The following is a 123,287-nucleotide window of genomic DNA, read 5'->3' as shown; positions in this document are numbered from 1 at the left end:
GCCCTGAGTTGAATGCTACGGAGACAGAAGGAGCATATCACAGGATCCAGGGCCTAAAGCAGTTTGTTATGTAATCGGAGTTGTTTATATAATACAGACTTATCAAGCTCATTCTCCAGCTTATTTACCTAAAACTTCTTTTGTCAAACCCAGTGACTTGACTTCAGTCATTGCATACAATCCCTGTGTCAGCTGTGGGCTCTATGTGGCACTTCTATGCTATTTTAATGATATATTGATGTGTATATATACATATACGTGTGTGTGTACTCTAGATGTAAACATATGCATTTCATAAAATGTATACATTTGAAATGTATTTAAAATATATTTATTGACAAATTGGGGTTTTTGCTTTTTTGGTTTGTTTGTTTTGTGTTTTGATACAAAGTCACTATATAGCCTCAGCTGCCCTGGAGCTCCCTATGAAGCCCAGGCTAGCCCCAGTTGGTTCATGTGGACCTGGAGGCAGGTAGCTACTCTACCAAGATACAATGCAGCCTTTCACTAGGGTACTTTGTAACAAATTCCAGATGTTGCTCTATTGCATACGTAAGTTTAGCAGAATATATCCTATGGGTGAAGCTTTTGGAGATGGAGGATAGGGTCTCATATAGCCCAGGCTAGCCTCAAACTAGGTATGTAGCTGACGATATCCTTGAACTTCTGACCTCCCTTCCTCCAGTGCTCTGATTACCTGTATGTACCACCACACCCAGCTTCTTTCTCTTTTTCAGTCACAACACCACTAATATCCCCGAGGAAACAGTCCATTCCCTGACATCACTCAATCCTCTCTCTGTGTCCAATTTTCCCCAATTCTCTCAAGAATGCCTTCTCGCTACTGAAATAAGGATCCAAATAAGGATTCGTGTTTCCATGTGGTTGATGTACTCCAGAAGCATCTTTCAAACTGTGGTTGTCTTCCTTTCTTTCCGGCACTGTACTGAGGGCTGTCACCCTATGCAGATACACAGTGACTTAGGACACCATAAGGTTTGACATGGACCGAATCTCTAGTTTTTACATAGGACGTTTCTTTCCCAATCTTCCCATCACCATTGACTATGATAGCTGTGAATGTCAGCTAGCCAGCGCGGCTTGTGAAATCAGGGAACTTTAGAACAGGAGCATAAACTAAGCATTAAGCAGAAGGGACCCCTAAAGGAGTGGGAGCAAAGGACCCCACCATGACCTTCATCCTCCCTGCACAAGACCCTGGAAGAAGCTGTATTCTGGGATATCAATTTCCCTGCCAGTCGATGTTCTGAGTTTCGTCAGGGAGAAATGAACTCGGACCGATTTTAACGGAGGGGCCATGAGTTGCTAAAGGAATTAGCCAGAAGGATGGATACCAGGTTTCTAAAAACAGTGAGCTATATGGATATGTGGCCCGCAGGAACACTGCCAAAGGCACACCTCAGAGACACTCCAGGTAGGATGTCCCTAACTCTTGCCCTCCTCTGTGGAGCAGTAAATGAAACGAAAAGTCCTGCCACTTGAATTTGGCTAGCAGAGCCTACTGTCGCGACCAATTAGGGCATTCCGTACCCTCTGATGCATTCTGTCTCCAGACAAGCAGCAGTACTTTGGGTTTGCAAAGGCTTTAACCTCATTAAAGAGGAAGCAATTTTTGTGTGTGTGTGTTAGTGGTACCTTTACTGTCACCTGACCTAATTCTAAAGGGAAACCAAGCACAATGGATCTACCTGATGTTGCGCTAACCTCAATGTGACCATTCAAATCTCTTCTCCGAGGTTCCGTCAGCGCTTGAGTTGCCCGTGAAAGTGTGCCAGGCTACTAGCCAGCAGGCTGGGCGGGGCAGACGTGGACCTTAGGTTTGCTGCCCTCTGCACTTCGGTGTATTTCTGACGACTCTCAGATTCCATAATGGAAGATGGGGTTGTGTGGTTTAGTAACATGAGGCCGCAGCTGACACTGTGACCGCAGTTCCCTGAGGCTCAGAGCTTGGCTGTTGCTGGGAAAAGGTGCCCTTGCCTTTCCTGGCTTGGCAGACACGGTCTCTTCTGCTTTCGGATTGCCTCAGTGGACGGCACGGTGTAAAATAACGAGCTGGAAAGACCTCCAGCGCCTGTGAGTCCAGTTTAGGTTCCTCTCAGAAACAGATCTTGAGGAGCAAACGCAAATGAAAGCAGTTTTTCTTCCGACAGAGATGAGGCGCTGGGCCTGAGACTGGAAGCCAGGAAGATGTTGCGAGCGGGCACTAGAGGGGAATCCAACTGGGAGAGGCTGGCAGCCAGGGCAGGAAGTAAGCACATGGAGTGGAGATGGGGAGGGAGATAGTTGGGTTCTTTGTTTTTACTCTTTGGGAGCCCACCACCCAGCTCACAAATAAATACACAGAGACTTATTCTTATTTAATTAATGCCCATCCTTAGTGTGGTTTGTTTCTTGCTAGCTTTTGTAACTAAATTATCCTGATTCCCTTTAACTATGTTTTGCCTCTGGGCGTTTTACCTTTCTTTATCTTTTCTTCTTACTCCTTAGCTGGTTGTGTGACTGGGTAGCTGGCCCTGGTATCCTCATCCTCCTTCTCTTTTTCTTTCTTTTTTTTTCTCCTCCTCACTCTTCCCTTGAACCTAGATTTCTCTTCCTATTTATTCTCTCTTCCCAGCCATCCTTTCCCTTATCTAGCTATTGGCTGTTCAGTTCTTTATTAGTCCAATCAGATGTTTTAGACAGGCAGAGTAACACAGCATCACAGATTCAATATAAAAGAATGCAACACATCTGTGCATCATTAAACAAATGTTCCACAGTGTAAACAAATGTAACACATCTTAAACTAATACTGCACAATGGCCTGGTGGGGTGGGTGCTGTAAACACCAGTTCCTGTCACTCTGGTTAAGATAGAAACTAGGAAGACACTTGTTTTCAACACTACACTGTGGTGTTCAGACCTTAGCTACCAGACAATTCCCTTCCCTATAGACAATTGCTGCCAGTTGGAATGAAGTCTGGAATTCACAGAATCTGAGGACCCAAAATGGCTGGAAAAGTCACCCTCATCACCGGGTACCCTGAAGTCACTTTCTTCCTCTAGTCTAACAGTTTGGGTAAGAACAACAGCTTGCCGTACAGGAAGAGTCTTGTATGGTAGAAACTAATGAACACTTGTTTGTCGTGGTGTTAGACCTTGGGCTTCTAAGCAACCACTCTATCACTGAGTTTTATCCCCAGAATCATGATCTTGATGGAATAGAATGTTTCTCTACTCTTAGGAAGGAGATGGGCTTCCTTCAAGAATGTGGAGTATTTGCTAAACTGAGGGTCAGCTGTGAGTAGGGAATATCTAAGAGAGGTTGGTGTGTTGGTTAGTATAGAAACACTTTGTTGGTATGTCTGGAACATGGACATCCTGACCTTTCCTGAATGAGTTTAAAGATTCATCCAAGGTCTTCATGTAATCTTACATTAATGAATAGTCTGGTTTGTTTGTTAACTTTCTTGTTTTTCTTAATACAGGCTGTAGCTCTGCAGCCCAGGCTGGCCTTGAACTCCTGATCTGCCTGCCTATTGGTAGCATCACAGTAGTGCATCACCATCCTTGGCTTGAAATCTTATGTCTTTCTGGTTTTCGTCGTTCTGGAATGGTGTGGGAGGCAGGAAAGACCAAATTCAGTAAATGTTCTAGCATTTTCTTTACGCCTCATAGGATCATATGTCTTCTAAAGGTCAAAATGGAGTGTGCCGAGATGAGCATATGCATTGGTGATATGCCATTTTAGACAGTGTCATGTTTATGCGGCAATATAAAATTTGTGTTTTTTTTCTTTTTCTTTTTTACCTTTATGAGAGAAGGTAAAAGAAATGAAAGGCAAGTAGGGACAGAGGGGCGGGGGAGTGATCCTTTAACAAAAATTACGTTTGCATATTTGTTACTCAAAACAAAAACGTGGGCAATTATATCTTGAGAGCACTTACTTAGGGTATGCATATTTACTTAGCAATAATGGTTCCTCAAGGGCCATTATGAATTATTGGGAAATGAAATATTCATAGGTAGGTAAAACTGCAATTCTCCTATGTAAAGTTTTCCCTGGACATTCCACCTACAGAATGCAGTTTAGTTAGGGGAGAGCTGCCTGGGGCTGTCGAGCTCTACAGTCCCATCAATAACTTTCTTTTCAGCATCAGCAGGAGGAGACTGCAAATCTCAGAGCAAAGTCATCAAATCTCAAACTCACAAGGCAGAACCAACTGACATTTCATGGCTCCTTGGGATGAGAGCGGAGACTGGCAACAGAATTCAGCAGCCAGACGGCGGAAAATGGGGAACCCAAAACCATCAGGACAGAACTGCTGGGGAATTCTCCCTAAGGGCTCTGTTAGCCAGGGAGTCATGACCACCCATTCTGGTGAGTACTGGAAATGCCACATATTTAAAGGGTTGTTTTATAATGTAGCTGAATATCAAATCTCCTTAGGAAGACGAGTGTATCCACAGGCTTCTTCATAGCTAGGGGATAAAGAGGCTGTGGGCAGGCACAGGGACACAGAGAAGTGGTACTGGGAGATGGGAAGATCCCCCAAGAGAGCAGGACAGAGGTCCCAGCCTCCCGCTGCTCAGCACTCGAGGACTATTAGAATATGAGAGGAGACACGTGGACAAATCTGCACTTCCGTCTGAAACCCATCAGACTTTCTTTCTCTCTCTCTCTTTTTTTTAACTTAGACTTTTTTTTTCCATTTTACATGCCAACCCAAATACCCCTCCCTCCCTTTCTCCTGCCCCACCTCTCCTCCTTCCCACCCCCCATCCACTCCTCAGAGGAGGTAAGGCCTCCTTTGGGGAGTCAACAAAGTCTGGCAAACTTTCATTTAATCTGACTGGGGATTGGATGCAGGGCCTGACACATGCTAGGCTCAACCACTGAGATACACCCCAGGTCTTTGTTTACTTCTTAAGTCTGTGTCAAGATCTCACTAAATTGCCCAAGCTGGACTGGAACTCACACTGTAGACTAACTTTGCCATCTTCTTGTCCTTGAATCCAAAGTGAATGGATCTACGAGCTTGTGCTCTCAGGACTGGCCAGATTTTATGGTTACTCCTAGCTTCCTTCTGCTTTGTGACTAGGAAGAACGGAAGGCCACCCAATCCTTGCATTGATTCTACCTGGGAGACTCTTTTTTCTGCATTGCTGTGCACCCATCTGCTTTATACAGCATGCAAATGTTTTTAAAAGAAAAAAATCTATCTATCTATCTATCTATCTATCTATCTATCTATCTATCTATCATCTATCCATCTATCAATCAATCTATCTATCTATGTGCATTGATATTTTGCCTGCATGTATGTCTGTGTGACTTGGAGTTACAGACAGTTGTGAGCTGCCATGTGGGTGCTGGGAATTGAACCCAGGTCCTTTGGAAGAGCAGCCAGTGCAGTTCTCTTAACTGCTAAGCCATCTCTCCAGCCCCATACATGTGAGAATTTTTCAACCTGTGCTGCACACACAACATTTTGTTGAACTGGGAGGGTACACTGAGGGAACAGCTTCCATCTTATCTCAGGTTCTGCCAGCTGTCCCTTCTTGGTCGGTAGACAATGTCCTAGGCCTCTCATTAACTCCAAACCCCCCAATAGACTATTTTAAACCTGAATTCCCACATAGGTGCAGCTGTGTACAGTCTCTCTCTGCTCTCTTGTGAAGCTTGAAGTCAAAGAAAACTGAAGTGTCCTCTCACGTGCCCGCACTGGTCTGGTCCTTTTGCTAGAGTTTCTAGGGAAAAAATACCAAAATTAAGAAAAATTAGTGTGATCTGAGTGGAGAAAGTGTCCTCCCAGTGAGGTTAATCCCTTTCCTGTCTTGTCTCTGGGTGTTACCAATGAGTCAGCAAAGTATAAACTCTATTAGACTTTGTTGACTCCCCAAGGGGGGCCTTACCTCCTCTGAGGAGTGGATGTGGGGTGGAAAGGGGGAAGGCAGGGAGGGTGGAGGGAGAAGGGGAGGGAGGGGGAACTGGGGTTAATATGTAAAAATGAAAAGACCACTTTGTCTTTGGGAACAAACTTTACACAGACGTGGAAAGTGATATGTGCTGACCTCAATGCGTCCTGGTACTAAGATGGTGATCCTGTCAGCTTTACGGAGTTTGTATTATGTGATGTTCACACACACCCATTGAAATCTCAGTCCGGAAATACTCATTTCAGAACACTAGAACGTGTGCAGGAGCTGATGGGACAACTTCAGCCAAGCGCTCACAACATATTGATTCACAGTTCTAAGCTGGGAACAATCCAATCCAAACACTCACAATCATGGTTTTGTGGGGTTTTTGTTGTTGTTGTTGTTTCTGGTCTTTTATTTTAGTCTCATCTGTAAAGGGAGAGCTAAACATTTGGTCCTATAACATTAATTTAAAAACCTTATTGTAGCATATATAAAAGTGCTTTGTAAACCAAGTCACGTTGCCCAGTGAGTGTGTATTAATGGGAGAATACACAAAGGTCATAAACACCCTTTATCTTAGATACTACGGTTACGAACTGCATGGTTAGTAATATCAAGTGGTAATTTGTCAAAATCACAAAGGGCTCGTCAAACTTATCAAACTCAAACATAGGTGACCCTCCACCCCTTCTGTCTCCTTCTCCTCCTCCCTCCCCTTTTCCTCTTCCTCCGTTTATTAGCTGGGACAGGGACATCATACAGAGGACAACTTATAGGAATCTGTTCTCTCTTTCCGCCTGGAGATCGAATACAGGCTATCAGGATGGGTGGCAAGGAGCTTTACCCAAAGGGGCATCTCACCAGCCCCCCCCCACACACACTGTCAGTGTCTTGCTTCCTCTCAAATTCATTAAAGAGTAAATGAATCATCTGACATGTCTCATCGTATGCAAGCCTCAACTGCAGAACACCCCTCTGTGTTACACAATGACATGGCTTCACCTCCTGACTTTCCTTGAGAAATGTTCATTTTATTAATATATATCTGCATGAAAGTTGTGTGGTGTTATATTATCCAGAGTTTGGTGAATTTTAAAAAAAGTAAAATATTTTTTTCTTGAGGCTGGAATGGGCTTGCTATTTCTTAATTATTTCAAAATCCATCAAAAATCTTACCTGCTAGAGAAACTGGATATAGTAAGTATTCCAGAATCAAATTTATCCAGGGAATGTTACTAGCTGGCATAAGGCTTGGGTGGGGGAGGAGGGGGGTGAAGTCGGAGTCACTAGAGATAAAGGTCTATCCTGGTGGCCACCAACACAGGGAATTCTGTGGACATATACCTGCCGGGCAACAGTTTCCATGGCTGCACCATCCCCTGGCAGGCCATGCTCTCACCTTTAATCTCCAGCCTTGTGGCGCTAATGCTGTGATTAATCTAAGGATTTACCAAAGCCGCCGTTAGCTAGCCATACAAACAAATGAGTTAGTGAATTGGAAAACAAGAATCCAAAGTTAGAGCCCAGACTCCGAGCTGGTTTGATCTGTTTGCCGTTTGTTTGCTTGCTTTCCAATTTTCTCTCTGATCTTATCTGCCTCATTGGGAGACTGGCTTTTGTAAATGACTTTTCCCCGTTTGCCCTGCTGTTTCCAGGTAGCTTCAGTTGCTAAGAGGCACTAGCTTTGAAAAGGAAAAAAAACAAAACAAAACAAAACAAAAAACAAAACGCCAGAGTAATTCTCCCCCTCCTCCTATTTGGAAAGAAAACATTGCGTCTCTTGCAGGAGCAGCCTCTCTCATTTCCAGCTGCTGCCTAGCAGCCTTCTTGCCTTCGTATCCCTATGTATTATTTTCAGTACCAAATTCCCTTTGTTGATTTCATTTTCAAGGCTGACCATTTCAGAAGTCATGTACAAAACCACCTTGTTAAATACCGGGCCCTGAAGCTATATTTATTCTGCCACAGTTCTACGAAGAATTCCAGGGAAATACTGCTTCCCTGACTTCTTTTTCTAGTATTTTGTTGTGTTATCTGAGATAATATTATATCCAGAATATCATCAACAATCAAAGAGTTAAATCTTACCAAGCATGGTAGTGCACACCTTTAATCCCAGCACTCAAGAAGCAGAGGCAGGTGGATCTCTCTGTGAGTTCAAGGCCAGTCTGATCTACAGAGCAAGTTCCAGGACAGCTACCCAGAGAAACCTGTCTTGAAAAACAAAAACAACAATGACAAAAAAGCTAAGTCTTTCCAATATTGTCAAGATGCCAGCTGCTCCTATATTGATACATAGTTGGTGTCATTCCTGTTAAAATCCCAGTCGGGTTTTTAAGTGAAAATTGACCATTGATTTAACACTTTGTATGGAAATATAAAGGACTGAGAAGAGCCAACCAGCTTCCTAGCAAAAACGAGATGAGATGGCCTTTGCCAGCAGATGAAGACAGTCTTTAAGATGATGCGTTGCGGAGAAAGTGAGTGCCCAGTCAGGGAGAAGAGAGGCCTGGGATGGAGCAGAGCCCGGCCATGCAGTATACAGAAACATCCACACCCACAAACTCTGGTTTCTTTTTCAAGGTGAAATCGTAGGGGAGTTACGAAGGGCCATCTCAAAGCAGGATTCCCAGGGCAGCTAAACCACAATATCCTTAAAAACTGTGACCATGTCCCTCCCTCAGAGTCTAAGCCCTGGTTCCTGGTTAGTGTTCCTCCTTCCTTTTGTCTCCAAAAAACACACACGCTGGCAGTCTGCTCCCAGCATTTTGTCACTCCCATACAGAGAAATCAAAAAGTGGATGTCGAAACTGGCTGTTGGCCAGGGCTGCCCCTTTGCCCCCAACTAATTGGCAATGATGAAAATAGCGTTCTGTCACCAAGGTTGTCTTAATAAGCAAAAATACAGCCCAGACCCACCCTGGGAAGCCAAAAGAGGGTTCTAGCATTGTTTAATTATGGCCTTCTAGGGAAAAAGAAGAAAGGGAAAGTATTGGGAAACCGGGGTGCAAATACTTCAGGAACATAGCAGTTGTAAATAACTACAGATAGTTAGCACATTTTAATGAGTAGTATTAACCCTTGTGTAATGTCAACAACAGAGAGAGCCTCTCCTAGACGACCCTTCCCCCTTCCCTCCCTCCTGTGCTCTTTTCTTTCTAGCCCAGGCTGGCCTGGAAGTCTACACACCAAGCACAGCTCCTGTTTCCAGTATCCACTGCTTAACAGAGATTCTAAGCAAATTCTTTTGAACCACAAACATTCATTTTTGTCTGTTTCGATAGAATTTCAGGTTTCATTAAAAATGCAAAAATTTAAAAAGTGAAATGAGAACATGAAAGACGCTTATTGGCAAAGACAGACGGGAAACTCTTTAAAAAAGTAAAGACTTATTTACTTTTATGTGGATGGATGTTTTGCCTGCACATGTGTGTCTGTGTACATTTGTGCAGTTCCCAAGGGGTCCAGAAGAGGGGTCACATTCCTTGGAGTTGAAGTTACAGATAGTAGATTGTTAGCCGCAATGTGGGTGCTGGGAATTGAACCTGGTTCCTCTGGAGGTGCACCAAGTGCTCTTAACCATTGAGCCATCTCTGCAGCCCCGTTTTGTCTTGTTTCGCGCGTGCGTGCGTGCGTGCGTGCGTGTGTGTGTAGTGAGGTGCATGAATGGAGACCGGAGGACAGCCTTGCAGAATTGATTCTTCCCCTCCACCTTTAACTGGGTTTGAATTCCAGTGAGCATTGTTGTGGTTTATTCACTAGAGAAGACTGCTCAGACATGGCTTTAAGCCAATAGAAAGTCTTTATTAGATGACTGGGGACCACACTGGGTGTTCGGGATCCCAATGTAGCCCCAAGCCTTTCTCTGGGTGAACTTTTAAGCACAAAAACCATGTTCTGGGTTGATATCCTTCAGTTAACAATAATTTAGCCAGAAGTGGAACTACAGAAGCCAGAAAGTAAGAGATTAAGACATTTAGAGACTTTCCCAGAACCATGGACTTGGATGGATTAGGCCTGTGCTTTAGTTTTGGCAGTGGTACTGTCTATGTGCTGGGGTTTTTAGCCTGAATGACATTGCCATCACTGAGTCTGGGGTAGGGTGGGTACTTAGGTCTGGGGCCCTGTATCAGCATGGCAAACACTCTCCCTGCTGAGCCAAATCCCCAGACCCTCACGTATATCAGTCTTGATGTTGGTTTCTCCAGTTTCTTCTCCCACCACAAGACAGTAGGGTCGTGTGATCTTTACGCCTTTTCAAGTTTTACCAGTTGTCTCAGAAATATAATTTTCAAGACTATTCTGATCTTCTGAGGTTGATGATATAGAACTGTGGTAGGGTGTTCACCTGCATGCCCATGGCCCTATCTTCTCTCCGCCAATGCAGAAAAACACAAATAACAATTTAAAAGCATATATTCTATAGCTGCGGTTTTGGTAAAAATAATCTTCCAGGAAGATGCATTTATCTATATACTCAGCACATGCAAAAAGAATTTGAGACTCTTCAGGAAAAGGAACTGGAAATCCCTTTTTGGTTGTGCCAGTAGACAGCTTCATCACCTAACCGAGGAGATCACAAGTCGAGTTTCACTGTTCCTCAGAATCTGTTATCAGAGCAGATTGTAGCTCTTCTGGGCAGGAGGTTTGCCTGTGCTTTCTCCTGATTCCTTATTAGGCTAACAGAATCCATGTCAAAAAATAATCTGGAAGATGTTATCACCTCCCTTGCACACATAGCTTAAAAATGCATTGCTATCTCAATTTAAAAGTAGGCAAAGATGAACATGTTTTCAAGGATTTACTAGTTCTACAACATGGTTACTTCATACCCATACCCTGGCCTCCGGCTATGCCCATGTTATAAAGGAGTAACTAAAGGCCAAAAGGGAGCGGGGAGTAATAACCTAAATAAACGTCTATCAGGAAGAGCTAGTTAAATACCAATATACCCATTCAGTGCAACACAGTGTGGCCATCCAAGAGGAATAGGAAGGGGGGGGGGAGGGAAAAGGGGAGTGAGAGAGGAATAGTTCCAGTTACATATATGTTCTAAACTAAATTAGGCCTAAGCCACAGAAAGTGCTTACAGAGGGAACTGAATTTAGAAACTGCAGTTAAAATAGAGAGATAATTTTACAGAGCTTCCTTTTGCCCTGTCTGATTTTTTGTTTTGTTTTGTTTTTCGAGACAGGGTTTCTCTGGAACTAGCTCTTGTAGACCAGGCAGGCCTCGAACTCACAGAGCTCCACCTACCTGTGCCTCCTGAGTGCTGGGATTGAAGGTGTGCACCACCACTGCCCGGCTACTGATTTTTTTTTTAAAGCCCATCTGAATAAGCTATGTTTGTAGGGTGGGAGGTGTCCACGAATGGAAGACAGAGGCATAGATAGGAACGCAGATATACGGACCTAACATCTGGACCAAGAGCAGGTTATAGATTCCTAGCTGCACACTCTAGGTTTACAGCCATGACTCTCTTGTAAAGGCGTAAGAACCGCCTGTGTGTCCCAAGCAAGGATCTTCCTAGCTGAGCAGAGGAGACAGAACGCTGACCTCGTCGTTTACACACATCAGAATCACACGTATCCACAGTCTCAACCTCGCCTCTGCAGGCTCTAAGATGTGTGAGGGGGAGCTGGAGCGCAGGCGCCGTGCAATCCGAGTTGGACCCTTGCCCCCTCCTTGCCTGGGACAAACAACACCTGGCATCCCCGCATCCCCGCCTGCGCCTGCTGGACCCAGCGCAGGGCCACGCTCACTGGCTGAGGTTCCGCCCGCTGGCACCGCCCCGGGGCTGCTCCGTGACGTCAGGGCTGAGCAAGGGGCGCCCCCGCTCGCCGCTCGCCCCCGGGCGCTGCACCCCGCCTGCCCTTTATAAGAGCCAGGCTTGAGTCCACCGCGCCACAGCTGCTCTGCGGAGCCCGCACCCGCTGTGCTCCTTCAGCATACAGCTGGCGAGAGGAGCCATGCAGACCTCCGTGCTCCTCGGCCTCCTGGGCGTCGCAGCTCTGGCCGGTGAGTGGCTTTCAGCACCACGGACAGCTACTGGACCTGGTCCCAGAGCCCCGGGATGGAACCGCTAGGTTTCATCCTCTACCTGGCTGGCCTCTTCTCTCCCTCGTATCCCTTGCCTCACTGCTGTGAGTTGGGGGAAACAAGAACCTCCCAACCTTTTGCTGCTCTCCCCGCGGGGTCTGTGCGGCCCTTGCAAGCAAAGGCGCCTTCTGTGTTCTCCGCAAAATTGTCAAGCTCTCTACAGGACCAGAGAGAGCCTTGTAGTCTGATTCTCTCTGCGTGACTCTTGACAGCACTGCGGCCGCAGCGGGGTGGGAATGCATGCAGTTGGCACCTGCAGAATTTCCTCTATTATTATAAAGATGCCGCGTTAGAACCAGACCCGTGTGCATATAAGGCATTTTCCTCAGCACGTCATGTATGAGTGTGCAGGTCTTCGTGTGTTTATGTTTACAGGGCTAACATATTTATGCTTTGTATTTATATATCTAGATAGAGGTAATTCACGTTTAAGTCGACAGGTTTTTAATTTATGAATGGAAACCTCACTGGATATTTATTTTGTACTCTAGAAATAAAAATAACAAGACTGTGTAATAACTATAAAAACACCTCCGGAGTAGTAAACTAATGTTTCAGTCAATTTCGGAGGATGAAAACAGAAGGAGTTAATAAATGATGATTTGTGTGTAGAAGATTGTGGTGTTGAATTTCAAAGTATGCTAAATTTACTCAGTGATCTCTGATGACTTGAAGAGTATGTTTGCGTTGGGGTACTGATAAGCAAGTACAGCACCAAATGAAGCTAGCATTTTTCGTTGGCTCTTTGGCCTCAGGAAAGTGCTGTGTTCAGAGACCGAGACTCCTAACTAGGCTGGACTCTATAAATATAAACCTTTGATTGACATGAATTCAATGCTTGACAAAAACGAAAGCCAAAGGTAATTTATTTTATTGCAGTCACAATGTTCTCATTTTTAAAAATCATTCCTGTGAATAACCAATACATGTTCTCAATCTGATTAAAGAAACCAAACTGAATAATTCAGAATTCTTAAAGTCCAAATTATCTCAGAAAATCCTCGCTGAAGAGGCCACAGTGGTGCTATGCCTTGTGTTCTAGATTATAAAACAGCAATATTTTTGTAACTTAATTGTGGTGGTTAAACATTTTCATACCTTCTATGAAGGGATAAAGCTCATACTTAATAGTGACCAAAATGGGGTTATGGTACCCTCTCATATTTTAGGCTATAATTCACCCATTATGTAGCCAATCTCTTGAAAGTGTCCTACTCAGTGGTTTATAAGCTATCTACAGACAATAACTGTCTCCACTACCAAATTTTAGGACATGCTCATCACCCCAGAAAGACACCCCGTATCTTAGAAATCACCTCCCCGATTTCTCTTCCCCAAGTCAGGCAATGAGGGACTCCAAGTAGTTTGTTATTTAGCAAAATCTTGGTTGGTAGGGAGCCCTCGGGAAGTTATCTCGTTCATTTTCTACCACTAAGAGCTGTGGAAGGAGATCCACAGCTGTGTATGGATCATGCACTCTAAAGATTCAAATGAATGAACTAGCTGTAGGATATCCATATCCTTACCATACACAGAAGGATTTTTTTTTTGCTATGCAGATCTTGTTTGACTTGCAACTTAGTTGAATTTGGGGGTGCCCATGGTACTAGCAGAAGGACATGATTAACCTATTTTGCAACTGTATAGTTCTATGGATGCTGACATTTCAGAAGTTATTCCCAGATTTGTTATTTGATTCTTTTTACCACTTGATTATTTTACTTTTTTGCAAGTGTTAAATTTATTTCTTATTTGCTACAACATAAGCTGAAACAGTTTGGGGAGTTCGATATATCTTTAATTATTACTATCACAGATTCTAAAGGGAGAAATGTGTGTGACTTAGCAGTCTCACCAAAGTACACACTGTGTCTTCCATAAGAAAACCTTAGTTCCTCTGAGGAGCCTCCCTGGGGGAAACAGGGATGTTCTATAATAGTAAGCTGTAAACTGTTAATTGTCTAGGACAATGGGACATCCCTTGACCATCAAATCTGACAAGGGTTAATACTTTGGCTGTCTGGGTAAGTACTGACTTTATGTTGGGGAAAACAATAGACAACTGTATTGTGGAACAGCATTGCTACAGATGGTCTGGAGCTGAACTGGGAAAGGGTGACTTCTTTGTCATCAGGAGAATAATTCTTCCACAGTTACTTTCCAGAGAATCTCACAGATTTCAGGGGAAAAAAAAAAGTGCCAAAGTGAGGATGTTTTCAAAATAGCAGTCATTCGGAGCATAAAGGACTGGCCCGGGGCAGGGGCTGCAGTTCAGTGAGGGGGCAATTATCTGTTCTGTGTGAGGACCTGGTCTCAATCTTCAGCACTAATGAAAAGAGAAAAACATCAACAGAACCCCCAAAGCCAGTCATACGACCCTGAGTGCCAAAAGTTGACCAACCGGGTCTTATCTAACCTGTGTTCAAGGAAGAACCTGGGGTCCTCCTCATAGCTTGTTAGGCACTTTTCAAACATTTTTCAATGATCCTAAAAAGCTAGATAATAGTGGGCTGGAGAACTTGATACTTCTAGTGGTGTTTACACAATTGTATACAATGCAGGGAAGCATAATATTGAAACGGATGTAGAAGCAAACTGTTTAAGCAAGAGTCTTGAGTGATAGAGGATCTAATATCCATGTTTTTGGTTGCTGTGGTTGAGGTTGCTTTTTTTTGTTGTTGTTTTTGTTTTATTTTGTTGTTTTTGTTTTATTTTGTTGTTTTTGTTTTTTGTTTGTTTGTTTTTGGGATAGTGTCTTTCTAGGCAGTCCTGGAAGTTAGGTAGACCAAACTGGCCTTGAATTCACTCACGAAGATCCTTCTACCTCTGCCTTTAGAGTGCTGTGATTAAAGCTGTGCATCACCATGCCTAGTCTTTAATAGCTGTGTTTTTATAAAGTGAGTTTAGGGGAGATTTCCTTGGTAACAGGAATAGCAGATAGGGCCATAGATCTGTAGCCACTCAGTGTGGACAGAGGGAAATACTTACAGAGGATACCTGATTCTATTTCAACTTAAAAAAATTATTATAGTACAGAACATAGACACTACATAGAGTGCTTATATAGCCTAACAATTTTTTTTTCACAAACGTAGGACAATTGTGTAACCAGCACAAGACATGGTAAGCTGCCAAAACTTAAGAAGCCCCCTCATTTGTGGTCTGCATTTGATTTATATAGGCTGTAAGGGAGCATTCCTTTCCAAGTGTTTGAGGCATTGCTGGGGGAAACAGCTGTGTATGTTTGTGACCCCACACAAGTCTGTGCATGTGCACACGTGTGTACAAGCAACTCGGAAATGATGACCAATGTCATCATGCCAACTGTGGGTTCTGCTTAGTATTCATTCTGCAGTCCCCTCAAAGAAGGCAGGTGTTTTGCAAATTTGGCATCAAGCCTCCAAGAAGTCAATTCAAGACATTTTCCATTTTTCTCCTTCAAAGCTGTCAGCTCAGCTCCAGTGGATAACAGGAATCGCGATGAAGAAATGGTAAGTTGAAATGCTGGCCTAGAGTCTCGACTTGTATGTACAGCCCAGACTGTACCACTCCCTTTGACTGCTCCCTCCCCGTGTTGTCTTGCAAAGCCAATGTTTTGTCTCTTAGAAACAAGAGCTACCCCTCCTGTAGTAAGGACACACATTCTTCCCAGAGGGTTTAGTCCTCCTGAGGACAGAAGCAATGTCCCCGTAAGCATTAGACATGGGTCTTTATTTCCCTTCTTTGGGCTATCACCAGGCAATGACTTCTTTCATTTTGTATTGTTGTACCCTGGGAGGCTTCCTCATGGTCCTGTCAGTCTGTGTCCCCACCCTGAGGGTCCTGCATCAGTTCTAGGCACACACTCAAGCCTCTTGTGACAGAAGCTCCTGGTTGAATTGTGTTCTTGTGACACCAGCTTTCCAACACACTCATGTTTTCTCATAGGTGACTCGTTGCATTATTGAAGTCCTCTCAAGTGCTCTGTCCAAGTCCAGTGTTCCAACTGTCACCCCCGAGTGCCGGCAAGTCCTGAAGAAGAGTAAGTGTGCCATAGTCCAGAAAGACCTTGTGTCTGTGTGAATCTTTTTCCTGCAGCCTTTGCCTCACCTGCAGTTGCAATCCTTGTGGTATAATTCTACAGCTAGTGTTGATGGACTAGAGTGGTACCTAGAAAGACGAGTCATATTACTTCTTTCTGATAGTGGGAAGATCATTTTTTTTTAAAAAAAAAGTGATTTTTTTCTAGCCTTATTTTTTTTCAAAGAGGGAATTTTAGTTGACTGTAGTCTTTGAGCTGTCCATCAGTTCTTAAATTCCTTGGTTTCCCATCTTTAAAAAATGTAAAGCAGGTCTTCCTTTGGGTGGAGAGGGGTGTGGGAAGTGCTTGCTTGTGCGTAGCTGAGGTGGCTGAGGAAGGGTTGGAAGCTGGGAGGAGGTCAGGACCGGAGAACTTCTCTGAGGCCAGTGGAGTATTTTCTCTGTGCTAGCCTGCTTCTTTGGAAAACAAAAGTATGAACAGTGGTGTAAGCAGTATCTCCTGTTACCAGATTTTACAAAACTAGACAGCTCTTGTCATTTGGGAAGTCACACCAGTTCAAACAAATGCTGTCCTTGTGAACACCTCCCACTGCTTGGGAGTTTTTAGTCTAGCTGGAAACAGTGAGTTCTTTCTTTTTACCTCTTGGATCCTTCATGATAAGACAAACACTCTTGTGGCTGCTGCATATGGGGTTTGTACATAAAGTGATACAGCAATAACCATGGACAATTGGCTCAGAGTAAGCTGGGTTAACTTACCCTGCTCAGAATCATCAAAGTTATGGGGTGTGTCCTGAGACATGAGAATCCCCATTAAACTGTGAATGGAAGCTTCCCTACCACTCCAGGAAAGGTGTTTCTCTTTTCTTTTTTTCTCTCTTTTTTCTTTCTTTCTTTTTTTTGTTTGTTTTTCAAGACAGGTTTTGTTTTTTTTTTTTTTTCTGTAGCTTTTGGAGCCTCTCCTGGAACTCACTCTGTAGACGAGGCTGGCCTCGAACTCACAGAGATCCGCCTGCCTCAGCCTCCCAAGAACTGGGATTAAAGACGTGCGCCACCACCACCCAGCTACTGTTTATTTTTCTCAAGTTTATTTTCTGCTTATACAGGCAGCAGTTCTAAGTCATCACAGGAAGTACTTTGCTGCTACCTTTCCCTGTCCTCATTTGCCAGATGAATTCTGTGAAAGGGAAAGGTCTGTCATTGAAGGTCACCAGATAGCCCTGATTACTGAGAGGGCTGAGAGGTGTTACCAAATGCCAGACTCTCCTTACCTCCAAAGTCAAGTACTCAGCCCTCAGGCTGTAGTCATAGTAATTCCAGCTTGCTGATTGTGGGTCTGTTAATCCTGCACCCAAGAACAAAACAACTGGTTCAGATCTCTAACAAGGACACTGGACAGATAGAGACAGGAGGGGCAGGAAGATGGAAGGGTTCCTGCAGGGTTACAGCTTCAAACATCACTCAAGCATGAAGAAGCAAGAAAGACTCAGAGCAGAAGAGAAGCAGTGCAGCGTGGGTCCCTTCCGAGGATCCACGGTGCAGCAGCAGCAGCAGCAGCAGCAGCAGCAGCAGCAGCAGCAGCGTGGTCCCATTCTTTAGGCAGCAGTGCAGTCCAGCAGCCTTGAGGGCCCTTTCATAGTGGAGCGTGTGCTGCTTGGCTTTCAATCTTCTAGGGAGGACTACACATACTCTCTGTTACCTGATTTTGCTATTTAGACTTTGCAAATTTCAGAGGAAGTCACAGAGTTCCTCCTGCCTCTCTCTCCCACGTACTGGGATTAAAGGTATGCACCACCACCACTCAGCTTAAAATCTTGATTGTTTAAAGTGGCATCTGATATTTAAATATTGCCTCTGAAGTATAAGTCAAAGGGAACTCAGTTCTAGGCCACACCATCCTGTCCTGTTGTAGTTTTATCTTTCCTGGCCTCGTCTTCTTTCTCCTGAGCCAACGGGCAGACTCACACGTGCAGCTGAGTGGAGGAAATGCCCTGCTTGGCCCGTGTCCCGCCCCAAATCCAGGCTCCACCCCAACTCTCCTGCCCTCCGTAAAACAAAGAAGTTTTGGCAGAAGGGAAGAATTGTGGGTTTTTTTTTTTTTTTTTGGTTTTTCTGTTTTGTTTTGTTTTTGGCTTAAAGAGACTTTAGAGAAGTTCAGTTTCTTACCAGGTACAAGCTTTCTCTGGCCAGGGTTGGCCAAGGTTGATCTGGTCAGCTTTGAAACAGGACAGATGAGATATACTCCCTTTTTCACCTGGAAGCGAGGGTGAGCTGCACACTTTAGTGTTACAGAGTGCCAAAGCCTTCATGGGCTAATCAGCCCTTTTTCAATCTCACCTGCTGGGCATAGAGCTAAATTTAGGGCTAAGTGCTCAGCTCCAGGTACCAGCTGCCACAGGCAATACACATTTAACTCAAAAGAGATAAAAATATTTCTGTTCTTGACACTGAAGACACCTCACCCCCTAAATCAGGTAGGAAGAGGAGCGTGTGGCCTCTGTTGTCCTCCAGTAGACTCTGAGAATAACATGAGCATGTGTCTGAGTCAGCTGTGAGAGCCTCAGGCCCTCCTCTAGATCCATCGGCTTAGACAACACAGAGTAACTTCTCACAGTAGGAGCAGCTCATGCACAAGACCAAGGTGCCTGGTAAGCCCCCACTCCTTGGCTACATGGCCACCTTCTGACTGTGTCCTCCTGTGTGAAGGGAGGGTGTGTTTCTCTTATGTCCTCTTGTTAGGACCCTGCTCCCATCGTGAGGGCTCATCTCCCTAAACTAACACAGCAATGTGTTATTTAGGATTTCAGCGTAAGAATTTGGAAAGGCAGAGCAAGAAGTCAAAGGTACCACCCAAAGCCTCCTTGCTTTCTTATGCCTGCCTGATTAGCCCTGCCCCAGCACTGTATATAATACAAGGGGCCACCTTTTCTCTTCTTCCTTCCTTCCTTCCTTCCTTCCTTCCTTCCTTCCTTCCCCTTTTTTGGGGGGACAAGGTTTTGCTTTGTTATTTAGGCTGTCTTAAAATTCACTTTGTAGCCCAAACTGATGTAGAACCCATAATCCTCTGGGCATCATCATGGTCTCTTACATGGCGCAGGGCTGTGACCAATGAACTGTTTCTCAGATGTCCGTAGAAGACAAACCTACAGCTTTAGAAACATGAGAACATTATCATCATGCCAGGCTGTGCTTCAATAGAGAGGTACAAACCAGTTGCAATTGATTTTTATTTTTTGTTTCTTGGTTTTTTTGAGACAAGGTTTCTCTGTAGCTTTGGTGCCTGTCCTGGAACTAGCTCTTGTAGACCAGGCTGGCTCTCTCAAACTCACAGAGATCTGCCTGCCTCTGCCTTCCGAGTGCTGGGATTAAAGGTGTGCGCCACCACTGCCCAGCTGCAATTTCTTGATGTTTTGTAAAATACATAAATTTTGTCCTTTGTAAATATTAGTTCATAATGACTCATGTAATCTGCTCCTGGTACGCTTGTCACGTAATCAACTCCTGTCTAAAAACAAACAAAAAGGCCCATCTGCGCTGTTCAAAAGAAATGCAGTATGAACTACAAATATAATTTCAAGGGGCTGGAGAGATGGCTCAGAGGTTAAGAGCACTGGCTGCCCTTCCAGAGGTCCTGAGTTCAATTCCCAGCAACCACATGGTGGCTCACAACCATCTGTACTGAGGTCTGGCGCCCTTCTCTGGCATGCGGGCATACATCAAGGCGTATGTTGTATACATAATAAATAAATCTTAAAAAAAATATATAATTTCAAATTTTCTAGTGGACACATTAAAAATACTTAAGAAACGCAAGTGAAATTAATGTCAACATTCCATCTAATTTTGTCTAATGTACCTATTTTATCCATTTAGTATTACCCAATCTATAAAAATGTTGTTTTAACACATTCGCTGATTTTATATGAGGTCTCAGTTTGCTTGAGCTGCATCTCGAGTGTTCCACAGCCACAGGGAGCGGGACAGGTGGCGCTGGTGCTGACCCTTAGCTGCCAGTGACCTTGGCTTCGGATCTTCTATCTGAACTGGTGAGAGAGGTTCCCAGCTCACAACAAAGACAGCGTGTTCTCCACATCTCTTTCCATAGGGTGTCCTTGGGGAGGGTGTAGGAAGGACGTACTGACATACAACAAAGACAGCGTGCTCTCCACATCTCTTTCCATAGGGTGTCCTTGGGGAGGGTGTAGGAAGGACGTACTGACATTTGGGAAAGATGGAAGAGTGCAGCAAAATGCCAGCTATGTCTTCTGCTGCTGACTTGTGAAATGTGGGGACAACCTGGTGGCCTGAAACTGACCCGCAGCATCAACGAACATGTGGACTGGGTGGGATCTGAGCGAAGAAGGAAAGAGGCCCTTTCCATTCTTAGCACCGGTTACAGCCATGCATCATTAATGATGCAGAAAAGGCTCTCAGCAAGCCTTTTTGCGGCTGTACAAATGTCAGTGATTGTATTTGCAGAAACCAAGAGGGTTATGACTCATAGGATATGATGACATTATATGATATGGTGGTGTGAGACCACCGTGAAATTCTCAGTCCATTGTGGGTTGAAATACACAGTGCACATCTGAGTTAGGTTAAGCTGTCATTTCCTGCTGGATAGGGTCCACACAATTGACTAGATAACAAAATCTGATAATTAAATTTTAAATCCTCCTTTGAATCTTAATAGTCCCACTTTTGGCTACTTAATGTTGTTTAGTTGGGATTATAGTCGGAGCCGTTCGTGTCTACAGTGCTAACTTTTCCACCTTACGCAAGTATGGATAGAACGGCCCTGAATTATATCCCTCTGAGTTTCCATATCTTCTATACCTGCAAAACAAGGAGGCTGAACCAGATGAATTCTAAGTTCTTCTGGCTCTTAATTCCAGTCTTCCATAAAGTTCCCTCTGGGTTTCAGTTTGATCACTCACAGTCACAAGTAGAGATGAAGGGTCAGTACTGTGAAAACTTAAACCTGCAGAGAGCTCATTAGATTTAAACATAGCCGAAACACTTCCATAGCATCAGCTTCTTAATATATCCTCTATTGTGGAACTATTTTCCAGCATCCTCGGGATTTTTCGTGATCACTGAGGCTAGTATTTGAGGCTCAAGCATTTCTGCAGTTGTGTTTATATTTTCATTACAGGAGGGAAAGAGGTCCAAGGTGAAGAAAAAGGTGAAAACGAGAACTCAAAGTTTGAAGTACGATTGCTAAGAGACCCAGCTGCTGCCTCAGTAGCCCACTGGTCCTCCAGTAGGGAGGAAACAGGAGCTCCAGGAGAAGACACTCAAGGCCAGACAAAGACAGACAATGAGAAGTGGGTAGAAGGAGGAGGACAAAGCCTAGAGGGAGTAGATAAGCCCCAGGAGAGCCTCCCTCCCTCCAACCAACAAGAGTCCAAAGAAGCAAAGATACACCATTCGGAAGACAGTGGGGGAGAGGAGAAGGAGGAAGAAGGCAAGAATTACCCAAAAGGGGAGCACAGGGAAGATGCTGGCGAAGAGAAATATCTCGAAGCTCAGGGAGAGAAACAGAGCACCTTCTCCAACAAAAGAAGCGACGCTACGGGTAAGAAAAAAGAGAAGTCCTGGAGCAGAGCAGATACACACTCTGTGGGGCTCTATGAGAAGACACACAGCCGGGAACAAGGCAGCCAGGAGAGTGGAGAGGAGGCAAGGAGGCAGGAGAAACAACCCCAGGAGCTTAGCAACAACAACCAGAGCAAAGAAGAATCTGAGGAAGTCGAGGAAGACGGGACCTCTGAAGTAACCAAACGAAGGCCCAGACACCACCATGGGAGAAGCCGGCCCAACAAGTCTTCTCAAGAAGGGCATCCTGTATTGGAGGAAAGGAGACATGGCCCCGAGGAGTCGGAGGAAGCAGATGTGACCACAGCTAGTTTAGGGGAAAAGAGGGGCTACCATCCAACCCACTACAGGCCTTCAGAGGAGGAACCTGAATATGGGGAAGAAACAAGAAGCTATCCAGGCTTTCAGGTTCCCGAGAGCCTCCGCGGACCATATTACGGGGGCAGAGGAAGTGAAGAGGACAGAGCTCCAAGAACTCAGAGTGAGGAGAGCCAGGAAAAACAGTACCAGAGAAGCCATGCCAACTCTGAACTTGAAAGCATGGCAAACAGACACCGTGAAGAAACTGAGGAAAGGAGGGGCTATGAGGGGGCAAAGGGAGGCCAACACAGAGGTCGAGTTGGTGAGCCAGGTGCCTATTCTGCCCCTGACACCAGAGAAGAGAAAAGGTTCCTGGGTGAAGGACATTACCCTGTTCACGAAGGCCCAATAGATAAGGCAAAAAGATATCCACAAAGCAAATGGCGAGAACAGGAGAACACCTACCTCAACTATGGTGAGGGAGGGGACCAAGGGAAATGGTGGCAACAGGAAGAGCTGCTAGACCCGGAAGAGAGCAGGGAGGAAGTGAGGTTTCCAGACAGACAATACGCACCCTATCCCACCGCTGAAAAGAGGAAGAGGTTAGGGGTGCTAGTCAACCCCTACTTTGACCCTCTCCAGTGGAAGAATAGTGATTTTGAGAAAAAAGGCCACCCAGATGACAACTTCCGCGAAGGTGAAGATAGAAATGTGTTGACCTTGGCTGAGAAGAATTTCTTCCCGGAGTACAATTACGAGTGGTGGGAGAAAAGGCCCTTCTCAGAGGATGTTAACTGGGGATACGAGAAGAGAAGCTTTGACAGGGCCCCTCATCTGGACTTTAAAAGGCAGTATGATGACGGAGTGGCTGAACTGGACCAGCTCCTTCACTACAGGAAGAAGTCAGCCGAATTTCCGGACTTCTACGACTCAGAGGAGCAGGCCGGGCCTAGCCAGGAGGCAGAAGATGAAAAGGGCAGGGCTGACCAGAGAATTCTGACCGAGGAAGAGGTACAGTATGAGGATTTTGCTTAAAATTAGATGATGATGATGATCAAGGTTGATATTAGCATCGTCATGTCTGATAATGGGGAGAAACTGCTCTGGGGAAATGTGGGTACCCAGGTCACAGCAGGGCTGATTTTCAGCCCCCGGCCAGCATGGTGCCCATCCTGGCCCTCGTCTCTCTTAGACGTGTATCATGTCTTGCTTAGAGAACTTGGAAAACTACTGTCTGGGATCTAGCCCCAGAGAGTCTGTCTGGTGAGTGCCAGGGGCTGCCTGGGCACGCAGTAAGCCTTAGTTCTTAGGCACCTGGTGCCCGCAAGTTGCGGGTTCCAGTGCTCATGCTGACCGCCCAAAGAGCGCCTTTCCTTAACCTGATCGTGTCAGATGGTGCTTCTCAGCTTGAAAGCATATCAGAGTCACAGGAATTTCTGATCCCCCAACCCCGCCCCATGTTTCTCATACGGTAATTTGGGATGGGACCCAGGAGTCTTCATTCTTGGTCAGTTAGTTACTTGGGGTGCCCAAACTATTGATCAGGAGAACACACTTTGAAGACCCCTGATGTTGGCTGACTCAAGCAGCCTCTACTATACCTAAATCTCCCCTCCCCCTTTTCCTTTGCGTTCCCTGAACTGGAGCTTAGGAATTGACTTCAGCGCTCCACTTTTCTGTTTCCCAGAAAAAAGAACTGGAGAACCTGGCTGCCATGGATCTGGAGCTGCAGAACATAGCGGAAAAGTTCAGTCAGCGGGGCTGACGGCCGGAGAGTCGGGGTCGGAGAGACTGAAGAATACCACCGATTCACCCAAAGGCAGAAAGCTGAGCTTACTATTTATTAAATATTTGATGCAGTTGGAAATACCATTTATCTTTGCCAGAATGCTAATGCTATGTGACTAGAGTGACTTGTAGCATATTCTCTCTGTGAAATAGATGTTCACACGCTTTGTGGCGATGACCGTGTAACTGGCTCTGAACATCAACAATAAAAGATTTACCTGAAACTAAATCCTTCATGGTGTTTAGCTTTTCGGGGGGTTAGTTAGGAAGACTGTGATTATGAAATTCATTCTTCTAAGTATATTCTCAAAGATCGCTTTAGGAGTTGTAGGCCTTCAAAGTGAGTAACAGAAAAAAAAAAAGCAAAATTTCTGAAGTAAAATATTGCAAGATGCAAAGAAATATATTGAGAATAAAACATCTGATTTCTACCCTCGTAGAGATCAGGCAGATTTGAAGAACCCATCTTAAAATAAAACATTATTTAATTATTAGATTATTTGATTAAAATTGCATTTGGTTTATTCGGTGTGTATGTGTGCACGCACATGTGCGTGTGTGTTGGGTGGTCAGAAGACAGCCTTCACGACTGGTTCTCTGAGATCACAGTCAGGTCGACCAGCTTAGCAGCAAGTGCCTGCCTTACCCACAGGGCCATTTCACCAGCCCAAAACATGGCTTTGAAAATTCTGCAAAGCCAAAGAGAGAAGACAGGTCAGTGTAGAGGGCTTTCTGGCATGTAGGAGGCTCGGGGTTCCCTAGCCAGGACTGAAAAGACTGGCAAAGAGCATGGAGTGAAACAGGACAAAAGAGAAATGCAGCTGAACCCCCTCTTAAAAAGCTGTCTGCCATAGCCTGTGTCTACAGAAAACTTCCCATGAGGTTGAGGCAAGAGAACAAACCCCAGAGAGCTTCAGGGTAGGTGGTCAAGGACTGGGCTGAATAGAAAGCCTGGATAATGAAAAGAACTCTGGATTTGGAATATGAACACCTGGTGGAAGGTCCTCCCAGGGACCTGCCTGATTTCTGCCAGGTACGCAGAGCTCTGTAATTGAGTCTGAGCAGTTGTGTGGCGTCTAGTGCATTATTTTCCAACTCTAGTTCTTGGGTTAGATAAAATAAAGGTATCGTTCTCAGGTTATTTCTAACAAGAGTTCAGGCAAAGACACCTGAGAGTCACTCACTGTCTTCTGTGCTCCAAAGGGCTCCATTTATCCAGTTCTGTCATCGGTAGCACACACAACATGTCTCCTAGGTGCAGGATGGCTCAACTCCACCACTGCTGCCCTTTGTGGCTGTTCTATGGTACTGACATCTTCAAAATGCTGGGGTCTTTGCAACTGGGTTGCACCTTTACGGATGCCCTCTTCTGGACTCTTTTCAGGGACTCTGGCATCACATCACACGGTGCCAAGCCTCAGGTTGTCTCGTGACCACTTTAGTCCTAGGTAGGACTCAAGTGTACTTGGTCTACACTTTCACTGATGGCCTCTCCTGGGCTCTGCTCAGGGACTCCAGCCCTGACATAGAGTGCCAAGTCTCAGTCTCCACAACCCCTTCAAGCCTTTCAAAACCAGTACCTGGCTAACTCCAACTTGTTAACAAGTTTGGCTTCCAGCATAAGAGGTAGACTTGATTCTCTCTGGATCATTGCTTCCAGGTGCTGAAGTAAGGGAATACTTCCAGAAATATGATACTCAATGATGTCAATTGTTTCTTTCTTTTTCTTTCTTTCTTCCTTCCTCCCCTGCCCCTCTCTCTCTTTTTTAAAACAAGATATCACCACATAGGGGTTCTTAAGATTTATTTGTCTTTTTTTTTTTTTTTTTCTTGAAGCTGAGGACCGAACCCAGGGCCTTGTGCTTGCTAGGCAAGTGCTCTACCACTGAGCTAAATCCCCAACCCTGATTTATTTATTTTGTATACAGTGTTCTGCCTGCAGGCCAGAAGTGAGCACCAGATCTTATCATAGGTGGTTGTGAGCCACCATGTGGTTGCTGGGAATTGAACTCAGGACCTCTAGAAGAGCAGTAAGTGCTATTAACCACTGAGCTATCTCTCCTGCTCCAGAACCACAAATTCTTAATTCAAAATATTAAAGAACCCATACAGAGTGTTGTAATATGCTGGCCTGGTCTGTCACCTGGGTACCCAGTCCCTTTAAAAGACAAGCTCTGCCCACTCCCAGCCTCCCCTCCCCCTTCTGCTGGAGCAATTGGATCTCCCAACTCCTCTCCATTTTCCTCTCTCTCTCTTTCTCTCTCTGCCATTCTTCTAGAAAGGCAACTTGTGCCTCACTCCCCCCCCCCCACTTCTCCCATTCCCCTTCTGTTTTCCTCCATAACCCACTAAATAAACTCTATACCCAAACTCTCTCTGCATGGCTTATTTGTCTCTCTCCTGCCAAGGCCTCAGGCCACCTGCCAGGGGACCTGCTGAGGCCTCGGGTGGCCTGCCCCTGGCCCTCCCCTGGCCCTCGTGGGACTGTGGGCCCCTCGTGGGACTGTGGGCCCCTCGTGGGACTGGTCCCCACCTCTTTATAAATGCTAACATAGAATCTTAAAGCAACTCTCCAACTTCCTTGTGAAACTCCACGAGGCTGACCTGAACCTGGTACTCACTCTATAGACCAGACCTTGACTCAGATTTACCCCCCTCTGCCTCCTGAGTGCTAGGGTTAAAGGCACATGCCATCACTCCCGTTTTTTAGTTTTATAGAAGCTCATAGTCAGAGATTATTTTGAGTCTCAAATGAGACTTGGACTTTCCAACAGTGTTGGAGGGCCAGAAAGATGGTTCAGCAGATAGGGGCTCTCATCCTCAAGCCTGATGATCTGGGTTCAGTTCTCAGGATCTGCATGGTGGAAGGAGAGTTGACTCCTGCAAATTGTCCTCTGCCTCCACGTGCAGTGACACTCATGCCTGTACACAAACATGCATGATCACACACAATAAACAGTGTGCATGTGCTATGTGTACATCCTGTATGAGTGTGCATGTGCTATGTGTACAACCTGTGAGTGTGCATGTGCTATGTGTACATCCTGTGAGTGTGCATGTGCTATGTGTACATCCTGTGAGTATGAGTGTGCATGTGCTATGTATACATCCTGTGAGTGTGCATGTGCTATGTGTATATCCTGTGAGTGTGCATTGCTATGTGTACATCCTGTGAGTGTGCATGTGCTATGTGTACATCCTGTGAGTATGAGTGTGCATGTGCTATGTGTACATCCTGTGAGTATGAGTGTGCATGTGCTATGTATACATCCTGTGAGTGTGCATGTGCTATGTGTACATCCTGTGAGTGTGCATGTGCTATGTGTACATCCTGTGAGTATGAGTGTGCATGTGCTATGTATACATCCTGTGAGTGTGCATGTGCTATGTGTACATCCTGTGAGTGTGCATGTGCTACGTGTACATCCTGTGAGTATGAGTGTGCATGTGCTATGTGTACATCCTGTGAGTGTGCATGTGCTATGTGTACATCCTGTGAGTGTGCATGTGCTACGTGTACATCCTGTGAGTATGAGTGTGCATGTGCTATGTGTACATCCTGTGAGTGTGCATGTGCTATGTGTACATCCTGTGAGTGTGCATGTGCTATGTGTACATCCTGTGAGTGTGCATGTGCTATGTGTACATCCTGTGAGTATGAGTGTGCATGTGCTATGTGTACATCCTGTGAGTGTGCATGTGCTATGTGTACATCCTGAGTGTGCATGTGCTATGTGTACATCCTGTGAGTATGAGTGTGCATGTGCTATGTGTACATCCTGTGAGTATGAGTGTGCATGTGCTATGTGTACATCCTGTGAGTATGAGTGTGCATGTGCTATGTGTACATCCTGTGAGTATGAGTGTGCATGTGCTATGTGTACATCCTGTGAGTATGAGTGTGCATGTGCTATGTGTACATCCTGTGAGTATGAGTGTGCATGTGCTATGTGTACATCCTGTGAGTGTGCATGTGCTATGGCCAACATGTGGTTGTCAGAGGACAACCTCAGCCACTGCTCCTTGACTTCCATTTTGTCACAGGGACTTTGTTGTTTGCCACTATGTACTCTAAGATACTTGGCCCTTGAGCTTCTGAAGGATTCCTGTGTAGTCAGGTTTTCTTTGAACCACCAGCTCCTAAATAATGACAGAGACTTATTAATTCATCTATATTCTGTCTCGTGGCTTGCTACCTCACCTCCATATCGTACGTCCCAGTTTCTTTATGAGCTGGTGAATCTTGCCTCTTCTTCCCAAAGTTCCTATCTCTGCCTGAAGTCCTGCCTAATGATTGGCTGCTCATTTCTTTATTAAACCAATTAGAAGGTGCCTTGGCAGAAGACACATTTCACAGTGTACAAAAAGATTATCCCACAACATTCCTGTCTCGGCCTCCCGTTTTACCATATCAACACTGTGATTACCTCGTCTGGCTTTACATTGGTTCTGGAACTTCAAGCATCACACATGGGTCGCAATCACTAAATCCACTGTGCCTATCACCCCAGTACTTACTGTTTTTGTTTATGCTGCTTCAGGGCTGGCAAGATGGCTCAGGGGATGGAAGTACTTGCTGTCCAAGACTGACTACCCACATGGAGGAAGGAGAGAACTGACTCCCAAGCTGTCCTCCAGCCTCTACATATACACTGCGGCACGCATATGCCATTACTGACATACATCAAACACAGAACACATACAATAACATGTTTAGAAACTGTTTTAAGTATGTGGCATGAGAACATTGGACTGTGACCTCTGGTGTTAGTGTAGCTTTATAAGGCTCCCATTTAAAAACCTGGTATGATTAAAATTTTATTCCAATGAATAAAGGATAAAGGCTTAAAAAGCTATGGGTACTTTATAAATGTTAACAGGATCGCTAACAGTTTGTTCCCTGCTCTTTAACTAGCTGTCCAGTCTTAGAATCTGACCTGTGCCCACAGTTAAGTCCAAATAAATTCATAATCTACGTGAAACTAGTTTAAGTATGATGTGTAGGTGTGAGCATAGTTGTCACATGTGCGATCAAAGGAAGGTCTTGTGGACTTGGTTCTGTCCTTTCACTTACTTTATGTGGGCTCAGGAGGTCGCCAGATTTATGCAGCAAGCACCTTTATCCATTAAGCCACAGCCCAGGATTCCTCTGAGTAGCCCTGACTGTCCTGGAACTAACTCATCACTCTGTAGACCAGGCTGGTCTTGAACTCAGAGATCCTCCTGCCTCTGCTTCTGTGCTAGGACTAAAGGCATGCACCACCACTGCCCGACATCTTTTATTTTCTTTAAATAAAAATTAGCATTATTCTAGAACTACTTCAAGTAAGGTGGTTAGGTCCACTCTCCTCCCTGGCAGTGCACACCACAGATCCCAGGATCAAGTATCTGGATGCTGCAGATCTGGGATTTTTAGGATAGTCTCTAGTATTTGTATTGTTGCAGTCCTTACAACCTATACTTTCAAATAACATCCGAATACTCTCATATTTTCATATGTATCAAAACTACATCAGGGCTAGTGAAATGGCTGGCCCGTAAAGGCACACAACCCAAGTTCCAACCCTAGAGACCCCTCCCCCGCTCTGAGGTATTTGCTAGCATTCTGAGGCATGCAGGGCTTTGGTAGCTCAGACCCTAACTCCCTACCTCAAGTGCAGACTCAGCGATTCAGAGGCTGGAACAGAACCTGGACACCAGCTGAGGTCATTTTAACAGTGACCAGCCCCTACTGAGTCTCCTCTGTGCAATCTTATGCTCTCCTTAAATGTGACTTACACGCGGCACATTCCAGGGCATTCTCTACCACAGAGACCATGTCACTGCCAGCTCAATGTGGTAAACGTGGCATCATTGTCATTAATGACACAGGGCTCAGAGTAGGAAACTTTTATTCTTTAAAAGCAATTATTTAGAGGAAAAGGAATAAAAACCATAGTTGGCAATCAGAGCAGCCATTATTAGAACAGCACATGCTACTAAGACAATCTTTTTCATCCAAGATGCTCCTTGTTGGGTAGGCGTCTATGACACACACACTATACACGATGGAGCATGTTCTAGTGAGCAGGACTTAAGATTCTCAAGTGGACAAGAGTCTTGAGTTACTCTAGACATTTTTATTTCTTATAATGGAAATGGTAATTTGATTAGACTTTTTCAGAGCTGATAAAGGCCATCCACCTCACTCCAGCAGACAGACCTTCAGAGACCAGTGTGAGTAATCCCAGAAAAAGGCACTTGAAACACACAAGGAATGATACCAACGCACTGAGAGCTGGTCTGTCTTGTACAAGTCTTTACCACAGTTCAAATAAACTGTGTATTCATTCTCTCTCCCCACTATAGGTAGTACATTCTGTCCGTGTTGATACATACAGACGTACCAACACTGGTACACATTTCTAGAGAGGGAAAAAATCAATTGTTTAAAAAAGTTCTAATCACTTTTTTAGAACAAAGAAGATGCATGAACCACTGCAAAAAGTACCCACTAAACCTTTCTATGCACTGAAAAGGGGAGAGGCAGTAAAGGAAATACCTGGATCTCCCTCAGGCTATCAACTATTAAAATAATAAAATCTAGTATTTAAAAAAGCTTATTCCATTGCAGGGCACAATTTTTTGGTACTGTAAATCTCATAGGTGCACACATCCATATTGCTTAAGTAGAGGAGAATGGATGAGAGGGAACTTCCTTTCTCTGCTCATCATGTTAGCTAGCTTGTATTATTCATCTTTGCTTAAAATATAAACAAAGTCAACATTTTCATGATATTGACATTAGTTTTAAGTACTCAAAGTCTGTTACAGAAACAGGACTGCTGTACCCACCCATTACCGCATGTCGGAGCTGCAGTGCTGACTAACCCCATCTGCATCAGAAGCAAACGAAAGGCTTATTTCTTCCCAGGAACAGGGAGGTGTACACACATCCTGAGGATAGGAAAACACATTTAGTGATGTCATCTAAAGTGTAACTGCCGGCTGCAGAATGCTTCGGAACAAAGAGCAATCTCTTAAGAGCCAGATCCCACGCATTTCTGTTTTTTAGCTGCTGGCTCCTCAGCCGCATGTGAGTCTAAAGTGCTTGCACAAGACTTGAGGCTGGGGTCCGCTCGAAGGCTGTCTGAGACAACGGTGATGCCAGACAGAAGGTATCCTCCTCCTCCACTCATCAGCAATTTGGGATGACTCCGATCCGGCAAAACCTAACCAAGACAGAAAAAAACGGACATTCATATCTTTCTGCATTCTCACAGACTATATCGACAATGTAATAAAATTCAGAATTTAAATGACAAATTCCCTTGATTTAATATGACTAACTTTTAAGAAGACCACTTCTTCATAGCACAATGTGGAAGAAGGTATAAAAACAAAGCAATCTATTTGTCTTAAACAAGAATAACTGAAGCCTTGTTTCTCTCAAATTGAATGCTAGTGTGAGGGGGGAGGGTGAATAGTTTCTGTAGTAATTCTGGCTCCGGGAAGCTTCATGGCAACAATCGGGTGTGTGGTATATGGAGAAACAACACAGGATGGACACTCCCCTGAGGTTAACTCCTGCAAGGGCTCTTCTCACTTCTTACTCTGTATTCAACAGCATCCTTACCATGGTAGGAACAGATACCAACCAGCAGGACTGACAGAACACGTGGTAACACAGAAGTGCCCCCTCCAACCTCCCTTCCTGAAGGAACTCACTATGAGGTATTCAGGCAGCAAAGTCTCCAGCTGCTGTGACTTTGGGATCTGCTGCAGGGATCATACTGAGACCAAACTGAGCCCAGGCACAAGAGCTGGCCACTCCTGCTCAGTTCAGGAGGTCCCTTTCATGAGCAGTCTTTACTCCCGGCTCCTCACTGGCCTGCCTGAGACTATCTCAGCGTACGAATGTAGGCTGTTCCTTTTCTCTTTTCTAAGTACTGACCTACATAATTCCATTCCCCTCCTGCTCCCGCCCTCTCTCTCTCAATATATATTTAAAGTCCCCTTTGCCCTAATAAACCCTTTTATAAAATGTCTACCTTGGCATATTATCTAAGGATATGGCTCAGCAGCAGAGTACTTGCCCAGCCTGCCTGAGATGCTGATTTTGATCTCTAACACTGCAAGAGGGGGTAGGTGAGGGAGAGAGTAAGCACTAACAGAGCTCAGTATGTGAGTTCTGAAATAACACACCTCCCACCAGTGGATCCTGAACTGGCTGGGAAGATGCTGCAGCAGAGGACAGGGTCACTTCATTTGCAGTGACCCACCTCCATTGACAAGGTCTTGAGAGTAGTATAACCAGTTATTTGCATTTTAAATACTCTGGACTAGTCAGGCACAGAGGCAGGTGGATCTCCCTGAGTTCAAGGCCAGCTTGATATACAAAGGGAGTTATAGGACAGCTAGGGTCACACAGAGAAACCCTGTCTCAAAAAACTAAACCAATTCAACCAACCAAACCAACAAACAAAAAACCCACCGACACCCCCCCCCCCTTCCTCTGGACCAGAGTCACAGAACAGTGCACCCTGATATGAAAAGGTCAGGAAGCCACGGCATTTTCTGAGTGACAGGCAGACACTTCCACCATTGCCACTGTAAACAATGGTTTTATTTAACAACTTTCAGTATGGTGGCAAGGAGCCAGCAGCTCTGGAGCCTGTGGTGAGAATGCTTACCTGGTAATTTCTGAGCCAGGTTTCAGACAGTCTCAAGTTGATGACACCTCCTCTCTCCCGAAGTTTTGTATAGCATTCCAACAAAGGCTAAAGGCAAAACCAGAATCCTGTTAGATAATTTTCTGAGCTCCAACAGGGGGATCAAAATTCAGGTGTAGGAATTCTGCATTTTGTCTCAGCATTTACCTCTTTATACTGACAGTAGACCACAAATGGTCTTGATGGGGCCACAAAGTCTAGCAACGACAGTAGCAGTGGAGTGGGGTGGAAACGACTGGCCACAATCAAACTGCAAGGAAAACAGAGAGAACATTCCTCTAAACATTCCTCTACATCCTCCCAGTTAACATGGCTTTTAAGTGTATTTAAAATGATCACGTATAGCCAGGCAGTGGTGGTGCACACCTTTAATCCCAGCACTTGGGAGGCAGAGGCAGGCAGATCTCTGTGAGCTCAAGGCCAGCCCGGTCTATAGAGTGAGTTGCAGGACAGCCAGGACTGTTACACAGAGAAACCTGGCCTCTGAGGAAAATAAAACAAAAATAAATAAATAAATAAATAATAAATAAAATAAAAAAATAAAATGATCACCTTGTTATGCATGGTTAAAATCCTAACACTGAGCCTAGACAGAAGGATTGCCTTGAGTTCCACAACTGTATAAGGAGTAGGCCAGTGTGACCTATACAAACACAACATTCTAGAAATTCAAAGCAGAATGACATCATGAGCTATTTATTTCTAAGAAACTGGGTTATAAGCATTTGTGCTGCCTGGCAGCTAAATGTAGGATATTCTTGTATTTTTGCTTTAGATCACCTGGAAGCAAATCTAACACCACACTTCTGAATCCACCTCCTATTGACAGAGGTATTGTTTCCCTTTATAGACGTATTTAATTTTAGTGTGTGTGCCCACAAAGGCCAAGTGTCAGATCCCTTGGAACTAGAGTTATAGACAGTTGTGAGCTGCCAATATGGGTGCTGGTTACTGAACACCAGTTCTCTGTAAGAGTAGCAAGCACTCTCTTTTAACCACTTAGCCATCTCTCTAGCCTCTGACAGGGATTTTCATTGGCTTGTTTTTGGCCAGCATTACAGCCATATTAATGCTCCACCCCCACACCTAACAACTATTCAGTCCTATCTGATATCATTGCTTAATGTTCAGATTTCCTTGAAACTATCAAATTACACCTCCAACTTACCCCTCTGCTAGACTTGGCCTTTCTTTAAAAACAACCAACCAACCAACTACTTATTTTACTAGCCTTAAAATAAAAGCTTTGATAAACTAATTGTTTCCTTTTTGATTATGAATGTGTACGCCTGTATGTAGATATGTGTATGAGTGTGCAGGTGTTCAAGGAGGCTACAGGTGTTGGATCTCCTCCCAGAAACTGAAGTCACCAGGCAGGGTGCTGGGAGCCTAACTGTGAACATTCTCCCCAGCCCAGACCCAGTCTCTCAAAAATCAAAACAATCAAAAGAAAATCTTCATCTCACTTCCCACAAGAATCAGGACAGGGGAAAGAAAACGCTGATGCATTGGAAGCAGAATGCAGCAGCAGCACCGAGGAGCGCCCCGCATCCCTCATCAACATACCCATCTGCATTTCTTTCTCCCAGCAGAGCGGCAGCCTCTAAATGTCTTTTCCTCTGCTCTTCTTGTCTTCTTTGCTTTTCCTGAATCTGAACAGCAAGAACCCAATGCACTGAGGTCATTCAGCCAGATTTACCAAAATGCTCTGTTTCATCAGAGCAGAGGTATTCAGAAGACGACAGAGAAAGGGATGGTTTATAAGGACGATGAGGGTGCCTGAGGAAGTTATACTCAAAGGTCAGCCCCAAGTCACCTGAGCACTGCTGAAGCTGCTGCTAAAGTCACCCAGAGTTCCAGCCCACAGACTAAGTCACACAGCTGTGTACAAACACACCCATTTCCCCCAGTTGTTTCTGACAGTTATCATCTAGGGACCTAATGTTTCAAAGTTAACTTAAATCTCACAACTTAATGACTCACTGGGTCTGAGGCTATTACAAGGATAAAGACTCTTGACATTCTTACATAATCTCTTCTATTTCCTTTTTCTTTAGGCTCCTTATTCTCTGGGTCCCGAGGAAGAGTTTCCATTGTTCTCTGTTCTTCTAGGTTACTTTCTGAGGCTTCTGCTATGCTGTCCTCGTCGGCTTGTTCAGATATCTGTTTTTCCTCATGTTCACCGTTACTCTGTTCAACCGGAGTGCTGTCCTTAGACTCCGAGGACAGCATCTCAGCAGAAAATGTTCCATTTAGAAGACTGTTTATTTTATTGAGGGGGAATTCATGAAGACCACTGAGGAAAGATTTGGGAAATCCAAAACAAGCTGTTGCTGCCCGAACAGGTCCATCTCCAGGGTACAGCTGAATAATGGAGCCAAAACCTGAACAGACAAAACAAATGGAAGGAATCTAGACTGTGCAATGCCCAAGTCCTCACACAATTAATTCATGACTCTCCTCCCATGTCCAGAGGGTGAAGAATGCCACAACCCATCTGGAGGTTCTTGACCACTCTGAATATTTAATTCCAAAGCAAACAGGGAATTTTTTTTTTTTTTTTTTTTTTTTTTTCATTCCAAACATTTATTGTACTTTTCTTTGTTTGAAACAGGAAGTTCTCTTTGTTACAAACTTTACCAAAGAAAGAAAACAAGTGAGTTCCCCAACTAAATCAAGGGTCTTCTGCAAGTACTAGCACATGATGATCAGGAAATAGTAGTGCTCTGATGTCTTGATCTATTCTTATTTGAAGCAAGGTCTTGACATGTAGAACAAGCTAGGCTCCAACTTTGGATCCTCCGCCTCAGCCTCTGAAGAAGCTGGGATTACAAGTGTACAACATCTCACTCAATTTATTAGCAGTCTTAATTTCATAAAAGCTATTGCTAAGATGTTGGTTTAGGTCGTTTTGCAGATGGTCCATCTGAGTTAGTTCTGCTACCACTGTTATTTTCATCTTCTGCATCATCTTCATCATCACCATCCACAGCGTCCTCCGGATCCGCTGTCGCGCCCTGCGCGTCCCGCTCCACGAGGGGCCCGAAGAACTCGGCTACCAGCTCCTTCATCCGGGCCACACCCGCCGACAGGCTCTGGAGAGGGTTCGCGTCCCCCGACGCCTCACAGGACACTCGCAGTCGCCGGGGCTCCCCGTCACACCCGACGTACTCGCCCGTCAGCTCCATGGCGACCACTTAGCTTCAACAGCGCGCCACAGAGGCAAACAGGGAATTTTAAAGAAGCTTATCTCCTCAGGACACTATGGCAGGGAGACCCAGTGATCCTGTTTAGTTACATGATTTAGGTTTATCCACAGAGAGGGTGGATTCATGCTTATCTTCCACAGAGTCAGAGAAACCCAGACAGGTCAGCTTGTGTATTCCAAGAGAGGATACCTCCTGGGAAGCCTCCCTATTCAGCCCCTCAGTGCCTGATAACACAGTAAACCATTAGCCAGCTGCATTCCAGAGTCATCCCCACACACACCGCAGCAGGAAAGGCCAGCATCTGGACTTCTTTCCTCAATCAGGGCAGGTTACAGTATTTGAAAACACCGAGGCTTACCTCCCATTCGTTCCATCATGGCACCTAGCACCAAGCCTGAACACGTTTCCATGACAATCATTTTATTGCCAGCACGGATATTTCCCAATGTCAGCATCTGGGCTAGTGTATCATATCTCATGTGGCTAAGGGAAAAAAGGATGATCCATTTACTTTTAGTTAAGTAAAGCCTGATGTTTAATAATTGTTTTTCTAGCTGTTTCATAAAAATTATGTTGATAAGATTATTGTTTGCTTGAGGCGACAGTAAAAGGACTTACAATTTATGAGGCAGGAGGACACTTTATGCAGGTGAGCAAGCTTTTCATTTTACTTAAAATCATGACTCTCTTAAAGACATATTTTCCCCCAATTATACTTTGAAAGGAAACAAAGCGTACTTAATTTTTCCAGGTTCTCTTGCATAATACATAATTGAAAGAATACGGGTAGATGGCTTCAAAATAGTAACGATGGCTTCATATCTAGGGGAATTAAAAGCAGAATAACAATTTAAAATACCTTATTTTTAGTAGTATTTAGTTAGTAAATAAAAAAAGATGTGCTATTTTCAATCATTTCAAACAAAATGACTTACTTTTTTTTCTTCTTTTTAATATATTTATCTTGGGCAAATTCTGTCTTGTCGCGGAATGTTGTACTATTTTCAATTAGCTGCTGAACTATTTCCTGTAAGAAAAGGAGGAGCAAGCAGATTTCCTGAGGCTTCACTGTCTTACCCCGGCACTTAGCCAAAGGTCTCATCTCCAGTCCCTCCTCCACGAAGTCCAGGCGGCTCAATTGTGTTTCTACACTCTACTTAGGATTTGCAATAAACACATTACAACTCCATTTAGGTTTGTTTTTTTCTGGTGTTGGGGATGGAACCCAGGGCCTTGTTCATACAACTCCTTTAAACCAAGCTAAAGGAGGAGAGATATCCAAGAAGGGGAGACGAGAGATGAAGATCAGCCAAGATCAAAACAAACGAGCTGTTCCCTTCTCTTCCACTAACACTTTTAGTGCTGCCTCTCACCCATTATTCCTATGCATAAGAAACAAAATCCCCATGGGTTCAACGGCACACATATTTTAACTGACTCCCCATTTTACCTCAAGATCGGCATTAGAAACAAGTTTGTTACACACAAACAAAGGGAAAGAATCCTTTTTACCTCTCCTTTAATGCCCTTGTCTTTCAGAGCCTTTATATCATCTTGAGTAAGTTTTTGGGACTTTCCATCATCAACTATATTTCGATTATCAGTGCCCGCTTCTTTAGTCTCTAAGGAAAGAAATGGCTTTATGATAATTGTGATATAAAACTACTATTAAAATTATATTACTTAATTTTACATATATTTGTATATGTGTGTGGGCTCACACGTGGTGTGGTGCACATTGGTCCTAGGACATGGTTCTTTCTCCCCTCCCACCAAATAGGTCTCAGTGAAGAACTCAGGTCGTTAGACTTGGTAACAGGTCCTTACCCACTAAGCCATCTTGCTGGCCCTCATTTGAAATTATTTCACAATGTTTTCTTTAAAAAAAAATTTTTTTTTAGAGAGTTGGGCAAAGCAGCACAGACCTTTAATCTCAACGCTAGGGAGGCAGAAGAATCCCTGTGAGTTTGAGGCCAGCCTGGTCTACATGTCAGGGATAGCAAGGGCTATGTAGAGACCCTATCTCAAAAATTAAAAAAAAAAAAAGATAAGATTTAATTTTGTTATGAGTGTTTGCCTACATGTATGTATGTGTACCAGATGCATGCCTAGTGCCTGGACTCAGAACAGGGTATCAGATGCCTGGAACTGGAGTCACAGGTGGTTGTGAGCATCATACGGGCATTCGGACCTAAACCTAGGTGCTCTAGAAGAAACAAGTCGGCCTACCTGCTGAAGCATCTCACCAACTCCTTAGAGTTCCTTTTTGGGATAAGTTCCAGGTAACACAGGCTGGCCTCAAGCTCACGATAGAGGTACATAAGAAGCTGAACTCTGATTCTCGCACTCCAATCCCACAAGTACTTCAATTACACGCTCATGGTGTGCTGCAGATGAAGCTGGGGCCTTGTGACACTGCGTAAATGCCCTACCGACTGAACTACATGCCCGCATCTGCAACCCTTCTTTTCCCAAGTTCCCTTTTACACCTAGTCCATCAGCCCCTCAAGTCAGCCTTGGCTTTTTAGGATCACCTCTTGTTTTAGCTAAGTTTTCTGGAGAGCATCCAAATTAAATGGAAGTCTGCCTAGCTAACTGTAGACCATCCATCTCTAACATCCCGCGTGGGGTACCTGAAGTAGGCTCTTCCTTCTTCTTCTTGAGCTGAAGGCATCCTCCATTGCTCACTTCAAATGTTGACCCATAACTATGGCCAATGGCATTATCCAGATAAAACCACTGTTTCTCGAACGTTACTTTCCTGAGGAAGGAAAAGCGACCAGTCAATTGACTTCTTTTACATTCGTGCTACAACAGGAGCACTCATTCTCACGATGCACAGTGAACAGCACTGCTTCTAGGTACAAACCTGACAAATGAACTAGAGAGAACCAGGCTGAGGAGAGACACAAACATTCATAAAGAAGCTAGGAAAACACTGACTTTTAGAAGAAAAAAGATACTCCTTTTATGGGGCACAGATCTGCTTGCACTTTGCTTAAACTCACAGATTTGAAGATCTCGACATGCAGTTGACTGTCGAGATTCCCAGGCCATGAGGATGCATTGAGATATCCCATGTCGCTCACACTAGAAAACCCCTAACGAGATAACCGCTGAGATGACAACAATTTTTAAAACTCCCTGGTCTCTGTCTAACTGGCTATTCTACTAGAAAAGTGGCAAATCCTAATAACCCGTATTAGAAATAAACATTAGTGGACATCTAGACATCTGAAATGAACTGGACACTGACGGTGCACGGCTGAGGGCGGGGCATTGGGCTCTCCTGTCACTCAGCCCTGTACTTACTTTCAAAGGGAAGCACACAACAAAATCCCTTCCCCTTCAAAGAAAGGAAATGAACCCCTGCTGACTGATAACTAGATGTTAAGCAGTGTGTGTGCCCTTTCCATCCTCACAATAATCCCGGGATGCCCTTTTCCAGGATAGAAATCTGAGACCCTGGGAAAACTGTACTGTTCAAGATGCTAAATTCCAGGCCACACTGGCCTTAGCCACAGTGTTGAAACATGGTCCTCTGAACTGCAGCGTTCCCTCCAAACTGAAATACTTCCTCTAGGAGGGGAGGAGACACCAGCTTTCAAGCAACAGGTCACACACTGGAGAACAAAATCTTCAAATTCTTGAAGGTCTCCTACCTATCAATATCAAAAGGAGTAAACAGTCACTGGGTAGGGAGTGTGGGGGACAACTTTGACCATTAAGGCTTTGGAGCTGCTCTACAGCCTCTGGGTTGCACGTGTATGACTCCCCAGAAGAATGTCACATAACACACAATGACACCTGCTGTGTGTGCTTGCTTGAGTGAGGAGCTAAAGCTGGGGACTCATACAGGTCGGCAGTGTTTTTCTATATCACCCAGCACAGTTGACATAAGAGTATTGTACCTAGGGAAGCGTCAGAGCCCAGCGGGCACACACAGCAATCTGAGTTCTGATACCGGCCCTGGTGAATTGTTTGTGCCCTCTCACTCCTCCCTTGTTCTCTGTTTCTACAGGCTCGCAGAATGTGCTTCCCACTGCTGCTGGTCCTCCATGTGACAGGGTTCTCTATCCTGTCACATCTTTGTGCATTACATCCTTTAGCAAAAACCGTTTCTACTTTTAGTGTGTGTGCGCACATGCGTGTGGTATATGTACATGCATGTTTTAGGACCACAGCGTGCATGTGGAAGTCAGGAGACGAACTCCACCTTATTTTGAGGCAAATTCTCTTTTGTTTACTGTTGCATATGCCAGGCCAGCTGGCCCTCAAACTTCTAGGGCATCTCCTGTTTCTGCTTCCCTCTTGCTGGATGAACGCTGACATCACAGATATGTACCACCGTATCTCATGCTTGTGTGCTAACAGCTTTACTCACTGGGCCATCTCCCTAGCTTTGTTCATCAAATGCCACTTGAACCATATGACCCTCAGGCCAGCTTCAGTGTTTAACACCAGGTGCTTTAAGGGGCTGCAAATCTGGTCTGAGCTGAGCAAATATTTTGAGTCTTATATGTTAGTTACTGAAAATCCAGCAAAGGATAAGAGTTGTCTCTGTTAGGGGCACTTTAAGAGCCCACCTGAGTTCAGTCACAAAAATGCAGTGGCAACGAGGACAGTTGTTAAGACTTCTCTAATTTTAACTACCAAAAAAATCTTATCAATGGAGAATTTTAAAATGCTCAAAAGATTTTTGATTTTAGCTGAGAATGAACACTCCGTCCCCCTGATCTTTTTTTTTTTTCTTTATCAAATTATGCTTGTGCCAAGAAAGGTTGGTTACCAACTGATTTGATGCACTGGACACTGCTGCCTGTCTAACTGGTTTTATTTTGTTGAGACATTGGCTAGGCTGCCCTCAGACTCTCCAAGCATGACCCTGAACTTCTGATCTCCCTTTCCTCCGCCTCCCAAGTACTGGAATTGCAGGCCTGCACCAACAGTCTATTTATGCTGTGCTGGAAACTACACCTAGGGCTTGGAGCACGCCAGACACACACTCAAGCAACTGAGCTACATCCCCAGCCCTTAGGATTTTTACTGTTTCCTGCTCCATTTCAAATACTACTCAATGGTTTGAATCAAACAGTAGCAAAAATAACTTAATGCCAAGTGAGCATTAGAAGGGGTTCCAAATTTCATGATACCCAGTTTTCTGACCCACAAAGAGTTGTTCTCCTGACCCTGTACGATTTACTTCTTTTCAAGGAGTATCACATGAATGGCAATGTGACTCAGTGGCAGAGCCCTTGTCTAATATGCAGAGCCTCTGCACTACAACACTCAAGCAAATAATGAAGTAGTATGATACATAAGTTCAAAAAAAAAAACCTCACTGTACCAAAGTAACCTAATATCCCAATAAATTCTAACCATTCATAAGCTATTAGAATTAAGTAACTTAATCAGATCTGTCACAAATTTACCAAGCCCAATTATGTATGAGCTCTGAGCTCTTAAGCGAACTGCTTGTGAACAATTCGATTTCCCAGGACCTTTAGTACCTTGATGTAAAAAGAAGGGCTCACAGTAATTGCACACTGTAGGAATTTGGCTTTTCTTATTCATAGAAGATAGATTTCCCCCGCTGAGGTAGAGAAGAGGTTTGCCTACCTGAAAGTCAGACTAAGTGTAAGGGATCTTTTTTCTCTCTCCTCCCTCCTGTCTCTTACAGAGGAAGTCGAATTTATGGGAAAGGTGGGGATGAGAGTCAGCCATAATGAAGAGATCTCAATGTAAAAGGCTGGAGGAGTTCCGTAATAGAGAAGACCCTAAGAACCTAAGGAAAGCACCCTTGGGGATGGCAGTACCAAGAACGGAATTCCTGGGGAGGGAATCCGGTGCTGAAGGTAGAAGGTTGGGGAATGAAAGGTAGAGGCGAGTACTGTAGAATGAGAAAGGGGCAAATGAAGTCCTAGAGGCCAAGGATGCAAAAGGTTCCCAGTGGGAAACGGCCTCTGTGGTAGGAAGATCTGAGTGGTGGCAACGACGGCTGGGGGGAGTGGGGGGTTGCGGATTTAAAGAACCAAGAGTGGGGCACTGGAAGGGGTGATTATCTAGGTGATGGTCCGCGCCGCCCAAGGCCAGTAACTTGACTTACTTTCTCCGCTGGACTTGCACTGCTTTGAACACATCTTCCCGCTTCAGCACCACGAAGTCGCCGTCACGGATGCAATGCTCCCCGGGCTGCGGGGGCTGCGGGGGCTGCGGGCTTGGCTGCTCCGCTGATGCCTCCATGGACGTCAGACTGTTTCCAAACTCCGTAACCGGCTCCAGCCGTCAGCAGCACCACACGACCCAGAGGAATCTACCCTTCCGCCAGCACCGCCCCCACGTGCTGCGCGCCGCTTCCGCTTTCCGGCTCCCGCTTCCGGGAGCCTCGCGGTTTCCGTCTAGCTGAACTCTTTGATTGGCTACGCTTTGTCCCGCCCTCCCGTCTCTTGCCTTCCTTAAGCGTCACAGACGCGCCAAAAAAAGAACTCTGGAGGAACCCGGAGTTTAGCTTGTGGTGTTAGGCTCGGGTTTTACCCGCCTTGAGTCTCGCGTTCCGGTGCTCGGCGACCCTGGCACCCGGGCTGCTCTGGAACCTGAGTGTCCGCGTAGCCCTGCGTGCGCGTGCGCACCGCCTAGGCCCGGTCGCTGGCTGGGAGGACTCGGGGGGGGGGGGGGGGGGGGGGCTCTCGCAATTAGGACGACGGGACGCGAATGAAGTCAGGGACTGCGGGTCCTAAATATATGTTGGACTTGCCACCGTTCCCAGTATGTTATCCTATTGGGTCGCTGTGGAAGGTGGTGTTGTGATGGGATGTCTCATCTTGAGCGTCCTGAGGGCTTGTGTTTTGTCTCAGTGTTATTACAAACAAGCTTCTTTGCGAACCTTTTAGTTATTAACTAAACCCTTTCGAGATTAGAATAGGCTCTCTTAATGAATTTCACCGCAGTGTATGAATATATCATTAATACTTTGTAGCAGTGGGATAGGCATTTTTAAGTGGATTTTTATTATCCTTTAGAACAGTTTAGGACAGCTTGCCACAGAAAATAATACAACAAAGATTGAACTACAATATAGCCCTAGAATCTTACAGGTGGGGATTATGTTCAGCTAGTATTGCCTAATAATAGTCTCAAACACTGCAGACAGGTTCAAGTTACCGTCTTTATTTCTCTCTTGGTGGTTCTTTGAAAACTGGAGCTGAGTAAACGGCTGTAGTGTACCTTAAATCGTGATGGGTATTAAATTCTTGAGGCCGGGCGGTGGTGGCGCACGCCTTTAATCCCAGCACTTGGGAGGCAGAGGCAGGCGGATCTCTGTGAGTTCGAGGCCAGCCTGGTCTACAAGAGCTAGTTCCAGGACAGGCTCCAAAGCCAGAGAGAAACCCTGTCTCGAAAAACAAACAAATTCTTAAATAATTACACAAAACGTAAGCTTTATACTGTGGCATGGAATTTTGCAAGCCTATGTGCAAGTTCTCAAACACAACGCATTAATTTCCTCCTTTTACTACGTTAATACGTTTTTAGGAGTGTTGTTGACCTTTAGAAGACATGAGCGGTGCGTATAGAGGAAGAGGTTTTGGACGGGGAAGATTCCAAAGCTGGAAGAGAGGAAGAGGTGGCGGGAGCTTCTCAGGAAGCTGGAGAGAAAGAGAGGACAGAACTGACCCGAGTAAAGCCACAGGAAAGCAAACTTCTGGTAAGTGCGTTCTCATGAAAGCAACAACTCAAGGGCCAGGAAATGGTGGAGTGGGAAAGAGTGCCTGCCACCATGCCCCATGACCCTCAGGTCGCTAGGAACCCACTTCGATAGAAGGAGAGAACTGACTCCTGCAAGCTGTCATGTGACCTCCACGTGTGCACATTGGCATGGGTTGGCCCACACGTGGTCACAGACAACACACACATGCATAAACATGTTTTAAAAAAGCAAGTCATGCCTAGTAGACAGCAGGATATTATTTTTATTGACCTGTCCAGTTTAGACTCTATTAATAGACCCTGGGAGGAGGGGCTAGGAGTGAAAACAGTGCTTTGTTTTTTTACTAACATCATATTCTGCTTTTTCAGAACAGACTTCGCAGCCTTTACGTCTACAGTCAACGTTGGATCAGTTTATACCGTATAAGGGCTGGAAGCTTTATTTCTCTGAAGGTAGAGTTAAAGATCTTAAACGTACCTGGAGTTAGATATCCATTTCTGGATACTACATTTCATGTTACCATGATTCAGTTGGCTGTCTGATAACATGCCTTCTGCTCTTCCAAACATTTGTTAGGAGTGTTGTTTTTATGCATGTATCAGGAAAACAAACTGGTGAGTGTCTCAAAGAAGGGTTTAATACAAAGAATTAGATGTGTATGTGGAAGACTCAAAAAGCAGAAAGGGAGCACTGAGGTAGCCTCCTGGAAAGTAGTGATTTCCGGACACAGCAGTCTGATCCCTGTGGCTGAGGGAGAACAAACATCCAACATTCCAAGGCTGCCAGAAGTTGGGAGTTCAAAGATGGAGGAACAGTAGAGATGTCGTTTTAATCTCAGGGCACCCTCCAAAGCTGTGCTTTAGGACTTAGGAAGGCACCCTGCTTTGTGCTCAGAACACAGATGAATGAAGCTGGTTGAGCCCAGCAACTAAGGACTCATCAGATGTTGGTTGGATCCTGGAGCTTGGAACAATAGTTGTTCTGTGCAGTAGGAGAGATACTGAAAAGAACCGCAATAAGAGGCTGGTGAGGTCGCTCAGAAGTTAAGCATACTTACTATTCTTCTAGAGGGTCTGAACTTGGGTTCCAGAGGAAAGTTTGCTCTGAAACCCTCTTTTGGCCTCTGCAGACACCTGCACATGTAACATACTTAACACAGACACACATATGCATAAAAGTAAATCTTAAAAGAATGAATAAAAACAAGAATAGTTTATTTCATACTTCTTGCCGCCTTCCAGTCCTTACAGTGTCTCCAGTTGGCTAAACCTAAAGGTTGTCTGGGAACTTGGGCACAGATGTCAGTGTCCCAACAAGAAACACAGTAATAGGCTTGGAACTAAGAGTTAGATGCCACTTCAAGTCTGTGTAGAGATGAGTACCATCTACTGTCAGACATTTTTATGAACTGTGGAGATGTTCTTCCTTTATGGTATCTACATGCTTGTTATCTCTTTTATGAAATGTGCTTTTTGTTCTTTTTATTTAAATCTGTGGATTTTTGTTTGCTTGTTTTTGTTTTTCGAGACAGGGTTTCTCTGTGTATCTTTGGATACTGTCCTGGAACTAGCTCTTGTAGACCTGGCTGGCCTCCAACTCTGCCTACTTCTGCCTCCTGATTAAAGGCATACACCACCACTGCCCAACTAAAGCTGTGTGTTTTTCCCCCTCTAGTATACTATATTGCTGTGGTCAAGGATCCTGTCTTTGTGACTTTCAGTATTCATTCTGTGAATGAATTCTTCTTTCCTTCCCTATTAACTTGATAGATGTGTTTCACAGACGATCTTTTAATTCCTTTATGATACATTAACCACCAACGTTTTTATTATTGTCCTAACAGCTCAGAGAACTGTAAGTGACCTTTAGATTACTAAAGATGGGATTTAAGAGATACCTTGCTTAAAGTTGACCAGCTCTATTTCACTAGACTGAAGCAGCATTATAGTTTTGAGATTACAGTTAAGCATTGGTCTGTGGTCTGTCTTCAGTCTTCAGAAATAATTTGAAAGGTAGCAGTCTGAACAAGTAGAATTTACTTTGCAAAGACAGTGATTATGTTTAGCTCCGTTCCTGTGAATGGCTTTGCATTTATTATAATGACTAGTTAAGTTTATTGTATGAGGTATTTGAATTGATATACTCAAGACTCAGTAGAAAGTTTCTCAGCTCTTTGGACTTTTATAGATATTTCAGGTTATTCAGATGTCATTTTCTTTTTAGAATCTCAAGTATTCATATCAGTATTCAGATCTAATCACAATACAAAGTAAGGGGGGAAATTTGTGGTGTTTCTAGGGATCTGTCTCAGGAACATATAAATGCTTCTTTGATTATTGGTGCTAATGCTGTATTTGTTGGATTAGTTTACAGTGATAGTTCTCCTTTTATTGAGAAGATTCAAGCTTTTGAGAAATTTTTCACAAGGCATATTGACCTTTATGATAAGGTAAGTGCTTTCTACAGCAACACTGACAGTCTGTCTTTATGTGACAGCTAACTGGACAGTGTGTTTGAGGTGCTAGTGAGTGTGATGCTGGAGTGGATGGGTGTCACTTAGTTCCTGGTTCTCACATACCAGCGGTGTGGGCCTACGTGAATTATATTATCTCTACTTAAGCTTTCTCGTCCTTAGAGATACTATCATAAATAGAAATTTTAAAAGTTTGTTAAGTATGTACATGAAAATATTTGCAATATTACAGCTATGTAAGAAAACTTAGAATTATCACTGTGTTGACTATTCCATGCTTTCTCAAAGTGCATACTAAATAATTATGATAAGTGACTTGCAAAAAAGCAATTGTTATATTTAAGATTTAATCTTTTATAGGATGAAATAGAAAGAAAGGGAAGCATTTTGGTGGACTTTAAAGAGCTGACAAAAGATGATGAAATAACTAACTTGATACCAGATATAGAAAATGCATTAAGAGATACCCCTGAGAAAACCTTGGCATGTATGGGTCTGGCAATACATCAGGTAAATTTAGCCAACGTTTTAAATGGAAATACCATAGTGTCAGTGCTTTTTAAAAGGTACTTAGCTTTTACTAACAGAAGTTGGTTAGAATTTAAGGATTGTAGACTTCCCCTAGGAGATAACAAATTCAGCCTATATACAATTTCCTTGAATCAGCTTAATTTTACTCGATATAGAAGTTATGATTTTTTTTGAGGAGATATCTGATTTAATATGAAATATAAAACAAGCATGGTGTCAGGAATTTGGAGCACAAGGACTGACCTCAAATGTGAGTTCCTTTAGCATCAGAAAAATCACTTCTCCGAGGGTCCCATGCGTAGACTGAAAGTGACAGTTGTTCTGTGCTTGTGTCAGTTTTCCTCAGGGACAGACGACACAGCACCTGAAAGCACCCACCGAAGTGCTTCCAGGTAAAGGGAAGCAGATCCCAGGAAAGGCACAGATTAGTGCTGGGTGCCTTGAGAGGTGGGGTAGAATGGGGAAAGCTCAAGGGAAGATGTGGGCTTAGGATAGGTCTTAAATGAATACGTAGAATCTGGACACTGCAGGGGAGGTCAGGCCATCCTGGTGCACTGCTGAACACCCTGCACTGGGAACCCTGCCTCTTGCCTTCAGACTCATCCAGTCCATTATTCCCCTAGCCAGGCAGCTGTGCCATCTCCTTACTCATCTAACATGCTCTTCAGCACAATTCCTTTCCATCCTTCCTGCTCTGGCTCACGCTGAGGCATGCCCTACTGAATGTTTTGTAGTGGAACCCAGTGGGTAATGGCTTTGAGGGCTGTTATTTTATGTGTATGAGTGCTTTGCCCACATGTATGTGTGACTAGTGCCCAAAGACGTCAGAAAAAAGCATGGATCCTCTAGAACTGGACTTGGGCCACCATGCAGGTGCTGGGAACTGAACCTCAGTCCTTTGCAAGAACAGCGAGTGTTTTTAACTGCTGAACCATCTTGCCAGCCCCCAATGTAAGGACTTTTAATGTTAGGTTTATTTGGGACAAAAGGTAGGGATGCTGAAGTTTTCTGGTACAGGTACAAGAAGATCCCAAATGAAATAATTTACTGCAAAATAGTCATAATCGGTTATCAGTCTTTTAGCTATTACAGTACTGTTTATTTATTTATTTTTTTCCTGAGCTCTTCATGAACTTTGGGTTCTCTCTGAGAGTTCTGCTTAAAGAGTATTGTTTTTCAATTTTTGACTAAGGTATTAACCAAGGACCTTGAACGGCATGCAGCTGAATTACAAGCTCAAGAGGGATTGTCTAATGATGGGGAAACAATGGTAAACGTGCCACATATTTTTGCAAGGTAAGAAGCTTGATGCTATTTTTTCTCAATAACTTTTTGATTGTTGTAAAACAAATGGATTTCATTGTGAAACATTTATGCATACATATATTATGACTGTTTTTATTTTCCTCCCATCCCCCACTGGCCTCACTTATTTCCCCTCTCAACCTTTGACTGGATCCCTTCCTCTCCTTAAATAGTGCTTGCTTCTGTTTTCATGGCGCAGAGATTCCGTTACCCTCTCTTGTTTACCCCTCCTATCTCCCTTGAGACTTGTTCCCCCACTTCCGTGACCCTTTCTACGTTCATGTGTGTGTCTATAAATCTATAAATCTGTACTTCATCTATGAGAACAAGCATGCAGTGTATATTTCTGAGTCTTGCATATTTCACTTAATGTAATAATCTCTGATTCTATCCATTTTTATAAGTGTCATAATTTCATTCTTTTTTACAATCTAATAAAATTGTGTTATGTACCACATTTTCCCTATGTATTTATCTATTACAGCTATCTAGACTAGTTCATTATCTTGGCTCTTGTGAGTAGTACAGCAGTAAATGTGAGTGAATTCATTCAGAATCCTTGAGGTTTATACCCAGTAGTGGTAAAGCCGAGTCATATAATAATTCTGTTTTCCATTTCTTAGGGTTACTGATTTTTTCAGTTTACATTTCCCCAGAAGTGTATGAAAGATCCTGACAGCATTTCTTACCTTTTTTTTTCTTATTGATAGTAGTTTTTACTGACTGAGATGAAATCTCAAAGCAGTTTTATCTTGCTTTTCCATGGTGCCTAATTGACAGTGAAATTCTACAAATATCTGTTGGTCATTTGTATTTTTTCCCTTGTGAACTATATTCAGTGTATTCTTTCTTGCTCACATGTTTTTTTTTTAAATTTATTTATTTATTAAAGATTTCTGTCTCTTCCCCGCCACCGCCTCCCATTTCCCTCCCCCTCCCCCAATCAAGTCCCCCTCCCTCATCAGCCCAAAGAGCAATCAGGGTTCCCTGCCCTGTGGGAAGTCCAAGGACCACCCACCTCCATCCAGGTCTAGTAAGGTGAGCATCCAAACTGCCTAGGCTCCCACAAAGCCAGTACGTGCAGTAGGATCAAAAACCCATTGCCATTGTTCTTGAGTTCTCAGTATTCCTCATTGTCCGCTATGTTCAGAGAGTCCGGATTTATCCCATGCTTTTTCAGACCCAGGCCAGCTGGCCTTGGTGAGTTCCCGATAGAACATCTCAGTGTGTGGGTGCACCCCTCGTGGTCCTGAGTTCCTTGCTCGTGCTCTCTCTCCTTCTGCTCCTGATTTGGACCTTGAGATTTCAGTCCAGTGCTCCAATGTGGGTCTCTGTCTCTGTCTCCTTTCATCGCCTGATGAAGGTTAATATTCAGGAGGATGCCTATATCTTTTTCTTTGGGTTCTCCTTATTTAGCTTCTCTAGGATCACTAATTATAGGCTCAATGTCCTTTGTTTATGGCTAGAAACCAAATATGAGTGACTACATCCCTGTACCTCTTTTTGAGTCTGGCTTACCTCACTCAGGATGGTGTTTTCTATTTCCATCCATTTGCATGCAAAATTCACAAAGTCCTTGTTTTTTACTGCTGAGTAGTACTCTAATATGTATATATTCCATACTTTCTTCATCCATTCTTCCATTGAAGGGTGCTCACATGTTTTTGTGTAGTGAAAAGTATTTAAGAACAAGAACCTTGGGTTGGTGAGAAGGCTCAGTGGATAAAAGATGCTGCCACTGAGCCTGATGACCTGAGCTCAGTCCCTGGAACCTATATAGTGGAAGGACAGAGCCAACTCCCACAGGTTGTCCTCTGAGCGCCACATGTACGCCATAGTACACTCATGTGTGCCCTTGCACACACTAATCAGTAAATGCTGAAAGAAAAGGAAAGGAAAAAAGCCAAAAACAGAACGAGAACCTCCGTTTATATAAATAAGGAAACCAATGTTCCTTGCTTATTTGGTACCATAACCAAATGACCTACTGAGGATTATTCTAACACATCATGATAAACGTTAATATTTTTCTACCTCAGTAAGCTGATTTCCTGACCTGAAAACTTGTAAAGGTTGTTTTTGAACCTGTTAAGACTACTATATAAATGTGATTATTTGTGAAGTGTACTTAACTAAATTCTTAGAATTATATTAGACACAGGGGAGTAAATATTCTCTACTTCATCATTTCCAGAGTTTTTAAATTCTTTAAACTTCAGGGTTTTGTTTTTCTCTTCCAAAAATTTATAGGAGATATTTTGTAGCAGCTCTTTAAAAAGAAGTTAGGCAGGTGTGGTGGTGCACACCTTTAATCCTGGCACCTGAGAAGTTAGGCCAGGAGTGGTGGTATACACCTTTAATCCAAGCATCCGAGAAGCAGAGACAGGCAGATATCTGAGTTCAAGGCCTGTCTCTGTAGGGAGTCTTTCTCTGTCCCTCCAGCCTGCTCCCAAATAACCACATAGAGACTTCTTATTAAATTATGAAAGTTTGGCTGATAGCTTAGAACTTGTTTCTCGCTAGCTCTTTTAACTTAACCCATTTTTATTAATCTATGTGCTGCCCTGAGACTTGTTTACCTCATTTAATATTGTCCATTCTGTTTTCATATTTCTTCTCTGTCTCCTGGCATCTTCACCCTTCTTCCTAGCATCCTCTGTGCCTGGAAATTAGCTATTGACCATTCAGCTCTTTATTAAACCAACCAGAGTGACACTTCTAGGGGGCTGGAGAGATGGCTCAGCGGTTAAGAGCATTGCCTGCTCTTCCAACTTCCAAAGGTCCTGAGTTCAATTCCCGGCAACCACATGGTGGCTCACAACCATCTGTAATGAGGTCTGGTGCCCTCTTCTGGCCTGCAGGCATACATGTAGAAAGAATATTGTATACATAATAAATAAATAAATAAATATTTCAAACAAAAAAATTAAAAAAAAAACAAAAAAAACCCAAAATGCCTCAAAACAGCAACAAAACTAAGCATAAAACACACACACACACACACACACACACACACACACACAGAGAGAGAGAGAGAGAGAGAGAGAGAAACATGAAAAACGTTAGAAACTCTAGAGTCACTTTATCTATAGAATTTTCCTTTTGAAATTAATTTTCCTTTCTTTGTTCTTTTGTTTGTTTTGTTTTGTTTTTGTTTTTCTTTTTTTAAAGATTTTATTGATTATGTATATAATACAGTGCTCTGCCTCCATGTATGACTACAGGCCAGAAGAGGGCACCAGATCTCATTGTAGATGATTGCTAGCCACCATGTGGTTGCTGGGAATTGAACTCAGGACCTCTGGAAGAACAGTCAGTGTCCTTAACCTCTGAGCTATCTTTCCAGCCTTGTTTTTTGTTTTTTTTTTCAAAACAGGGTTTCTTTCTTAGCCCTGGCTGTCCTGTAACTCACTTTGTAGACCAGGCTGGCCTTGGACTCAGAGATTTATCTGCCTCTGACTCCTGGGTTCTGGTATTAAAGGCGTACATTCCACAGTGGCTTCCTTTTTTTTTTCATTAATTCTTTCCCTCTCACTTTTTCCCTAGATGGCAACATATGAGATTAGCAATTTTTAATAAAATTTAGCTCATGTGAAATTTCTGGGATAAATTCTACAGCTGCTCCCAAAGGAACCTGTGAAAATACAACTCTTTCTGTTCATCATAAGTTTATAGATAGGCACATTCTTGCTTTATTTTTAGAGTGTACAACTATGAGCCCTTAACACACCTCAAGAGCATCCGAGCAAACTGCTATGGGAAGTACATCTCTGTAAGAGGGACTGTGGTTCGTGTCGGTAACATCAAGCCTCTCTGCACCAAGATGGCTTTCCGTTGTGCTGCATGTGGAGAGATCCAGAGCTTCCCTCTTCCCGATGGGAAGTACAATCTTCCTACAAAGGTGATGTGTTCCTTAACCAACTTTACCTTCTGTCATCTTTAAGAAGGCACATCCGTTTACAGAAAACCTTTCCCAGAGTCTTTGATCAGAGCTGTTGCAGAGCAAATGGCCTTATACTTAGATCTCAAAACCACAAGACTGTTATTTCTCATGACTTCTTGGTTTAGAAGGCGAGAAGAACTCCCACCTGGGTAATTCTGCCTCTGTGTCTCCGTGGTGTTCCAGCCCATGATGGCTGGAACTGGTAGAGGTGTCCTGACTGGGCACCTTCCTTATGGGCTGCTTTTGGCTTTTCACACACGTGATGGTAGTTCAGAGCTTGTAGTCTGCTCTTGGCTGCTGACAGCTGCTGTGGAAAGAGCAGTTGGTAGGCAGAATGCTGCCTTTCATATGCCGGCCTTGGAAATCATGCACCATGACTTCTGTCACAGACTGCCAGATTCCAGGAGGGGAAACTGACTCCCGCTACTGATCAGGGAGTTACACTGTTCCTATCTGCTACAGTGCCTTAGGTTTATAAATGTACCTGGAGCTTCAGACACACAAGTGACTTAGGAAAACTTGAACACATCCTGCATATACAGTGAGAATCACTTGTCAAGTGAATATACCACACAATACAAAGGGGCTAGAGGAGACCTGAGGGTTAAAACAAAGGTTCTTGATAAAGACTTTCCAGAGGAAGAAGATTGGGTCAAAGCATGTAGACTGAAGAAGGGGCAGGCAAGGAGCCTAAGACTGGGAGAGTTCCTGGGTTTAGAGAAAGGAATAAGTATACAGTCGGAAGGTGAGATGGGAGCTTTGGCTACTCACAGCAAAAAGGAAGTACAGGCAATGAGAAAGGTCAGCTAGAAAAGGGCCAAGAATGACATCTGAAGATTATAACAGGAAGTGGGTAAGATTGTAACTTAGTTACTGTAAGATGTGATTATGGCTTACCAGAGTCCGTGTGAATCTCGTGTTGCAGTGTCCTGTGCCTGCCTGTCGAGGGAAGTCCTTTGCTCCTCTGCGCAGCTCTCCGCTCACAGTTACAGTGGACTGGCAGTTGATCAAGTAAGCACTCAGAACATAAAGTAAAAGAGTTCTTGTTCTGCCGAGGAAGTCTGGTTTTATTATATATATCGTGGCATCTGATCTACAAACAGTGCTTATTTGATGAGACTGTTTTAAAATGCTAATTATCTCTTTGACATTGATTGGTTACTGGATTCTAGAAAGGATGCAGCTATTACATCCCATTGCTACTGAGAAGTGGTTCATTTTGTACTTAAATGTCGTGACTCATTTCATACTCCATGATGGGCTGTGATAATATTGAAGTTTTAGATAATCATTTAAAAGTGGGCTATTTTATGATAGGTTCTCATTTTCTGTTCAACATTTTATGCCATTTACTATTGGTTTATTTTACTTTATTTGTTTTGCAAGTAAGGCATTGGTTTTTTGTTTTGCAAAGAAGGTTTATTTTTATTTATGTGTAGTATGTCTACATGAATGTGTGCCATGAATGTGTTAGTGCCTGTAGAGGTCAGAAGAGGACATCAGAGGCCAGAAGATTGGCATGGGATTGAACCCCCGAGCTGTAGTTACAGGCAGTTCATGAGTGTTGGGAACTGAACATGGGTCCTTTAGTAGAACAGTAAGTGCTCTTAACCGTGGAGCCATCTCTCCAGCCTCCTCATTATGTAGTTTTCATCTAGTCATTCCAGCTTTGATTCTATGTCCATGACAGCTCCTTGAGTCTACTTAGTTTTTGTCTTCCCTGCTGTTAGTGGGGCGCCTGATGCTGTCGGACTCTCATTCCCTTTAGGGTGCTGAACTCCCCCTCTTTGTAATCTCTTTATTTGTGCACCTATGAAATGGTGAAGGATACCTAGTTATTTTCATGCCCCTTGACACTTTTTGTCCCTGAGTTATCTTCTCTTTGGACTTCAGTCATGTGCGCCCCTATCATTACCCATTGTCTTGTGTCTGCCCCACCTTTTCATTTCTCGCTTGCTTTCCAAATTAGTTGTTGGTGGTGTTCCATTTCTAGAAACCTTTGCTTTTTATGTTGCTGTCATTGTATCGAGACTAACTTTGTAGCCCATAACCTGTATCCACAATTCTCTTAGCCTCTTGAGCACTGGAGTTACAGACATGCACCACGCTGACTTACCCTGGTGATTTTAATTTTCTGATTTCCCTCTGTTCCCATCTCAAAACACTTTTTATTTTGTTTTTTTGGACATACTCTTAGACTTCTGTTTTTTTTTTTTTTTTTTTTTAATTTTCTCTTCCTGAACCTCTACCATTTCAGAGATGAGGTGAGAAATTGTTTGCAGAGGTGGGATCTTCTTTTCTGCTCTCTGTGTGTTGGAGTTCTTCCTCTTTGGGTCTTCTTCCCAAGTAAGACAGTTTTGAGTGTTCTTGAATTGGTTAGAGCTCCTAAAATGCTGAACTGAGGAGGTTTTATTCTGGATTTGAGGTAGCTGTGTGGACATCTTAGCGCCCTCTTAGAAGGAATTTGCCCATTCCTATAGGATAGTGTTCCTGCTCCTGATGGTAAATTCTTGTTCTTTCCCTACTTGATTGCCAACTCCTTCCAAAGAAATTCTAAAAACTTATTTTTGTACTGTCTGTTGCTGCCTGTCCCCAACTTTGAGAACCTCTTGGGGCTCTCCTGAGACCCTGGGTTGCCGCTTCTCTATCCCCTGATGAGTTTAGTCTGTGCATTCTGGACAGCATTGTGCTTCATCCATCACTATTTCACTGTCTGCTCTTTTCAGAAGTTTCACTAATACCTCATTTGTTACCGCGACATTTGCATGCTCCAAACTTGCCTTCACTTCTTTGGTGACTCTTATTTGTTGGATTCTTTTTTTTTTTTTTTTTTTTTTTTTGAGACAGGGTTTCTCTGTGGCTTTGGAGCCTGTCCTGGAACTCGCTCTGTAGACCAGGCTGGTCTCGAACTCACAGAGATCCGCCTGCCTCTGCCTCCCGAGTGCTGGGATTAAAGGCGTGCGCCACCATCGCCCGGCTATTTGTTGGATTCTTGAGGGATGCTAGGTGAAATGAATACAAATATGTTCATTCTGCCATCCTCAACTGGGAACTATTAAAGTGATTTTTGAAATACCATTGAACTCCTTACAAACCAGTTTGCCTTCTTCTAGAGCAGCATTGTACAGATCCTGAACAGTCACTGTATTGAAGAAAACAGCTGAAGGAAGATGTATTCTAACTTGAAACTGTTGAATGCCTTAGGATACAGGAGCTGATGTCTGATGCACAGAGAGAAGCAGGGCGGATCCCTCGAACAATCGAATGTGAACTCGTTCATGATCTTGTAGATAGTTGTGTCCCAGGAGATACAGTGACAATTACTGGAATTGTCAAAGTCTCAAATACCGAAGAAGGTATGTTGTAACTTTCTTCATGACTGTCTCTCAACAGTGATATATTAGCTTTTTTTATCTATAAGATACTTCTGCATCTCAAATAATTTAGGAATTCCTTTTTTCTTTGTAAGATGAAGTGCTCTAGTCCTCAAGAAGCTGAGGTAGAAGGGTCGTCACAGTTTGAGGTTCCTCTTAAGGCCTTGTCTCTAAAAAGCCTCAAGTGAATAGTAAATAAAGTTACTCAGTCATAAATCTTGTTGAACAGTCAGTCAAGTTCTTGTATAGAAAATGAAAACAGTACATTTAATGTTTTGAATTTATAGGTTCTCGGAATAAGAACGATAAGTGCATGTTCCTTTTGTACATTGAGTCAAATTCTGTTAGCAACAGCAAAGGACAGAAATCTCAGACTGCAGAGGACGGGAGTCAGCATGGGACACTGATGGAGTTCTCACTTAAAGACCTCTATGCCATCCAAGAGATTCAGGCCGAAGAGAACCTGCTGAAGCTCATTGTCAAGTATGTCTTAGTGACCCGAGGCTTTGCCACAGATATGCATGGCAGTATGCTCTTGGTTACTTGTCAGAGAAACTAGTCAGAATGCGCAACAACTTGAATCCGTAGAGCACGTGTAGGCCGCTATTTGTTATTTCATGGTAGGGGTGTTTATACTTAGGCCTTTTTAGGAAAAATGATGCCTAGCTTAAATGATGACTGTCTCACACAGAAGTTTGCCGTGTACTTATTAGTTAGTAACGTACTTGTCTTACTTGATATAGTATGCTTTTGGCATTCTGTCAATTTGGGGGTAATTTTGAAGAAATGAGGAAAATCAAGAAGGAAGAAGACTCGGAGTACATTCTGTAAAAAATTGATCAAGGTTTCTGGCTCCAGAATTGAGTCTTTTCTTTCTATTTTTCATATGTCAGTTTGCCAACTGAGGAAAGTCTTGAGTTACTTAAGTTCTTGTCCTTAAATGCATGAATTTCCCACCACATAGCCACCCTGACCTACTCTGGGAAAGCTGGTGCTGTGATAGGATCTGCGTGTGTGAGCTACAGAGGGGTTGTCTGGGCAGGCAGGCAGGCGCCAGGAACAGCCACGTGGAGGCCCAGGCAGCTGTCACTCCTCACTGGCTGTAAGTGAAGCAGCCCCTTAGTGGCCCGTCTTTGGCACTGCTCACCAGTTTGCCTCTTTCTCCATCTTCATGTTTGTGATTTCATCATCCAAACTGAAGTTTTTTAAAGAATTATCTTTCACTTTATTAATCTAGCAGATTAGTGATGTAGGCACACTGTTTTTCAGGAAGTTTTTAGTGAAAATACCACACCCAATTGATTTGCATGTTGTTGCTTTCTACTACTAGTTGAATGCTAGAGACTGAGTCAGTATGGTCTACACAGCTGAAATTATTTCCACCCTGGACCTTTAGTTTATTGACCAGTGCTAGATAAGAAGTGGACTGTGAGAGGACAGAGAAGATAGAGTTAGAACTGTCAGGACACAGCAGTTATGCTTCAGTTTAGATGCCTTTGGAGGCAACGGTTTGGCTAAATGTCATTTATTTGGGAGAGGAGCTCAGAAGTAGCAGGAAGGCAGGGGTAGTACAGAGAAGGGATGGCAGCCGGGCCTGGTGCCCTAACAAGAGTGCCTCCTGGGGACCTAGATTTGAGGAACAGCCCAGCACTTCTGTTCTGCTCTTTGTCTACTGGCGATGCTTCTCTGGCCGTAGAAAAGTCACAGGCACAGGTGCTTGGTAGGAAGCTGGTGGCAGTTAGACTGGGACGTGGTAAATAATTAGTTTCAAGGGACACCAGGTTCTGTTTATTAAAACAGGAGGAAGATTCACACTTTACTCCTGGCTACTACCCTGGCCATTTTTATTCATTCCTTACTTACAAAATGGACACATGCAAATACTGTGTGTGTGTGTGTGTGTGTGCGCGCGCGCGCGCGAGCGAGCACACACATTATGTTAACATCAGGTATGTTCCTTGTGTTTATTGCTAAGCATCTTATGTTTTGAGCCAGTCTCTCAGTGAATCTGGAACTTAGAGGTTGGCTAAACTGGGCAGTGAGCACCAGGGATCCGTCTGTCTCTACCTCCCCAGTGCTAGGATTACAGCTTCCCACTATACCTGTGGTTTTTTTTGGAGGGTGGGGGTTGTTGCTGTTGTTGTTGTTTTTTTACAGGGCTTCTCTGTGTAGCTTGACTATCCTGGAACTCACTCTGTAGATCATGCTGACCTTAAACTCAAGAGATATCCCTGCCTCTACCACCAGAGTGCTGGGATTAAAGGCGTGTGCCCCACCATCTGGCTTATACTTATTTTTTTTTTTTAACATGATTCTGGAAGTCTGAAATTTTTATACTTTTGCAGCAAGAGCTCTGTAGGTTGAATCACTTTCCAGCCCTTGTAGGTCTGTTTCCTTATATTCACATTTTAATCTGACCCTTCTGAATTGAACTGAAAAGAAACGAAATTCTATACTATCTTCAAATACTAATATTTGTACTGAGCTTAGTTATTAGTGTCCTATTTTCCGTGACAACTACACAGATTAAAGATGTCTGTTCAAATAAAACAAGAAACCTGGAATGTGGAAAACGTGATAATAGTTCATTTAATTCTGTAAGATCAGCTGTGTTAAGATGTTTTTCAAGTACTCCCTCAGAGAAGCATGGATTTTAAAGCATCCTTCTCTTTATAGATTAAATAAAGTTTACTGTAAAAATAAAATTTGTGGAATTGAGGAGATGTAGAATTTACTCCCTTTTTGGATACTAAGTAAAGAAAATTAAGGAAATTGTAAAGTAGACCTTCTAATGGACCTATGAAATTTAAGTTAGAATTTATAAATTGTCTTCTATTTTTCAGCTCACTTTGTCCTGTCATATTTGGTCATGAAGTAAGTATATTACTTCACCTTCATTCAAAAAGTACATCAGGTTGTCAATATTAATACTAAAAAGTAATTAGATTCTCTTACCAGTTATTAATATTTTGAGTCATCATTCTCCATAAGTTGATTATGTTGGAGGCAAATAATAGCCCTCGGGAGCTGCCAGCAGCTACTGGGAATGCAGCCCTGTGACACAAGACAAAGTAATTAGACACCAGGTTAAAGTCGGCACCGTAGGTGCTTCCTACGTGGGAATGGATTGGTGACACGCAGAGCTGTTCTTAGCAGTGTCTAAGATACCACTGATTTATATACTTTCAGTCTTGGTTTTTAATCGTTGTGTTATAGAAGTTTATTTGTAGATGTTTTTACTTTTGAGACAGGCTTTTGCTGTGTTGCCTCACATAGCCTTGAACTTAGAACCTTCCTGTGTTGGTATCTCTAAAGCTCTGGATTGTTGACATGCCTGGCTTTGTTTCTTGACTTCTTTGTAAAAAAAATAAGGTTCAGTTCAGTATCCCGGCTGGTAGCATAGCTCAGGGATAGAGCTTCTGACTAACTAGGTACCAAGCCTTGCCCTCCATCAGCACTGTGAAGAGAAAATAATCTCCAGACAGACAAGTCGTACTGTAACCATGCAGGAATTCCTCCTGCTAGTCATCTTGATGTTTTTCTGTCTTGTTCCCTCCTTCTACACGAGCTTGTTAAAGCAGGCTTGACGTTAGCACTCTTTGGCGGTAGCCAGAAGTACGCAGATGACAAAAACAGGATTCCTATTCGAGGAGACCCACATATCCTGATTGTTGGAGATCCAGGCTTGGGGAAGAGTCAAATGCTGCAGGTATTAATTATTTAGTATTTTGCCTTCTGCTTATATAATGTATGAATAATTGACAGGTGACATTTCTCAACAAATGGCATTTGGGGTTGCAGAGGATCTAGTTTGTCTGGGGGTATAGAGGTACTGGAGTTTGTATGAGTAATATGTATTATATATGTGGCTCTGTTTTCACACCAGGCTAGTCTTCTGCCACACTCCACATAGGCATCCTGGTCTCTGGCGATATTAACTATGATGAAATGCTATTTTCCTTAGACCATTATTGCACCTGGTAATGCTTTGCTAATCTCTTGTGATGTGACTACAGCGATGAACAGAACAGAGAGGGAAGTAAAGCTGGTCATGTGTTCTCTCCTTACAAGTATATAGGCATCTTGCTAGGGCTTCAGAATATTCTGGTAAAGGTAAGGGATCTATATCTGTGTACATTGCCACCATTTCTCTGAATCCAAAGCAAAACAGCTTTTCTCACCAGTCGGTTGTTAGCCACTGAAGAAGATTCTGTCTCTGTCAGCCAGAGCCTGATGGTGTGTTCCTCTTGGGTTCGTGATGGCTCTAGAAGGTATTTTGTTGGATGCTTGTAGTCTTCCCAGAGTGGTGCCCAGCAGTGTCCTTCTTAAGGATGTCCACAAACCCCCTCCTTGCAGTCACTCCTGTGCTGATGAATCTTTGTCTAGCAGTTGAGCACTGGTTGTGTATCACAGTTGTCTTTGAAACTCTTTGAGGATGGTATAGGCAGCCTGAAGCTAGTACTTGTCCACATGTAGGGCCCCAAGGTGATCCTGGTGTGCAGACAGGATTACTTTGATCTTGCCATTGCATCTTCATCCCACCACCCTTCACACGTGTCATCTTTATTCCCTGTGGTTGAATAGTAAACCTGTCTTTTTCATTCCTTTAAAACATTACATCCTTGTTTGGGTCTCTGGCCAGAAGAACATACTTTAATCTGTTCTGAACCCTTGCAACAGCCTGATAGCGAGGCAAGGGTTACCTAGTTATAGTAAGAGTGAAAACAGAGGCTGAAGAGATGGTTAGCTGATTAAAAGCAATTGGCACTCTTGTAGAGGACCTGAATTTGGTTCCCAGTACCCACATAGCAGATCACAGCTATCTGTGTTTCTGGTTTCAGTGGATATGACGCCCTCTTCTGGCCTCCCCAGGCACTGCACACATGTGGTACACTTAATACATTCATGTAATACACCAATACACACACACACACACACACACACACACACACACACACACACCACACATCCCTAAACAATAAAAAACAATTTTAAAAAGCTATAATATTAGAGGCCATGTTTTAGAACAGCACTACTGGGAAACACTTAGCATTTATGTTCCTACTTTCTTCTGACCACTTAGTAAACCACCCCACTCTCAGATCATGGTGAGACTTCTCAAAACAGACTAACAAAGAGGCCTGCGAGTGTAGCTCAGTTGATAGAATGCTTGTCACACAGGACAGCTGTGGTTGTGTACCCTTGTAAAATCAGCACTCCAGGGTCATCCTCTGTACCACATAGTGACTCTGAAGAGGACAGCTCAGCTATGTGAGACCCTGTCTTGGGGAGAAACAACTGGCTCAGAAGTTGAAAATATTTGCTGCTATTCCAGAGGACCCAAGTTTGGTTCCCAGTACCCTTGTCAGGTGACTCAGAATCACCTGTAATTCCATCTCCAGGAAACCAGTACCCTCTTTCTGGCTTCTGTAGGCACCAGTGCATTTGTGGTGCACACACAGAAATATCCATCAGGGCTGGAGAGATGGCTCAGCCATTAAAGGGTAGGCTCACAGCCAAAATATAAGAAATATCCATCAAAAAAAAAAATTCAGGGATAGAGCCCTTACTTAGCATGTGCAACACTACCAGGGTTTGAACTGTTGACTGTGGTCAGTGATTCTTTTTTAACTGTGTGTGCGCGCTCCTGCCTGCCTGCCTGTGTGTTACTGTGTGGAGGCAGCCAGTGTCTTCTATCACTCTGCACATTACTCTTTGAGATGGGCTCTCTCACTGAACTTTGGAGCTTTTCATGTTGAGTAGAATGTATGGCCAGCAAGTCCCTAGGATCTACGTGTTTCTACTCCAGAAGCTCTGGGATTCTGAACGTTACAGCGCTTCGTCTGGCTTTTACAAGGGAGCTGGGGATCTGGACGTAGGTTCTTATGCTGCATGGCAACAAAAATGAGCCAGTTTTTCCATCCCTCTGAATGATTCTTTTAACCCTTTTGTTTTTAATAGGCAGCATGCAATGTGGCGCCCCGTGGTGTGTATGTCTGTGGAAATACCACCACCAGCTCTGGGCTGACTGTAACTCTTTCAAAAGACAGTTCCTCTGGAGATTTTGCTTTGGAAGCTGGTGCTCTGGTACTTGGTGACCAAGGTGAGAGACAAAAGGGATTAATAGTTCTGGGCTTAAAAACTTCCTTTAGATGAGCAGTGGTGATGCATGCCTTTAACGCCGGCACTCAGGAGGCAGAGGGAGGCGAATCTCTATGAGCTTGTGAGCAGTCTGGTCTACAAAGTGAGTTCCAGGATAGCCAGGATTGTTAAACAGAGAAACCCTGTCTCAAGAAATGATAAAAACAAAACAAAAAACCCTCCAAAACAAAATAGAAACTTTACTTCTTGGGACAGTGGGCTTGCTGTGTAAATCGGATTACCTCCAGTCTCTGTCACCTAAGTGCTGGAATTAGAGGCACATGCACCACCTCTGGCGTACTTTCTTCATTTCGATAAATTTACTTTAGTTTGAGAGCCATTTAGACAGCACTGTCCCAACCAGTAGATTGACAATGAGTGTCAAATAATTGAACATACAGTACTGCCATTTTTATTTCTGTTACACAATTGAAACTGGTTTGTTTTCAGAATCTTACAGCAAATATATGTTGTAATTAAATATTCAGATAAAACATGGACGGTTTCTACCCCTCCCACTTGATATCCCTGTCATTTCTGTAGAGTTCTGTGGTAAGTTCCTTATGGAGTGGATTGAACTAGCCTGTAGACTGCCTTGTTCCCATTGCTTAGTGTGTATGTGTACAGTGAGTACCCAGTGAGAGCCTTACTGTTACTTAGCTCAAAATTGTTCTAATTACCTTGAAACAGGAAAGAAGATGGATGGCAACTTGTGTTCTAGAAGAACTGCCCCATGAACTTAGAGATGTGACTTAAATAGTTTCACTGTATTGATCTCCATCTCGGCCTTCTTCTGTGGCAGAATCTGTTCTCATTGACATGACTGCCTTTTCCTTCCAGAGCGGTTATCACCACGTTTTCAGTTGTCTGCCTCTTACTGGCCAGATAAATTCACAAGGGGAGGGCGATTTTATCTCTGGTGCTATTCTGCATGCGTGGAGCATGCCACTGGTGTACAGCTAGTAATCAGCAAGTATCTGCTGAAGCAGGCGTTGGTCTGGTGCTTGTCAGAGTCGCAGTGCTTTCCCTGAGGTCTCAGCTGAAGGAAGTAGTCATGTAAGGGTAGTTAGCTGTCAGACTGCCAGGCTGCTTCTTAGAAGGCGGGGTGATTAGAGGGTTAGGTGTACAACCACTAATGAAATGTAAGATGTGAAATGTTAGTTCCATGGTTTGCATATATTTAGATTAACTAAACACTGTGAGGCTAACTAGGTAGAAAGGAATTTTACAAATACCAACAGGACTGAGTTCTAGCAACAAACAGGGTCCTGCTAAAATCTTTACAAAGGCTGCGAGGTTAAAAAGGAAATATAAAGCTTTTAAAAAATAGTCTTTCTAGTTAGATGGTAGTGGTGCGCACCTTTAATCCCATCACTCAGGAGGTATAGGCAGGCAGATCTCTGTGAGTTTGAGGCCAACATGGTGTACAGGGCAAGTTCCAGGACAGGCTCCAAAACCACACAGAGAAACCTTGTCTTGAAAAAGGAAAAAGGAAAGGAAAAAGAAGAGGAGGGGAGGGGAGGAGAGGAGAGGAAAAAGGAAGGAAGAAGGGTATTTTCCTTCAGCATCTGATGAAATGACCAGAAGAGGTTTACGTATTAAATTTTGTGACTTAATGTTTGTACTCACACAAGCTGAAGAGTTGAGGGTGGTTCTAGTTCATGGTTTTCACTATGGGCTGGGACTGGAGAGATGGCTCAGCAATTAAGAACACTTGTTCTCTCAGGGAGGACCTGGGCTCATTTCCCAGCACCCACACGATGCCTCATAACTATCTGTAACTCCAGTTCCAGGGGATTTGACACCCTCTTAGCTCCTTCGGTGCCAGGCACACTTGTGGTACACTTAATATACATACAGGCAAAATACTCATACACATAAAATAAGAAAAAACAAATAAAAAAAAATCCCTGGGATGAGAACATGCCTGTGATCTCAGCCGTCAGGAAACTGAGGAGGAACCATGATTCTGAGGCTTAATAGATCATCCAGGCTATCTGATGAGACCTTTAAAATCAGCCGACAAGCCGGGCAGTGGTGGCGCACGCCTTTAATCCCAGCACTCGGGAGGCAGAGGCAGGCAGATCTCTGTGAGTTCGAGACCAGCCTGGTAACAAGAGCTAGTTCCAGGACAGGCTCCAAAGCTACAGAGAAACCGTGTCTCAAAAAAACCAACTGACACCAGGGGACAGCAGACTTCAGTCCATAGGTGGAGCCCTGTATTGGGCTTGTAAAGCTAAAACTTTTTAAAATATAGTTATAAAGAATTGTACAGAAAAACCAACCAACCAAACGAACAACGAAAACAACAACAACAACAAAAACAAAAAAAAAAAACAACCATAAGTGTATGTAAACTATGGCCTTCTGAACCTAAGATACTTATGGACCCTTTCAGAAAAAGTTGGCTGCCTCGCTTTATACTTTGTGAAGAAGGAGCCAAGAGAGGGAGTTGCTTGATTTTGTTCCCACCTCATCCCCGCTTGGGAGGAAATGTGCAAAAAACTAAGAATTTCCAGTAACATCGTTGTCAGAGGCATGGACAGGACAGCGGGGCAGCACAGGAAGCGTGATGTACACACAGCCAACCCCGGAGGGAGGTTCACTGTCCTAGTGCTCTGCTGAGCAGCCTCGTGCCTTCCTCATGGATGGGTGAGCCCTCTCAGCAGAGGAAGAGAGGGGGCAGAGTCCAGTCACTCTTGTTTCCCCTTCCTGAGTCGCTTGCAGGGTACCAAAATGTAGTCAACAACCTAGTCTATAAACTAACACACAAGGGGATAGGGTGGATCATAGTTAGAGAAGGAAAAGTACTGGTAGGAACAACAGTATAAACAGGCTTGAGCAGAACAGCCAGTAAACATGAACAGGATAAACAAGGTAACAAAGTTCCCTGTCTGCACAAAACTGAAATCCATGTACAAATGAAAAGTTCCCAAGAAACTTAACGAGAACATGAATTTAATGAAATAAAATGAGACAAAGAGATGAAATAAAATGAGATAAAGATACTAGATTAAGAAATTGCTGGATGGTGGTGACACATGCTTGTAATTCCAGCACTCAAGAAGCAGAGACAGGCAGATCTCTTGAGTTCGAGGCCAGCCTGGTCTACAAAGCAAGTTGCAGGGCAGCTAGGACTATTAACACTGAGAAACCTTGTCTTGAAAAAGCCAAAAACATAAAAATAAAAATTGATAATCAATATAGGAAACTGACCCTGCCAAATGAGAGGATGTAGAGGAAAGGCTTCTACTAGCTTCAGTGAATATGAAGAAAAGAGCAAAGGTCTAAATAACTAGACGTGGGCATCTGTAGAGATGACGGAAAGGAAATGCTGCACAAAGGGAAATCGGTTCCATGAAGTAGGAACCCAGAAGTGGCACTGGATTGAATTGAAGGATGTGAGAGAGCTCTGGTTCTAATGTGCCGTAGGTTCAAGCCCCAGCACCACAAACTAGATGTATAGGTCTTGAAACGTGAACAAGCTAAAAAGCAGTTATTTCTCATATGTGCTTAGCTGGCAAGGATTAGGTGACTGCAGAGTATAAATGAGTCTAACCTTGCGAAAGCCCTCCAGAGAATCCCCCAACTGGTGTGCACAAGTGGGAGAAAGCGCACTACCAGATGTGCTAATGACCCCAGTAACTTGTGCTTCAGGCATCCCTGGTACTCAGAAAACCTTCAGTGGTGGTACTATGTGTTAAGAGTCCCTGCAAGTGTCATCAATCAATACCTCCCTTTACTGAGCCATGTTTGTGCCTTCTGCCTGGAGCTATGTTCTTCCACCTGAATCATGTTGCCTACAGTCCCCCAAAGACTCAGCTGAAGGCATACCTTTACCTTCAGCCCTTTCAGTTCTCCTAGTTTAGCTAGACTGTGCTCCAGAAAGCAGGCACTTAATCTTGCATATCCTAAGTGGTTTGAGAAGTACATTTCTTAGACGTCTGGGTCTTACCTGACTGATTAGGTCTTGATGCATTTTAAGACTTGCGTATCTTCATATATGGAGCCACCACATAGTGTGTTACCTACAGGGAATGGTGAATAAGCACAAGCTTTAGTAATAAGATAAAACAAATGGCAGTTCTCACTAACTCTTGATATTTTAAGTTCTACAAATAAATGGAAATAATCATTGTGCAGTAACCTCTGCCTTACAGATTTAAAACCTGACCAGAGAAAGATGTTTTTGTCTTTTTTCCTACTGTGCTTGTAGGCATTTGTGGAATAGACGAATTTGATAAGATGGGGAATCAACATCAAGCCTTGTTAGAAGCCATGGAACAGCAGAGCATTAGCCTTGCTAAAGCTGGTGTGGTTTGCAGCCTCCCTGCAAGGACTTCCATTATTGCTGCTGCAAATCCAGTTGGAGGACACTACAATAAAGCCAAAACAGTTTCTGAGAATTTGAAGTAAGTCTCTTCAAATGTGTGCTGTGATCACTAGGGAAAAGGTAGCTGGGCATATCAGTGGATAGCTCACACAAGTTACAGGTCTCCAGTAAATGTCCAGAAATGCGCTAAAGTCCGGAAAAAACAGTGAGGTGCCACAGATAGCCTACCAGACAGGCCAAGGTTTTAGATGCAGTTACCTATGTTAAAGGAGTGAGAAAGAATCCTCATGTCCTCCACATGTTGAAAACCACCTTGTATGATTCTGTAATTCTGTTTATTCTAAGTACTCTATGCTTAGGAAATCCTGATCATAGTTAGCAACTCCATAGACGTGTGTGGAATGTGCACTGCAGTGTTAACACCATCAAAAATCAGAAATCATTTAAACTCAGTGAGACCGAATAGTGGGAAGCAGCAGTGAGAAGCTAGTGGCTTTGCACACCCTGATAAAGGATCCCTGTCTGCTTAGCTAAGAAGGCCCTGCTGTGTACTTAAGGGGTGTGCTCTCTTTCAAGAACAAAGTTCACTTTGTACTTCCTCTTTTTTGGTCTTGTTTTTTGTTTGTTTGAGACAGTGTTTGTCTGTGTACACTTGACCTGGAACTTTCTCTAGCTCAGGCTGGCCTTCAATTCACAGAGACCTACCTGCCTCTATCTCCTGAATGCTGGGATTAAAGGTGTGCACCACCACCTCCTGGCTTGTGCTTCCACTTCTAATTCATTTTGTACAGGGTGAATGCAATGTGTGTAAGAGAAAAACATAAAGGTGAGAAGACAGTATCTCAGGGAAAACTAGGCCTTACTAGAGCAGCTTATTTCTCTTTTCTTCTTTCGGAAATTTACTTTTTCTTAAAGATTTATTTGTTTTTATTTTATGTGTATTGGTATTTTGCCTGCATGTCAGAAGAGGGTGTTGGATTCCCCTGGAACCTGAGTGCTGTGGGTACTGAGCCATCTCTCCAACCTCTCCCATTCCCCTTTGTTTTTGAAATGGGGAATCTCACTGTTACTCATTGCTAGTCCTAAATCCATAGGTTTAAGTGACCCTTGCTGTCTTCCTTTGTCTTCCACTATCTTCTCGTCTATAGAAGCTACAGGCGTGTGATGCTGTCCACAGCTAATGTTAAATAAGTTATACATCTGAGCAGGGTGTGGTGGCACACGCCCTTAATCCCAGCACTTGGGAGGCAGAGACAGGTGAATCTTCTGTGAGTTCGAGGCCAACCTGGGCTGCATAGTGAGACCCTGTGTCCAAAAAACATAAATAAATAAATTTAAGATAGATAAGAAATTTTGCCAGGTGGTGGTTGTGGACTCTGTATAAAAAAAAAAAAACCAACCCTATATATACATATATACATACATGAATGCATAAATAAGAAATTTGCCAGGTCGTGGTTGTGCACACCTTTAATCCCAGCACTCTGGTGGCAGAGGCAGGTGGATTTCTGAGGGGCCAGTGTTGTCTACAAAGTGAATTCCAGAACAGCCAGCGTTATATATGGAAACCCTGTTTGAAAAACCAAAAATAAATAAATAATTATAATAATAGATTTAAGAAATTTATACACCTAAAATAGAAATTGTCAGGTTAACAAGATCAAGGTAAAGGTTTATTCCAGAACCAACTCCCGTGTATTCCACACATGCTTCATGGTACCACACACACACATACATCTAAAGAGGAAATTTTTTAAGTAAAAAATAGAACACAATTGCACTTGGAAATTTACAGTGTTTTTTCATTGCTTCCAACAAATCCAATCTTCTGTTAATGGATTTCCCTTAGTAAAATAATGATATTATGTTTTATAAAGTCTGTATAATCCTGGTGAACAAAACCTACATCAGACTTGGTTCTGTTTTTAGCACATTCTTTGGTGGTTTCATCAAACATTTTAAACAGCCTAGATTGGTTTTTCTTGTTATAAATAGGAAAGCTCCTGGTCAGTGGGCTCAGTGTGATGCCTAAAAGAGTGTAGCATCTTTACTCTGTTGTGTTTAGCTGAACACGAGTACTGGAGAGACAGCGTTTGGATGAGATAAGCCATCAAAGCATGGCTGGAAATATGGCTCAGCAGTTAAAGAGCACTTGCTTCTCTTGTAGAAGACCTGGGCTTGGTTCCTAGCATGCACGTACCAGCTCACAACCATCTCTGATTGTAGTGATGAGGCGAGCAGGCCTGCTTTTCGTCCTGCCCAGCTCCTGCACAGCTAGCTTAACACCCGAAACAACAACACACAAATAGTATTCTTTTAAACACTGCCTGGCCCATTATCTCCAGTCTTTTACTGGCTAACTCTCACATCTTGATTAACCCATTTCTATAAATGTGTGTAGCACCATGAGGTGGTGGCTTACCGGGAAGATTCTAGCCTTGTCCATCTTGGGTCGGAGCTTCATTGCATCTGCCTCACTTCCCTTCTTCCTAGCATTCTGTTCTGTCTACTCTGCCCACCTAATTTTCTGTCTTATCAAAGGGCTAAGGCAGTTTCTTTATTAACCAGTGAAAGTAACACATAGACAGATGACCCTCCTCCATCACCTGATTCTAGGTCCAGGGCATCCAACATCCTCTTCTGACTTGCACAGGCACCAGGCACACCGCTGGCTCATAGACACACATGCAGGCAAAAAATGTCAAAAAGAGCTATGAAAGCTCTTATAGATAGGCTTTGTGTCCATGAGCGTGTAGGTCTCAGTGACTTTGCTGTATGAGGAAAGACCACCTCCACAGCTGTCCAGTGTATGTGAGGAGTGGGAACACACAGCTATGAGGAAAGCTTATTTCTTGAACCTGAAGATTGACTGTTCCTTAGAAGTTCTGCATGGAACTAGTAAACAAGTCAACACTTTCTTAGGTTTTACTGCTTCTTTCTTCCCTACCTCCTAGGATGGGGAGTGCCCTACTGTCCAGATTCGATTTGGTCTTTATCTTGTTAGATACACCAAATGAGCAGCATGACTACTTTCTTTCTGAACATGTGATCGCAATAAGAGCTGGGAAGCAGAAAACCATTAGCAGTGCCACAGTAGCTCGGACGCTCAGTCAAGATTCAAACACTTCGGTACTTGAAGTAGTTTCTGAGAAACCATTATCAGAAAGATTAAAGGTATTCCTATTTCTTAATCATTTAGTTTCATTGTGCTTAAATGTGTAAATTCTATGTGTGATGGGGGCTTGGAGTATGTCATAGTGGTATATTATGTGCTTAGCATGAATAGAGCTCTAGATTTAATCCTCAGCATCTACCCCTCCCCCAAAATAAAATCCACCTTCCTCCTCATCCCTAGATATTTACCTGGTATTCTGGAATTTGAGGCAGTGGTTCTCAAACTGGGTCACGACTCTTTTTGGGGGGTTGCATATCAGATATCCTGCATATCACAAATTTACATTACGATTTATAAGAACAAAATAAGTTATGAAGTAGCAACGAAATAATTTTATGGTTGGGTGTCACCACAATCTGAGGAATTAAAGGGTCGCAGCATTAGGAAGGTTGAGAACCACTGATCCAAGGCTGGGATTGGAAGCTGTAACCATAGTGTTTTGTTTATTTGGAGAAGTTTTGGAACTTCCTAATTTACCTAAACAATGTAACTTTTTAAAAAAATATTTATTTATTTATTTATACAATTTTCTGTCTGTGTGTATGCCTGCAGGCAAGAAGAGGGCACCAGACCCCATTACAGATGGCTATGAGCCACCATGTGGTTGCTGGGAATTAAACTCAGGACCTTTGGAAGAGCAGGCAGTGCTCTTAACCTCTGAGCCATCTCTCCAGCCCCCGTAACTTTTTTTTTTTAATTTTTTTATTTTAAAATTCTACTCTAGGTGGCTCCTGGAGAGAAAATAGATCCAATTCCACATCAGCTGTTGAGGAAGTATGTTGGTTATGCACGGCAGTATGTCCACCCAAGGTTATCCATAGAAGCTGCCCAGGCTCTTCAGGACTTCTACCTGGAGCTTCGCAAGCAGAGCCAACGCATGAGCAGCTCACCCATCACCACCCGGCAGCTGGAATCTTTGATCCGTCTCACAGAGGTTTGCATTTCCCTATATTCATGCTTTCTGTGACTTGAGGAAGAGGGAAGGAGCTCAACCTATAAGTTCAGTTACTTAGGATGCTGAGGCAGGAGGATTGCAAATTGAAGGCACGCCTAGACTACAGATTGAGTCCAAGGCCAGACTAGGTTACCTAGTATGTGATATGTCTCAAAAATCAACAAAGAGATGACATAGTTTAGTGGTCTTGAGTGCTTTCTCAGCATGTTCAATCTCCAGTACTGTAAGAGAGGGTGTGTGTGTGTGTGTGTGTGTGTGTGTGTGTGTGTGTGTGTGTGAGAGAGAGAGAGAGAGAGAGAGAGAGAGAGAGAGAATGTATGTGTCTGTGATACTATGATTTCTTTTGATCAGTTTTCTTCACTATTGAACTATTGATTAGATCTTCTGTCTAGGAGACATTAAAAAATTAAAAAAATAAAAAAGGATGAATAAAAGTTTTTTAAAGAAGATTTAGTTACTTTGGTAGCATATTAAAGCTATAGATTTCTTTCTAGGTACCAGTTATGCCAAGCAATGTCAGTTTTTTTAATGACACTGTAGATTGCTGGAGTGTCTGAAAAGTGGTTAGATTACCCAGAATCCTAGGCTTCCAAGTTGAGCATATGGGAACATGGAATATGTCGAGTGTCTTGACTACTTGATTTGATTGTGTGACAGGTTGGTAGGTGTAGGCAGCCTTTCTAAGAGCACTGTTTGTCACATTGCATGGTGCTCTGAGTACTGTTGCAGTTAAAATTAGCTGCAGTGAATGGTAAGGTTCTTTTGATTCTAAAATATGATTGACACCTCTGTTATTTGAGTTTAAATAAACTGTGTTTTCCTGAAAATAAAAGGCAAAGACAAAAACACATTTTCATAACCAAAACTCATAAAATGAACACTCAGAAAAAATATTAGTAGGTAAAAGTAAATTTTGGTTATATTTTAAGCTATTTGTACATTTTTCTAATTTTTTGTTTTTGTTTTTTGAGGCAGGGTTTCTTTGTGTAGCTTTGGTGCCTGTTCTGGAACTCGCCCTGTAGACCAGGCTGGCCTCAAACTCACTGAGATCCGCCTGCCTCTGCCTTCTGAATGCTGGGATTAAAGGCGTGCGCCACCACCGCCCGACTACTTTTCTAATTTTTATCCTTTGAGAATTGCACACATGCATACAGTGTATTTTGAGCACACTCACCACCAGCCCTTCCCATACAGTGAAATGCAGTGAATAATGAAGCTTAGATACGACGCACTAGCACAATCAATGGTTACAGTATTTATCATTTATTTTAAAATAGTTGTTTTCTTTCATAGGCACGAGCAAGGTTAGAATTGAGAGAGGAAGCAACTAAAGAAGATGCTGAAGATATAATTGAAATTATGAAACACAGGTAAGATTAACACTAATTTTACATTTGGGGGCAGTGCATACACATGTGTGGTCATCAGAGGACAACTGGAGCCAGGTTTTGTTCTTCATCCATGTGTGTCCCATGGATTGAACCAATGCTGTCAGACCTGTCAAATGCCTTAACCTGTTCAGTTATCTTGCTGGCCACTTAAATTTTGTATTTTTTACGTTTCTCTTTTTCTTTCTCAACTTTCTCCCCCAATCCTCACTCCCTCCTTCCCTCCCTCCTTTCTCCCTATCTCCTCTTTCTGTCCTTCCTTTTTTCCTTTCTTCCTTTTGGTGTTCTTGACAGGTAATTTCTATTTCTTCAAAGATAAATTGTATAGATTACTGAATTTGCTTCATGTCAGGGTGCTTTGCCAGTTTCTCTCTGACCCTGAACCACAGTTCTGTATAGTTGAAGAGGCTGCTATGGCACGTTATATCAAAGGGACTACAAGGTGGTTCAGTTCAGTAAAAGTTCTTGGCATACAAATTGGATGATTTGATTCCTGGAAACAACATAAATGTGGAAGGAGAGACCCAACTCCACAAAGTTGACTTCCGCTCTTGTGCTGTGGCATGCATACACACAGTGATAGTAGTGTTCTGTCAGTGCTGATGTAGTGCATGTTGGCGGGCACTGCTGTCCTCAGATCTGATGATATTAAAGGCTGCATAGATCCCCTTCCTCTGACTCATGCCATAAACTGAGATCAGATCTGTTGTGAATAGCCAATAACTAGGCGGGGGGAAGGGGTATAGACAGGATTTCTAGTGAGAGAGAGGAAGAGGAGAAGTGTAAGCAGGAAGATTCCACCAGAGAGACGCCAGGGTCACAATGAAGTGGTAGGACATATGGTACAAAGTAGAGGTAGCTGAGCCATGGAGAACATAGATTAATAAAGCACATTAGTTTAAGTTATAAGAGCTAGTGGAACAAGCCTAAGCTAATGGCCAAGCCTTCATAATTAATAAGTTTCTGAGTTGCTATTTGTGAGCTTGCGACCTGATGAGAAAGTACTACTGCGCAGATGAGAAGTCACAGAGATGTTGTTGGGGTCTGGCTCTTGTGCTGTCCTTGTGGTTGTTCAGGAGTGTGGCATTGATGAATGACTGCTCTCCCCCCTTTCCCAGGAGGGAGGCTTCACCTTGCTTTGCTGTGCTCATGATGGCTCTGGCCTTACCTGTGCCTTCTTCCCACAGGTACATAAGCAGACTTACGTAGAAGGGCACCTGTCGTCCACTAGAGCTTGAGCAGTAACTGTGCTTGTTCCCCGCTTTTATAACCAGTCTGCGGAAGCACAGCCTTCTCTTTCATTCACTGTGTCAGCAACAAGGGGAGAGAATAGTTCGACCAGTGCTTAGGATTGCCTAGCATTCTCAGAGATTGAGACCGGCTAACACATCAAGTTCAGATCTGTTAAACTAACATGCTTTCTTAGTGTATGAGAGAAAGGACCTTATCATGTTTACCAGTGTCTTTCCAGGGCCCACAGTCATGGCTAGCATGTGTTATTAAACATACTTCGTTAATTCATCAATTAAAGTACTCTTTAAAAAATTTGCCCTTTTTAGTTCCTATCTCTTCTGTGTTATTGAAACCACCATTAACATGTTATTCTGTGAAATTATACTTTTAATTTCTGGGAAGCAGAAACCTGAATAAGAAAAATATGAACCATGACATAGTTCATCTGAGTTAGCATAATATATACTTGGACATTTTTTGAAAAGTAAATGTTTTTACTTAATAAACAGCTTATATGAGTATTCTTACACAATTGGAAATATTCTAGAAGTAGTATTGCCTACTGAGACTAGGTTGCTGTGAGCTTTTCCGATTCAGGGGAGTATGTCAAATATTTTATGTATCTTTTTTTCAAATGGAAGCAAGAGAGCACGGATCAAAATCCCAGGTGTCACTCATTAGTAATGCTAACATTCGGAAAGTCATTTGTCTTTCTGCCAAAACTGTCCTTGTCTGTAAAAGGAGTAAGGATAATTACCAAAGCACAAGGTGACTAGGAGGATGCCTGTGGTAAACAAGAAGAATTGCCATGTCAGTACTCAGAGCATCTCCAACAATAGAGGAACGTCAGCTTGTTATGTGAGTCAGGTGGGTTAAGCCTGAAGGTCGTGAATAACGTGCCCTGTTCTGTCATGTGCTCCTGTCTTCTTGAGTGATACACATTTCTGTGTGTACAGTTTCTTCTCTAGTGGAGGAACAGACCATGACCTTTGAAGGTCATTCCTAAGGACTCCTTAAGAAGGAACAGTGAGGGGCTGGAGAGATGGCTCAGCGGTTAAGAGCATTGCCTGCTCTTCCAAAGGTCTTGAGTTCAATTCCCAGCAACCACATGGTGGCTCACAACCATCTGAAATGAGGTCTGGTGCCCTCTTCTGGCCTTCAGGCATACACACAGACAGAATATTGTATACATAATAAATAAATAAATATTAAAAAAAAAAAGAATCTTTAAAAAAAAAAAAAAAGAAGAAGGAACAGTGATTAGATTTGTTTACCACCCGGAGCCCACTTCCTAACAGGTGACCAATACATATTTGATAATTCCTGAGTAAAAACCTTCACTTGTTAAACTGGCAATGAGTTTTATGTGTCCCATTGTACAGATGGACTCAGCAGTAGAGCTGGATTACATCGTGGTTAATTCCGTCTGTAATGGGTGTTTACAGACTCCAGCCAAAACTCTCTGTCAGATGTATTTCCCTTTTTTGGTGATACTGTAAAAATCAAACAGAAGAGAAATGGGACTAGTGTCTGTCATCACTGCAAGTCAGCATGAACTTAAGCTTATTCCTAGAGAATTTATTTTTAAGCTTTTTTTTTTTATGGGTATGTGGAGGCAGACTTTCCAGCTGCTTCCCAAATAATCACAGAAACTTATTGTTAATTATAATGAATGTTTGGCCGACAGCTCAGGCTTGTTACTAACTAGTTTTTATAACTTAACCCATATTTCTTATCTACACTCTGCCACATGATGGCCTTTTTTCAACACAACAGTTTCACCTTGTTTCTCCCTATGTCTCCTTGCAACTCCTGAGACTTCTCTTTCTTTTTTCTGCTCTTTTGTTGTCTACAAGTCCCTCCTAGCCTCTACCTGTCTAGCCACTGGCCAGTCTGCTCTTTTATTAACCAGAGGGAGCAATGCATATGTACAGCGTGCAAGGATTGCTCCACAGCAGGTGTGGGTGTTTTGCCGGCACACATCTTGGCACTATGTGCACAGTGCCTTCCAAAGCCAGAAGTGAGAATGGAATCTCATGGAATATCAGGTGCTTGTGAGCTGCTGTGTAGGTGCTCTTAAACCAGGGCCCTCTACAAGAGCAGCCTGTGATCTTACCCATTTCTCCAGCCCACTCTAGAGTAGTTTGAAACATCTTTTCTTTGCAGATGCTGTGGAAGTTAATAACACATGTTTACCTGGGAAAGCCAAAAATGCTATGGTCAGAAATTTTAGTTTTATTAATCAGAAAGACTGTTTTTGTTATTTGTAATATTGTTTTTCAACTCTACACTTTTGCATTTCATGTTTGCAAATTTGTTTTGGTGTTTTGAGATAGGATCTCCTTCCTTAGCCCTACCTGACCTGGTACTTGTTATGTTGAGGCTGTCTTTAAACTCAAGGAAGTTCTATGCCTTAGCTCCTGAGCACTGGGATTGTAGGCATGTACTGTCACTCCTGGCTGAAATGCTTTCTTTATAGCCGTGATTGTGTTCAAAATATGTTTCTGTCAATGTATATCAAACTGAATTCAAAGTAACTAAGTCTCACAGCCATTCCCAAACTTCTATTATGACTTGGAAGCCCAGTCCAAAAATGTCTGTAGCCATGCCATGTGAGATAATTCTTTTTTCTCCATCTTTAAGCATGCTAGGAACTTACTCAGATGAATTTGGGAACCTGGATTTTGAGCGATCCCAGCACGGCTCTGGAATGAGCAACAGGTCAACAGCAAAAAGATTTATTTCTGCTCTTAACAGCATTGCTGAAAGAACTTACAATAATATATTTCAATATCATCAACTTCGTCAGATTGCCAAAGAACTAAACATTCAGGTACCTGAATACTTAACAGATCGTTTTTGTAATAATTACAGAGGGTCCTCATTACTAGAGGTCTACATTAGTTATAAACTGATTGGCCCATTAGCTCAGGCTTCTTATTAACTCTTATAACTTATATTAGCCCATTATTTTTATCTGTGTTAGCCATGTGGCTCAGTACCTTATTAGGCAGGGAAGTCACATCTTGCTTCTTCGGTGGCTGGGCCAGGACTTTGGAAAGGACTTCCTTCTTCCCAGAATTCTCCTGTTCTCATTGACCTGCCTCTGCTTCCTGTCTGGTTGTCCTACTTATACTTCCTACCTGGCTACTGGCCAGTCAGCGTTTATTTAAAATATAATTGACAGAATACAGACCATTGTCCCACATCACTAGTCTAAGTTGGGTTTTTGGTTAAGACAAAGTATTCTTTGCTTTTTTGGAGTGCTATAGAAAGCATATACTATTTTATTTGCCTAGGATACTTGTTGGGAGTCTGTCTAGAGACTGATGTGAAAATCATGTTTGGCGTGTTCCTAAATGGGCTGACTCTGGATGTTTGCTTCTAGGTTGCTGTTTTTGAAAACTTCATTGGATCACTGAATGACCAGGGTTACCTCTTAAAAAAAGGTCCAAAGATTTACCAACTTCAAACTATGTGACAAACTTACCAAGTCAGGGCCACCTGTAGTTTATTATACCTTAAAATCATCTTAATTACAAAAACTGAAAATAAAAGGTCTGAAAAATGGCATATAACTCATAATGAAAAAATGTTAGTTATGGTCAGCTGAGAAGTGGTGAGATTGTACATTAGTAATCCATAATTTATCCAGAAGGCTAAAAGTAAAATGTTTATATTATTTTATCTAAATAACATGAACATTATTTATACTTTTTCTTGTCATTTTTTATTAGTGCTTCATAGTCTTGTATATCAGGTGTCTCTCAGGCATCCAGGTAATATATAAACAAATGAGTATGTATTTTTGTGAAACTTTATTTATATTAAACTTTGAATTTCATAAAATGTTTATGTCAAAAAAACTCTTCATTTGTTTCTAACCCTTATGGTTATGGTTATTGTGGGTCTGACTTGGCTTTTCATTTGGAAGTAGTAGAAATCCTTTGACTTAAGCAAAAATCCTTTCTGGAAAATAATTGTTTACAAAATTGTATGAAGACTGATAAAAGAAATGTAAACCTAGCTTGTAAGCTCACCCACCTTTGTGCCTCACGGATGCCATTCCTATACCAGGAAATGCCTCTGTGGAAGGTGGCAGCAGCAGGGAACATCTTCATTCAGCCTCTTTCTGTTGCAAGTTCAGAAGAAAAAGCACAACAAGAAACATTGGTTTGAAAAGATGGACTAACGAGGGAGTTTTCTGAGGTCTGCTTCAAGGAGGCAGAGCCCATAAAGTCAAAATTGATGATAATAGATTGTGAGAAGCCTCAAGTGAAACTGGACCTCTAGCTAAGACACCCTTCATATCTGTAACCATCAAACACTTCCACATATAAGCACTCAGGCATTGTGAGCCACTGGTTGGAGATATACTAAACTTCCAGGAAACTGGATGAATGAAAAATTGAAGAAACAAAATGAAGGGGGATTTTTCTGTCCTGCTAGCCAGTTCCCAAATAAATGACAAGGAGACTTCTTCTTAATGATGAAAGCTCAGCCGGTAGCTTAGTCTTGTTTCTAACTAGCTCTTATAACTTAACCCGTTTCTATTCATTTACTTTCTGCCTTGTGGCCTTATTAACTCATCTCTATAGTACCCATCCTACCTTGTAGTGAGGAGGCGAGCAGGCCTGCTTTTCGTCCTGCCCGGCTCCCGCACAGCTAGCTTTACACCCAAAATAACAACACACAAATTGTATTCATTTAAACACTGTCTGGCCCATTAGTTCTAACCTCTTAACGGCTAATTCTTACATCTTGATTAACCCATTTCTATTAATGTGTGTAGCACCATGAAGTGTTGGCTTACCGGGAAAGATTCAGCATGTCTGACCTGGCGGCTGGCTCCATGGCATCTGCCTCACTGCCTTCTTCCTCCCAGCATTCTCTTTTGTCTTCCCCGCTTACTTATGTTCTGACCTATCAGGCCAAGCAGTTTTCGTTATTAATTAACCAGTGAGACTAACACATAGACAGATGATCCTCCTCTACCATTTCCCCTTTTTCTCTTTAAACAAAAAAGGCTTTAACTTTAACATAGTAAAATTACATATAACAACAGTTATCAAGCAAGAATTACAATTACAATATTTATATCTATTTTATCTTTTACCTTAACAAAGGAAAACTATAACTACCTATCTATTCTTCATCTCCATCAAAGACTCCAGAAGGATATAATATTACCTAAGTAAACAAGAAGTAAGCAACTTCCAAAACTCTAGAAATGACAGAGACAACTCGCCTGTACAATCACCCAAAGTTCCTCTGTACCATTGGGGCATCCATCTTCAGCCTTCAGGCCCATAGTATCCAGCAGACTTTGCCTTGAAGAAGGAAATTTCAAAGATAGTTCAGTTACTATCTGCTGTGTCCTGCAGAATGTCTCGCAGACGCTTTCATGAATCAGGAACTCCGAAAGACCATTTCACCTTTAGGCAAGTTCAGCAGTCCTCTCTCTGCGGGTTCTCTGTGTCCAGTTTATGCAACAGTCCAGGCAAGAGCAGTTTCTTGCCCAAATGGCTATCAAACTCCATAAGGAGCCTCTTCGATGCCCATCTTCCTCTTGAAGTAGATTGGTGCTGCCAGAAGCAGACATGTCTCATTGTCCTGAAAAGCCCTACGTTATTAAAACATTTAAAATGCCATATTCTGTAGTCTTTGAAAGATATGAAGAATGCCTATCTAACTGAAATATATTTCTACATATCTAGAAAATTTAACATGACTACAAGCTTTACTATCATAGATGATTATCCATTAACAACCTATATTTCCTAATTATATAATACATTTTAAATGAACTACACAATCACAATACCTTAATCAAGATCAGAAGTACTTATACATATAACAAAATTGACCTTAAAATCCATACCAATGCAAATTATTCATATCTATATCATATCCCCCTTTAAATGTAGAAGAACATTTATAAACAATATTTGGGAATATGAGTACAGTTATTTCTCTCCAAACTGCTTCGTGCTGAATGGGGGCGCTGCTAATCAGATCTTTCATGATATAACCTGTGTGCTAGATTCATCTCAGTCAGCAGCTGAGTGAAGTAATTTTTTAAAGGTTTTCACAGCAACCTTTCAGAAGGGCGTGGTCCTTCATACCATATTGGGATAGAAGCAATCCACAGGGTTTCATCCTCTGTGAAAACAAAAGAAGACCTTTTCCAAAGCATCATAACCTTAGATCCAAATTTTGAAGTCAAGGTATTTTCAAAATATCTATCTTGGATTAGTCCAGCAGCATTTATAAACAGATGTCTTTTAAAGTATTTGTTGTTCCTTCCTCAGCATTCAAACAATTCAAAAAGAGCATAATAGCATATAGTATCAAGATTCTCTGTGTATTTTCCATCTTTGTGCAGCTTTGTTTTAACCTTTATTTCTTTTATTTTTACTTTTACTTTTTGAGACAGGTTCTCTGTATTACTTTGTTCTGGAATAACTCTGTGGACCAGGCTGTCCTTGAACTCACAGAGATCCACCTGTCTCTGTCTTCCCAAGTGCTGGGATCAAAGGTGTATGTAACCACACCTTGAACTCACAGAGATCAGTCTGTCTCTGCCTCCCAGGCATTGGGATTAAAGGCGTGTGCTATCACACCTTGAAGTCACAGAAGTCAATCTACCTCTGCCCCTTGAAATCATAGAGGTCAATCTACCTCTGCCTCCCAGGTATTGAGATTAAAGGTGTGTACCACCACACCCAACTACTCTTTTTCTTTTTTACTTTTAAGAGCTTTAACCTTTAGCCTGCATATATTTTTAACACACTGTAAGCTATTTAGAGGTTTTCTTTGTCTTTGAATCTCTCTTTATTGTATATCTCTCTTTTTCTAACTACATGAGTCTAAGGAGAGGATTAAAGCCATGGCTTTGATGTCTAGATCGAGCCCATTCTTTAGGTTTCCAGCCTCATGGTGGAGGTAATGGCTGTAGCCATTTTTATTGCCACAAATCTATGGCATTTCAAGGTCCCTGCCAGCAAGCAAGCTGCAGCATTCTGCTCACAGACCACACTCAGTTGGACTGCCTGCCTGAAAGAGTCAGAGTTTGCCCTGGCAGGACGGCCCAGAAAGCCGGCATTTTAAAACAACTCAGCTTTTTTTCTGCTACGGATGAAAACCAAAAAGCAAGCATTCAGCTTTTCATCAACACCATTTAAGAGTTTCATGGCAGGACCTCTTAAAAGAGCTGCAGGGTTTTGCAGCTAAAGCTGAGTCGGGAAGCCTCTCTTAGATAGAGCACTTGCCTGCCTCTAGCAAGCAGAGCAGACCCAAGAAATTGCTGCTACCAAGAAAATATGCTTTATTCTTTCCCAAGCTTTCTCAGGCTTTCTGTGGATGCAGTTATCCACCTCTGGGCGCTATTTGTAGTGAGCTGCGGGCAGGCCGGCTTTTCATCCAGCCCGGCTCCCACACAGCTAGCTTTACACCCAAAATAACAACAAGAAATTGTATTCATTTAAACTCTGTCTGGCCCATTAGTTCTAACCTCTTAACGGCTAATTCTCACATCTTGATTAACCCATTTCTATTAATGTGTGTAGCACCACGAAGTGTTGGCTTACCGGGAAAGATTCAGCATGTCTGACCTGGCGGCTGGCTCCATGGCGTCTGCCTCACTGCCTTCTTCCTCCCAGCATTCCCTTCTGTCTTCCCCACCTACCTATGTTCTGACCTATCAGGCCAAGCAGTTTTCGTTATTAATTAACCAATGAGAATAACACATAGACAGATGACCCTCCATCACTGCCTGTTCTGCATCTCCTTGAGACTCTGCCTTCTTCCCAGCATTCTCTCTACCCTGAAATTCCTGCCTAGCTATTGGCTGTTCAACTTTTTATTAAACCAATCTCAGTTACATATCTTCACACAGTGTAAAGGAATATTCCACATTTTACACTTTTTGTCTAAAAAGGAAAGGTTTTAACTCTAACATAATAAAACTATAAACAATAAGTATCAGGTAAGAATTATATTTACAATGTCCAGTCCATTTGTGGTTGGCATATTTGGAGAAAATACTCCATTATTAATTCTATCTTGAAAGTCCAAAGCTCTGTATCTAATTTATCTTTTATCATAACTAAGGAAAACTGTAACTATAATTGCCTAGTCTTGAACTCCATCAAAGACCATAGACATAATGTTACTTGAGTAAACAGGAAGTGTAGAGCAAACAACTTCTAAAACTATAGAAATGTCAGGAACAGTTGAGTACCTGAACAGTCACACAAGGACCCTCTGCAATGCAAGGGCATCCATTTTAGCCTATAGAGCTAGAATATCTGACAGACTTCTGTGAAGGAGGAAATTTGAAGGACTATCCTACTGTGTCTTGGCAGGTGCTTTCCTTTGTGTCCATTTTGGACAGTATACTGTCAGCAATTGAGGCAAGGGCAGTTTCTTGACCAAATGGTTAGCTTTTACCACAAAGAAAGCAAAGTTCATATAGAGGTTCTTTGCCCATCTTTTTTTTTCTTTTTTTTTAAAGTAGATTGGTGCTGTCAGGAGCAGTCATGAAGAGCCTTGTTATTATAACATTTTAAATGCCATATTCTGTAGGTCTTCGAAGTTTTTGAGGATCACCTATCTAAAATATATCTCTGTGTGGTCTTGAAAACATATCTAACATGACTATAAGTTTGATTATTATAGATGAGTAACTATTAACCTATATTATTTTAAATAGCTTTTAAGTCTAAAACTTTACATTTTATAATGAGCTGCATAGGTATAATACCTTAAACAAGAAACAATATACAGCATAATAAAACAACCTTAAATTTGTATCAATATACAAAATTTTATACCAATGTAAAATATTTGAGACAAGTAGTTGTTCAAAAATAGACTCGGCATCTACCATTTTATTCCATTATTTTTATATTATATCCCCACTTTTTCCTTTTAGAAATAGATCCTTGAATCTAATAAAATTTTTGTTTAGCTTTCTCCCTGACCGTAACCGGTAACAATTTGTAACCAATACCCCTAAACAATGACAAACATCCATAACCCACCAAATGATCAATAATCATTCACCTCATCTCGTGGTATGTGGGTATTGTGTTTTCTAGACTGCTTCATGTTGTCTGGGGGTGCTGGCGTGTTTTGGGGACCCAGAGATAATTAGGATAATGGTCAAGTCCTGGCTAGAATAGTCTGTGAGACTGGTCCATTTCAAACAGCCGTGGAGCTATTCTGGCTGCAGAACTCTGAGGAAACTGCAACAGAGGCACTCTGAGAGCCTGGATCACCTGCCACTCACTTTCATTGGTGTCTGGTCCTTGCTGGTTCCCCCCCCCCCCCCTTTTTTTTCGGTTTTTCGAGACAGGGTTTCTCTGTAGCTTTGGTGCCTGTCCTGGAACTAGCTCTTGTAGACCAAGCTGGCCTCGAACTCCCAGAGATCCACCTGCCTCTGCCTTCCGAGTGCTGGGATTAAAGGCGTGCGCCACCACCACCCAGCTTTTGTTCCATGTTTGAGCAGGTAAATATGCCACCTATCTTGTAGTTTTATTTCTTTATGTCTGTAGCCAGGATTTCCAGGTCTCCCTGATCAAATCTGATCTCTATCAACCTTGAAGGAATCCACAGCCTTTTGTTTTCTGTGGAGACAAAAGCATAACCTCTTTTGTAACATTTTTTAACTACCATTTTGAAGTTAAGGTATTTGTAAAATATGTAGGTTGATTTAAAATTAGTAGATTTTATAATTCAGTGTCTCTCAGCAGCTGTTACTTGCTCATCAGCAACAATCAGAAAGTCTGAAGTCAACATACCACCATCCAGACCCAGTCTCCCTGTGCGTTTTCTTTTCTGTTACTCATAAACAATTTACTCTTTTTCTATGACTGTCTACACCCATCTTCTTTTCTTTCTTAAGTCTAGGCACATTTTTAAACACACTATACCCTGTTTAGAGTTTTTCCCCCAGTCTAGATTTGTCTTTTTTGCATATCTGTGACCTTTTCTGTCAGCGTGAACAAAATCTTAAACCACTGTGCAACTTAACTCATGGTATGTGGCAGTTCAGGCCCTCAGGCAGTGGCTGGAAGACACATCTGTGTAGCATGGCCCTTAGGAGAGAATGGGACTAGGAGGCCACATTTGTCTCCACTTTTGTGTGTTTTAAAGAGGGAAGTCTGGGAATTGTGTTATCTTTTATTAATATCAAAATCCATGCACAGTGATTCCACGACAGAATGAGGGATCCAGGCTGTGTCACCAGCCACTCTGCTGTTCCCACCGGGGAGCCAGCTCACTGTTGCTGCTCTACAACTCCGTTCCCAAAAGGCAGTGGGGAAGCTCCAAGCTGTGACTTGCTGTCAACTCATCCACCATCCAAGAGAGATTGTGACTGTTTGCCCCTGGTTCTTTTTTTTTTTTAAATATTTATTTATTTGTTATGTATACAATATTCTGTCTGTGTGTATGTCTGCAGGCCAGAAGAGGGCACCAGACCTCATTACAGGTGGTTGTGAGCCACCATGTGGTTGCCAGGAATTGAACTCAGGACCTTTGGAAGAGCAGGCAATGCTCTTAACCACTGAGCCATCTCTCCAGCCCCCTACCCCTGGTTCTTATTGGGTCACGTATCCTAGAGACGACCACACCATTGGGCTGGGCTGCTCCAATACAGTTGACTATCAGACTGAATTCTCACAACAGTATTTGGAACCTTTTTAAAAGCTTTCTCAGGTCTTATGTGAAAATACACTCCACCCCCCCACATTGGATGCCACACGTAGGAGATTTTTCTGTCCCACCAGCCAGCTCCCAAATAAATAAGAAGACTTGTTAATTATGAAAGCTTGGCAAATAGTTTAGTCTTGTTTCTAACTAGCTTTTATAACTTAAGTCAACCAGACTAACAGCTAAAAGTGGGGTGGCTGTGGTACACACCTTTAGTCCCAGCACTTAGGAGGCAGAGGCAGGTGAGGTATTTTGAGTTTGAAGCCAGCCTGGTCTATATAGCGAGCTCCAAGACAGCCAAAGCTACACAAAGAAACTCTGTCTCGAAAACCCAAATAAATAAATAAACAAATAGCTAAAGTGGTTTACATCTTCCAGCCAGGCAGCTTTTGTAACTCCAAAGAAACCAGCAGGTACCTGCCAGCCCAAACCCCACCGGTTTCATCTCTTGCTGGCTGCCACCCTCCACCATCTCACTACAAAGGCTCTGGTCTCTGCTTCTTCCCTCTGCCTACTTCTCACCAGAATTATCCCAAGTTTTTGAGAAACAGAGGAACCATTCCAGTAGTAGTTTAAAAATAGTCTTAACATTGTTAAAATAACATTCTTAGATTTTCTTTTAATGTATAATGTGGATTTTTTTTCCTATTTAACATGTTTGGAATTTTAAAGATTTTCTTAATTTTTAACGTTTTTCCTGAATATATGTCTGTGGCATCTGTGTGTCTGGTTCCATGGAAGGCAGAAGAGGGAATCAGATCTCCTGGAACTAGAGTTAAGTTGAGAGCCACCATGTGGGTGCTAAGATCTAACCTGGGTCTTCTGAAGAGCTGCCAGTGCTCTCAACCACGGAGCCATTTTTCTAGTCCCTAGCTTTTGCTCTTACTAGCAGTGTTCCAATAGGTGCACAAGAAATTAAAGATAGCGGGGCATGGTAGTAGATGCCTTTAATCCTGGCCCTTGGGAGACAGAGTCAGGCATATCTTTGAGTGGAAGCCCAACCTGGTCTACAAAGCAAGTCCAGGCCAGTCAGGGCCACAGGAGGAGATCTGGTCTCCAGAAACAAAACAAAGTTAAAAATGATCTTGATAAAATGCTCCTTAAATCTATAATCGTCTAGTTTAATTCAAGCTTTAAGAACAACCTTAAGATGATTGTATGCTTTCAGACTGGACTGAAGGAGGATAGTGGAAAGACTGCAAAACCGTTGATTGCCATTTGACAGGAACTCGGTGCCCTTACTGGTACTGCCCTTGCCTGGGAGGCCCTGGGTTCAAGTCCAACACTGAAACAAAAGGTAGAAATATGTTTGTAAGGTTAGGAAGCCAATGTACCAGTAAGGTGTAACTTGTAACAACAGGTTCATTGTTAGAACTAACTAACTCTCTCTCTTTCTCTCTGAGACAGGGTGTCTCTGTAGCTTTGGGGGCCTGTCCTGGAACTAGCTCTTGTAGAGATCTTGAACTCAGAGATTTGCTTGCCTCCTGAGTGCTGTGATTAAAGGCATGTGTCACCACCGTCCTATTTTGGATTTTGTAAGAATAAACTTTTGGGGCTAGAGAGATGGCTCAGTAGTTAATAGCACTGATTGCTCTTCCAAAGGACCCAGGCACGATTTCCAGCACCCACACAGCCTTCTGTAACTCCAGTTCCAGAGGATCTGACACCTTCACGCAGACATACATGCAGGCAAAACACCAATGCACATAAAATAAAAATAAACTTAATAAAAATACTTTATAAAAGAAGAATAAACAAGTTTCTTTTATACACCCATTTCCATACCTATAAAAGTAAAGGAAATAAGAATACTTATGTTAGAGTTCTTAATAGGGTTAAATGCACAATAGCTTATACATTAGACACTTTTTCCAAGTAAATAGTGGTTGCTGTGATTGACATTTTTCAATGATTCTTTGGACCTATTCATAATGTTATTTAGTGCTCCAAAAACAGGGTAGGTACTTGAATACTTTTAATCCAACACAAATATTTTTAAACGCCTCCGGTAGTCATATAGTACCACGCACACCAGCGGGCCACTTGGCACCAGAGGCTTTCGGGCCGAATACTTTTAATCCAACACAAATATTTTTAAACGCCTCCGGTAGTCATAGAGTACCACGCACACCAGCGGGCCACTTGGCACCAGAGGCTTTCGGGCCGAGGCCTGAGATGACTGGCTTCCCATGGCCACGTGGCACTTGCTCCTGGTCTTTCCTGCCGGTCATTCTTCTTAGCCCAAAGGCGAATGAGCTGCACTGGCGCACGAGCCCGCCGACCTTAGCTGCACATACTTGCCGGTTCCGCCGGAGGGCGCTGGGAAACAGAGCTGCTGGGTGTCGTGAAAGTGTCGTGAAAGCGGCCTTCCTTGACGGTTCCGGGCCACCTGTAATAAGCGGGTCGTGCTGGAGTGTGGAAATTAGTATGGAGACATCCTTGCGGCTTGGGCATTGCTGGGTTCCCGCGGAGAAGCAGGCGGCCGGCGCCTGGGACTGCTGAGTTCTTGATTCCGATTGCACGGCAGCCGCAAGGCCATGCTGGCTTGGCGCGTGGCGCGCGGCGCGTGGGGGCCCCTTCGCGTGGCCGTTCGGCCGCCGGGGGCGCGGCTCGGCAGGGGCGGCTCCCGCAGGGCCCTGCTGCCGCCCGCGGCCTGCTGCCTGGGCTGCCTGGCCGAGCGCTGGCGCCTGCGTCCGGCCGCCTTCGCCTTGAGGCTGCCCGGCGCCGGCCCGCGGAACCACTGCTCCGGTGCTGGGAAGGCGGCGACCCCGGGGCCGGCGGCCGGAGGAGGCGCCACCGCGCAGGCCCCGGGCGCCCCTTGGGGCCCGGCGAGCGCCGCCAGCCCGGTACGTACGAGAGTCGGCCGAGCAGGTGACGGGCTCGGCGCTCTGTCGTGACACTCGGTGTTCTGGGAAGTTACGGGCAGGCGGCGCGTTCGGTCGCCGTGAGCTTCGGGGGTGGGAGGGGGGGGGCAGTCGGGTACGGTCTCTGGCCAAATTAGAACCCACTTCAATCGCCGTCTGTCTACACCCGTTGCTGGGAGGTGTGTCTGCATGTTGCATTGGTAAAACAGCTCTCGCTCGTCTAGTTAAAAATCTGTTTTTAACTTTTTGAAGCGAATCTTGAGCGTATAGGGTAAATTCGGAAGCGTCTAAGAACGGCCCATCTGTTCGCTTGTGCAGGTTTGGTTCATCAACCTTTGGCCTTTGGTCATCATATACAGTAACACGGAGGATAATTACTTAGCGTGGGTTGTAATGAAAAGATCCTTCAACTTTGTATTATCACTTAAGTCTGTTCTTGCGGTGACAAAAGGAGGTATTTGTCCACCTTACCTGCTAACATCACGTCCCAGGCAGGAGACCCCAGAGCACGAGTGTGGCACACCTTTTGTTGTCATGTTAGCAAAGCTCGTGCAATTATTACATCTTCAATTGTTAGGTCTTCAGAGGCCCCTGTCCTGCTCCGCCTTCATCAGTTACACAGCATGGGCTGAGGTGGCCACACCCCGGCAGGGGGCTCAACTTGAGGAATAGCTTTAAAGCCCTTCGGAGCTTGAACGCTGGATGCCTTGAAGCGGCCCTCAACCTGGCTGAAGCCCTACCCAGCACAGTTGGCCGAGTATGCCGCAGGTTATCTGGTTGGGTAATCTGAGATTAAGCTTTCCCAGTGTTGACCTGTACAGATGTATGTTATAACTAGCTCTCGGTGAGCGTTTCTTGTAGGGCTCGAGCCCCTTCACTGGCCCGGTAGCTACCCATCCAGTTGTAGTGTGTTTGCCGCGTGAAGTGATAACGACTGCTGGCGGCAGCTCTGACTTAGTCTTGCCCCGTGGGCACATCAGACTAACTTTGGAGCTCTTCATTCCTGGCTTTTGCTTTGTATCGCATCTTCTCCACCACGGGCCATCTTCCCCTCTTCCCAGCCTTTGTGAGTTGCTGTGATATTGGATCAGTGTTTGACTGACCTTATACCACAGTGTGCTCTGCAGGCTTGTCCTTCTTACCCGTCCAAAGGTCAGGACAGCGACCCTGATCTGTCTCACCAGCCTGACACTTTCCCTAAGTTTCAGGAATGTTCTAATATTTTGAACCTGAGTGTAAATGAGCATGTTTTCATACAAGTTTATAATGTGATCTGACTTTGAATAGAACATTCTAGAGTAGAGGGCTGTATTGCTTCTGACTTGCTGTAGTAGGATTTGAAGTTCTACAATTTTCTCTTTTTTTTAAATTTACTTTTATTTCATTTGCATTGATAGTTTACTTGCACGTATGAGGGTGTGAGGGTGTCAGATCTGGCAGTTAGAGACAGTTGTGAGCTGTCATGTGGGTGCTGGGAATTGAATATAGGTCCTCTGGAAGAACAGTTAGTGCTCTTAACCTCTGACCCATCTCTCCAGCCCTGAAGTTCTATAGTTTTCAGTGACAGTATTTTGTCATCAGATTCCAACAGCCGCCCCATTATCCCTCTATACCAGTATGCGTTCTGTTGGATTCTTTTTGTAAAATAAATGCCTTTTCTTAGGAGGTAGGTGGCTCATGAGATTTTAAGATACCTTGAGAAATGAACATTGACACTTTTCCCCTTTGGTGTGTGCACACATACTTGATATGAACACATGCAAAGATGAGGACAATTTTCCTGGTGTGTCTGCTCTCTTTCTGCCGTGTGCCCTGGGAACTCAGGTTGTCAGAGTTGGCAGCAGGTACCCACACCTGCTGAGCTTACCAGCCTGCCCCCCCCTTTTCTCTAAGAAGGTTAAGGTTCAGGTAAATTGGTTACTAATTTATTGATTTAAAAAGATGTTAGAATGGTTCTTTGAAGACTAAGTTCAGCGGGCGAATCAGCTTTCAGGCTTCGGGGACAGACATTTTCTTGCTGTCTCTGTCTCGTGTGGCGCAGGGCAGGTCAGCTCCGCTGGGCTGGAGTTGTAAAGTTGCAGTGCTCTCGTGACTCTCCTGCTTGGCACAGGAGGGCTGTTCTTCAGGGCAGCTGCCAAGGGGCCCTTTTGTCAGTGCCAGTTTCTACAGCTTGGCTCCAAATGAACTTTCAAGAAGTCACAACTCCAAATGGGAGCTGGGAACGCCCTCAGTTTTTGTGGTTTTTTTTTTGTTTTTGTTTTTTGTTTTTGATTTTTCAAGACGGTTTCTCCGTAGCTTTTGGTTCCTGTCCTGGAACTAGCTCTTGTAGACCAGGCTGGCCTCGAACTCACAGAGATCTGCCTGGCTTTTCCTCTAGAGTGTTGGGATTAAAGGCATCGGCCACCACTGCCCAGCTCGTTTCCATGTGTTTTAAAGTATGAATTTGTATTTTATAAAAACTGTGCTATCTTTGTCTTTCAGTATGAAAATCCATGGACAATCCCAAATATGTTGTCAATGACGAGAATCGGCTTGGCCCCAGTGTTGGGCTATCTCATTCTTGAAGAAGATTTTAATATTGCACTAGGTGTTTTTGCTGTAGCTGGGCTAACAGATTTGGTAAGTTATGAATATGTTTGCTTTTTGCTCCCTTCCAAATCCCACACTATCCGTAATTCCCCTGGAGTGCTAGATGGACAACCTCAGCATGAGTGTGATATAGCACTTTGTGTAAGGACTTATCTTCAACATCCATGTGGAACTGCTTTTCTGAGATCTAGAGGATCTAGAAAAGATGATAAAGATCTAAGAGATCTACAAGTGTAAAGGTCGTGGAGAGCTGTAGGAGAGGATATCTCTACCCTTGGTTTTTAACTTCTTTAAAAAAAAACACATGTAGAAATGTTCAAGATCCAAGTACTTCCTGTAGCGGTAGAATAAAGAGAAGTTCTGGCACTCTGTGTCTACTGTGAAGGAAGTAGTCTGATCTGCATGGAAAGTGGAGGAGGATGTGGCCTGGGAGCTGGTGCAGGCCGTGTTCTGCTTGGAACTGTCATTCATCAACAGTGAAGGCCTTGGTTCGAGATGGGAATTGGGCATCCTTTTTCCTACTTCCTCAGCACCTGGACAAGGAGAGGCGTTCTTTGGTATCACTGTCGGTTTGGGGAGTGTGATATCGGATTAGAATTGGGAATACAATGCCACGATAGAAGGCTCTGTTGCTTTTGCTGACCAGCACTGCCATCGTAGATGACTGTATTTATTACCTACCTTTTTACAGAGGGTTTAAAATGGCTTACAAAATTTTATGCCCACAAACGCAGTTGAGAGAAGTGCAGGATAGAGGAAAAACTTGAGGTCAGGGCAGTATGAGCATGTGGAAATAGAACCAATATTTTCTCAGACAGGAAAACTGGGAGATCTGTTTGCACCTGTATAGGAGATAAATTATGTTTTCAAACCTACTTGTTTTTGAACAGTTTTGTTCAACATTTATTTAATGAGAGTAGAAAACTGATTTCCCAAAAGTAAAGGTTGTATGGAAGTTTAAAAATGTTTGTTCGCCGGGCAGTGGTGGCGCATGCCTTTAATCCCAGCACTCGGGAGGCAGAGGCAGGCGGATCTCTGTGAGTTCGAGGCCAGCCTGGTCTACAAGAGCTAGTTCCAGGACAGGAACCAAAAGCTACGGAGAAACCCTGTCTCAAAAAATCAAAAAAAAAAAAAAATGTTTGTTCTGGGCTGTGGTGGCGCATGCCTTTCATCATAACACTTAGGAGGCAGAGACAGGCAGATCTCTGAGTTTGAGGCCAGCCTGGAACAGAATGAATTCCAGGACAGGCTCCAAAGCTACAGAGAAACTCTGTCACATAAGATCAAAAAGTAAAATAAAAAAAAAGTTTGCTTTTCTGTCTGTGGTTCATAGAGACACCTAGGAACAGTAGTGTTAGTAATGAATGAAGTTAACAGAAGGCTTTGAAGAAGATGGACAGATGTGAGCATTTGCGTTGTCTTAGTGTTTCTGAATATGCAGCAGGTACAGCCTTTCACACGAGTCTTGCCTTCTCCTTTGTCAGCATCTGTTCGCATTCTCATTTCTCCTCCTTCCTTGGGCCTGTTTGTCCCTCTCCTGAAGCTCTCTCCACTCACATTATTGGTGTGGTCTGAAAATCTGTCCTAGAACTTTAGACTGATAATAAAATATTTTAGATAGTAAAGTTGGTTTTTTTTCCCCAGATATTAAATTTACCTTTTATATTTGTTAATTTGTGAGGGCTTGTGGGGTAGGGGTTCAGCTGCCACATGAAATGGCCTTATTAAATGAGAGAGGCACCCCATTAACAAGCATGGCATGATGTGTATGGAAACCAGAATTAACTGGTACCATATTGTGCACTTTCCCATGGAGATCTGGATGCCTCCGCAACTGCTGGTTTTAAGCAGGGGAATGGCAGGATCTGATTGTGTGGGAAGTAGGCTCTCGGCCAGCAGGAGTTGGGAGCCAAAGAGCTGGTGAGGAAGTAGCTTAGACTGAGTTGGAGTTTGGAGTTAGAAGTGGATGGGCTTGTATAATGTTCTGAATAACTGGGCAGATTGACTGGAACTAAAGCAGGGTCACCAAGCATTCCACCCCCACCCACACCTATCTTCAGAATCAGGTTCTTGGTGGTAACACTGGGGGATGGGGAACCCTTGAGACAGGACAGGGTTTTGGAGAAACCACCAAGCTCCTGATAGCTATTGCTTTAAGTTGAATGTGGTAGTGTAGACCAGAAGATGGCAGATTGGGAGCTGCCTGATCAGAGGAAATATCTAAGTGTGGTAAATTAGTCAGTGAGAGGGAGAAGTGGCCATAAGTACAGGAACAGGGATGGTGAGAAAGGAAGATAAGACAGTGCCAGAATGTCCCAGAGAGTAAGCCACAAAAGTGCTGCTAGTGTGAGGTCACATGGTCTGAAAATGCAGAGCACAATGGTCATCTGCATGAGAACTTTCTAGAGGTGTGAGGATGATTGGCTCAAGTTGGTAAGCAAATGAGGGATGGTGGTGGCTGGCACTGCTTTTAGGGTAGTTTTGTTTTGTAGGGGAAGGAGGGCCTTATAGAAGCTAGGCAAGCGCTCACTGAAATACACCCCAGCCCTCTAATGAAATACATTTTAATATTGTATTTATAAGATAAGAGGCAGAGAGATGGCTCAACTGTAGAGTGCTTCCTGCTCTTCCAAAGGTCCCGAGTTTGAATCTCGGTACCCACACAGACAGCTCCCAGTTGCTCAGTTCTGGAAGATTTAACAGTTTCCTCTGGCCTCTGTGAACACACATGTACACACACAAACACAAAACTTACAGTCACACTTATACGTAAGTTTTAAACAGGACCCACAAGAGTTAACCAGTACAGGAAAACAGATAGAGATGTGAAAGCTGCATGTCTCACAGTTTAAAAGTAGTCCTTACAGGCAACAGCAGCCGTTTTGGCTCTTAGTCCCAGCTCTGTCAGTCACGCTTTCCGTGAGTTGTGTGGGTTTTTTATCTCTGCATTTATGTTTGCGCTCATTTCACATGGGCATGTTGTAGAATTAGTAAGAAGTCAGTAGGACCCCTTGGGGAAGAAAAAACAGTACTATAAACGTGAAATTTGTTTAGATAATTGCTGTTTCAAAAGCTAAAAGACTAAGAATGTTTGGGGATAAGAAATGAGATTTTGCTGGCATTTTCTGAAAGCATAGTTGTCTCTGGTATCTCTTAAGCTACAAATTACCTACTCTGTTCCTATGATGATGTTTATTTAAAAAACACTTCTATTTTCAGTTGGATGGATTTATTGCTCGAAACTGGGCCAATCAAAAATCAGCTTTGGGAAGTGCTCTTGATCCACTTGCTGATAAAATTCTTATCAGCATCTTATATGTTAGCTTGACCTATGCAGATCTTATTCCAGGTAAGAACACTTGTGTGTACTTTAAATAACAGGGAAGAACAATGGTAGTGAGCTTAGGCCTTCTCTTGAGAAGTAGTTTTTCTTCAAAAATGTTTTCAGCTTTAAACTGTTTCCTCAATTTAAGCTGTTTTGCTTGCCACACTGTTTATTGTAGAATTGTATTCTTGTTACACTAGAAGAAACAGTTTCTTTATAACTTTATTTAAAATTAATTGAGATAATCGTCCACAGTGCAGATTCTTAATACTCTTGAATTTTTTGGTGATACTTTATATGTTTCTAGCACACAGATATTTGAAAATAACTTAAAATCCTCATAAGTCGCTGATTTGTTTTTTTAATTTTTATTAAAATTATATATATATATATAGTGTGTGTGTATTTTGCCTCCATGTATGTCTGTGCCCACGGAAGGCAGAAGAGGGTATCATATCCACTGGGACTAAAGATAGAGACAGTTGTAAGCTACCATGTGGGTCCTGGAATCTAACTCAGATCTCCTAGAAGAGCAGCTGGTGCTCTTAACTGCTGAGCTATCTCTCCAGCTCCCAGGGTTATCTTTGTTAAGTACAGTTTATTCATAATGGGAACTCTGATACTCTAAAGATATCTGTAATTTTTACCTTATTTTTTAAAAAAAGATTTATTTATTTATTCATATGATTGTTCGATTTACATGTGTGCTTGCATGGCAGAAGAGGGCATCAGATCTCATTATAGATGGTTGTGAGCTGCCATGTGGTTGCTGGGAAATGAACTCAGGCCCTCTGGAAGAACAACCAGTGCTCTTAACCACTGAGCCATCTCTCTAGCCCCAACATTATTCATTATTATTCAGTTTCAAATTATATACATACATAATGCATTGTCTGAATATTGTGAATCTTTATGGTCTCTTGCTTTATGTGTTATCGTGCCTCTATGGTTCTTCATTTTGTGCTTTGGCTGTATTTGTCAAGCAGGTTTTCTTCCTCATCCCCCCAAGAGTTAGAAGTGAGGTTTGAGAATGGAAGCTGGTTCACTGTTTGTGTCTGGTAAAAGAGGTGTAGTGGTGTTTTATTATATTGTCCGTTAGTGTCCATTGTTGGCATTTGATAGGTGAAGTGTAGTGATGCCTCATTCTGGTCTCTGCGTAGGGTCCTTGAGTGTCCATTGTTGGTATCTGGTAGACATGTGTAGTGATGCTTGTCCAGTTTGATGCAGGTTTTTAAGTGTTCAAGACACATTAGTTATAACTAATAGCATTAATTATTAATAACTAACATTATTAGTTATTAGATATTCTTAGCTGTTTCCAGTGTGTCTGATCTTAGAATCAGCTTTTTTCCAAGGGAAAATAAAAATCTGTTTGATTTGATTGATTTGGTTACACGGAATTTATAGGTATCTTTGACAGATTTATTCTCAGGTATCTGATAGTTTGTAATGTTCTTGCCATTGGAATCATTTAAGCATTGTTGTGTGATGATCATTGTTACTGATGTGACAGCAGTCAGGTCTTTTCCTATGTTAGCCTGTGTCTAGTAAGGCTTACTCCCTCTGACGCTGTTAGTCTGCTGGCTTGTCTCCAGGCCCCGTATGCACTGTCTGTGGTTGTGACTGTTTTATCTCTCATTTCCTCACTGTGTGTCTCATGCTGAGTGGGAGCAAGCCTGCCTTACCTCAGCTCAGACGCAGCTTTTACAACCATTTTGTGGGGTGATTCCTCTAGGGATTCATAGATCCTCTTTGCAAATTAAGTAGTAGTTTTTCTTGGAAATTTCTTCCAAGTGTTCATCATGTCAGAACACTGAGAACTCCTTCTTGGCACTTTATGGTCTAGCATGTTTAAGCTGCTATTGAGGTGAGTTGTAGTACTGTTTTTCTAGTGTTAAAACAACCTGTAGTCCTGGTGAAAATCAAGCTTGGCCATGATAAATGGAGATATTGTTGGATTTGGTTTGATCATATTTTGTTGAAGATTTTGCATTCAGATTATGAGATTAGCCTGGCATAATTTCTTATGGAAGGCATTCTTTGTGATTTTTGTCCCTACCTTTTACTTGCTAGGCATTGTTCTATACCACTGAGCTAAATTCCCAAGCTGTAGCCTGGAATTTGTTTCTTGAAAAGTCTTTGTTGGTTTTTTAAATTAGCTTTTTAAGTTACAAAGAAATGGGTTTCATCATGGCATCTTCATCAATAGGTGTCGTTACACATTGTTCCCAGTCATTCCCCTTTGTCTCCAGGGGACCCTTTTCATTCTCTAGTAGATCCCTTCTGCTTCCTGTTACACATGATGATTACCTGCTCTGCAACCACCTTGCAGATCTTGTTCTTTCAAGGATCACCTTTATGGCTTTATGACCTACAAAAGTGTAAATATGCACATAATGCACACATACATGTGTACATTTATACATGTAAAATTTTAAATTTAAGTTCTACATGAGAGAAAATGTGATTTTGAGTCTGACTCAAAATTATTATTTGAGCCCAATAATGATTTCCAGCCTTTTTGCTGTAAACATCATGACTTCCTTTTTCTTTTAATGGTGTAAAATTTTTGTTCATCCAATCATTTATGAGCATCTAAGCTGTTTGAGTTTCCTGACCTTTTTGAATAGTGCAGCAATAAACATGCAGTTCTCGGAGTCCTTCTGCTGTGTACTTGAGTGGCATAGCCAGCTTATATGGTGGCTCTGTTCTGTCTCTTGAGGAAGCTCCACACAGCTCCCTCTAATAATTGCATTCTCTTCATCAGTGAACAAGGCTCTTCCTCAGTCTCCTCAGCATTTGTTGTTGGTCCCTGTTTTTAATGCCAGTGTTGTTACTTATCAAAAAGGTTAGTGACTTTTTTTCTTAAGTTCTTGAGTAGTAGTTGTGTGACATTACAGTTTTTCATCTTGAGTGTTTGATAGAATTTGTTGAAACCATTGAGAAGAATTTTGAAAAGGTGATTAATTTTTAAAATTGTTTAATTGTTCCAGGGTAATTCAGTTTAATAATTCATCCTTTGTACCTTTGCAGGGGGTGATTTTTTTTCCCTAAGAACTTACCCATTTTATTTATATTACGAGATTATTATTTTAGCACTCTTTGTTGGTACCTTAAGATTTATGGTATATAACAATGTCTGCATTTTTATCTTGAGTCTTACTCCCTTTGCTTTTCTCTTGATTAGTTCTGTCACTAATTAGCTTGCCAGTCCTGTGAGTCCTAATGAACCAAATAAGGCTTTGCAAAGACTCAGATTATTTACGTTATTAAATATTGCTCTCCTCCCCTTCTGTCTTTCTCCTTATCTTGGTTTTCCTTGATCCTTTTTTGTATATCAGTTCTTTTAGTAGAAATAAAAAAGACACTACATATAATGAAACATTTTTAATAACTATATTAAAAATAAGAAATCAATTAAAATTTTGATGAGGCATTTTATTTAATGCACTGGATTAATGACATTCTTCTGGGCCATTGACGAGCTAGTAAGGTGTCCCCAAACCTGAGGATCTGCTTGATCCTCTGGACCCACATAGAAGAGAGAGAACTAATTGTGAAAGTCACTTCTGACTCCTGTGCCAGCACACGTGTACCCCGCCCACACGCTCACATACTCAGTACGTCTTTAGGTGGAATTCAGAAGTGATTCTAGCATATACTCAATAAGAAATTACCAAATTGAAGTACAAAACTTCCAAATCAAGTGTTTATCTCCATTTTTTGCCCCTTTCTATTTTGGTGAGCTTGTGGCTGTGGTATTGACAGCGCAGTCTATTGATGAGCACATTTCCCTGAGGCTGCATTTTCTGCTTATGTACCATTTCACTGCATTGTGTGTGTTTTATGTCATTGTCCAATACAGAATATTTTCCTCATAATCTTCTGTCTGGCTAATATTTATTAGGGTGAGTGTGGCTCAGGGTCAGAACATTTCCCTAATATACATAAGGCCCTATGTTTAATCCCCGGTACAACTAAAATAACAATATTTTTTAGTTGTCAATTTGAATGGATGTTGTAGGTGTCTTTTTAATGATTTCAAGCTTAACTGCATGTTGAGAGTCTGTGCTCCGTGGCTTTAGTCTCGCAGCTTGTATACACACAGATTTCACAAATGTGTGCTTCAGTGAATGGACACTCTGTAGTGATGTTCTCTGTGTAAACTCAGTGTCACAAATGTGTGCTTCAGTGAATGGACACTCTGTAGTGATGTTCTCTGTATAAACTCAGTAAGTGTAATTTTCAGTCTTGTTGCAATCTTTCACATCTTGACTCCCTGTTCCTTCCCACCTTTTTGGTTTGCTTGAAAGTTAGTGAGAGTTGATGTTAAAGTTTTTTTCTTTGTGTCTTGTTTTACTCATCTCCCTTCCACCCCCTGCAATTCTAATTTTGCTTTGTTATTTCTTTTTAAAATTATGATATTAAAAGCACATAAGTTGGAATTGTATATTTATGACAAATAGAGTATTTTATTTGAAAGTGGCCCACCAGATGGTTGCAGGTAGTAAAGTGACTGCAGAGACACTGCCAGGTCCCGTGCCGTATTGACCCCAAGAGTACACTGCCCAAGTCTGCATTCCCCAGACCTCCATCCCGGCAGATTCCTCACAGCTAGCTAATGGTTTGACTTGCAGAGGTTTGCTGCTTTTAGACTATGGTTATTGTTTAATTTATCTGCTAATGCTTACTGTAGAAATGCTTGCTTAATGATTAAGGAAGTGCATCTAAAAATCATGGTCCACATGGTTCATTGTAGCCTGGCTACTAGAGTCACATGGTCTGCTGTACACATTTTCTCTGAAACAGCACTGTCGTGGAGGGTGAGACAAGGCAAATCCAGTTTGCTCTGCAATTGCAGGTGCAGAGTCAGTAGTAGTCAGGACAGGAGAGGGCCCTAAACACTGCTTCAGATTACCTCTGAGCTGTTTGAAAGTACCACAGGAAGGATATCGGTAAACTATGATTTGAATTCAGGATTTTTCCCATCAAATTTATCTTGTGAAAAATAGGATTGTGTGTTAAACTTTGTATGGTACAGAAGGCTCTAAAGTGAAGTAAGTTCTCTGTCTTCCCATCTAACACATCCTCCTGTTGACTATGGCCCTAGGACCATGCTGGAAAATCTGAGGAATAGGAGTTTGAGTATCCCCAGTGGCAAGCAGCTTGGGGTTTTGGATTGTTTGGGGGTTAGTGATGTTCAGCTGGCAATGTGCAAATATTCCAAAATCCTAGAAACTGAAATCTGAAACATCTCTTGTCCAAGCACATTGGGTAAGGGAGACTCAGCCTGTGATAAGAATTGATTGACAGGCAAAGTAGGGAGAAGAATAATAGTTGTGTGGATAGGAACTAGCTCAACAAGAGTGAATACATTTTGTATTTCTGTAAGCTATATATATGTAAATGCTCTTTAGAGAGTAGACTACAATTCAGATACAAGGACCTCAGGATATTTTAACTTCCCTTACATCCCCATTCACCTCCCTATTATTACTTTACATTCATTTCCAGTGACCAGGACATCTTTTTCCCAGAATCACAAAGCTGAGGAGAGTGGGGACGGGGAGGCTGAGTGTGGATCGCCTGTGTGCAGGCTTGCAGTTTATAGACAGACACAGGAGAGAACGGAAGTGGTGAGCAGGTTGGAATTCTGGAGCAGAGAAGTCACAGAGCCAGAGTCTGCAGGTCATTCTGATCACAAGAAGGAATAAAAAGAGCAGAGCTTCACTGTAGGGGCCTGAATCATTAATAAGTACTTATTACAAAGATTTTACTTACGGAAAACATCAAATAGTATGAGGCTGATTGAGGCTTTTCTGCAGTCAAAGTATCTATTTGTAATTTTCAGACTCCTCATTTCTGGTTTTTATATTTGATTTTCAGTCCCACTCACTTACATGATAATTTCAAGAGATGTAATGTTGATCGCTGCAGTGTTTTATGTCAGATACCGAACTCTGCCAACACCGGTAAGTTTCACAAAATACTCCTTTAGCATTACTTATAAATATTCACTCTATTGAATGTAATTTCGCTTTATGAGGATAATTTATAGTAATTATTTTTTAATGGGAATTTGAAAAAAATTACCCTGCAATTTGAACACACTCATAGTCTTTTGAAAGATGGATTTATTTCTGGGCGTGATGATACATGCTTTTTATCTCAGCATTTCAGAGGCAGAAGTAGGTGAATCTTTATGAGGTTGAGGCTAGTCTGGGGTTTACGGAGCTACAGTGAGATCCTAATCTCAAAGAGAACAAAAACTAATTTTAGTTGATGGTATATATGAAACCCAGGGCAGCTTGCCAGGCACCAAACAGCTCATTCTTAGAGGTGTTTCATAGCTCCAAGCTATATATTGTTTCATTTAGCCTCACCATGAATGGTCCAGACATTATTTTTAATATGTCATAGAAGAATGGAATGGTTTGCTTACATCCTAGTTTATTAGTTTTATAAATATTTGAGTGCATAAGTATAGCATTATCTTCTTTGGTTCTCAGGAAAGATAGAGCTATAGTTTATTTATTTATTTGATTTATTTATTTATTTATTTTTGGTTTTTCGAGACAGGGTTTCTCTGTAGCTTTGGTGCCTGTCCCGGAACTAGCTCTTGTAGACCAGGCTGGCCTCGAATTCCCAGAGATCTGCCTGCCTCTGCCTGGAATTAAAGGCGTTCACCACCACCGCCCGGCTACTCAGCCAGATTTTTAACCTGTAAAAGAGAATAACATAAGTTTTTTTTGGGAACATATATGATGAAGCAAACTTTGTGAGAACAATTGTATATAATTTTGTAGGACTTGACAAATGTACAGTTTGAAGAATCTTATTTTCAATAGCCTAGAATGATCAGGAAGGTATGTAAATAGTGCAGTACGTTGGGGCTAGGCATAGGGTAAGCACTGGTAACTTTTGTTTGAAACCTGAACAGTAAATTGAAACTTTTTTTTTTCTTTTGGCAGCGAACACTAGCTAAGTATTTCAATCCTTGCTATGCTACTGCTAGGTTGAAGCCCACATTCATCAGCAAGGTAAGAGACTCACAGCAGCCTTGTAAAGAACTCTGTCCTTTATGAACTTTTATAAAATGCATATAAGTCTCAGTCAGGAGCAGCTTAGAATGAAAGATAGATTAGATATCCTTGGGACAGAGGGACCATTGTGTTTGTACAGGACCGTTGTCCTTGTACAGGTATAGAGTATTACCAGCTAGAGAGAGCTTTTAGCTTCATGTGACTCTTAATTGTGTCAAATGCAACAATTTGAATGTAGCACTCCATAGAAAATCACTTGAAGTGCTGGGACAAATGCACCAATAAACCTAAACCCTGTTCTTTTTTTTATTATTGATTTTTATTGAGCTATATATTTTTCTTGACTCCTCTCCCTTCCACTCCCCTCCCCTTTTACCCTCTCCCTTGGTCTCCATGCTCCCAATTTACTCAGAAGATCTTGTCTTTTTCTACTTCCCCTGTAGATTAGATCCATGTAATGTCTTTTTTAGGGTCCTCATTGTTGTCTAGGTTCTCTGGGATTGTGAATTGTAGGCTGGTCTTTCTTTGCTTTATGTCTAAAAGTCAGCTATGAGTGAGTACATACGATACTTGTCTTTCTGGGTCTGGGTTACCTCACTCAGTATGATGTTTTCTAGATTCATCCATTTGCACGCAAATTTCAAGATGCCATTATTTTTTCTGCTGTGTCGTACTCCATTGTGTAAATGTACCACTTTTTTTTTTCTTTACCATTCTTTTTTCTTACCCATTCTTCAGTGGGGGGCATTTAGGTTGCTTCCAGGTTCTGGCTATGACAAACAATGCTACTATGAACATAGTTGAGCACATGTATGTCCTTGTGGTACACTTGAGCATCCTTTGGGTATATACCCAAAAGTGGTATTGTTGGGTCTTGAGGAAGGTTGTTTCCTAATTTTCTGAGAAATCGCCGTATTGATACCCAAAGGGACTGTACCAGTTTGTACTCCCACCAGCAATGGGGGAGTATTCTCTTTAACCCACATCTTCTCCAGCATAAGTTGTCATCAGTGTTTTTTGATCTTGGCCATTCTTACAGGTGCAAGATGGAATCTCAGAGTTGTTTTGATTTGCATTTTTCTGATGGCTAAGGATGTTGAGCATTTCTTTGTCTTTCAGCCATTAGATTTCATCTGTTGAAAGTTCTTTGTTTAGGTCTGTAGTACCCCGTTTTTGTTTTGTTTTGGTTTTTTTTTTTTGGATTATTTGTTCTTTTGATGACCAATTTTTTGAGTTCTTTGTTTATTTTAGAGATCAGCCCTCTGTCTGATGTGGGGTTGGTGAAGCTCTTTTCCCATTCTGTAGGTTCTTGTTTTGTCTTATTGACCATGTCCTTTGCTTTACAGAAGCTTCTCAGTTTCAGGAGGTCCCATTTATTGTTTCTCTCAGTGTCTGTGCTACTGGGGTTATATTTAGGAAGTCATCTCCTGTGCCAATGCGTTCAAGTGTACTTCCCACTTTCTCTTCTGTAAGTAAGGTTCAGTGTGGCTGGCTTTATGTTGAGGTCTTTAATCCATTTGGACTTGAGTTTTGTGCATGGTTATAGATATGGATCTATTTTCATTCTTCTGCATTGTTGATACCCAGTTATGCCAACATCATTTGCTGAATATGCTTTCTTTTTTCTGTTTTATATTTTTGCTTTTTTGTCGAAAATCAGGTGTTCGTAGGTGTGTGGATTGATATCTAGGTCTTCAGTTTGGTTCCATTGGTCCTCCTGTCTGTTTTTATGACAATATGAGGCTGTTTTCAGTATTCTAGCTCTGTAGTAGAATTTGAAGTCAGGGATTGTGATTTCTCGAGAAGTTTTTTTTATTGTACAGGATTGTTTTGGCTATCCTGGGTTTTTTGCTTTTCCATATGCAGTGACTATTCTTTCGAGGTCTGTAAAGAATTTTGCTGGGATTTTGATGGGCATTGCATTGAATCTGTAGATTGCTTTTGGTAAGATTACCATTTTTACTATGTTAATCCTATCTACCCAAGAACATGGGAGATCTTTCCATTTTCTGGTGTTTTCTTCAATTTCTTTCTTCAAAGATTTAAAGTTCTTGTCATACAAGTCTTGTTTGGTTAAAGTTACTCCGAGATATTTTATGCTATTTGTGGCTATTGTGAAGGGTGATGTTTCTCTGATTTCTTTTTGTTGTTGTTGTTTTGTTTTAAAAGAGAACAAACTCATTTTTCATTATACATACCAATCCAAGTTCCCACTCCTTCCCCTCCTCCCATTCCTGATTTCCTTCTCAGCCCATTTATCATCTGTGTAAAAGAGGGCTACTGATTTTTTTTTTTTTAGTTAATCTTGTATCCTGCTACATTACTGAAGGTGTTTATGAGTTGTAGAAGTTCCTTGATAGAATTTTTGGGGTCACATATGTAACTATTATACCATCAAATAATAGTGAGAGTTGACTTCTTTTCTGATTTGTGTCCCCTTGTTCTTATTTTGGTGTCTTATTGCTCTAGCTAGAACCTCGGGTATTATATTGAATAGGTATTGAGAGAGTGGACAACCTTGTCTTATTCCTGCTTTTAGTGGAATTGCTTTGAGTTTCTCTCCATTTAGTTTATTGGTTGTTGGCTTGCTGTATATTGCCTTCATTATGTTTAGGTATGTTTCTTATATTCCTGCTCTCTCTAAGACCTTTATTATGAAGGGATATTGTATTTTATTGACGGCTTTTTCAGCATCTAATAAGATGATAATGTGTTGTTTTTTTTTTCCTCCAGTTTGTTTATATGGTTGATTACATTGACAGATTTTCATTTGTAGAACCATCCCTAAATCTCTGGGATGAAGCCAACTTGATCATGGTGGATGATTTTTCTGATGTATTTTTGGATTCATTTTGTCAGTATTTTATTGACCAGTTTTGCATCAATGTCCATGAGTGCTATTGGTCTGTAATTCCCTTTCTTTGTGTGGTTTGGGTATCAGGGTAATTGCAGCCTCATAAAAAGAGTTTGGCAATGTTCCTTCTGTTTCTGTTGATATCAGTTCTTTGAAAATCTTGTAGAATTCTGTGCTGAAACCATCTGGTCCTGGGCTTTTTTTTGGTTGGAAGACTTTTGATGACTGTTTCTATTTCTTTAACAGTTAGAGGTCTATTTAATTTGCTTATCTGGTCTTGATTTAATTTTGGTAAGTGATATTTATCCAGAAAATTGTCCATTTCCTTTAAGTTTTTCAATTTTGTGGAGTACCGGTTTTCGAAATATGACTTAATGATCTTCTGGGTTTTCTCCATGTCTGTTGTTAGGTCCCTCTTTTCGTTTCTGATTTTGTTAATTTGCATAGTCTCTCTCTGCCTTTTGGTTAGTTTGGATAAAGAGTAACACTGTTCTTATAGAAAGTTTCTCAGATAGAATTTATTGCTTATTTAAAAAGAAAACCCAGATCACTGTCCTTTGACTGCAGGATAAATAATAGGACCAAGATGTGTCTCTGTGCACCTTCCTTAGCTGCATCATGCTCTGATTGCTTCATAGAATGTCGTCTTCAGACTATTTTTGGCTCTGTTTTGTGCTGTTGAGGATAGGCAGTGCTTATTTCCCCAGAGGATTTCATGGCAATGAATGCATTTCAGTTTCTGACCTCACAGGGTGTGGCAGGCAGCAAGGAACGCGGCCTTGGAAGTCTGGGTTCTGGGTTTGGCTCTGTTGTTTGCTGTGATTCTTTCACCCAGGGAGAAGCCACTTCATTATTTCATATTTACAGAGCTGTTTGAATGGGTAATAAGGAAAAAGGCAAAAAGTTTTCTAGCACCCTTGCATTGCTGCAGGAGTCGAGATGTACCTTCTGATAGTTGTCAGCACCCTCATTGTAAATAACGCTATGTAGGCAGATAGGTTAGTTGTTGACTCTGACCTGTTAGATACTCTCACCTGGGAATGCCAACTTTGGCATAGGTAACACTGTTCGATCCAGAATGCTTAGAGTGTGTGATGATGAGTATACCTTTGCATTGAAAGCTTAAAACATGACCCATTTGGCACTGTTCATTTATAATGCCTTTATTTTTTAAGGTAAATACAGCAGTCCAGTTAATTTTGGTGGCAGCTTCTTTGGCAGCTCCGGTTTTCAATTATGCTGACAGCATTTATCTTCAGATACTGTGGTAAGCTATATTTAGAATTACTCTGAGAATATCAGTACAATGGCTTATTGTGACAATCCTAGAGTGACTTTGTTCTTGAAGTGTTAGATGACAAAACTCTGGCCACCCCCTTTTCTCTTCCTTTCAATTCTTTTCCTCTACTACTTTTCCTGGTTTTACTTGCTGTCCTTTTTTCTTTCTAAATGCTCAGTGAGTCTACTTAATGCTACTTGTATGTGCACAAGAACTACTAGAACATGGTAACCTCTAATGAACCATATACCTGAAAGAAACCAATTTTCCTTCCCCCCCAGCAGCCATCAATTGCCAGTAGCATCTCAGAAAGGGGTAGAATTTCATGAGTCCCAACTTTTCATGCAGAGATTTTGGCTGGCTTGTGCTGTTGTTAATGCACGCCTACAGTCATAGCCACTATACGTTTATGTGTATAGTGTCACCATCATGTTCAGTAAGTACTATTTTTGTTGCAAATGCCCACTCTTCTGTCTCTTAAAAATTTTCCCTACTTCTTGCATTATGATCCCTAAGCTTTGGGGATAGGGAATGTGATATAGCTCTTCTGTTTGCAGCTGGGTACTAAACAGACTCTTATAACCAACAGTTTGCCCAGCTTTGAACCCTGAAATCTATAATAGCAAATGTTTGCAGTAGTGGCACAAATATTATGGGAATAACCAACTACTTTCTGATTGGATTTAAAACCTTCTCCACATGATGGCACTAAAGCCCGGTTCTGTTAGCAGGACCCCCAAACCATTGCCTGGTTAAGTCATAGACTAAAGGAGAGAACTTAGTTCTATCATTCTGCTAAATGGACATAGTGATTAGTTGTCCCTAAGTTCCTGTCTTTATACCCATGTGTTAGTGTATCTCCCCACCCTACAGAGAAGTTTCTTCTTACAGTAGATGGTGACTAACACAACTAGCCGGTGTGCCCTGTCATTCTTTTTGTTTGTTTTTTCAAGATAGGGCTTCTCTGTATAACAGCTCTGTCTGTCCAGGAACTCTCTTTGTAGACCAGGCTGGCCTCAAACTCACAGAGATCCACCTGCTTCTGCTTGAGTGCGAGGATTACAGGCGTGCGCCACCACCACCTGGCCGTGTGCTATCATTCTTAACCTTACTCTCAGGCATGGAGCATAGAAGTTAGCAGTCAAACTTGGAGGAATGAGGAGTATTGCCAGTGTGTTAAGAATTTTAGAGGAAGAAAAAGTAATAATAGGGATAACTACAGGAAGGAAGTGGCATTTGAGCCATAACTTCAGGTGAGCTGGATCCTCTGCAGACATTTTGGACAGTGGTGCTGAGGATCCATCTTAGTAGAGGGTGTGGTGGGAGGATACCCAGTGGAAGCACTTTGAATTTTATTTGAATGTGCTAATTACTGTTGTGGGGTAATCTTTTTGTGCGTTGTGAAGATGTGTCATTGTGCTTGTTTTAGTAAGGAACGGAATGGCCAATAGGTAGGAAAGGATAGGTGGGACTTCTGAGGAGAGAGAGGAACTCTTGGAAGAGGAGAGTGGGATTCACCAGCCAGACACGGAGGGAGTCGGACATACAGAATAGAGGAAAGGTAAAGAGCCATGTGGCGGAGCGTAGATTAACAGAAACGGGTTAATTTAAGTTGTAAGAACTAGGTGGGAACAAGGCTAAGCTAAGGCCAAGCTTTCATAATTAATAATAAGTCACCGTGTCACTTAGGGCTGGGTGGTCTAAAGAAAGTTTGACAAGAAAGCTTATTTGTGATTATTTGTAAATGTCTTGAAATGTGTCAACTTAAACTTTAAGCATTCCATATGGACTATCATTATTGATTTTGAACTATATTTTGGTAAGCTTTTAATTTTAATTAAAACATGCTTTAGCAGTCTGAAACAAAGGTGGTTAGTTAACCAAAGTAAATTATGTATCATTTTAAAAATGATACAATCTGAACTTTATTTTCTTACATAAAATGAAAGGTTTTTTTTCTTTGTGTTTTTATTTATTAATGGAGGTTTTCTCTCTCTCAAACTACATCCATGTATAACTTGGTTCTCCTGTTTTTGCTTCAAGGTAATGCAAGGTAATTTAGTTATGTGCCAAGCCATCTAAGTAGGAGCTGTGTAGATTTGCGCCATATTTCTCCAGTCTTTTTACAGTTGTCTCCATTCTGTCTGTATGAAGATGTTTTTGTGGGAGAAAAAGAGAACATAGAGCACCCACGGTTGTAGTCAGAAAGGAGAGTTGCTAGGACTGCTAGTCTATAGGCCTTGATAATTAGATGACTTTTATTTGGCATTACCAATTCATATGTCCTAAAGGAAGTCGTGGATTTAGATTTTTGTAGCTAGACAATTCTGTCACACAGTTCTATTTTCTTAGTCCATCTTTTACATGTGTACTTTATGATTTTTGCTGTTAGTGTTTTTAGATTTGACAGCTGAGTCCCATTTCTCCCCTCCCAAGGTGTTGTACAGCCTTCACTACAGCTGCCTCAGCATACAGTTATTATCACTATGGTCGGAAAACTGTTCAGGTGATAAAGGGCAAATGAGAGACACCCAGCTCCAGCAGCAAGGAAGCAACTTCCATCATCGATAGCAGTGCCAGCGAAAGCACTTGGTGTTGAGCTTGAGAAAGGACTTGTCAGACAAACCATGTCTTCAAACCGAAGTAATGTACGTTGAAAATAAGCTCTATCATGGGCCTATGCAGAATTTCCAGTGTATTTTTAAATACAAATAAAACTATAATGTAGAATTTTTAATCTTAAGTTTTTGATTAATTTGTGAGATGAATTATTCTAGTTACTGTTTTTTTAAAAATGTTTTTCAAAAACATTGTTGATAGCATTGAAACAAAAGCAGGAGGGATTTCCTGAGATTAGGTATATACTCTACACAGCGTGGCTACGCATTTTTATGTTTGAATTTTAAGTCTGTATACACATTAACAGTTTATGTGGTTAATACTTGACTGTTTGAAAAGATGAGAATAAACTTAGCTGTGGGTAGGGTAAAGGTGTACAGAGACTTAAAATGTACAGAGTTTTGAAAATAAAAAAGATCAAATAAAATAGATGGTATTGGAGTTCATCAGTAGTCTTCCAGCCTCTCAGGTAACACAGGAGTCAGAAAGGAGAACATGTAATAGACTTTGCGTCTGAAAGGCAGAGAATTACATCATGCCTCCCCACTACTTCAGATGTGATGTTTGTATGATATTGTAACCTGTACTCATATGTCATGTAAATAATATAAAACTTTATATTTTTTGGAGTCTTTTTTTTTTAAAGCTTTGGAGAATCTTCTATTGTTAACTCAATAAAAGAATAAAAGAGCTGAGGAAAATGTGCCTTCCACTTGGGTTGTTCCGTGTCTTTATGCAGTTGTAGAAGTTCCCCAGTCTATGGAGTGCACTGAGATGCAGCACTTCCCCTTACATGGTAAAAACAATTGGTTCAGGACCATTTGACTTTGAAGACTTGCCACATCTTGTGTTTAGGATAGTGGGGTGCAGGTAGGGTCAGAAAGCTGGGGGTTCCTCTACATACTGGAAGCCTTTGGTTGACCTTTCTCCTAAGTTTTAACCTAAGTGTAATGTGGAATCATATAGTAAGATTCTGCTCATTTATTTCCCGGCTGCCCAGACCCAAAATAATCACACAGAAACTATATTAATTACAATACTGCTTGGCCAATAGCTTAGGCATATTTCTAGTTAACTCTTATTTGAATTAATCCATTTCTGTTAATCTGTGTATTACTACAAGGCTGTGGCTTACCAGTAAGGTTCTGGCTAGCGGTTGACCTTTCTCCTTCAGCAGCTACCTGATGTCTCTCTGACTCCACCCTCTTTGCTTCTCTTTCTCTGCTTGGAATTCCTGCCTTGCTCTATTCTGCCCTGCCATAGGCCTAAAGCAGCTTCTTTCTTAACCAATGGTAATAAAACATATTCACAGCATACAGAGGGGAATCCCATCAACTCTCCAGTTTGTTGAACTGTGTTAAAACAGAAGTTAGAGATAACTAACGCAAGCTTCCTTGCATTTTTGTTGGTGCAGCTCTGTTGCAGGTCCTGGCTTCTCACATCGCCAGGTACCAGATTGTCTACTGTGGTGGTTTGAATGAGAATGTCCCAAAGTTTTGGGTGTTTGGATGTTTTGTCACCAGTTAGTGTCACCATTTGGGAGAGATTTAGGGGGTGTGGCCTGGTCGGAAGAAGTGTGTCGTACTCCTGAGGTTTCAAAGCCATGTGCTGTTTATTCCCAGTTCACTCGCAGCCCCGGGCCTCCGACACAACAGCTCTGCTCAACCAGGAGCCGCCTGGGGACTCCAGCCCTTGGCTGCCATAGCAATGGCTCCGCGCCACGCTTGGTTGGTAGGTCTCCATCAAGCGCTGCCCGAGGGCCCTGTAGCCCCTGCCTGCAGCACAGCAATAGCTCTGCGCCATGCCATGCCGCTGGCTGGTGGTGCAGGACTCAACTAGAAGCCACCTGGACTCTAGCTACGGGCTTGGACACAGCAACAATGGATCCAAGCCATGCCCATGTGGCTGGTAGGAACACTAAGACACCATTATGGCGAGAAAATGCAGTATGGGGAAGTGAAAGAGAATAAGGTGGAGAGGTCCATGGGCTGGAGAGAGCCAGATCTGAGGAGGGGAGGGTGGTGAGAAATAGGCCAGTGTGAAAGGCCTTGCTGCCACCTGAGTCCGAGGTGATGGCTGCACCTGCTGGGCTAATCGTGGTCCGAGGCCCTGAAGCAGCTGAATTGATGTCTGTCTCCTGTTGCCGCTGAGGGCCATGCAGAGGCCTGTGGTCTGGACCACCACTTGGGGTTAGATTGATGTTGGGGGGTAGGAGGTGCAACTGCTATCTGGGGCTATGGTTCTGCCACAGCCAGGATCAGTATTGATGTCTGTGGCCCACGTTGCCACCAATGGCCACACTGATGCCTGAAGGCCTTGCTGCCACCAGGGCCATGCTGATCTGAGTGGTATCATCTAGGCCAGGGCTGCTGCTTGGGCCATGTCTGGGTTTGTGGCTCTACAGCAGCCAGGGTCTGAGTTGATGTCCATGGCCCATGGTACCACCAAAGTACCACAGATCTGGTCAGCCAGGAGACTGTTGGTGTCCCAGGGCTGCTGCCGAGGGTCATGTCTGGGTTTGTTGATATCCATGGCTTGTGCTACCACAGGGGTCATAGGAACCAAGCGTGTTGAAGTCTGAAGATGGTGCCGAGCTGTCCCTGGAATAGCTAACTCTGTCGCTCACTGGAGACTGCAGCAGGAGTGCTGCCCCCACAATCAGGAAAGAGGGCCCCACTCCTCACCATGTGCCTGCACCTCACCTGGGCAACAGTAGAGCTGCCGCTGTTGTCAGGAGGCAGGTGAACCAGCTCTGAGGGTGTGAGAACAGCAGAGCTGACCCTGCCACTCACTCACTGGTCTACCATGTGGTGGCCTGGAGAAATGATCCCTCCCCCACTAGTCAGTCCTGTGGTGGTGTGAGCGCCTGCACTACTTGACAGTATGCAAGCCGGGAACTAAGCCAGAGACTTAAAAACACACACACACACACAGACAGGCAGAAAGACACAGGGACACGGATCATTCTTGATACAAGAATGCCAAGTTTATTGTGCTCCAGGGAAGCTTATATAGGGATCCTTAACTGATAGCCACACCCCAGCTCTCGGCCTCACCAGAACCCACTCCCCTCCCCCCTCATCTGGGTCTCTCAGAGCAGCTGCAGGCACAGGTAAACAAGTTGTTTTGCTCAGTTCACTCCAGCAGGCAAAGGGTCTGAGGCAGGCAAAGAAAGTCAAGGGGCCAGGGATCTGCAGCCCCCAACGGTGGTGGTACAGGTGAAGAAAAGCTGCCTGAGGTCACGCGAGAGTGGGAGAACTAGCCTGGCGTCTCATTGCTGCGGCACACAGGAGAGCAGACCCTTCACCCTGCCAAGGCAGCACACTAGAGCTAACCTTGTTTGGAATGCAGGTGAGCCAGCCCTAAGGGCTTGAGAGCAGGAGAGTTGGCCTCACTGTCCCATGCCCCCTCCCCCAGTACAGCAATCAGAGAGGGCCCTGAACCTTTGCCTGGGCAAGACAGTGGAGCTGGCTCTGGTGGTGTCTGTCGGGGAGCCAGACCCAGGGGGCTGAGAGCAAGAGAACTGGCCCTGCTCCTTGTTGCAGGCTGGGTGAGCTGGAGAGCTCCCCCTGGTGGTAACAATGGAGGAGAGCTGGTGGGCTGGCCAGCCCAGCTACCACCCAGGCCCAGAACCAGGGCCATAAACTGGCCCACCCGAACATCCACCATATCTATGAACTGTTGGAACAGGTGAATGGGACAAACTTATGGATCCAAAACGGCAGAATCCCCAGGACACAGGACAAACAATAGGATATTCAAGAAGAGACCTAGTGAGAGCCCGTTATCAATAACCTTGAGCTCATAGCAAGAACACTTGAAGATGAAAGGACCTTGAGTGAACTGTGTAACTCAACAGGCCACACTGCAGCTTCCACAACAATATTCTTCCCTTTGTTGTTGCTTATTTTGTTGGTTTTACTTTGTTTTGTTTGTTCGTTTGTTTTGTTTTGGGGGAGAGGGGGAACGGGGATGGGAGGTGGGCGGGATTGGGAAGCATGATGAGAAATCTACAAAGAATCAATAAAAGTAAACAAAAACAAAAAGTTTACTAAGACCCCCCCCCCGTTCTCCCCAAAAAATGAACTCTCAACATCCAAGGTCCAACTGCCATGATTACCTGTTTGCAACCTCTCAGCCATGACAGATTCTTGGCCCCTCTGGAACCACAAGCTAAATAAACCTTTCTTTCTATAAGTTGCCATGGTCGTGATGTTTTGTCCTAGTAATAGAAAAGTGACGAATGCAGCTACCGTGGCCTTGGAGTATAGAAGACCCTACCCATGATTCATAGGGAAGAGGAACGGGTGGGCAAGCCTGGGGGCTGCCCCGCCTCAGCTCTCCCTACAGTTTCTAACTTTGAGCTGCTGAGACTGGAGACACAGGGACTGCTGGAGCATCCAGGATGGTGAGCCCACAGAAATGTCAAATAAAGAGATGGCAAAGTGCTTAGGGAGGAGATTAGATGTTTATTCTCTTTATTATAGTTGCTTATTGTGGTTATTGTTTCATAGTAGCCTTAGTATGTGGGGTTTTGCTCTCTCTGTTCAACACTTTTTCCATATCTCCTCTTACAAAATAGTTCAAACATCCTCACATTTTTTTTATACCGAATTGTTAAAAAAATACATCTTTTTTTTTTTTCCAAGACAGGGTTTCTTTGTGTAGGCTTGGCTGTCCTAGAACTAGCTCTGTAGATGAGGTCAGTCTTGAATTCAAAGAGATCCACCTGCCTCTGCCTCCTGAGTGCTGGGATTAAAGGTGTGTGCCACTACTGGCCAGCATTCTGCTCATTTAAAAAAATACACTAGAGCTGTATTTAAATGAGAATACTAGGGTATACATTTGTTTATGCTGATTGACAAACTTATCTCAGTGTCTGCATAGAATAGACTCATCCTTGAGTGTAGGCTAAGAACACTGGGACTGTTTAATTACTTAGGACAATACTAATTCACATATTTGACTCTTGTAGCTTTTAAAGCAGAATCTAGGGGAGGGCTTTCAAATGCCTACTCCAATTCTCTTGGGCATATATTTGATGAAACTAGGGCTATATTTTAGGATGTTGAAAACATGCTTGAATACTTAGTCACTCAGAAGTGTATAGCGTGTTTCATATTCAGGTCCAGCTAGGATACGCTTGCTTTCTGCAACATGGTGTTTGTGCTGCAACCTGTTCTGCAGACAGAGGTGGATTCAAACAATTTTTTCTTACAATAGAAATAAGCGCTGTTTGTGGGTTTAATTTTGCCTCCTCTCCAAACTTTTGTAACCCCAGCATTTGGAGAAAGAGGCAGAAGGGTCCTGAGTTTGAGACCAGTATGGTCTGCACAGTAAGACCACGTCTAAACTTTGGGGAATGTAGAACTTGTGGTTGTTTTTAGGCATTAGATCATAATTTCTGCATGCAGATGTTTGGTTGGAAAAAAGAAGCTGGGATAATTGCAGGTCTGGAGCCTCTCAGCAGGTGGTGTCAAAGGCTGGTCTATTGTTTCATTTGGCTGCTAGAGATTAATCCAAGGCCTCAAATGTGTCTGAGTTTGATGTTGGGGATTAACCCAAGACCTTGCGCACGGGTTAAGTCACTACCACTGAGTTACTTCCTCAGCCCTGGCTGGGTTTTTGAAAGCCACCAGGTCAGTGTCATAGAACTGCCTGTGTGGTCTCCAGCGCTGCCTCCAGAGACACACAGACAGCACGAGGGTGCTAACCAGTAACAGGCCACTGGAGGTACACAGTCCCCAGAAGATGACCACAGAGCTGGGCTTGGTTGTGAAGGTAGCACATGACCTCTTCCAGCCTGAGGTCTGCGGCTGGCTCAGGCCAGCTCTGTTGGCTGCCTGTACACACACATGGTAGGTAGTGCTTGGTGACAGCTTGTACAGGGGGTGCTGCCGGGCTGTAGCATAGATTTCCACCACTGACTGGTTCCCAGATCCTCCTTCTGCCAAGTAGCTGAGCTGGTACCAGTGCACCACTGAGTTGGGGGCACACCAGTGGACGAGCATTGACGTGTCAGTCATCTCTGAAACCCCCTGCAGCTTGGGAGGGTCTGGGATGCTGTCTTCCCCACTGAGGCCAGGGCAGCGGCATCTGAAGCGCCTCTGCAACTCTGCACATGGGGTCTGCAGATGCTTGCAGGGGTGGTAATCACAAGAGACATCCTGGTGAGGAGCTGCCACCTGATGCTGAGTCTCCTCCTCTTCCTCACTGTCGTCATCTAACAGCAAGACTGGGATCTTGTCCTGTGGAGGATGTGTGCGGAGATCCCTGGTGGTGGCTTGTGTCCTCTGGTTGGTCTGAGAGACGCTCCTGGGGTTTGGTGAAGTAGGCCAGGGTCCAAGGTGTTTTCCGGGCAGTGTGGTGGAGGCAGGTGAGATACTGGGCTCAGGGATACGTGTGGCAATCTGTTCTGCCCCGGTGCCCCTGGAGGGTCTGTGAATTGTCACAGAGTCAGAAGTGGCCTGGGTAGCTTCCTCTGAAATATCGCTATGCATCTGTGACCCTTGTGTAAGAGAAGCCACAATGTGGGAAGAGACCTTAGTCATATTTTGTTGGCTTCCTCCAGGCTGAGCAGACAGGGTGGTGCTCTGTCCAATGGAAGGCCCCTGTGTCCGTGGTGCAGAAACTGGATGATCAAAGTGGGGTGGGTTTGAAGCCAGGAGGGTGGTGCTTTGGTCTGACCTGCACACCGTAGACAGCTGGGAGAGGGAGAGAGGGCCAGAGAAGGGGCCCTCGGATCCTGGAGCCGGCTCACACATAGTATCTAGTGCCCTGGAGGGAAAATTAATCATTAGGAGATACTTGGTTTCGGGGTTTTAACGCCTCAATGTGGGGATCTCCTTTGCCAACACATATCTACCAGGCATCACCTAGTAACATCATTTTATTGACCCAGGAAACCTTTGAAGGAAGTTCCTGTCACCCCTTCTTCTGGGCAGAGAAGAAAACTGGAGGGAGGTGCTAACTGCCCAAGACGCCATAGCTAGCCAATGGCAGAGCATAAACCTGGGAAGCACTGTGCAGTAGGAACTGTCATCCCCACAGAGTGTGACAGTCATACCTATAGTAAGAAGTAGAATAAAGCCAGACTTCAGCGTGTGCTCGCAGCATCATTTTTTACGGACACAGGGTGACCCTGATTGCCAAGGGATTTGGTGCATCTTAGAAAAAAAGCTTTTCTAAGCCAAGAGACACCATTAGAATTTGTTTCCTGCCCTTGAGAAAGCTCTGTAAGCATACTTAGGTTGAAGGCCAAGAGCAGGAAGCTAGGCCATCTTGGGGAGGGGGGGGGGGGTCAAGGGACCTAGCGGTTAAGAGCACAGATGTAGATGAAGACCAATACTGCCTCCTTCAATGGTCACATGAATTTATCAAGTACCTTACTTGCTTGGGCTCCATTCCTTTGTCTGTAAAAGGGAGAAATGGTACAGCTGGTTTTCCTTTCCCTACAGGGCATGCAGACTACATTTCCCAGCCTCCTTTGCTGTGCCCTGTCCACTAACTGTTGGCCAATGAATATAAGTGGAACTGGGAGCACCATCTGGCAGCTTCATCCATTTAAAAACTCCCAAGTCAGTTTTCCCACGTTCTTTGCTTTTTCTGGCTGTCCGGAATAGGAGTAGAGTCCTCATCCCCCCTGTCTGATTACACTGGGGTGAATGCCCACTTGGTTGTATGGGTAAGACATGAGTTGGGACAACTCCAACTCTGAAAGGCTGAGCTCACCTCACAGTCATCGGTTTGGTAAATGTGTTACCTGTATAAGATTGTTTTGTTTGCATCCTCAAGAAGCCAAGCCAGTTCACAGCTGCAAGTGAGAGGGTTGCCAAAGAGGTCGACAGATAAGATCTGGGAGGAATTCATAATCCAAGGACCAAAGGAACTCAAGTTGCAGCTGAAATGACACACACAGACAGACACACACAGACACACACACACAAATCAGTTAAGTCACGCTTTTAGGTTCCATTTGAACAATTAGGTTCACAATGTTCCCACAAGGGCTGGAGAGATGACCCAGGGGTTACGAGCACTGGCTGCTCTTCCAGAGGATCTGGGTTCAGTTCTCAGCACCCACATGGTGCCTAACAACCGGCTATAACTCCAGTTCCACAGGATCTCACATCTGGCTTCCATGGGCACTACACACACGGTACAAAGACATAGATACAGACAAAGCAAACATGCACGTAAAATAAAAATAATTAAATCTTTTAAAAAAGATTTTTATTTATTTTTATGTATATGAGTGTTTTATCCGCCTGTATTCCTTTATACTGGAAGAGGTCTTCAGTTCCCACTATAAATGGCTGTGAGCCACCATGTGATTGCTGAGAATTGAACTCAAGACCTCTGGAAGAGCAGCCAGTGCTCTTAACCACCGAGCCATCTCTCCAGCCCCCAATAGCTAAACCTTAAAGAAAAAGAAATGTTCCAAAAAGGCATAGCAGTAGTGTGGAAAAACAATCTGCCAGTGATAGAACTCTGAGTAGAACCCAAAATGAGTTTAGACCTCCTATTTTGCCAACCAAACAAGTCATTATTAACTCACTGAACAGAGAAAATACCCAATGCCAAGTGCTTTTATCAAAAATCTGTGATAATGAATGTGTTACTAAATACAAATCGTTATGCAGAAAGTAGATAGTAGATACGATTGTTATAGATTGGTTCTGGGAACTGAACCCAGGGCCTGACATATACTAGGTAAATATTTTTCCTAAACTCTTAGTGAAAACACCCCTGAATAAGCTGAGAGACCCAGGGAATGGAATGAGTCTCGGATGAAGATTCTGTTGAACTTCAGGGAAGAAAGGGCTGGGGGTAGAGCCTGGAGTGGGTTTGCCGTTGCTGGGGATGGTGGACTATTGTGGAAATGGCCATATGTAGTAATAAGAGCGGTGGGGCTGCGTCCCTGGCACCCCAGCCACCTGGCTAGCTTATGCCCCGAAATAACAACACACAAACTGTATTCATTTAAACACTGCTTGGCCCTTTAGCTCTAGCCCTTACTGGCTAATTCTGATATCCCGATCAACCCATCTCTAATAATCTGTGAGAACCAGTCTTACCGGGAAGATTCTAGCCTAGTCCATCCTGGGTCAGAGCTTCATGGCGTGTGTCTGCCCGGGAGCGGGGCGTGGCGTCTCTCTGAGGCGTCTGCTCCCGAGAGGAGAGATGTGGAGTCTCTGAGTTCACTTCCTCTTCCTCTCAGCATCCTGTTCTGTTTACTCCACCCACCTATCTTCTAACCAATAAAATGGGCCAAGGCAGTTCCTTTATTAGCCAATGACCTTCCTCCATCAGCCATAGGCTCCCTCGTCTCTGTAGACAAGTACCTTTGCAATGTGATTGCATCTCTCCCCAGCCAAAGCTAATCCGTAGTTCTCTACCCCTTGAAACTTGGTGGCTGACTTAGGCTAGGAGGATATTAGCAAACTGAATGTAACCAGAAAGAAGAAAGCAATTGAGTGCTAGAACTGGACCATAGCTGATGGCACAATTCCAATTAGTGCACAGTAGCCCTTGTTAAGAGGAGGATGGCACCAACACATAGAAGCTTACAAATGCCTTGCTTTCTTTCACACGATTCCTGGTGTGGGCAGGCTCGATGCACCTCTTACCACCTGCTAGAGCATCACTTGGCAGTCGGGGTTCCACGAGTAAGAGAAAACAGACCTGGCTCTCGAGGCTTCTCCTTTCTGTCTACATTTGCTAATACAACACCGGCTTAGTCACCATGCTCCGAGCGTCAGTGTTTGATAGGTGAAGATGAGCAGTCACAGACAGGAACGGGGGACAGGAGTGGTGGAGAATTAGTCTAGGCATTTTTACAGTTTCTTACCCCTAACAGTGGCAGATCCCACTCTTGGCTGTCTCTCCTGTTTCTTCCTTGGAGTCTGACAGAATGTTTGAACTGGGCTCTTCACACCTTCTGAGCTCCTAGACTCTTAGATTTTCCTTCCTTCCTCTTCATCATGGGGATCATGAGCTATACAGAGCTATGGCTCCCTCACGCCCTTGCTACAGAAGCCTCCCTTCCCCAGCCTGAGGGACCACTACCACTACCTGCTTTCTAACACAGCACAGCGTGTGTGCCTCTGCTCTGGCTCACAATGGCTTGTTCTAGTTGGCGGTCACCTGCTTCCTATACTAAAACTGTGGCCTTGTTGAAAGATGGAGCCGTCTCATCATCATTACTGTCATGACCACCATCTTCAGCATCAGCAGCTTCACCACCACCATTATCGTACAGTCATCATCATTACCGTCATGCTGTTACCATCACCAGCATCCTCTCCACCAGTTAGTATTATCATTTGTGTGAGAGAAAATGGGGCGGGGATGTGCCCATCAATGTGAACGTGGGAATGTGTATCCACGGATGTGCCTGTGGATGTCAGAGGTTGTCAGAATGTCATTCTCAATTGCTGTCCACTTTATTTTTTGAGGCGCAGTCTCTGCACTGAAGCCGAAGTTTGCCATCTGGCTAAGGATGGCCAGCACATTGTCAGGGTACATCCCCGATATGCTGCTCTTACAGATGTGCACGGCCATGCCTGGAGCACTAGAGACTGGAACTCAAGTCTTTATGCTTGCATAGCAGCGCCTTTCTCCCTAAGCCACCTCTCTATCCCCTTCTTCTATTCTATAGACACCTTCACCAATTCTATAGACACCTCCTATACTCCAGAAATGAATTTAAAGCCTCCCATTTACTTTTTACAAGAGAAAAGCCCCTAAAGGGAGGACCAGTGTTATTTTTTTTAATTAATTAATTTATTTATTAAAGATTTCTGCCTCCCCCCCTCCACTGCCTCCCATTTCCCTCTCCCTTCCCCTGTCAAGTCCCCCTCCCTTGTCAGCCCAAAGAGCAATCAGGGTTCCCTGCCCTGTGGGAAGTCCAAGGACCACCCACCTCCATCCAGGTCTACTGCCTAGGCTCCCACAAAGCCAGTACGTGCAGTAGGATCAAGACCAGTGTTATTTTTATGTATAACTTTAGATCATTTTTCAGTGTTTCATTCTTTTTACGTTGAGTTTTTGTATTTTTATCAAGCTCAAAGGCGTCATAGCCACAAAATGTTTTCCCTCCACACCAAGTGCGCTTAGTATCTGGTTACTGAATGAAGGACAAGTGTTCACTCTTAAGGAAAAGCAGTTCCATCCTTGGCACCTGCACTGGGCAAAAGAGAACTAAATAGACACACTCCTAGGCTACCCTGGAATTGCTAGCCATGACACCACCTTTATCCACGATGTGGCAAGCCCTGTAGTGCCTCGAAGACACCATCTTCATGCAGGTCTTCATCCCCTGGAAAGTGCCAGGGCCAGGTGGGTCAGGGAACACAGAACCTCATGCAGAACTAAGGTGCAATGCTGCTACTTTTAATCCTTTACAAACGGCCAATGACACAGAACAGACTGTTAAATAACTGGATATTGCTAACAGAGCTGTTTTAGGCTTAGGGTCAACAGAAACCATACAGGCTGAGAGCACCGAGTCAGGGGCTGGCTGAGGTGCTCAGATCCCAAGAGACTTGCTCTACATCCTGTTCAAGACAAGGGATGACAAGGAAGTGATGTGGGAGTGTCATATATCAATCTGTTGATTTCATTGGTTAAGTAATAAACAAACTGCTTGGGCTCATAGCTTAGAACATAGGTGGGTGGAGTAAACAGAACAGAATGCTGGGAGGAAGAGGAAGTGAGGTAAGACGCCTCAGACAGAGACACCATGCTCCGCACTCCTGGGCAGAGGCGATTCAGCTCCGACCCAGGATGGACGTAGGCTAGAATCTTCCCGGTAAGCGCACCTTGGGGTGCAACACAGATGATTAGAGATGGGCTAAATTAATATGTGAGAATTAGCCTAGAAGAGGCTAGATAGAAATGGGCCAAGCAGTGTTTAAAAAAATACAGTGTCCGTGTAATTATTTCGCGGCATAAGCCAGAGCTAGCCATGTGGGCGGCCGGGGTGCCGGGGACGCAGCCCCGCCGCTCCCGCTCGTATTACTACAAGGAGGTTGCTGGCTCACTGTCCATCTGTAAACTTGATCAGAGGGGAGAAGAGACTAGACACTGTTCTGGAAGCTCCTCCAATCCCCATCCATACCAAAAGGGAGAAAAAAGGATGCTTCTATGACAAATGACAAGTCTCAGATGTGGGCCCCACTGCCTAGAAGTGGCCGGGGGTCATCTTCAGTGCTCTACTACTCTGAGAAGTCAAGCCATTGGCTGCTACTAGAAGAGGACCAAGCCCAGATCCTACTGCATGGTAAACCTTCCTACTCTGCCTCCTCCCCTCCCAGCCCCACTCATACCCTGGGATGGCCTGAAATGGCATCACTGGGGGAACGGAGGGGCTTCCGATGGAGAGAAGACCCAACAGCCTCGTCTCCTCGTTGCTGGCTAGCTGGGGAAACACCTGTTGAAAATACCACGGGGAAGATGGGGAGAACAGAAGCCCATAGGGGATTTGGAAGGGCGCTGATAGTAAAGACTGGTATGTCATATAAAATTCAATACAGTATAACGGGCAAAATCAGTCCTATGACTGAGCTGGGCTTAGAATCACTTACTTCTGCAACCGAAGGACTTGTAGACGAGGTGTGTCTTGAAAGATCTCTGTGTTGACAGAAGTAAGCGCTGGGGATTCTTGACAATCCAGGTGTTGCAGGTTGGGAGTCTTCTTGAAAATGTCTCCCTCTAGTGTCTTTAGCCTGGGCATCTTTCTCAGGTAGAGGGACTTGAGCTGTGGCAGGTCTCTGATCCACCCAGACTCAACTGGAATCAAAGGGAATTATCCTTACAGCAAGGTGCAAAACCCCAGGGGACAGCAATAAAGACATGAGAGGCAGGAGGAGGTCTCAGGTGTAACTAACACTGGAAAGGCCCTTTCTCAGCTAAACCTAATCCTTTCTTACAAGTTAGCCAAAAACATAGAGAAGCATGGCTGACCCAAGGCCACACAGCTATAAGCAGGTACCTGGGACATCCAAGCCTGCTGCTGTCACAGCCTCAGGTTAAACTCCACACGCAAAATAGCTAGACTTCGCTCTCATGCCTCCTAAGAGTGGAGAGCCTTCGAGGAACATAAAAAAGGAGAGGGGCGCATGGTTGGAGGAGACCCCAGGAACTCAATTTTGTTGTCTCCCAATATATGGAGAATATTCCCCATTTTTGAATTTCTTGTTCTCTCTAGCCCCTTGCCACCCTTCCTCACACCACTGTGGTGAACAAGGGGTTATAGACACGTAAAGTGTTTTTTGGTTTTGTTTCGTTTTGTTTTTTTTCAAGATAGGGTTTCTCTGTAGCTTTGGTGCCTGTCCTGGAACTAGCTCTTGTAGACCAGGCTGGCCTCGAACTCACAGAGATTCCGCCTGCCTCTGCCTCCTGAGTGCTGGGATTAAAGGCGTGCGCCACCACCGCCCGGCATGTAAGTGTTTTCAAGGAACAATCAAAGCGTGCCCGTGAATCAAAGGCACCTCCCTCCTACACCCTGTTTGGAGAATCCAACACGTGTAGAAACAACTGGGCTGGGGTGGGGGGGGATCAATGGATTCCTCTTTGGCACGCTTGGGGCAAAGCTCATATATGTGTTCATGAGCTCCAATGCCACCTCACCATCCCACAGCTTCCATCCATCCAGAAAACAGTGGCTAAAGTGTTGAGATCTGCTGGTGGAATGCTTGGGTTTGGATTTGGGGACATTAGCCGCTAGACCTGTGTGAGACTTTGGTCAAGTCATTCCGCCATTCTGTGCCTTAGTTTCCTCATATGTAACCAGGAGATTGTTAGCACCTCTGCGACTGTGTGGCACTTCGGGGCCACACGGTTGGTTTCTGGGGCCACCTCTGGAAGAATGCAGCCCTATCTTTCAGCCGCCTCCATCCCCCACCAGAGGCGCATACACCGCGCATAGCCCTCACACCGCACTCACCTCGCTCGAGGCGCGTGCCGCTCAGGTCCAAGACCTCCAGCGCCGCCAGGGGCTCGCCGTCCTCCCGGGCGAATGCCTCTTGGGCGATGTGCCCCAACTCGCTGCAGGAGAGGTTGAGCAGCCGCAGCTCCGGGAAGCATGCGAAGGTCTGTGACAGTAGCGCCCGCAGTGGGTTCCCGGCCAGCATCAGCGTGCGCAGGTTGCGCACCGGGGGCCCTGCGCACGGGGGCAGCGCGGCCAGTAGATTGTGGCTGAGGTCGAGCTCGCTGAGCCCGGTCGGAGTGCCGTGGTCCCAGTGCAGCGTGGAAATGCGGTTATGGTTCAGGGTGAGCACGCGCAGCTCCGGCAGGCGACTGAACTCAGGCCCGCCAAAGGTTTGTAGCAGGTTGTGACTGCCGTCAAGGCTGCGCAGCGTGTGTGGCAGGCAGCTGGGCAAGCGCTCCAGGCTCCGGTTTGCCAGGGTCAGGCTCGTGGCTTCCGCGGAGGGGAGCCCCTGGCAGGGCGAGTCGGTGGCGCGGCTGTTGGGGTTGTCCCAGGGTCCCAGATGAGTGAGTCGGAAGAGGGGTATCGTGTCCTGGGAAAGTCCCGCCAGGCCCTGGCTCCACACCATCAGCAGCAGCAACAGCGTCCACTGCATGTCGAGTCTCTAGGGAAAGACCGCTCATGACTTCGGAGGAAGCCCCTGAACGCCAGGAAAAAGTGTGTCCCTGGGTGTTCCTGTAGTGTGTGTGTGTGTGTGTGTGTGTGTGAGAGAGAGAGAGAGAGAGAGAGAGAGAGAGAGAGAGAGAGAGAGAGAGAAGCCCAGCCCACCCCTTCCCATCCCCACCTCGTACTTGTCAGCGAGCAGGTGGAAGCCAGCTTTTCCCTCCATCTCTGGTGCAGGACCCATGCACACTTGCTTGCCCTGGCAATGCTTTTCCATGCCTGCCCTGACTCTTCCAGGAACCCCCATGCTTCCTTGTCCCTCTTCTATGAGTTTATGAGAGAAGGCTGTTTGTTCTCTTTTCCTCTGTAACCCCCCCACCCCAGGTTGTGCAGCTGCACCCTAATTGTGAATGCCCCCGGGTTAAACTTCAGCGGAGATTTAAATGGGAGTCAAAACAGATTTAGTCATACCTAGACTGGGCCAATTTTTCTCATTAGAAGTGCTCAGCTACTTCCTACTTTGCCCAAAGTGAGTTCTGGGGTCCCTCTCATGGGAGGGAGCTCAGGGCTGCCTGCAGAAAAAGACAGGAGCCCTAGACAATTACAAGACTTGGACCCTTGAATCAAGTGTTTCCTGGTCCTGCTACCTGTGCTTCCGCCAGGCCGCAGTAGCCTGAAGCAGCTCTGGTGGCTAGGGACTGACTTGGGAATGGCAAAGTGGCTTTTAAGGCGGCCCTGGGCAAGAAGTCATGCCCTGATAGCTCCTGTTACTGAAGACTCTTGCCATGGCTTCCCGCTGAACACCCATCTGAGTCACTATCAAGGCTCCAAGGGAAAGACCTTCCTCTTGGTACGAACTTGAAGTGATGAGAAAATTGCTGGGACGTAAGACCAGCAGTAGATGCCTGCAGTATATCTTACTTACCCGGAAGCTGTCCCTGTGGTATGTGGCACCCCTTCACGATCCTCAAACTTTTGAATTTTGCAGGAACCAGTGCCTTCTGACTGTGACTCTGAATGTCAGAGGGAAAACGTCTGGTTCCCTGCTGCCCCTCCTCCAGCTCCATCCAGGAGGAGCCTGAGATATTCCAGCCCTGAAGCCCCTCCTTCTCCACCAAGACTTTTCTTGTTTTTAGCCTCAGGCTTTTCCCTCTATAGACCTGGCACCCTCACCCCCACCTAAGGTCCTCCCATCCTTCATCCTTTTCACCCCTGTCTTTCCTTACTTCACTCTTCCCAAGCTTGAGGAAAGGAGCCAGCAGCAAGGGCTGGTGCCCAGCAAGGCAGCACTGTCCCCTCCCAGGAATCTTATTCTCTCTTCCAGGTGACACCCCTCCCCCCATGGTTGGAGACTGAGTGGTCAGCTGGGAGAGAAAGAAGCTGTCTTTCCTCAGGGAGAGGTAGTTTCCCAGAGTGGCTTGCAGAGACTTCCTGAGAAGTGACCACAGCCCTGCCGAGGAATCTTCAAGCTGGACCTAGCTCAAGCCATGTACAAATGCCAGCAAGCCGAGTGATTGCTCTGAGACCCAGTTCACTGACAACCTGTGTTTGATACTGAGACGTGACAATAACTACAGAAACCAGAAATGCAGAAAGGACATTCCTGCCCCGTCCTGGATTCCACTTGTCAAAACCTGCAGGTGCCCCCAGAGGACAAGGTGACACAGCTTTGTTTGGGGCACCTGTTTGGAGCAGACAGTGCTGTTCTCCCATCGAGCCCCTGCACCCTTCCCCAATCCGCCCAGGCCTATCAGGAAGTATGAGAGCAGGCTGGGCTGTTAGTTCCAATTCTCTGTCTGCAGACCCTGGGACCAGAGCTTCCTGTTTTCCCTCCTGTCATTGCTTATCTGGGCAGCTCTGAGCAGTCCCAGGCACCTTGCAAACTGGTCCCTGGCGGTTTCCTTTGAGGTCCTCTTCAAGCAGTGCCTCAAAGATGTGCTTTGTAGTCTAGGGCCAGCTGAGGCCTTGCTGATCAGAAACATTCCTCCTCTGCCTAAGGCAGGTCCGGGGAGGTCTGCTCTGGGGAACCATCCAGGAGTCTGGGTCCTGGCCCTGGTGATGGGAACAGGTGATGGGAGCATTACACTGTGGGAGGGAGAAGTGGAAGCAGAGGGAAAGATGGGAAAGAGAAGTGAGCGGAGGTTGGATTCCTGGGGCACAGCCCTGAAATCCTTAACCTTTAACTTGAACAGAGTTGCATATCCAAGAATCAAAGCCTCAAAATCTAACATGCTCTGTCCATCCTGGTCAAGCCATGAGCTCCTTGAAGACAGCAGGGGAGTTATGAGTTCAGTTGGAGACACCAGATAAGAAAGAGGAGAACCCACTTAAACGTAAGTTCAAACAGAACACAAGGAGGAAGGGCATTTATAGACCTGGAAGGAATGTAAAATATGTTGAGAAACCATATTGGGGACACTCCTCTGTGCACTAGTGGGGAATGGGGGAGAGAGAGAGCCCTTGGCCTGAGACCATCACCATGTGCTTCCCTGGAGCTCAGACTGGACCCTCTTAACCAACCTAACCTGTTGGCGCTCTTTTTTTTTTTTTTTTTTTTCCTGTTGGCGCTCTTAACCTGCTGTGTTGCTTGCTGCCTGCCGGGTCAGCTGGCCAGAGCTGGCCTGCCTAGGCTGATTGTGCTGCTTAAGTGGGGTCCTCTGGGTGGCTCTGTTGCTTCAGCGGATAGGTCCTGGTGCTATCCAATTGGGTCTCTGTGCCGGGGATGTTAGTCCCTGTATGGGTTTGTTTAGGATTTTTATGGATTGGGCTAGCCTTGCCTTTGCATAGTGCTTTCTGCCTCCCGTCACCGTCTACCACTTTACACTAAATACTTCCCATTGCTAGATCCCAGGTCCACAAGCGTTCTCCCTCTGAATCTTCTTACTAAGTACTTCCCATCGCTAGACCCCAGGTCCACAAGCGTTCTCCCACTGAATCTTCTCACGGTGCTGACTACTATCCCATGATAACGAAACAGCGTTGACTGGGCTCTGGAGCAGATTAGGGTTCACTGTATGTATCACTGTGTTTAGATATTTCAGCCGATTCTAGTATTTATTTGATCCTGTTGCTATATTCCTTTTTCTTTCTTTCTTTCTTTCTTTCTTTCTTTCTTTCTTTCTCTTTCTTCATTCTTTTCTTTTCTTTTTTTTTGTTTTTTTTGTTTTTTTGTTTTTTGAGACAGGGTTTCTCTGTGTAG

At 43.6% G+C, this 123,287-nt stretch overlaps 6 protein-coding genes across 9 annotated transcripts; 3 read left to right on the top strand and 3 right to left on the bottom strand.

Annotated features, from left to right (window-relative positions):
• Positions 1-11,661: 11,661 nt before the first annotated feature.
• On the top strand, positions 11,662-23,955 carry Chgb (chromogranin B). Its single transcript, XM_041670826.1, has 5 exons — positions 11,662-11,943; positions 15,469-15,515; positions 15,952-16,045; positions 21,200-22,953; positions 23,630-23,955. The coding sequence occupies exons 1-5, from the start codon at positions 11,895-11,897 to the stop codon at positions 23,705-23,707; spliced, it is 2,022 nt and encodes a 673-aa protein (XP_041526760.1). The 5' UTR covers positions 11,662-11,894; the 3' UTR covers positions 23,708-23,955.
• Positions 23,956-29,604: 5,649 nt separating this feature from the next.
• Positions 29,605-41,980, bottom strand: Trmt6 (tRNA methyltransferase 6 non-catalytic subunit). 2 transcript variants are annotated; one of them, XM_041670951.1, is made up of 11 exons: positions 41,757-41,980; positions 38,284-38,411; positions 37,163-37,272; positions 36,586-36,677; positions 36,389-36,472; positions 36,009-36,133; positions 34,470-34,825; positions 34,008-34,093; positions 32,589-32,691; positions 32,403-32,489; positions 29,605-30,941 (listed from the first exon to the last, which is right to left on the bottom strand). In XM_041670951.1, the coding sequence occupies exons 1-11, from the start codon at positions 41,891-41,893 to the stop codon at positions 30,750-30,752; spliced, it is 1,500 nt and encodes a 499-aa protein (XP_041526885.1). In that variant the 5' UTR covers positions 41,894-41,980; the 3' UTR covers positions 29,605-30,749. The 2 variants fall into 2 exon arrangements, with proteins under 2 accessions (XP_041526885.1, XP_041526886.1); XM_041670952.1 differs by lacking the exon at positions 37,163-37,272 and having other exon boundaries at positions 41,757-41,889.
• Positions 35,004-35,720, bottom strand: LOC121460506 (EKC/KEOPS complex subunit GON7). Its single transcript, XM_041670953.1, has one exon. The coding sequence runs from the start codon at positions 35,627-35,629 to the stop codon at positions 35,330-35,332; it is 300 nt and encodes a 99-aa protein (XP_041526887.1). The 5' UTR covers positions 35,630-35,720; the 3' UTR covers positions 35,004-35,329.
• Positions 41,981-42,326: 346 nt separating the features above from the next.
• Positions 42,327-76,049, top strand: Mcm8 (minichromosome maintenance 8 homologous recombination repair factor). Of its 3 annotated transcripts, none has more exons than XM_041670502.1 (19): positions 42,327-42,415; positions 43,181-43,352; positions 43,724-43,807; positions 45,722-45,804; positions 46,189-46,338; positions 47,552-47,655; positions 51,367-51,565; positions 52,533-52,618; positions 54,812-54,963; positions 55,269-55,464; positions 57,825-57,855; positions 58,550-58,690; positions 60,943-61,084; positions 65,339-65,534; positions 68,410-68,629; positions 69,355-69,564; positions 70,879-70,955; positions 74,850-75,039; positions 75,595-76,049. In XM_041670502.1, exons 2-19 carry the CDS (start codon positions 43,205-43,207, stop codon positions 75,685-75,687), a joined length of 2,502 nt encoding a protein of 833 aa, XP_041526436.1. In that variant the 5' UTR covers positions 42,327-42,415; positions 43,181-43,204; the 3' UTR covers positions 75,688-76,049. The 3 variants fall into 3 exon arrangements, with proteins under 3 accessions (XP_041526436.1, XP_041526433.1, XP_041526435.1); XM_041670499.1 differs by having other exon boundaries at positions 58,547-58,690; XM_041670501.1 differs by lacking the exon at positions 42,327-42,415 and adding an exon at positions 43,027-43,080 and having other exon boundaries at positions 58,547-58,690.
• A 9,257-nt stretch (positions 76,050-85,306) lies between these two features.
• Crls1 (cardiolipin synthase 1) lies at positions 85,307-106,207 on the top strand. Its single transcript, XM_041670027.1, has 7 exons — positions 85,307-85,768; positions 88,268-88,405; positions 91,595-91,724; positions 97,587-97,672; positions 98,672-98,740; positions 102,773-102,864; positions 105,313-106,207. Exons 1-7 carry the CDS (start codon positions 85,460-85,462, stop codon positions 105,398-105,400), a joined length of 912 nt encoding a protein of 303 aa, XP_041525961.1. The 5' UTR covers positions 85,307-85,459; the 3' UTR covers positions 105,401-106,207.
• A 3,741-nt stretch (positions 106,208-109,948) lies between these two features.
• Positions 109,949-121,121, bottom strand: Lrrn4 (leucine rich repeat neuronal 4). Its single transcript, XM_041670835.1, has 5 exons — positions 121,014-121,121; positions 119,444-120,089; positions 118,083-118,287; positions 113,258-113,395; positions 109,949-112,272 (listed from the first exon to the last, which is right to left on the bottom strand). Exons 2-5 carry the CDS (start codon positions 120,078-120,080, stop codon positions 111,084-111,086), a joined length of 2,169 nt encoding a protein of 722 aa, XP_041526769.1. The 5' UTR covers positions 120,081-120,089; positions 121,014-121,121; the 3' UTR covers positions 109,949-111,083.
• Between the last annotated feature and the right edge of the window lie 2,166 nt (positions 121,122-123,287).

This window comes from Microtus oregoni, unplaced genomic scaffold (genome assembly GCF_018167655.1).
Source record: "Microtus oregoni isolate MIOR12 unplaced genomic scaffold, Mior012 000020F_ref0000438, whole genome shotgun sequence".
In the NCBI taxonomy this organism is placed as follows: domain Eukaryota; kingdom Metazoa; phylum Chordata; class Mammalia; order Rodentia; family Cricetidae; genus Microtus; species Microtus oregoni.
This window is presented reverse-complemented; position numbering and strand designations above follow the sequence as displayed.

Coding starts and splice junctions, on each gene's coding strand:
- Chgb (XM_041670826.1), top strand. CDS start 11,895: ATGCAGACCTCCGTGCTCCTCGGCCTCCTGGGCGTCGCAGCTCTGGCC. Junction 15,516..15,951: donor GGAATCGCGATGAAGAAATG/GTAAGTTGAAAT, acceptor GTTTTCTCATAG/GTGACTCGTTGCATTATTGA. Junction 16,046..21,199: donor CCGGCAAGTCCTGAAGAAGA/GTAAGTGTGCCA, acceptor TTTTCATTACAG/GAGGGAAAGAGGTCCAAGGT.
- LOC121460506 (XM_041670953.1), bottom strand. CDS start 35,629: ATGGAGCTGACGGGCGAGTACGTCGGGTGTGACGGGGAGCCCCGGCGA.
- Trmt6 (XM_041670951.1), bottom strand. CDS start 41,893: ATGGAGGCATCAGCGGAGCAGCCAAGCCCGCAGCCCCCGCAGCCCCCG. Junction 36,678..37,162: donor ACAAGGGCATTAAAGGAGAG/GTAAAAAGGATT, acceptor CTTTTCTTACAG/GAAATAGTTCAGCAGCTAAT. Junction 36,134..36,388: donor AGAGAACCTGGAAAAATTAA/GTACGCTTTGTT, acceptor TTTTTCCCTTAG/CCACATGAGATATGATACAC.
- Mcm8 (XM_041670499.1), top strand. CDS start 43,205: ATGAGCGGTGCGTATAGAGGAAGAGGTTTTGGACGGGGAAGATTCCAA. Junction 65,535..68,409: donor ACAGTTTCTGAGAATTTGAA/GTAAGTCTCTTC, acceptor CCTACCTCCTAG/GATGGGGAGTGCCCTACTGT. Junction 70,956..74,849: donor ATTGAAATTATGAAACACAG/GTAAGATTAACA, acceptor TCCATCTTTAAG/CATGCTAGGAACTTACTCAG.
- Crls1 (XM_041670027.1), top strand. CDS start 85,460: ATGCTGGCTTGGCGCGTGGCGCGCGGCGCGTGGGGGCCCCTTCGCGTG. Junction 85,769..88,267: donor CGGCGAGCGCCGCCAGCCCG/GTACGTACGAGA, acceptor TTTGTCTTTCAG/TATGAAAATCCATGGACAAT. Junction 88,406..91,594: donor TAGCTGGGCTAACAGATTTG/GTAAGTTATGAA, acceptor TTCTATTTTCAG/TTGGATGGATTTATTGCTCG.
- Lrrn4 (XM_041670835.1), bottom strand. CDS start 120,080: ATGCAGTGGACGCTGTTGCTGCTGCTGATGGTGTGGAGCCAGGGCCTG. Junction 118,288..119,443: donor CGGCACGCGCCTCGAGCGAG/GTGAGTGCGGTG, acceptor CTTTGATTCCAG/TTGAGTCTGGGTGGATCAGA. Junction 113,396..118,082: donor CAAGTCCTTCGGTTGCAGAA/GTAAGTGATTCT, acceptor GTGTCATTTCAG/CTGCAACTTGAGTTCCTTTG.